At 46.5% G+C, this 142,818-nt stretch overlaps 7 protein-coding genes, 1 long non-coding RNA gene and 1 pseudogene across 15 annotated transcripts; 5 read left to right on the top strand and 4 right to left on the bottom strand.

Annotated features, from left to right (window-relative positions):
• Positions 1-21,957: 21,957 nt before the first annotated feature.
• On the bottom strand, positions 21,958-25,003 carry LOC120711989. Of its 2 annotated transcripts, none has more exons than XM_039997673.1 (4): positions 23,769-25,003; positions 23,155-23,225; positions 22,702-22,942; positions 21,958-22,623 (listed from the first exon to the last, which is right to left on the bottom strand). In XM_039997673.1, the coding sequence occupies exons 1-4, from the start codon at positions 23,949-23,951 to the stop codon at positions 22,420-22,422; spliced, it is 699 nt and encodes a 232-aa protein (XP_039853607.1). In that variant the 5' UTR covers positions 23,952-25,003; the 3' UTR covers positions 21,958-22,419. The 2 variants fall into 2 exon arrangements, with proteins under 2 accessions (XP_039853607.1, XP_039853608.1); XM_039997674.1 differs by having other exon boundaries at positions 22,732-22,942.
• Positions 25,004-27,199: 2,196 nt separating this feature from the next.
• On the bottom strand, positions 27,200-31,352 carry LOC120711987 (nuclear nucleic acid-binding protein C1D-like). 3 transcript variants are annotated; one of them, XR_005690573.1, is made up of 7 exons: positions 31,001-31,288; positions 30,857-30,912; positions 29,589-29,643; positions 29,420-29,500; positions 29,121-29,333; positions 28,122-28,169; positions 27,200-27,647 (listed from the first exon to the last, which is right to left on the bottom strand). XR_005690573.1 is itself a non-coding variant. In XM_039997671.1 (6 exons), the coding sequence occupies exons 1-5, from the start codon at positions 31,212-31,214 to the stop codon at positions 29,125-29,127; spliced, it is 615 nt and encodes a 204-aa protein (XP_039853605.1). In that variant the 5' UTR covers positions 31,215-31,352; the 3' UTR covers positions 27,221-27,647; positions 29,121-29,124. The 3 variants fall into 3 exon arrangements, 2 of the variants coding, with proteins under 2 accessions (XP_039853605.1, XP_039853606.1); XM_039997671.1 differs by lacking the exon at positions 28,122-28,169 and having other exon boundaries at positions 27,221-27,647; positions 31,001-31,352; XM_039997672.1 differs by lacking the exon at positions 28,122-28,169 and having other exon boundaries at positions 27,221-27,647; positions 29,117-29,333.
• Positions 31,353-47,599: 16,247 nt separating this feature from the next.
• Positions 47,600-48,418, bottom strand: LOC120713320 (helicase SWR1-like). Its single transcript, XM_039999305.1, has one exon. The coding sequence runs from the start codon at positions 48,416-48,418 to the stop codon at positions 47,600-47,602; it is 819 nt and encodes a 272-aa protein (XP_039855239.1).
• A 5,385-nt stretch (positions 48,419-53,803) lies between these two features.
• Positions 53,804-58,489, top strand: LOC120711985 (F-box protein SKIP1-like). Its single transcript, XM_039997669.1, has 2 exons — positions 53,804-54,258; positions 57,563-58,489. Exons 1-2 carry the CDS (start codon positions 53,876-53,878, stop codon positions 58,134-58,136), a joined length of 957 nt encoding a protein of 318 aa, XP_039853603.1. The 5' UTR covers positions 53,804-53,875; the 3' UTR covers positions 58,137-58,489.
• A 1,195-nt stretch (positions 58,490-59,684) lies between these two features.
• Positions 59,685-60,831, top strand: LOC120711986. Its single transcript, XM_039997670.1, has 2 exons — positions 59,685-60,231; positions 60,371-60,831. The coding sequence occupies exons 1-2, from the start codon at positions 60,087-60,089 to the stop codon at positions 60,670-60,672; spliced, it is 447 nt and encodes a 148-aa protein (XP_039853604.1). The 5' UTR covers positions 59,685-60,086; the 3' UTR covers positions 60,673-60,831.
• A 10,806-nt stretch (positions 60,832-71,637) lies between these two features.
• On the top strand, positions 71,638-73,821 carry LOC120711984. 2 transcript variants are annotated; one of them, XM_039997668.1, is made up of 2 exons: positions 71,638-72,992; positions 73,399-73,821. In XM_039997668.1, exons 1-2 carry the CDS (start codon positions 71,997-71,999, stop codon positions 73,417-73,419), a joined length of 1,017 nt encoding a protein of 338 aa, XP_039853602.1. In that variant the 5' UTR covers positions 71,638-71,996; the 3' UTR covers positions 73,420-73,821. The 2 variants fall into 2 exon arrangements, with proteins under 2 accessions (XP_039853602.1, XP_039853601.1); XM_039997667.1 differs by having other exon boundaries at positions 71,643-72,992; positions 73,490-73,821.
• A 47-nt stretch (positions 73,822-73,868) lies between these two features.
• Positions 73,869-74,873, top strand: LOC120713319 (annotated as a pseudogene).
• A 792-nt stretch (positions 74,874-75,665) lies between these two features.
• On the bottom strand, positions 75,666-120,692 carry LOC120711983. Of its 4 annotated transcripts, none has more exons than XM_039997665.1 (16): positions 120,209-120,625; positions 118,782-118,850; positions 118,580-118,681; positions 114,634-114,699; positions 113,376-113,519; positions 112,544-112,591; positions 106,655-106,761; positions 104,993-105,067; positions 89,949-90,000; positions 89,269-89,837; positions 88,811-89,017; positions 88,592-88,712; positions 81,929-82,045; positions 81,609-81,765; positions 76,065-76,167; positions 75,666-75,970 (listed from the first exon to the last, which is right to left on the bottom strand). In XM_039997665.1, the coding sequence occupies exons 1-13, from the start codon at positions 120,623-120,625 to the stop codon at positions 81,977-81,979; spliced, it is 2,046 nt and encodes a 681-aa protein (XP_039853599.1). In that variant the 3' UTR covers positions 75,666-75,970; positions 76,065-76,167; positions 81,609-81,765; positions 81,929-81,976. The 4 variants fall into 4 exon arrangements, with proteins under 4 accessions (XP_039853599.1, XP_039853598.1, XP_039853597.1 ...); XM_039997664.1 differs by having other exon boundaries at positions 81,609-81,708; XM_039997663.1 differs by lacking the exon at positions 81,609-81,765 and having other exon boundaries at positions 120,209-120,691.
• A 19,965-nt stretch (positions 120,693-140,657) lies between these two features.
• On the top strand, positions 140,658-141,472 carry LOC120711982. Its single transcript, XR_005690572.1, has 2 exons — positions 140,658-140,856; positions 140,947-141,472. It is a non-coding gene; the product is annotated as an uncharacterized LOC120711982 (long non-coding RNA).
• Positions 141,473-142,818: the final 1,346 nt, after the last annotated feature.

The raw sequence follows: 142,818 nt of genomic DNA, 5'->3' as shown, positions 1-142,818 counted from the left end.
GGAATTCCATGCAAACGAACAATCTGATCGAGATAAATCTCTGCGTACCTTTTGGCAGAATAAGTTGTGTGTACTGGAATAAAATGAGCGGTCTTGGTGAGTCTATCAACGATTACCCACACTGAATCATGCTTAAGAGGAGTAGTGGGTAGACCAACGATAAAATCCATACTGATGTCCTCCCATTTCCAGGATGGAATGGGTAAAGGTTGGAGAGTACCAGCTACTTTCAAGTGACTAGACTTAACTCTTTGACAAACATCACAATCAGAAACATATCTGGCGATCTCTCTTTTCATTCGAGTCCACCAGAAATTTTGTTTGAGATCGTGGTACATCTTGGTACCACCGGGATGAATCGAAAACTTCGATAGATGTGCTTCATCAAGGATTTGCTTTCTAAGCTGATGATCCTTAGGTACCACCAGTCGAGATTCAAACCATAGAACTCCTCTATGATCCACTCGGAAACATTTATACTTTGCTTCTCCTTGTGATAACTTTTCCTTGATGATCTTGATACCCTCATCATGTAATTGCCCCATGATGATGCTATCATGAAGTGTAGGCTCAAGGGATATATGGTTCAAACTTCCTTGAGGTACCATTTCTAAGTTTAACTTCATCATTTCCTGGCATAGAGTTTCATTGAATAGTTCTACAGATAGAGAATGGCATTGTGACTTGCGGCTGAGTGCATCCGCAACCACATTAGCCTTTCCTGGATGATAGTGCACTTCTAGATCATAATCCTTTATCAACTCTAGCCAGCGTCTCTGTCTCATATTGAGATCAGCTTGAGTGAATATATATTTGAGGCTCTTATGGTTAGTGTAAATATTACAGTGAGTTCCCATAAGATGATGTCTCCAAATGTTAAGAGCGTGAATGACAGCTGCTAACTCCAGATCATGGGTTGGATAATTCTTCTCATGATTCCGGAGAGCTCTTGATGCATAAGCAATAACCCGGCTGTCCTGCATAAGCACACAACCAAGTCCCGTACCCGAAGCATCACAATAGACATCAAAAGGTTTGGTACTGTCCGGTGTAGCCAATACTAGAGCAGTAGTTAATCGTGCTTTGAGAGTTTGGAAAGCTTCTTCACACTTATCATTCCAAACAAACTTCACTCCCTTCTTCAATAACTCCGTCATAGGCTTGGCTATTCTGGAGAAATCAGTAATGAACCGACGATAATATCCAGCTAAACCAAGAAAACTGCAAATTTGATGAACTGAAATAGGAGATTCCCAATCCATCACTTCTTGTACTTTAGTTGGATCAACAGATATACCATCACTGGAGATAGTGTGGCCTAAGAATTTCACACTGTTCAACCAAAATTCACACTTGGAGAATTTGGCATAAAGATGATGATCTCGTAATCGTTGAAGAACGATACGCAAATGTTCAGCATGATCTTCTTCATTCTTGGAGTAGATCAAAATATCGTCAATGAAAACCACGACGAATTTATCCAGCTCCGGCATGAAGACTGAATTCATCAAGTACATAAAATATGCTGGGGCGTTGGTAAGGCCAAAAGACATAACCAGATAATCATATAGTCCATATCTGGTAGAGAAAGCAGTCTTTGGAATATCACAAGGCTTGATCTTTATTTGATGGTAGCCAGAACGAAGATCAATCTTTGAGAAAACCTTAGCTCCAGCTAACTGGTCAAACAGAATATCAATGCGGAGAAGAGGATACTTATTTTTAATAGTGACCGCATTGAGTTGTCGATAGTCAACACATAGCCTCAAGCTGTTATCCTTCTTCTTCACAAATAGGGCTGGACATCCCCAGGGTGAAGAACTCGGACGTATAAATCCCTTGTCAAGAAGGTCTTGGAGTTGGACTTTCAATTCTGCTAGCTCATTTGGAGGCATTCGGTACGACCTCTTAGAAATAGGGGCGGTACCGGGTTGAAGCTCAATAACAAACTCGATATCTCTATCAGGGGGCATTCCAGGCAAATCATCTGGAAATACATCCGCATACTCCCACACAACAGGGATATCTTCAAGTTTAATTTCTTTTGCGGCATAGGCACAAGAGTTAAAGCACTCTCGTTGTGGTAGATAGAGTATGGTGGCTCCTTGATGTGGTGAATCTATCTCAATAGCTCGGGAAGAGATATCTAACAGTACTTTATGTTTAGTCATCCAATCCAAGCCCAGAATAACATCCATGCCTTCTAAATTCATTAAGATCAAATCTGTCTTGATCAATTTACTACCCAGCTTAATTGGCACATGTCTAGTGATTTGATTGGAAGCTATCTTCCCACCAGAAGTTGTTATCATAAAAGATCCCTTAGTATGACAAAAGTCCAATCCTACCCTTGCTCCAAATTTGGCACTTATAAAACTATGCGTTGCACCAGAATCAAATAATATGATTGCGGGTTTATTGTGGATAGAGAAAGTACCCGTCATTACTGGTGCTCCCTCGGGAAGGTCTGCAAGAGTGGTGAAGTTAACTCGCCCTTGCCGGACTTGCACCATTTGCCTCTTGCCCTTGCCTTTGTTGTTGTTCTGGTTGGAGTTTTGCCCTGGATTATTTCTTCTGGGCTGCGGACAATTCTTGGCAAAGTGAGAAGTACTGCCGCAGTTGAAGCATCGATTATTACCATTCCCACTATTGAATTGTGGGACATTTGGCCTTGGACCAAGTTGCTACTGTTGCGGCTGCTGTTGCTGTTGCTGCGGCACTGGAGGTCTGAATCCTCCTTGCTGCTGAGGCGGCCTAAAGACAAGCCTGCCCACTGGGGCATTTCTCGGTGGAGGCCTGGGTGGAGTGTTTTGCACTAGACGATACCTCGGTGGCTGGGCACTCGAGGGTCCCGTTGGTGCCTTCCGCTTCTTCTCAGCACGATGGGCAGCAATACAGTCCTCTTGCGTAATGGCCAAGTTGACCAGCTCATTGTAAGTGTTGGGCTGAACAAGGTTCAGGCGTTCATTGAGCTTGGTAGTGAGGCCACGACGGAAACGATTATGTTTCTTGGCATCCGTATCAGCATGATGGCCCGCATACTGGCACAGATGATTGAAGGTCTGTGCATATTGTAGAACAGTGCGGGTTCCCTGATCTAGAGCCAAGAATTCATTCAGCTTTCTTTCAATTAGTCCATCCGGAATATGATGTGATCTGAAGGCAGTTCTGAATTCCTCCCAAGATATGATATGTTCAGCAGGCTGCATTGCACAATAATTATCCCACCATATACGTGCAGGACCACGAAGCTGTTGGGCGGCAAAGGGGGCCTTGCTTGCATCAACACACGGTACTGCTAACAAAGCAAACTTGGAATTGATGGTACGGAGCCAAGCATCGGCGTCCAGTGGGTCATTAGCTTTGCTGAAAAGCGGAGGTTGGGTACCAAAGAATTCCTGGTAACCCGCTGGTTGTGCCTCCCGCCCTCCATACTGTTGGCGTGGCTGATTTTGTTGCCCTTGGACTAGCTGGCGAAGCAACTCTGTTTGCATGGCCATTAACTCGGCCAGATTCGACGGGGGGTGGCGGTGGTTGCTGAGATCCACTGCCAGCTTCACAACCGAAGCCATCAGGCGTTCCGCGAGTATGACCAACCATCTGTAATTATGGAAGACATCCATTAGATACATATTTCTCGCTTCCAAAATCAATGGTACATGCAATGATCATACATTGGATAAAACAAAATCAGCAAAATTTAACTAGATGCGGTGTAGCACAATATGCACAACACATAACTGTGCCACCCACAAAAATCAAAACCGGTCAGCTGTTAGATAGCTTCATGCTTCATCGTATAGAGACTCAATGCTGAGAGCAAAGGGTAAAGAAAATAATCTATCAATTCGTTCTTCATTGCTATGTGCTATGCTGCTAAACAACAGAGATCATAGAAGGGATTGGACTAAAATTTATTCTCACAGATTCAACAGGCTAACATTTGATGAGCACACATGCCACAAAATTTGCAAAATCTTTAGTATTCATCAAACGGCGTGAAAAAAAAACACAAATGAAGAGATTTGGTAGGTAGGAAGATCATGATTTCCAAACTGGTAGCCGCTACTTATTTTACATCCAAAGTAGCATTTTTCTTACAACCTAATATCACTCACCCTTACCACATATAATACAACAAGTGGTACTGTTCCCTAGGGCTAATTTACAACATCTCTTCCCTATGTACATAAGCTACAACAAGAGAAAACACGAACTATCTAGGACTAGTCTAAGGCGCCTAGAAGTCGTCGAGGTTGCCCACAGAAGAGGCACTGCCGGAAGAAGAGTCATCCGGCTGAGGGTTAGGCTCAGCAAGTGCGTGCTCTGAATCTAAGTCAGATACTCCCTCAATCTCCTCTGGGTCCTCTTCTGCTGCTGCAGGCTCGGCTGGGGCATCTAGTTGCTCCTGGAGCATACCAACATGTGCTAAAGCATCAGCCCAATCTGCTTGAAGCTCATTCACCTGCCCCTAAAGAAAACCAATAACTATGTTGCGCTGCTCTATCTCAGCACCATGCTCCATAGCCTGATGCTCAAACTGTGCAATGGCAGTATCCCTCCCAGCAATGGCATCCTGAAGTCCCTGAATCTGATTATCCCTCAAACGTAGGCCTCGCTAAAAACTCTGGGCCAAGTCTATCACCTGGTCCATGTGTCGCTGCTGAAGTATCTGGTAGTGAGACTGAGCATTTATATATCTGACTACTGCCTCGATAGTCTCATCCGCTACATCTCCAATCAAGTGCCCAAAGTGTGTGACCCTGAACAGCCACTCTGCATTACCAGTACTGACTGCTGGAAACAAACCAATAGGATATGCAGCTACCTCCTCGGGATGGTGCTCACAAAAAGTGGTGATAGCGTTGAGAGCTGCTTTCTCAAAAGCATCCACAAGACGGTACCCAATCACCTCAATCTCAATCGGTGGCCACTCCAAGGCGGGGTGCTGAGGAATGGTCATTGTAACTCTGTTCTTCTTAATTCCATCCTCAGAAAACTGGCATCCCGTGTACTGGGGTGGATCTGGGTAGTGGAAGATACGAAGTGAATCCCAAAGAATCCTCGGAAAACCCTCCCAGTACAGACAGTCGGTATGAGCATTTCCCTCCTTATCCCAAAAGACCTGGGAACAAGTCGCCATCTGAATCAAAAAGGATTCAAATGTGAGTAATGTGATTATCTCAAGACTTCTCAAATAAAGCTTTAAGAAGACTGCGGAAAAACAAATATGATTCTAAATCAAAAGATGATATGGTTCCACACTCAAAGAATAATAAACCACAATCGGTACTGGTTCATCATTTGAGATTCTAAGGAATGAAAAGATCCTTACAACAACAAGATGGGGCTTAGGAGGAAGGCATGACTCGAAACCATATTTTTCATCCAAGGAAACCTAAGCATTTAACAAGCATGCTACTAAAATCAAAATTTCACTCACTCATGTTTTAAGCACACTAACACTTATCTATGAGGATTCATACTAGGAATTCCTTAAAAAGATCATGTAACAACTTCAAAGACTAGGAATCAATTAGAACATTAACCAAATATGCATGCACGTCCTGTTCGTTCCTCACAAGATAAACAATTGCCAACTAAGGTTGGGCTTACGTGGTTAGCACGGTGGTATAACATAGATACGGCTCTCCCTATATAGCTAGTCGATACATTCTAAGCGTTCTTAACTTATCGAATCACGGTTAGTGTACCTGCATAAGATTGACAGAACATATATATATATCCAATGAACCTTTCATGCCAGCACTCATGAAAGCGTTCCCAAACATTACCGCTCACTATAGAAGCGGCAGCCATACAATTCCCGCCGTATGGCCAACGTTAGCATACGCTACTCAGAGGCGTATTCACAAGTTCCTTTACTCCCAATATAGTCGACCGAGGTCAGTATATTGGCAGCTGCTCAAGTAGGTCACTGCTTGAGCGCAGCGTTCGGTTCGCATCGCCGACGGGAAGGTCAGACTCCCTCAGCTGACTGAGCACACTTTACTTCCAATATAGTCAACTAATAGTCGGTATATTGGAAGCACCTCAAGTAAGCCACTGCTTGAGGGCAGCGTTCGGCTCGCATCACCGACGGGAAGGTCAGACTCCCTCAGCTGACTGAGGATCCTTACCATCTTACCTCAACGTAGGTGCGTCGTTATAGGAATTAAGAGTTGCTTGTGAGTATGGTTTGACAAAAATGTAAAGTGCTGGAAGCCAGATAACATAAACCATACATAAATAATCACCTAGTAATACCCGTAAAATTCCCTAGGACTTTACGTTCTATGCACAACCCTTAACGATTCCAACGTAGTTTTCCGAAATACCTTGTTGTTCCAATTTTATACGGAAAGCGATTTTTAAGGTTCCAATACCTCTGGTGTACGCTTGCAGCTCTGATACCAGCTGTGGCAGAACCGCCTAAATTATCCCGGCTCAAGTGCGCAGGCCATCACCATAAAGGCAACATTAGCTTAAACGCACTTCAAACGGAACAATTCTTGGTCTATCGGGTAACGTCCCGATACAACCACCGATTCTCGGATCAAACAAGCTTACCCCGCACGAAGGCGAGTCCAGAGATATTACAACCACAAATTTTACAACACAGGCAAGTTCAGTAGTGATTACAAACTAGTTCAAATCATTATTTACAAAGCCAACTTAAGTAAAACAGTTATACAAGCCATAAGGGTAAAGCTTCAGGGTTTAAACAGCGGAAGATAAAACACGACGGCTACAACACGTCGCAAAAAGGATACCAGGCTAGCCCAAGCATGGTATCACTCGTCATAGTCATTGCCGGTCGCAGACGTATCCCACTCTACGGACCAGCCAGGAGGCAATGAGCAAGGATAGGTCAAGCTAGCGATCTGATCCTCAAAACTCATACCTGAAAAAGGGTTTCAACAGCAAGGCTGAGTATTCTAATACTCAGCAAGACTTAACCGCCAACGGGTATAAGTAGCTCACTTTAACTAGACTATGCAAGGTTTTGTGAGGCTCTGGCTTTCCTTTTTCTGAAAAGCAATAAAGAGTATGTCCTTACTTCCAAGTTTTAGCTTTCAAGATTCTAGTTGATTAACCATTCTATGTCAGCAACTACTATCCAATCATGGTAGAAATCTAAGCAAACATCAAGATTGATTAAAGTATTGTTGCTCTTCTTATTCTGTGTGGCAAAGAGATCAAGCAGTCTCATTTCATCATGAGAGGCGGACGATTCTGAATCGAAATTCAACCTTGCAAGGATAACCTAGCACACACGTCTGGAACACCGTCGGGTCATTCCCAAACAACCGTTGACCTTTCTTTCCGGCTTGTGGATAGGGTCACTCTCCCCGACTACAGGGCTCCAAGGCCGAACCTTGTCCCTTGAAGTCGTGATGTTGCGCAACATAACAATAAAACCTATCCCTACTGAGAGAGTGAAAGGTATATCCACTCCCCGGTCTAATCGGCTACTAGGCTTGCCGCGTACCATATTTACGGCATGTGACTAGTACTTTCAAAAACTTAACCAGCACTACCACACACCGCGACCTTAGCAAGTTCATCAACACAGACGGGGTCTCACATAAAGTCATGATATCGATCACAACCCCGTCCGTTGTCCTTATATTGATAACAGAAAGTAAACAGGCAATTCCTATAAAGCTCGCGAGTGACAGGCAATCACTCGACTTTTACCGGTCCTATAAGCTTATCAAGTAGTCGAACTCAAGTCTAGTGTTCAGTACATAGGTTCCTAGGATCATGCATCTAGGGTTTCAATTCAAATCCTAAGAACTATAAATGCACAAGTAAGTAATAACAGTAAATGATAATAATTTGAAATATAGGTTATGTCCGGGGCTTGCCTTCTCGGTAGTCGCTAACTATTTCAGCTCTAGGCTCTTCCGAACTTTGGTTCGGGGCTTCAGTTAGTTCAGCAGTGTTTACTTGAGCTTCGAGATCACCTCCGTCAGATTCCGGGATCAGCTCGTACGTCCCGTCCGATAAGACAGTCGTGTCTATATGTAATGTCAGAAAAACATTAAAAACAGACATGGGCAATCGTTTATAGAGTAGTTAAATAACAAATTTAACTACACAAGGCATCATGATCAACAGCACAAAAGAAGTTGACTAACTTCATGAACAAGTGGGGGTGGATTCCTATAGCAATTACTTCCATGTTTGCAAATAAACATATAACTCAAAGTACAAACAGTAATTAATTTACCAAAACACTACCCTAAATAGAACATGAACAGATTAAGCTACCCTGTAAAAATCATGCCAAGACATGTAACCATTTAATCACAACAATTCATTCATTCAGACAACACCTAGAACAAGTTTGAATTATACTAGTCAAACTAAAACAAAAAATGAGCTCACAATTTAACAGTAGGTCTACACAGGGATGATATAGCTACTGTGAATTTTTCATGATTTTATCTACAAAGAATTAATTCTGAGAAAATAAACAAAACAGACATCTGTTTGGCAAGATTCAAATTTAGCTCCTGTTCTAGTCATGAACTGAGGCTCAATCTTCCTGGACAAACTAAGCTACTTAGAAAGAGCATGCAGAAATAAATTCATGATTTATTACGAATAGAAACTATTTACCAAAATTAAAGTCTACTAAACAAAGATTAAATCAAATAAATAGCTACACCAAAGAACTGATCATGAAATTTTTATAGCAAAACAAGTGTTACAAGAGTGAACTACCATAAAAGTTTCCCTGCAAGACAAGGCTTTATACAGCAGTTAAGAAAAAGATGAAAACAACTAATATTTAAGCACTAGTAACACAAATCAAATTCTACAGCAAAAACTTGCAACTAAAGCCTAACATATTATGGTTCTACTGCATAGAGCTCTTCAAGAGGATTCCAAAACATCAAGATTTTCTATTTTACGAATTTTCTATGAATTGATATTGAATTTTAAAGTTCACTGAAAATCATAGCAAAGAAGTCCCTAAGGCACTATTCATATGTGTCTAGGCCTATTCAAATAACCCCCTGGGTTCTCTGGAATTTCAAAACCGAGGTCCTCGGGTCGGGTCAGAGGGGGAGCGCGGGTTTGACCGGCGGTTTCCCGGCGAGGGGCTCACCGGCGGCGAGGGGAAACAGTAGTGGGGGCTAAAGAGGTCCAAGGCGCACCTCTGGGTGCTTGGAATCGAGGCTGGGGTGGTCGGGAAAGTGGATGTCGACGGCGAGCGGCGGCTTGAGGAGCTCGGCTACGGCGGCGGGGTGACTCCGGTGGAAGATGGTTGACGGGAAGTAGCCCGTGAGCTGCGCGAGAGGGAGGCAAAGCTATTTGCGTGGTCGATTTGGGCGGAGCGGCTCTGGAATAGCGAGGCAACGGCGGGGTGGAGCTCGTCGGCGTTCACGGTGGAGCGGCGGCGTGTTCTGGGGTCTGGAAGCGAGGAGCAAGCGAAAGGGCGAACGGATTAGCTTGCTGGGGCTTTTGTAGTGGCCGGGCGCGCGCGAAGAGAGGGCGGTGTGCTCTGCCCGGGGCTGTCCACGGCGGCGTCGCGGTGGCGGCCGTCGAGGCGGCTCTGGAAGCTGCGGGGGCGCGTGGCACGGGAAGAAGAGGGCCAGCGCGAGGCTAGAGGGCGGTGGAGGAGGTCGTCCGCGACGCGTGGGTGCCAGCGCGCGGCAAATTAATGGCCGGAATGGCCGGAAGGCGCCGGCGGGCGGCGCTGTCGGTGGACGGCGGCGAGAAGCAGAGCAGGGAGGTGGGAGATGGGGATAAGGGCGATTTTGCAATTTCCAAAAATTCCAGGGACTAAACTGTAAACCAGCGATAACTTTTAAAATAGGGCTCAAATGAAAAAGTGCCCAAGATGAAAGTTGTTCAACTTTTCAAGATCTACAACTTTGATGTTGTGCAAAAATTTATTTGACCAAAGATACAAGAGCTAAAATTAAAAATATAGAAAGGAATTTGAATTCTAGGAAATTTGCCTTTTTCAAAGCAATTTCACTTCAAATGTAGACTTACAAGCAAAATTGGCTACCATGCATTAAATGCACTGAAATTTTACAAAAACACCCTCCACAAAAGCTATATTCATAAATAACTATATAAAGGACCTTGCATAAAATCATAATTACACATATAACCTTTCATAATTACAAAAAGATCCTTTTTAAGTAATTCAAGCACATGATGCATAGCAAACATACACAATTACTGTGCAGACACCTATTTAATTACTGTGCAGACACCCGGGGTGTTACAGAGACGACGGCCGCCGCAAGTCTTCGAAGTTGTCTAGGAGATGGCTTAGGCCGCCCCTAGCCGCCATGGCCTCCCTGCGTGGTTGTGCCATGGTGGAGTTCATGAGCTAGTTGGAGTCGTCAATGGTATGTACTCGGTGGTGACGATCCAAATGAATCTATTATGTGAGTAATGATAATCATGTCTTCCGAATCTTTTAGCGACCATGTTCTCTCTTTCGATTTCGTTCTTTTCTTTGGGTTTGCTTCATCCTAGATCTATTATCGAGATAGATCGCTTAGCATGATCTTGTAGTCATGGTGGCTAGAGGTTCATGGCGGAACTACCAAAGGGGGTTCGACTTGCTTCAGGGTGCTTTGATCCAAAGGGGGGCGTCGTGACAGGGCATTGCTTTAGTAGATGGGGTATTGAAGGATCGGATTGGAGATTTTGGATTTAAAGATGCCATTGATTGAGATGCATGATTTGTTTGCTCGTTAGCTTGAACTACAACTAGATGACAATAGGCCTAGTCATGTCTTTGGTTTAGCTATGGTTACGCCTATATTCATGGATGAGATCAACCTTTACACAACACTCATATCTATTAAAGGTTTACTCTATATGTGCAATTCATGCTTCATGTTAGGATAGATTCGTTAGATTAGATGGAAAACCTTGGGTAGTTCTTTGTCGATCCACGGATTGATAAACCTTGGGGGAATACTCTAAGGGAAAAGCTACACGATCCTGTGCGCTTGCTGTATATAAATTGGGGCGCTAAGGAGCGTCAAAAATGTCCTTCACTGCCACAGACTTCGCACGTGAAGTGCGACCCATGGCGTAGACGGGAGCATGGATTTGTTGCTTGCTCCCTTCCTCCATCTTCTTGATTAGGAGGCCCAGCTTACTGGCAATCATATCCGTCTCTTTGACGGTATGCATGCCCTTTGTGCGGGGTTGGAGTCGTTCATCGCTCCACCCCTGTTGTAGAAGCTTTGAAGTACGAGCCACTCGTCCATGCCATGATGAAGACAGGCCAGGATGTATTCCTGCAGCCTTTCCCAAGCTTCTGGGATGGAATCCATCCATGTCTGCTGGAAACTTGAAATTCTTTCGCGCAAGGCATTTGTTTTGCCCAGCGAGAAGAATTTAGCGAGGAACTCCTTGGAGCATTTGGCCTAGGTGTCTTTGTCCTTTTCTTTGTAAAAACACTGTTTCCCCTTCCCCAGGAGGGAAAAGGGAAACAGACAAAGCTTGATTGCATCGGCAGCGACACCCCATATGACAACAGTATCGCAGAGCTCCAGAAAGTTCTGCAAATGTGCATTTGCATCCTCATTCGGCTTGCCACAGAATGGGCTAGCCTGCACCATGTTGATGAGGCTTGATTTGAGCTCAAAGTTCACGTCCCCGACATTGATGTTGGGGCCTGTGGCCACATTGTCGGTGGAGGGACGGAGAACTCGCGAAGGGCCTTTTCAGCCATAGCCTCAGGAACAAGTGGTGCTTCCTGAATGGGTTCCTGTGCCGGGAGGATGGCGAGAAGAGGAACGACGCGAGGTCGTGCCCTTCTCACGAGCCTTTCTGGATTGTCTGTGTAGTTTTCCGGCAGGGAGAAACCAGTCATACACTACCCCTGTCTTCTTTCAAATCAAAAATAAAAGAAGACATAAAGTGACATTAGCCTGAAAGAGTAAAGACTATATCCTGAATACAAAGCCTAGATTAATATCAGCACAATAACTTTGTTCACATGCCGTCCCCGGCAATGGCGCCAGAAATGCTTGCTGGCATTTCTTAAGTCGATACCGGGTTTGCGATGACCTCGGTAACAACCTCAGAATTGCCTGTTGGTAGTCCTTAGTGCAATCACTAGAAATGAGGGCGCCGAACCCATCCTAACAACTGCACCCAAGGGGTGCCACTCTCATGGTATAATCAATACGATTACAGAAGGATTCGCAAGCGCACGGATATACCGTTGTAGCATTTCACCCGAAGAGTAAGGGTATCGTCATTTATTTGTGTCCCAAAGGACGGCAGCGGCAAAGGTATTGTACTTAACATTAACCATGATATTGTGCCTCAAGCAATAGGCAAAACTCTAACAGGGGTAAGTCCGGGTAAAGAATAAGCAAGGGTAATGTGACACAGCACACAACCACACTCCAAGAGGAAGGAATAAAAGAGAGAAACGACAAAAGAAAGGGGACTACTCTATCCTATGTTAAGTCAGCTGGAGCTTAGGCTAGGTTAGGTGTTCTAGTGCTTCTATCCAAAGCTGGGGTTATGTTAGGACATGGTTAGGACTGCAGGTGCCAGGAAAATGGGATAGCGGGGAGAAGGTCCCGCACTGGAGAATGTCTAGTTCCGTTACCTCTTTGCATGAACTCCTACACCGAACCCGAACGTCGGGGAATACGCTAAACGCAACACAGCTGTTACGCCGGACGAACAGGGCTGTCACCACCTGTCGTCTACCCCAGTCACACCGTGGAGCACGGTCATATCCGATGGATCCCGCATACCCGAGCACCACACTCGTGTATGAAGTCACTACTCTAGCGTCCCCGGGTCACCCACCCTTCGGATGGACAAGTAAAATACTAGAGCAAGCCCGAAAGCACAATGAACATCTATCCGTACCTGGATCATCTGGCCTAACCAAGACCTTTGCATAACTTATGAACGAACTAAGCATGGATTGATAAACTATCAAGATAGTAAAGCAACAATGGCCCAACTCTATATTATGAATAGAAGTCTGACAAGTCGGATACAAAGCCATACCGGAAGCCGAGGATTGCTCAATGACCCTGAGGACGACTTGCTCACTAAAGAAGAACTAGCCTAGCTCCACTACCTAGCTAAGAGAGCAACAGAGAGCCTTCTTGGAGAGAGTGGAATGAGAGGTGTGTGTGTGTTGAGGGGGGGAGAGAGGCCCTATTTATAGCTCTAGAGGTCGGTTCCCGCCAATTGCACATATGGAAGGTTACCAAGTGCCTTGGCAGCTACTCCTCTCGAGATGCACCTGGACATCTTGCAGGCCAGGTTCGGCCGACCCTAGGGGTCGGCCGACCCCACCTGGCAGCCCCTCGGCCTGATCTTCCGCTGGATGGTTTATTCGTTGGATCTTATCCTTATCCTGTAGTGCATCTTGCGTGGAGGCCCCGTTTCCTCTGACATGTGGGCCCTCTTTGTAAGGGTGTGATGCCGGATGCAATATTCTGCGTAGTTGTACGTCATCTACTGTGTGTTTTCGTCCTATTCTGCTCTTGCTCATCTGAAATGTACAAAACTCGAAAACAACTGTGGAGCAAGGTTAGTGATACAAATATGTGAGTAAGGCGTATAGTTTTCCTTTATTATTGAGTATAGTTGACGGCCGGATTTGGCACTTAAGCACCATCAACACTTTTGCCAACGGCTGCTAGCCGTTGTGCCCAGCTCCTCCCAACGGTGCCCGGCCATTCTCTCTTTATATAGAGGCTGAGAGGTGGGTGTTAAGCTCTCACACTCAACTCTCATTCACTCACTCCCTCTCAAACTCTCTCAAACTTTGCTCCCGGGTTTTCAATGGATTTTGGCTCAAGTTTGATTGCAAAAAAACTCTCTCTCTCATTTCTTTGCTGCAAGATTATTTACACACTCGGAGGAACAACATTCGGGTAAGAGTTTCATTTTCATTTCACTAACGTAACCCGAATCTAGTTGTTCTCATTCGTTCTTGTTCGCTCTTGTTGCAAGCATGAAGGGTGCAGGTCGGAAGATAATCAGAGCCATCAAGAGGATGACGAGGTTAGAATCGTCCCGTTCGCGGGGTGAGTCAAGCTCTTGCCATTCCCCCGAACCAACACCAACACCGACCACGATGGACTACGAACAAGACGAACAAGAAGAAGAAGTGCAAGCCGAACTACAAGCCGAACTACAAGCTGAGGCCATGGAAATTGATGAAGATGATGCTCCTTACCTCGACTTGCGTGACACTCGTGAGCGCCAAGCCTACGCCATCATCAAAAACCGAAGCTTCGTCCACACCCGGGCCTTCAATCCGGAACTCCTAATCAAAACAGGTATGTACGAAGACTTCGCTAATGTTTGGCACGCAATTGGATGGAGCAACTTCGCTCCCGTTGAGGAGTACGGTTCTCAGCTCCTCACCATCCAATTCCTTTGCACTCTTCGGGAGGTGGAAAATGGGGTTTATTTTCGACTTTTCGGGAAGGACTATTTGCTTTCTTGGAAAACCTTTGCTAGCCACCTCGATTTCAACAAACGCTGGCTGATTTCTCTTGAGCAAGCTTGCCGCAATTTTAATCGTCATGAATTTTGGGGGCAGATTTCGGGTCAAGTTGTCCATGGAAAATTTGCACCCCGGTGCAATGACATTCATAATCCAACTCTTCGCTTGATGCACAAGTGGTTAGCCATCACTCTCTTTCCAAGAGAAGATGTCCGACCTATGCACAACGACGAGTTGATCATTTTATATGCCATGGTCAACAAGATCAAAATCTCCCCCGCACAAGCTTTGGTTAAGCAATGGCTTTCGAATTTCAACATGACGGGTCCTATTGAGTGTACTTCATTGATTACTCGTATCGCTACACATGTTAGTGCCATAGAAGGGAATTCCATTCCCTTCATTGAGGGTGACCGCACGTATATAGATGAGTCTTATTTGATTCAAGGTCACACACTTAAGAAAGGCCCGACTGACTCTTCATGGGCTATACAAATGAGATTTCGCTGCCCAATGCGGACTTCCATTTGTATAATTGTCGTGCACTAACCATCCCTCTCGTTCAATGAGAAGGGGGCCGTAGGCATAGTGCTTTTGGTTTACCTGGCAAGATGACAAGGAGCAGGACCAGAAGGGAAGAAACGCCAACACCGCCTCAGCATACTCAAACCTCATACCACCATGAGGCGGGAGGTTCGTCATGGCACAACGCAAGTACAGAGGAGTGGGCACGGCAGGCCCAAGGGTGCCTGTCCACTAGTTCCAGCTCTAGTGGACCCCCGATCTCCGCCAGACGTTCAGCCTCGTCCAGAGGTTTCGCCACTCTGACTCGACAGATGGGCGAGATGAACGTGCGCACCACCAACATCGACGAATTCCTGGGCCAGCACATCGAGGCAACTCAGAACTGGCAGCGACACACAGGCGAGAGGATCCACAACTTGGAGCGACAACAACAGCAGACCCAAGAGTAGTGGAGGGCCTACTACTGTTGGGCTGGGTTCAACCCCAACCAACAGCAGTGAGCCTGAAGCTAGCTTGGGGGAGGACCCCCATGAGAGGTAACTTGTATCAAACTCTATCCTTTACCGCTTTCAAAATCTTGCATGAAACCAAATAAAAATTTGCATATCTAAAATCAAATAAAAATCTACAAAACTTAGAAAAAAACAAAAATATCTTTTTCTTTGCCTTAATATGTGTAGTAAGCATGGTGTGAGTTTTCCTTGTTGAAATGATGAATAGTTGCTCTGCTAATTTCCTTCATATGCTTAGTTACAACTTTGTGCTCTACCTAGTTTTGGGTTCGTGGGCTTTAAGTTCAAACCTTAAATCTTGAAACTTGTGGGTAACAAAAGCATGATCCAAATCTAAGTTGTTGTGAGCTATGATATGGTTAAATAGAGTTGCTATGATCTTTCCTATGCTATGCTTGATATCCGGAGTATTTTATTTTGAAAACACAAAAATATAATAAAGTTCCTCGATGATTTGAAATTCCTATCCAAAGCCATATGTTGTTCTCATTGCAAACCATCCACATATGCAACTTGCTATCTCATTGAGCTTTGTCAAACTGTTGTGACCCTTAGTGAGATTCATTTCATACTTCCATGATCAAGATCACATATACGTTCACACCATGTGCTATGCTTCTACACTAGGATTAAGCACTCCACTTATCCATCCACAAAATAAAACTCCATGCTTATGTATGACAACTATCTCTGAAAATTGCATCTAGGATATGGGCTATGCAAAAAGAAAAGAAATAAAAGATACATACCCAAAGAAGGTATGCCACATGCCTCGGCATGTCAAAAAAAAGAAAGAGAGAATAAAAGAAGCATACCCAAAGAAGATATGCCACATGCTTCGGCATGTCAAAAAAAGAAAAGAGATAGCCCCTATCCAAAAAGAAAGAGAGATGGTTCATACTAAGGAGTTCATACACCATCCACCAAAAATATCCACACACTAGCACATATTGATCAAGGTTTATGACTTGTTTCTCCTTCGGATCCGATCTTTGACTTAGCAAAATATGAGAAGCAAGTAAGCCTTCAAATCCTCCATACCTACAGCTCCACCAAAAACAACCATTAGAGATAGGGTGAGGAAGAAAGGCTCAATAAAAAGCCTTGGTAAGGAATTATACACATCGAGCGATCAGAGAGATCATCCGAGGAACTTTATAAAATTCTTTTGAAAAACTTAACAAAACTCCGGATTGACGGTTGAACTAAAGGGAGAAATACAAGCACTCTATGATACCGTTCTGACTCTCAACTGCCAAAGATGAGGTGAAGCTAAAAGCCCCACATGAGTAAAGGTAAGAGGTAAGGACAAAAGGCCAACTTATTCAAAATCAAGGTAAGAAGCATTCAGTTGTGCCTAAAGTATAAGTTGGAAATGCAACATCGCAACAACTCCTGATCAACAAACATCAGCCATGTTTTGCTTGGGATGAGCAAAAGGCTAACTTGGGGGTGTTGTTGACGGTCGTTAAGTGCAAAATATAACCGTCAACTATACTCACAAGAGAAGGAAAACCATGCCTCTTACTAACATATTTGTAGAACTAACCTAGCTCCATAGTTGTTTTGGAGAATTTATGTTTTCAGGAGCACAAGTCCGGAATAAGAAGAAGACACGAAGAATACGCAGAAGAAACCACAGAAGATAGTGTCCTGCGTAACACAAGCAAAAGAGGCCCACCTAACAGACCAAACCGACCATCCAAGCCTCGGCACCGACTACCTGACAAGAGGACCCACTGTGTAGTCTCCCAGACGAAGGCATGGCGAGAGGCGGCAGGGTGGGGCCGGCCGAACCAGGGGTTCGGCTGAACACCCCCCCCCCCCCCACCCCCCCCCCCCCCCGAGTCCCGTCCAGATGCATTTTGGTGGGAAGACCAATCCTATCCTCCTAAAGGCGGTTTGGCTCATTTCCATGTATAGAGATGGCGGGAACCGACCTCAAGCACTATAAGAGGGGCCTCCCACCTCTCTCTCTCACACACACCACTTGGAGAAGCCTCTCTCTCTCATTGTGACTTGTACTCTTAGGGTAGTGGAGCTAGACTAGTACTTCATTTCCTTAGCGAATCCAGTCGTCTCGGGGTCGACGAGCAATCCTCGGCCACTGGTATGGCTTTGTATTCCGACTATCGTTATGCTATTCATAAAGAGTTCGTTCTTGGTTATCTTGCTATGATCTTAGCCTGCCTAGCCAAGTTCTGTTCCTATTCAAGTTGTATTAGTTGTTTGCTTAGAACAGATGATCTGGGTAAGGATATCGGTTCGTTGTGTTTTTGGGCTTGCCTTAGCGTCTTACCTGTCCATCCGAAGGGTAGGGGACCCGGGGGCGCTAGGGTAGTGACCTCGTATGCGAGCATGGGGCTCGGGTACGCGGGATCCTTCGGATATGACGGTGCTCCATGGTTTGACTGGGGTAGACCGCAGGTGGTGACAGCCCTGTCAGTCCGCTGGGAAGCTGCTTCTCGGTTAGTGTACTCCCCAACGTTCAGGTATTCGTATAGGAGTTCATGCAAAGATGAAACGGTCTGGACGTTCTCCAGAACGGGTCATTCTCCCCGATGTCCCTAATTTCCCGGCACCTACAGCTCTAAGCGTGTGACTAACATAGCTTCTCTGCTGCGTGTGACTAACATAGCTTCTCTGCTGACAAGAATAGTATACTAGGATCTTGTTTGCCTATGCTCCCACTAACCTTAGGTGTATTTGTTTATTCTTTATTCATGAGAGTTGGCTGATCTTGTGTGTGTCACATTACCCTCGATTATCTTTATTATCACTTACCCCTGTATGATCAGCAGTTCACACCTTATCTCATAATTGTTATGGTTATGTATCTAGTAAACATCTTTACACACCATAGCCATCCCTTGGGAAAATATAAATAACGATACCCTGAATACTTCCGGGTGAAATGCTACAACGGTATATCCATGCGCTTGCAGATCCTTCTGTAATCGTTAAGACATACCGCACGCCGTCCCATGGCGTCACCGCTGTGGGGCGGCCGTCCCGGCGTTTCTTGGCGCTGTTACTGGGAACTAACCATTCCTAGTGATTGCGTTAAGAAATACCAACAATGAGCCACTTCACCTTCGTGCCTGCTCTGGAGATGCACCTCCTCTTCGTCCACTCCATGCTGGTTCAACAAGGAACCCAAGACTTGATCCTGCCCCATCTTCTTTGGGTGCCTCTTCTTCGTCCGGTCACAGTCACCATGACTACTTTGTGAAGAGGGCATTGCGCAGCTTGTTTGAGATGTGTAGGAACATTGCACATGACATCCATGAGAATGCAAGGTCGACCAACGAGATTAGAGGTCACATGGGACTTCCTTTGGATCCACATCGCGAGTTACCAGAATTTGATGACCCTTTTGCTGAGTGGGACGCCGCCGATGAGGCCGCCATTGCTACTGCACATGCTCCACTTCCCCGTGCTCGTCGTCAATCTCGTTCTCCTCGTCGCCGCGCTGCCACTTCTTCTAGTCGTGCTCCTCCCCGTGGCCATGAGATATTTGATGAAGATGAGGAGACCGAGGAAGAAGAGCCCCTCAACTACCATGAGCAACCCGACTCCCAAGACGATGAGGAAACCTCCGTGGACGCCGCCCAAGATGATGATGAGTAGATGATCTTATTGTTGCTTTTCATTCCCTTTTTGGCACTTGATGACAAGGGTGGGTAGAAATGTCATTTATGTACTCATTTGGGCATGTATCGCACTTTATGGTCGTTTCATTCTGTTTCGAACTCCCTTAATCGTTTGTAAAGACTATGTGGTGTGGGAACTTATATAATGTGTGCTACTCTGTGCCTAGTTGTCGTCTTTAACTTTGTTCTAAGGAAATTTGTGTTAGTTTGAGCTTTATCCACTTGTTGTGATGACTGTTTTTCTGTGTTCTGTGCATAGAGGGCCGGATACTCCGGACTTCTTGGTCTGGAGTCTCCGGGCTCCTACCCGGAGGTTCCAGGTCCTGCTATCAAACACACCTTTTGGAGTGGATATCATGTCATATACATCACACATGTTTTTGCACTCACATGCTCACCCCACTGTAAAACATATAAGAGTTTCTGTGGTTCTCTTGATAAATATGCCAATTGTAGACATGTTAAGTAAAATTTGAAATTCAAATTCATGGCATACTTTAAGGGAGAGTTCTTATATGCTAAATGTTTATTGTTTTATTATTATCAAATGAGCTACATGTGGGTTGTCATCAATCACCAAAAATGGGGTGATTGAAAGTGATCTAGGCCCCTAAATGGGTTTCGGTGGTTAATGACAAAACACATGTGCATTTAATCGTGTAATTGAGCATGTTTGCAGGTGGTGAGTCCGAACAGGTGAATCAAGTGACGATGTACGACCCCTCAAAAAGAAAATGAAAAGGCGGTGTTCAAGTGTACTCAAGAAATTGGTTTTTTTTATTATTTGATATTTGAGTTTAGGAACGTCATACTATCAAGAGGGACTTGGTTCAAGGGTTTTGAATTGGAACTAGTGCTCAAGAGAATCTAGACAAATATTTGTGAGACACAAATACCATTCAAAGAGCAAAACAAGAGTGTTTTCCCTTGCCTAACCCGGATACTCTGGGTATAGGGCCGGATTCTCCGGACCCTGACGCCCGGAGTCTCCGGATGACTGATCCAGAGTGAAACACCCTTCTGGCTCGGAGGTTCCGGGCTTATACCCGGAGTCTCCCACACTCAAAAAGAAAAAAGTCCAGCAGCCTTTCTACTACTAGCTACGACATCACTACTGTGGGGAGGTCCAGCAGGAATCAGGAATGTCTTGGCAAAAAAACAAACACGTTCGTCCTGGATTCAAGTCATCCTACCCTACAAGCCCAGGATTCCAGTCATCCTACCCTACAAGCTCAATCCTGTTTCTACAGTCGACTGGACCCAAGCCAACTCACGGTCGACCGGCAACGCAATGGGCCCCACACCCACGCAACTCCCCCATCCTCTTCTAGTGGCCTAGTCCCCTCCCGTTCCCTTTCCTCTTCCTTCTCTCCTTTTTTTTTGCTCCAGATCTGACTCCCGAGCTATTTCCGATGGGCAGAGCGGCGGGCCGGAGGCACAGCCCGGCGGTGGAGAGGCCCGCAAGCTTCGCCCATTAGGGGCAAGCGGCAGGCTCCCCAAGAGCGAGCTCTGCACGCGCCTCATCGGCTCGCACCAAGCTCTCACCCTATCAAGGGCAAGCGGCGTGGTGGCAGGCTCCCCCGGAGCGAGCTCCACGCACACCATTGCGGCTCGCACCAGGCTCTCGCCAACAGCAGTAGGGTCCTCCACCGAGCGTTCGCCTCCGACGGCAGCGACGCCGAGCTCTCCAGGGTAGCCTCGAGGGTAGCAGCTCTCCAGGGTAGCCCGAGGGTAGCACCATTGTTTTTTCTTTTTTATGCAAAAAAATTGTTTCCCCAATTTTTTTTAGTTTTGAATGCAAAAAAAAATTTCTCCATTTTTCAATCTCTTAAAACTCTCTTCTAAACTTTTTCTCATTAATTTTTTCCCTTTTTTCTCTCTAAAATATTTTTCTTGAAAAGTTTTTTTGAAATATTTTTTTCACAAAACAACAAAAATTACCAAAAAGAAAAAAAAATTGTCGGGAAATCAACCATACAGAGGCCTCTCTACAGTCGCCCGTAAATTAGAATCGCCCCCTGCAAGTTTCCTTTAAGAAAAAAAGAAACGCAGGCACCCACGCAGAGGTGGTTGCACAATGAACAATCTGTTCACATTGTTTATAAAGATATCAGGCCCAGCAACCAAGAGATTAAAAACTGCTGGTACTCTTGCTTGACTGCTCCAAGTACTGGAGTACATGCTAAACATCACATGACAGTAAGAACACGATCAAGCTGTTGGATCAGAAAGCATTGAGCTGCACACTTTATGCCATTATCACCCTATCAAATACTTCAAACTAATGTTGTGTTTAGTTCGTGAAAAAGTTTGAGTTTTAATACTGTAGCATGTTTCGTTGTTACTTGACAAATAATATTTAATAATAGATTAATTAGACTTAAAAGATTCATCTCGTGCTAATCAATTAGACTGTGTAATTAGTTAATTTTTTTAACTGCATTTAATGCTCCATGCATGTGTCCAAAAATTCGATGTGACAGGTACTGTAGAAAATTTTTTAGGAACTAAACAGGGCCTAAGAACAGGTATGTACAGTAAGCACAGGAAACTAAGAACAGGTATGAAGGCATTTCACAACCACTAATGAATATTGCAAAATTTGTATTCCCCCCTTCTTTCTTGTTGAACTTTATTTTTACTATGTCAGGAGACCAAACACACATATTTTCAGCTCCAAATGAATACCTGCCTCAGAAGCACATCTCTCATAGAACCACAAGTCCTGCACATCAAGAGACATTCTGGGGATAGATTATGCATATGCATGCAGTTGACATCACACTACCAAAACAATTTCAACTCATGCATATAGACAGCATTGCTACATCATATGTACAATAAGCACAGAAACAACAGGTGCAACTGGCGGTAACCAAGATGCAATCAATCATCCCATCCCATGCCGGACCCCCATCCCAACGCCCCCCTTTTTTTGTTCAACCTCAGGAGAGTGGCCTCATGCATTCCTTCAACTCTACATTCTACAATAACAGGAGAAACTGCTGCCTCAGAAGGTACATCTCTCATTGAACTATTTGCCCTCCACACGAGGATTTGCCTAAACATTTTTGGTGACAGCCATCACGCCTACCTTGCTATCACAAGGCAGCCCATGTTTTCATCATGAGACAGGAGTAAACAACCATCCAGATTATCCTGCAGATCCTTTTACATCTGGTGACCGGCTAGCGATGACACATACAGATCCTACTACTATGGCACTTCAGCTAAATACTGTCATTGCCTATACTCTCAGGGCCAACTGATCCTGCCATGAGATCTTCCTCTTCCCAGCTCGCCCCGCCGGGCTCCGGGCATCCCAAAATGCAGGAATTCGTACCTCGCTAGGGCCAGCAGCAGTGACACCTTCCATCGGGTACCTCCTCACCTTGTCGATGCCAAGAGGCTCCCCGTAACCATGATGATCACCCATTTCCATCTCATAACCCTGAAATGAGACAAACACGTCCAGATAACAAAATTCACGGATATTGCCAGAGGTGAAATGGTTGATCACAAATATTACCGGCTCACAGGCCTCGTTGAGGTCAATCACCGGAGATGGTCTTGGAGAATCATCTTGTCTCCATTGCACCAGCTGGCTTCTGCTTGAACTCCCAATGGCTTGAACCGACTGGTGATGAGCGTCATTGGCCCAAGCAGCAGCAGCAGTGCAACATGCAGGCCGCATTGCTGGATTCCTCACTCTACAAACAATTGTCTGAGATGGGTTTTCAGACATGGATTTGTATCTCTTCCTCAAGAATCTGCAACAGCATGGGTTTACACTACAAATTAGAAGTAATGCCACACACACAGAGAGAGATAGTATCGCATAACACACACCCAGAAAGAAAAGTACCACACCACACACACACACACACACACACACAGAGAGAGATAGAGAGAGAGATCACATAACACACACACAGATATAACATAACACACTAGAGTAAAACTGGTATGATCGGAGGATTACTTGACTTCAGCCAATAGCCTCTGCTTGTTAAGCCTCTCCATTTGCAGCCTCGTCCTCTTTGCTTGAGCTTCCTGAGCAAATTAATGTGAACCAATCATCATCAGATACCAGCGAACTTGAGATAATAAACCAACAAAATAGTGCCTCGTTTCTGAAAAGCTTTCACACTCTATGTCATGAAAGGATCTTGCGTCCAACAAAACGAATTGCAAATCACAGTGATGCATTAAACCTGCAAAAAGCTAATTCCACTCTATTTTGCGTGTTCCTCTTTCAAAATTACAGCCGTAAGCCCAAATCAATCTCAAACGCAGTAACGAACAGGTTGAACCTAGCAAGCACAGCAGATCCATAAGAAATTCTTACAAAAACCGCCGGAGAAAAACAAGGCCACACACAGGATTCATAAAACCGCAAGGGAAAAAACAACGCATATAGCGCAGCGCAGAACTAACGGGAAGAGCCAGGGGATGAAGGAGCGCCCAACAAATCTCCAAAAAACCACAGATCAAGCGCAGCCCCAGAACGATCAGCGGACGCAAAACCCTCCAAAACCCAGATCAGGCGAGATCAGATCGGCATCGACAGGAGGTTGAAGAAGAGAAGAGAATCACCTTGACGAGCTCCTGGTAGTCATGGAGGAGGGCCTGGTACCTAAGCCTGGCCCAGTACGCCGCCTCCTCCCCGGCGCCGCGGACGGGGCCTGGCGCGCGAGAGAAGAGCGGAGGCGGGCGCGGCGGCGGCGACCCCGCCGCCGGCTGGGCCAAGACGACCCTGGCCTTCTTGCCGGCCGCCATGGCCGCCTAACCTAGCCTCGCCGGACCTCAGCTGCTCACCTCCTCAACCCCCCCCCCCCCCACACACACACACACACCGCAAGAAACGGAGGGCGGGGGAGGCGAGGCGAGGGGGAGGAGGAACCGGAGAAGAAAAGGCGGAGCAGGGGGCGGGGAGGAGATAGGACCGAGGAAGGAGACGACAATATCGAGTAGAAATAAAGGCGAGGAGGGAGGTGGGGGAAGTTTCTTGCCCGGCTGCAGCACGGCTGCTTGCTTTCTCTCTCTCTCCTGCCGCTGGCGGCGTGTGACGGGGGAGAGCGGAGCTCTCCTCTGACCTGACCCATGGGGGGTTGAGGCGAGGCGAGGCGAGGTCGAAAACCCAAAAAGGCCCATGGATTGGTGGCAACAGGAGAGGCCGGCCGGCCGATGGCGAGTCTGGGGAGCCGAAGCACGCATATGCCCGGCAGGCAAGAAACGCCACCGACCGTCTGGCTGGATGGAGTTTCAACTCCCCCTCGTCTGGTTTCTCTCTCCACCCATCGTCATCCTATCAGCAGCGGTGGAGGTGGTGACGGGGTGGGTGGGCAGGCGGTGGTAATGGTGTGTGGACGGGAGGAGTGGGGGCGCCGTCTCGTCTCGCCCTCGCGCTCCAGGGTGCCCTGATTCGGCTTGCTTCCACGCATCCCCCCGGAGGAGAGATGGGGAGGTCTGGGCGGGCATGCTTGGATCCGCGTGCGCTCTAACCCCCCACCCCACCCCCTCTCTCTCCCTGTCTTCTAGAGACGTGGGGAAGGGGGAAGCAGGCAGGTGGTGGCGTCGGCGTAGCAGGCGGCCGTGCACCGGGGGCACGCACCACACCGTGCACCGGTGCACGCCTGTGCGCCCACCTGTTTTTTTCCTTCCGCCGAGTCGCTCTCGCCGCTGTTTCTCTCTCTAGAAATGTCATGGCGCCGTTCTCTCTCCTCCCGCCTCTCCTCTCTCCTCCCGTCTCGCCTCCACGGATGGCCGCGTGTGCGTCGTCCCTCCTCCATCCTCGGATGGAGAGAGAGAGAGCTCCCAGCGGACGAGAGAGAGTGGCGAACGGATGGACGCCGACGCGGCGGGGTGGGGACTCGGCTGTACGCATCGATGGGAGCGCAGGAATGGATGATGTGGTGTGCAGTGCGGTGCCGCTGTGGGGAGGGGAGGAGGGGGACACGGACGGTAGGTGGCTGCTCCATCGTGCCCGCAAGCTTCATCATGCCCGCAAGGCCGCAACTCCCCTCCCAATTGTACTCTCACCATGTTCGCTCGCAGCGGGCGAGGGAGATTACCTTGCTGCCCCTACCTGTACCGTCTCGGCGGGCAAGACGGGGACTGGCCTGCAATTCTGTGAGGATGGCGAGGTGCCCGGATGGACGGAGTAAACGGAGGGCATGGCGACGAGCAATAGCGTCCCTAAGTGTGTATAAACTCTTTAATTTCTACCATCAACTCTAGCAACAGTCAAACTTCTAATTTTATTCTCATAAATGGACCCATTAGTCGGTGTCTACTTTTTTCCCTCTCTTATTACTTGTGAGCTCCCCACCGTGCTAGAGATTAGGGCGGCGGCGGCGACGAGGAGGAGCCTGAGCTCCAACTCCCGCATAACGGCCCGTGCAGCGGCACGAGGAGCTACCGGCCCACTCCATGATGGCAGCACGAAGGCGCCCGGCTTGTTGGGGCGACATGGAGGAGCAGGGGCAGCGCTATCGATCCGGACCTGCTGCTGCAGCGTGGAGGACTATGAGCATGGGAGTGGCCTCAATCCTGGCTAGTGCAGCGGAGCGAAAGGAGCGGGGCTGCCAGACGTTTGAGCTCTCGATGCCGCTGCTCCTTCTCCCAGCTTACCTTCTACACATTTGTACTCCTACAAATCTGAGGATGATTTAATTATATCAGCAGGCCTGGAGCAGCAGTATATAAATTTATAATGCCTCTGACCCCCCCCCCCTCTCCCACACACACACTCTTAAAACTGTTTCCATATTGAACACTGTCCCAATGCTTGAGGTATTTTCTGCAAGCTCTTTATTTTGCCCGTGCAGTCTAAAATACTATAGGTAGTGTGACCATTCCTACATTTCAATAAGGTGTCCGTATAATTTCATTGTTCTTTAAATACAGAATGTTCAACCTCTTACTATAAGGCTTCTAATTCCAAATAACTTTTGTTGCTGTCCTTTAAATAAATTAACTTTTGTTCTTGAAACATACAACCCATTGATTATTTTCTTTTCCATATACAGAGATTACGTGCAGGAGTACAACCACACGTATGGGTTGTATTCTGGCTTCAACAGTCACATAGACAAAACTAAGCATGTGGTTTCTACATCTTTCTGCACTTCATTTTTTTTTCCGTTACTCCATAACATAACAATGTCATGGAACTACTTTCTCCAAACTGACTCTGGACATTACACGGTCCTTCTACTGGCATATGTATATATGTAGCCTTATATCTTTTTAATGTATCTATTCCGAAAAGATGCAGCCACTATAGAATCCAGTTATTTTTTATGTATTCTTTCATTGCTTCCATCTATAATCATATAATGCGCTATATTTCCAGCTTGGTGCCCCGTGCGAAGCACGGGGGTACCTGCTAGTTACCTCTAATAGATGACAAAGGAACAATTAAAGTAGCTCCAGCAGCAATTTTGCAAGGAAGAATGATACCCAGGAATAATGAGCCTATTGTGCAATGGTTGATTCATTATGTTATTACCAGAATTTGAAGCCATATGGAAGGATGCTTCATTCATTGTAAGGTTTTCCCTTCATTGTAAGGTTTTCCCTTCATTTCATCCTTGAGGCAAGGTGTCCATATTCAGTTTCGTTAGATAACTAGCGGCGGGAGGAGTGGAGGACAAGTTGGTGACGTGGGGAACATTTCAGCAACTTCACTACGCCCGTTCATCCGCCATCCGATGGCTATCTTTGCTTCACTTCATTAGAGCGCTAGTGCGCCTTTCACTTACGGATTGCAAACGATGTTTATGAACACCGCCAACTTAATTACCAAGTCATGTATTTAGACTCTGGCCATGGTCTCAGTGGGGAGAAGGGGGGTATCGAAGTCATGAACTTGAAACCCAAAGTAGTTTCAACAGCTTCGCATGCATTAAACTTCCCAGAAATGCATTATAGCACAGAAAATCAAAAACTTCTGCAACTTACCACCGGTATAAACTTCCGAGAAATGCAAAAAATGTTAAGTGATTTGTATCCCACACATTCTATGCAGGCACACCAGTTCTCAATTGCCACATGAAAAGTCTGCAAAAGATGTTCATCCATCAGTATGAATACATTGATTATGTCTTACACAGGCTGAGTACCCCAAAATTGCTGGAGGTCACAAATCTTCCACAGATTGTAAATGACATTCAAATATATGACAATACTCATTATTAGGGGTGCTGCAGGCCTGCAGAGCACAAACCATATAATTACTCCAACTCCTCTAACAAATAGATAGTCAAAATATTCTTTCCAGACAGGAACTCAGATACAAGATTTGAGGTCGATTGCTCCCAAAACAGAGGAAGCAAGCCTTTGCTCCATTGCATGTTCCATGTACAACAAAACAGCACTCTAGGGTTATCTTCATCATCCAGAACTTCTACCTTGCTTTGCATAGCTGATGAATCAGGCACATCCATGTCACCTGGTTAATATTCATTTTTCCTGCATGGAAACAGAACAAATAGTCAAGAGACCTGAAGAGACCACAACCGAACACAGGCTACAGTACATGCCTAACAAAAAAATAGACTTTCATCATGTAGAAGAGAATTTTGTAGAACTCCAGTATGGTTGCGGTACAAGAACAATTGATGTAGGGGCAAGCAGAGTATAGTTATTATGTTAAGTTAGAAGAAGACTTTGTTCATCCAACACAGGATATGAACACACATTTGTACCACAGCATAAACAACTCTCCCAAAAACGTGCCCTGCTGCATTCAATCTCAAATTGTGCATTTTCAATAGCATGAAAAAATATTTTGTCCATAAAACCACCATTCCAATACATGGTCCTATCCATTTAATAATAATAAAAAATGCCATGTATGATTATACACTTGGCGACAAGAAAAATTATATCAATCAACCATTACAAAGGCTTCCTTGTTTCAGTGGAAAGGTGCAGATTATTAACCTTTTCTTTCATCTTGTGATTCTTAAAGCTACAATCCGCAATCCCAGGCTGAAACAAACAAGGCCTTAAATAATTTACTATCAAGCCTAACTAATTCTCACATGTCATGTGCACTTTGATGACGTTAAAAATTTATGGAACTGAGATGCACTTGAATGTACAGAAACTGTTCATCAGGCATTGAACACAAGGAATAATTGGCTATCCAAAGCAGATGCATGGTCCCTTGTGTAGATATAACAATCCAATGACAGGTAAACAAATTGCAATAAACTTATTATATGTGTACCAAGCTCTTGTACAGTTGTACTACTAGCAACACAATACTAAGACATGCAAAAACGTGCCATGCAAAAATGTGCCCTCACTTGTAAAACTGACATTATCTGCACAATTAATATGATTTATAGCTTTCATATAATCGCCATACTCATTAATCATAAATGTTAGACCTAACATGACATCTGTATTCCCTATTTAACTATCCAGACCCTAGCAGTGACAACTAGGCAACTGTTTATACATGTGTTTCACTATACATGTCAGCAAAGAATGATTGTGAAGCTAAAAGTTGATTGGAGGGTGTTAGAGCGACAAACATGCATTTAACATTTATAAATTCAGATACAGGTACCGGGATACCTAAATTACATTCTTCTGAAAATATCATTAGCAGAGTACAAGTAAAAAATATATCTAAAACGAGACCTGAAGATATTTGAGTTAGGTAATTTCAGATATTCTCACAAGGATGGCTAACCTCTACAAGGATCATACATGCAAGGATGGAGAACTGTGAACTATATTATGTAGAGAAATTCCATGAACTGTGATTTTGTGGTCATCTATACCCTTATGTCAGATGTATTTTACAATGTTGTACAAATCAGCATGTGAGTATTACTTCTAATATTTTGTAGGTGTAGCATTACTCATGCAGTAACAACAAATCTACAGAAGCAGCAATAAATTCTTGATATCTTAACAAAACTAACATACTGATCTAGTCCTCATCTTCATCAGAAATGAGTATAACAGGACCCTTCACCCTGTTATCACTATTCCCAATAAGTTCCTGAGCAGCCTTTGCAAGGAACTCTTCCGCAGCAGCACGAACAGACTTCTTTTCAGGGAAAGGCTCAGGCTTTCTCTTCTGCCCAGACCAGCCCCTTCTTTCTCCTCTACTGATTGCCTGCATGCTTCTCTTCTGATCTGAAACAGCAACAACAACAACAAAACTCTCAGATCCAAGCATAATAACCGAAAAATGCACATAAATTTAATATTCAAATACGTACCAGATGTCAGATGGGAAAGTGAGTGTCCAATGAACCTTGCTGCTGCTTGTGTATTCAGTGTAGTAGTAGGGCGAAGTGGCGCTGCAATTGAGTTCAGGTAGTAACTAGGTACCAGCATTGCATATCTATGAATAAACTATGAATACACATGAAAAGTGCAGTACAGTACCCTTGTCCCAATCCTCAAATCGATCTAACTTCTCTTGCCACAGGCTTAACCTCTCCTGCAAAGAAAAGAATCAGATCTTAGAAGAAAAAAAACTATCAACTGAAGAGCTAGACTAATTGACAAATACAAAGATTACATTTTCACTTCAAGTAGTGGCGACGTACACTCCAACAAACAATCATAAATATCAAAACTTTCTCCCAGTCCAGGTAGCAGAATAGTTGAAAAGATATAAACATTGAATTAATGTGGCTACATAGAACTCTCCACTCAGGGCTTGTTCGGTTAATCCCCTCCACAAGGGGATTGTGAGGGATTGGAAGGGATTGAGTGGGATTTTGACTTGTTGCGGATTTAATCCCTCCCAACCCCCTCTAATCCCCTCCAAACCGAAGAAGCCTTCAAAGATTACAAAATATCTTTTATTACTTTTAACATATAACTTTGAACAGAATACCTGACAGCATACATAGACTGAATTTTCCAAATCATGATATATCCAAATAGAACTCTTCATTCAAGAATTGCCGTTATCAAAAGTTTTCTCAATATATTAAAATTCTGACAACTAAACAAATTGTTGACAAAAATTTTCAATTTAAGATGCCCTCGCGCAGAATCCCAAATCACAAGTCATATTGCTAATGTACAGCTTTCACTTAATTATTTTTGTTGTTGGTCTTACTGATTGCTTTGTTGCTCATTCATTGTCCAGCTTGCTGCTTGGGAGAAGAGAAAGGATGGCAAGAACAATTGGGAGAATGCATGGTGGACGGCTCCATGAAAGTATGTATATGCTACTAAATTTTGCTGTCATGGTATGTTTAGGATATGTCTATGGCGTCACCCCACCGCTTGCCTTATACACCTAGGTGTTGTGAGGGGGCTAGGTCACCGAGTCGCCTTAGCTCCTTAAGAACCATGATCCCAATGACCACAAATACTAAAACTTTCTCCATGCAAATTCTACAGTAAAAGGGCAATAATAGAAAATTAAGCTAAATGCTGAACCATGTCAAAGGCGATATTACAATGATAGAAGCTCTGTTCGGATCCACAAAAAAGCTTATGTATAACCATGTGCATGTTGAATAAGTCCAAGCTAAAGTGCTCCACCCTCACGCTCAACGCTCCAAGGCAATTATTTACACAAAGTACTCCATCTTTGCTCCAGTCAATAACACTGACATGTAACTCCTACTTCAAGTGCATCCCGAAACAAAACACTTCGAAAGATTTGAGGATTCTCAGAGACAGGAGGAGCTTACAAACTCTTTTCTGATGGGGTGCTCGTCGGGGTCAATTCCCGAACACCTTAGCCGCACTGCAAAAATCCGCAAAAATATACCTTTAATGAGGAAATAAAAAAAGGCTAACGTTAGATAACGAGAAAGGGAAGCGCTGATGGGTACCCGCTAATAGGGAGGTGGCGGCCTGCGCCACGGCTAGGAAGGCGCGCGCCCGAAGCAGGGGCGGGAGCTCGGCGACGGCGTCGGGGTCCTCCGCCGCAGCGAGCAGCTGGGATAGGTGGTCCCCGACGGACTCGGCGGCCGCGAGCGTATCCTCGGCGGCGGATACAACGGAAGGCGGAACCGCCGAGGCCGCGTCGGCGGAGGTGGCGGCCATGGTTTGGGCAGATTTAGACGGCGGCAAGGAGTTCAGGGAAGCGGGTCGTTTGGGTGCGCGGTTACAAGGATGTAATTAGGGTTGGAACCGGGTCCTTGGGTTATCCAAGGTTTATTTTTACTAGTATATCCTTGGGTTATCCAAGGTTTATTTTTATTAGTTATATACTAGGTAAAAGAAATAACATACTCGCTCCGTATATAAAAAGGAAGTCGTTTTGAGTTTTTTTAAATTAAATATTTTAAACTTTAACTATAAATAATTTTTATGTTGATTTTTAAAATATAAAAGTGGTGTAAATATATTTATTTTGAAATATAGTCTCATAAAAGTATATATTGACTATATTTTATAAATTTTTATAGCAAAAATGTAGTGGTCAAAGTTGTTTTTGAGACAGTGTCGATATTTGAAACGACTTCCTTTATCAACCTGGAAACATGGAGAGTACATAGCTATAGCCTATAGATCTCATCTGCACTCTGCATCCTTCCACCATTATTAGCTTTATTTCTTGTTGACCACCCTCTCCAAAGAAGCATAATATCTTTCAGTTTGTACGTCCAAGTATGCGACCAAAGGGAGGAATTCCGCTTAATACAATCCATCCATCCGGGATACCTCTCCCCCTTTCAAGGCACATAAAATCACTATTTTCCTAAAAAAAGAAGAAAAATAAAATGGAATGGAAGGGTTGAGCCTGCTATTAGAAGGTCAAAGAAACTCATTTTTTGGAGGGAGATCTCAAGGAAGATCAGAAAGGATATATCAGCTCTAGCCGCTGACGAACCCTAAGTTGGCAAGGAACTACAAAATTGAGGAGAGACTCAAGAAATTGCAGAGTCGACTCTCCAACCCCAAAATCTTATTAAGTGTTCCCACTCCCGATCGACATTTCACAAATTCAGCTCTAATGTCTTCCATAATTATGAGGCGCCAACATAGTTTTGCATACTTACATTTGAAGAACAGGTGTCCGCGGTGTTTATCGAGTCTTCTAGAAACAAGGCATATAGTGTCAATATTGATGTCTCGTTTTGTCATATTTCTTACTGGTAGGCTGCTATGTGCTAATCGCCACACAAGCATCTTAACTTTGTTGGGGACTTTGACCTGGCATATTTTGTGCCATTTAAATTCACCCTCACATCCATGCATTTCTAGAAGTAGAGCCGTCCGGCCTTGAGATCATCCCTTCTTGCCACTGCCATCTTATAAGCTAATTTAACTGAAAATAATCTATTTGGATCAAAGTACCATGCAGGCCGGTCCTCCATATGCACATCAATTGGAATCTATAAGATCTCAGTTGCATCCTCCGGCAAAACTATCCCGGATTAGTTGCTCATTTCATTTACCCATAATTGGATCAATAAGTTCATTAACCCTTGTCAGCAAGCATGATCTCTTGATTGTGACTAGTTTTCCTGTAGAGCCTTTGGGCAACCATGGGTCTTCCCATATCTTCACATTTTCACCATTACCAATTCGCCATAAAATGTTTCTCCAAGTATATGATTTGCCAGCACGCAGAACACAATATAGAATATCTAAATTTGGGAAGTATCTTGCCTTCAGTATCAACAGACATAGTGTGTCAGGGGTAGTTATGGGTGGGCAAAATACCCGAAACCCGAAACTCGTACCCGAAAAACCCGAGCCCGAACCCGAATAACCCGAGCCCGAAAAACCCAAACTCTAGTTTAGGTTCCAACCCACAGTACCCGAAATTATTACGGGTAATTCGGGTATAAGGCCACGGTACCCGAACTACCCAAGAAACCCGAGCAGTAGGCCAACCCAAAAATATCATTCATTCCAGCCCACTTATATTTCCAGCCCAGCCCACTAAAGCCCTTCCTAACCCTAATCCTAGTCGGCCCACCTAGGCCCCCATGCCCCCAGCCCCCTACTTGACGCCACTGCGCCCACCCCAGCCGCCGCTCGACGCCCTCCTCGGCCTCACTCCTCCATCGTCCTCGGTCCTCGCCCATCACCCCCAGACCCTGACACCAACGCCCCTGCCACTCCCGTGCCCCCGCCGGCCGCAAGTGCAGTCAGCACCGTTGGCCACTGACGCTCCCGCCCTCGCCGGTCTCCACGGCACCTCCAACCCCGACGATCGGACGGCTCCGCCCCCGCCCCCTGCCCCCACCGATGGTTCAGTCGGCGCCACCGCACCACCGACGCCCTCGCCGGTCTCCGCCACCGCGGGGCGCCGTGGCCGAGCCGCCACCGGGGGCGCCATGGCCAAGCCGCCGCCACCCCTGCTGCAGGCTACAGCGCTGCCCTTCGGGTAGTTCGGGGTTACCCGAACCCTAATTTTCGGGTACCCGAGATGTCGGGTTTTCATCTTTTCGGGCAAATTTCGGGTATCAATTTTCAAAACCCGAAATTTCGAAAACCTAAAAAACCCGACCCGAAATTTTCGGGCTACCCGAATGCCCACCCATAGGGGTAGTCAGCACCCTCCATGCTTGCCTGCTCAACATCACCAAATTAAACAAGTGCAGATCCCGAAATCCTAACCCACCCTTCTATTGCATCTTGTAAGTTTTTCCCAATTAAGCCAATAAATTTTATTTGTTTTGTCTTGCTGACTCCACCGGTGTCTTGCAATAATCATATTTAGCTTGTCACACATGCCTTTTGTAAGATCAAAACATGACATAACATAGGCGGGGATGGATTGCATGCTACAGCTTTGATAAGAATTTCCTTACTAGCCTTAGATAGAAGTTTTTCCTGCCAGTCCTAGATTCTGCTCTAAATCTTCTTTTTAATGTACTAAAATGTTATCAGTTTTTATTTTCCAACTAAGACAGGTAACCCCAAGTACCATTCACTTCTTGCGTCAATCCAATAGAAAGGTTTGAACCCATTGGACTCCTAACTCAATGACTTGTGTGTTGGGCTAAATATTATAGATGATTTCTCTATTGATAACATGTCTAGAAGCCCCTTCATATACCTCCAAAATGCATCTGAGTTCTTGTGCACAACTTATTGTAGCTCTAGTCAATATCAAGGAATCATCAGTGAAGAATAGTTGGTTTACTCTTGGTGCACCTCGGCAAATCTTGATGCCTTCAATTCTACCATCACACCTAAGCAAGATAGTAGCGTGCGCATTTCCATCGCATCAATATGATGGAGTTGACAGGCACGAGCACGAGTAGTAGATCCAAGAGGCGGCGATGTCGGTGTGGCTATATCGTTAGTGTTGATGTCCTCATCACAAACTCAGCTTTTTGCAACATTGCTGATAAGCCTTCTGCATATAAAATAATAAGGTGAATGGGGATCACCCAGAGAAGCCTCTTTGAGGAAAAATTTGCTGAGTATATGATCTGTTAACCTTAATTTTATAAGAAACCGAGATAACACAGTCGATGATAAGTTGGATCTACCTTTCATGAAAACCCATCTGTAACATTATTTTATCGAAGAAAACCCATTCGACCCTATCGTAAACTTTGCTCATGTCTAGTTTAATTGCAGACAACCCTTTTATGCCTTTTTCTTTTAGAATTTAAATAATGAGTTAACCGATCATAAGCCTAAAGAACATTATCTGTAATTAATCTTCCCGGTAAAAAAACACTTTGAGATGCGAAGATAATATCTGGTAAGATATTCTTTAATGTATTAGCAAACACCTATCAAATGAGTTTATACACAACATTAAATAAACTAATTGGCCGCAAATCTTTCAACATTTGTGGAGAGCATGTTTTTTGGATTGAAACAATAATAGTGTCATTCCAACCTACTGGCATAGGCCCTTCATTAAGGACACCTAGCACTTCTTGTTTCACTCAATCACCAATTAAAGACGAGAACTTTTTATAATATACCATCAGCGCCAGGGCCTTCAAGTCATATATATGCTCTCAAGAGCCTTGCAGATGCCCCCTCTGTTGGATTTTCTTATATGTGGCTTTCAACATTTATTCATATTATTTATATTATGGTTATTGTCTATCTCAATGTGGAATTATTTATTGATGCGTGATGAGGAATTATTGATGTGGAATTTAACTTGTGGAATTTGTACTCGAGGCGTCGAGGACATCTGTGCTGGAATACAGTAGAGGAATTAATTGAGATCGACTCTACTGGAATATTTATTATGTACGTACATGTTTGACCCGGGTACAACATGATGGAATTGCTGGGTTTATTTTGCAGGATCGACTCTGCAGGCTGTTAACCCACATGATCAGATTGGAATTGGTCTCATACATACAACTGATCATGGCACATGACTCACACATGTGTGCTTGGGACTATTATATTTTAGACTCGTAAAACTGGCATGTCTGATCGTGGTTGGTGACATGGTTCAGGAGTCACACGGTTTTTCGGAACACATGTTAAATACATGTATATATGTAACACTTGAAAGTGGAGTCTATAAATAGATCCCTACCCTTTAGCCTCATTATGCATTGTGAGCGGCACCACGGAATAGGTAGAGGAATAGAGGGTAGTCCGAATAGCCCACAATTCCCAACATTGGTATCAAGAGCCAATCCCATTTTTTCCCGCTGTCACTCCGACTAGAAACCCTATTCCGAGAAAAACTCTGCCGCCGCCGCCGCCGCCGCCGTTCCATCTATTCGTCAGAGCCGCCTGTGATTGCTCCTGAAAATCTCCATCCCAACTCGATCTTAGCGTAGCAGCCGGGCAGGTGCTCCAACCCTTCCTGCTGTGCGCGTGGTAATCGAGGAAGTTCCAGCCGCACGCTTGAAGATTCCAAGGGAGGAGCTCACAAACGTGGGGGCTTTGATTCCAAGAAAGGAGCCAGACCACGTGTGCTTGCTGGGGGTCTTCATCGAGCACACGTAATTAAAGGAGGAGGTCAAAATCGTGGGGGCCTGTGCTGATCTATCCGCACAACATCAGGATATTTCATCTGGTACTACATATTATCACTCGCAATGGCATCTAACAGTGTTTTCTCTGAATTGGTTAGAGGTTGCAAATTAGATGGCTCTAATTTCACGGTTTGGAAACGGAAGATCATGTATTTGCTTACTGCCGAGAATATTGATTATGTCATTTATGTTCCTGAACCGGAAAGCCAAATAATGATGCCAGTAATAAGGAAAAGAGAAGCTATTTGCTGGAATATGAAGCATGGGCTAAGGATAATAAAAGAGCTCGTATATTTATGTTAGGTTCCATGACTGATTCATTAGCTGCTGAGTATGAAGGTGAATAGATTGCCAGGAAAATCATAGGCAAACTGGAAAAGGATTTTGGTGATGTGTCTCTGGTAAAAGTACTCAGTCTTGTTAATCGTTTTCTCTCTACTAAGATGAATGAAGGTGCTTCTGTTAATGAGCATATTAATAAACTGAGCGTTTTGGCTGAAGAATTAAAGATTGCTGGTTATCCTTTTCAAGAAGAAGTGCAGGTTATGGTTGTACTGAACTCCTTGCCATATTCATGGGAACAATTCAAGATGTCTTTTTGTCATTCTGAGCGCACACTTAATATACACAATTTGAGGCATCACTTGCTTATGGAAGAAGATAGAAAACTCTCCCAAGGAAAAGAAAGAAACTCAAACAATTCTGAGTTGCACCTTGGAGAGGAAAGATACAATGGAAACAAAAGGAACCGGCAAAAGAGGAAGCTTAAAGGGGATTTGAGAGACAAGCTTAATACGAAACGCAGTCGTGATGACCATGGAAATTATGACTCATCTCAAGGGAGTGACAAGAACAAAAAGAACTTCGCTTGTCACAACTGTGGCTTATATGGGCATTTCAGAGCTGACTGCAGGAAGAAGAAGAAATTTAATTATAAAAAGAAGCAAGACAATAATCAAGATGATCCTAAAGGCAACTCTTCGGGGGAAGATATGTCTACTTAGGCACCAATGCTAAAGCTGATATACTTGGAATTGGAAATTATATCCTCAAACTTCCTGGTGGAGGAAAATTATTGTTAAAGGATACATTATATTCTCCTAGCATGAGAAGGAATTTAATATCTCTCTCTCAGTTGGAATCTATTGGTTATGATATACTATTTGGAAAGGGAAGGGTTAAAATATTACTCAATGGAAAATTAGTACATAGTGGTACTCGTAATGATGGATTTTATTTTCTTGATGATATATTGGAAGATAATACTACTGATTGCTTAGTTGGTGAAGATAACTCCATAGTGAGGAATTCTAATGATACGAACACACGTTCGGAATCTTATTTATGGCATTTACAACTTGGTCATATATCTAAAAACAGAATTAAGAGGCTTATTAATTCTGGAATTCTAAACTTTAAGTGGGAGGATTTTGGTACATGTGAGGCATGTATAATGGGTAAAATGACTCGTGCGCCTTTTCCAAAGGTGGAAAGATCAATAGAGCCTCTTGCTATTATTCATTCTGATATTTGTGGTGAGATGTCAACTCCCACTAAAGGTCAAAAGGTTTATTTTATCACATTCATTGATGATTATTCTAGATACGGTTATGTCTATCTTCTTAAACACAAGTCGGAAGGTTTTGATGCATTTAAGATATTTAAAACTGAAGTGGAAAATCAGTTGAATAAAACTATTAAAGTTTTAAGAACTGATCATGGGGGGAGAATACACTTCAGGAATATTAAATGATTTTTGTAAGGAGCATGGAATTATTCTTTATTATACTATGCCATACACTCCGCAGCAAAATGGTATGGCTGAGCAGAGGAAATGAACACTTATGGATATGGTTAGATCCATGATGGCTTATTCAGATTTACCTTTGTCTTTTTGGGGTGAAGCTCTACATACTGCTGTTTATTTTTTAAATCATTTACCATCTAAAGCTGTCACAGTCACTCCTTATGAGTTGTGGACTGGATGAAAACCCTCACTTCGTCACTTAGTTGTTTGGGGTTGCAATGCTCAAATTAGAGTGCCAAATCCATATCATACTAAATTGCAGTTTAAAAGTACACCAGAAATTTTTATTGGTTATTCTTCAGAATCTAAAGGGTATCGATTTTATGATTCTGATAATGATAAACTGGTAGAAAGTAGAGATGCAGTTTTTCTAGATCAACACACCCCTCGCCGTGCTAAGCAGGAAAGGGTGGAATTATTGGCAACTCCAAATGAATTGCAAGTGGATACATCTGGAATTAACTCACATAATAAGGAAGTTTTTACTCCAGAAATTAATAGAGACCATACTCCCAACACTAATATAGTTAGGAGAAGTGGGAGGAATACACATGCTCCATCATACTTAGATGATTATTATGTGTTTCTGGGGGAAGTGCACTCTAAAATTTCAGATTTAGTGGGATATCCAAAAAGCTATAAAGAAGCCACTAATTGTGCTCAATCAAAACTGTGGGTGGAAGCAATGCGGGAAGAATTAAACTCAATGAGGAAGAATAAAGTTTGGGAACTTGTTTATTTACCAAACAACCGCAAACCCATAGGTAAATGGATTTTCAAAAGAAAACTGAAAGGATCTTAAGATGCCTAGAGAGGGGGGTGAATACGCAATCTGCAGCTCAAATATACTTAAAAACTTGTCAGACGCAGACTCAGCCCGGATACTCCGGGTATAACCTCAGATACTCCGAGTTTTGGGTCCGGAGTATCCGGAGCTCTATCCAGAGACTCCGGGTATAAATAAACTAAAAGGAAACTGCAAGAATCTATGTATGAAAAGTAGATTGAGCTAAAGTACGAGTACCAGGGGTTCCTTAAGGTTGATATCCAACAAACAAATCTCACTAGAAACTCGTGTAAGAGTAGATCGAGCTCAAACCCTAGAAATGAAGTCACACAAGCAAATAGCAAAGAAAGCAAGTAATACAACAAGAGAGAGGCAGAGATTTGTTTCCTGAAGTTCACACCCGAAGGTGCTACGTCTCCATTGAGGAAGGATTCAAGAGACGGTGCTCAAGAACCCCTATGTTCCTCTCCCAAGGGCGAGATCACCTCTCAAGTCCAAGGTCACTTACTATGGATTCCTCGGCGAGGAATGGAGCTTACAAACTTCTTGTGCAACTCACAATCGTGGTTGAGCAGTCACAAGCACGCCTAGCCATCTAGGAGCACAAGGCTCCAAGAGTAACAAACTTGAATCCGCGGGTTTGACCAAAACCAAGTGCTCAAGAGATTGGAATGAGGCTCACTAGCACAAATCCTTGCTCTTGCTTGCTTCTCACTCAAATTCCTCAAGGGAATCACTCAAGAATGGAGAGAGGGGAGTGAGAGAGCTCTTTTTTGGCTTTGGAAGGAGTTCAGCTCGTCAAATGGGCAAGAGAGGGTCAGCTGAAGGAGATGAGGGGGTATTTATAGTCCTCAGCTCAGAACTAGCCGTTGGGCGAAAGGGTACCCGGAGATTCCGGGTATATGCCCGGAGATTCCGGGTATATGCCCGGAGACTCCGGGCAACCCTAGGTTTCAGCCCGAAAACAGTCACCCAGACACTCCAGGCAATGGGGTCCGGAGTATCTGGCCCTATACTCGGAGTATCCGGGTTAGGCAGGATAAAGACTCTAATTTAGCTCTATTGAGTTGTTTTGTGGCTCACAAGTATTTGTCTAGGTTCTCTTGAGCACTAGTTTCAAATCATAACCCTTGAACCAAGTCCCTCTTGATAGTACGGTGTTCATATACTCAAATTTCAAATATAAAATCTACTTTCTTGAGTACATTTAAACATCGCCCTTTTCATTTCCTTTTTGAGGGGTCGTACATCGTCACTTGATTCACCTGTATAAATCCATCACCTGCACACATGCTCAATTACACGATTAAATGCATAAGTGTTTTGTCATTATTCACCAAAACTCACTTAGGGGCCTAGATCACTTTCAATTTCCTCCTTTTTGGTAATCATTTGATAATCATGAAACAATAAACATCTATCATATAAGGGCTCCCCCTAAATGTACGCCATAAATTTAAATTTCAAATTTGACTTTACAAACGTCAAAAATGGCCATAGTACACAAGAGAACCACAGAAGCCCTTATATCTTCCTTATATCTTTTACAGTGGGGTGAGCAGGTATGTGCAAAACATGTGTGATGCATATGACATAATATCCACACAAGAAAATGTGTGTTTGGTAGCAGGACCCGGAGACTCCGGGTAGGAGCCCGAAAACTCCGGACAGTGAATCCGGAGAATCCGGCCTGTAGCCCGGAGTATCCAGCCCTTCTGAACCAGAACACAGAAAAACAGCCACCAAGACTGATAAAGATGTCACAAACTAGCACAAGTTCCTTAGAACAGAGACAAAACCGACAGCTAAGCATAAAGTAGCACACATTACAAAAGTTCTCACACCACATAGTCCTTACAACGATCACCAGAGTTCGAAACGAAATGAAACGACATTAAGTTCGATACATGCCCAAATGAGTACATAAATGACATTTTCACTCCCCCTTTGTAATCAAGTGCCAAAAAGGGAATGAAAAGCGACACGAAGTCCATCTACTCATCATCATCTTGATCGGCGTCCTCGGAGGTGTCCTCATCTTCTTCAGAGTCGGGGTGCTCGCGATAGTTGAGGGTCGCGTCTTCCTCAGTCTCCTCTTCCTCATCAAAGATCTCTTGGCCACGTGGAGGAGCACGGCGGGAAGAAGTAGAAGCCTGGCGACGCGGAGAGCGAGCTTGGGGACAAGCTCGAGGAAGTGGTGCATGTGCAGCTGCAATGGCAGCCTCGTCAGCGGCATCCCACTCGGCGAAAGGATCATCAAAAGCCGGTAACTCGCGATGTGGATCCAAAGGAAGTCCCATGTGTCCCCTAATCTCATTGATCGACCTTGCATTTTCATGAACATCCTGTGCAATGTTTCTGCACATCCCAAACAAATTGTGGAGGGCCTTCTTCACAAAAGAGTAATGATGACGGTGACGAGACAATGAAGAGGCACCCAAAGAGGATGGGGCAGGGTCATATCTTGGGTTCCTTGTTGAATCGGCATGAGATGGAGGAGGAGGTGGTGCATCTCCAGAGCGGGTACACATGTGAAGAGGCTCATGCTTGACGGTCTTTAGAAATGTGACCTTTGTCACCCTCTCAATCATATACATGATGTACGACACAGCGGGGAGTGACTTCTTGGCCTCAATCATGGTCCTTCTTAGCTCATTCCAAATGAAGTCCATAATGAAAAAAGGTTTTCCACCGGGCAAGGCGTGGGCCAGAAGATTGACAGCGTAGTATCTAAGTGCCGCGGAATCACCATCCTTTGCATCAATGGTGGCTCTAAAGAATTGATTCATTGCATAATAGACCGGAAGGAGATTGTTTGCCTTTTCTTCCTGAGCGCAAATAGGATTGAAAAACAAGGTAGGCACTTGATATGGCTTGAGTTGTTCCTCAACATGAATAGGATCTTGTTTCTCATCCTCAGAGCCAACTCCAAGAATTCGAGAGAAGGTCATGTAATCTACTCCATACATGACTCCCTCGGTGGTCCAATAGAAGGCAATCTCTCTTTCATCATAGTAAAGAGAGCAATGAAACTGGCCTAAGATCTCCTCATTCCAATCATATCTAAAACCCATGATGTCATATAATCCCATCTCCTTGCACTTGTTCATGACTTCATTGAAGAATGGATCATTCATATTCTCATAGTACGTCCAATCCACATACTTGCAAGGGACAATGGGTGCATGAGACTTACACATCACGACTGAGTAGTAGAAATCTTCATGAAGCTTGCACCAAAAGTGTGTCTCAAGCCCTTCACACTTTTGATATTTGTATACTTCTTCCTTGCGAGCCTCCTTAAGAGGCACATCCTGCTTATAATAGTTTCTTCCCATCTCAACCTTGAATCCATACACAATTTCGGGTCTCTTGAGCCTTGGAATGTGCAGGTAGGTGCGCTGCTCAGGAGAGTATTCAATTTGCAGACGAGGAGTACGAGGACATATGTCATGAGCAGTGCCCCTCCTTGTTGGATTCGCACGGGATGGAGGAGGAACGTGTTGGTCTTGCATGATGTAAGGACCTTTCTTTGGCTCCTTTCATGAGCTGCTTCCAGCAGGTTCCTTGCCGGCATGTTGACGAGGATGAAGTTCCCTTGATGGATTTGGAGGTGGATCCTCCCTTTGAGTGCGAGGGTCACGGCGGCGCTTTTGCCTCCTTTGCACCGCATCATCCATGGTTTCATAGGGACGTTGTTTCACCATGCCTAGATGAAAGATGTACACGATTAAGACCAAAACTAGACATGGAGGGGAACACATGATGTGCAGAAAGTGTTCAAGTACGGAGAATCTGGGTATACCCCTAGAGACTCCAACCCAAGGGTCCGGAGTATCCGGGTCTATATCCGGAGTATCCGGGCAAGAGCACCTGAAACCCTAGGTTGCAAAAACTAAGGATTTGGCCATGAGATTTGAATGAAATATGAGCCAAAGGTTCCTACACATGCTAGAAAGAGATGCCCTAAAGATCTTTCAAAGAAACCTACGGCATTGGGAGATCGGGCGATCCGAAGTTCAAGATACCTTGAGAGCCATTGAGAGAGCGGGAACTTCAAATCCAAAGCTTCCCCGGAGATTCCGGAGCAGAGGAGAGCCTTCCTTCAAAGATCCACGAGTTTTTGATGGTAGGAAGGTTGGAATCGCCCCTAGGGTGAGTGTGGAGGAGAGGAAGAAGAGGGTGGCGGCGCCGGCGGTAGAAAAGGAAGGAGTAAACTAGGTTTGGCCGGCCACCCGCGGTATATATACCAGATTTTTACCACCCAGAGTATCCGGCCGCAGGGCCAGAGTATCCGGATAGTCCGAAGTTTCCGGGCCCTGGGCCGGAGACTCCGGCTCCCCCTCAAACAGTGCAGAGATTGTCATGTGAGGACTTGATCTAGATGAATTGAATTGGGTAGATTTTGATAGATCTAATGGTGTGAGAGAAATTACTTGACTTGAGACCAGCCAACAATCAATCAAGGAGAACTATGATCTCGAGCAAGTAAAGTGAAAAACCAAACTTTTCAATAAAACAAAAATCACACATTTTGAAAGTTTTCAAGATCCTTTTATTTTGAGAAATATTTAATCTATGATCACTCAAGTGTATGCAGTAATTCAAGCTAGGTTACGAGAATCCAAGATGTTTAGTTCACTTCTCAAAGCACAAAACCTTGACTCATCTAGAAGCTTGGTAAAGATATCGGCAAGTTGCCCGTCGGTGCTTACATGTTGTAACGCAATATCTCCCTTAGCCTCATGATCCCGTAAGAAGTGATGACGAATATCTATATGCTTTGTTCAGAAGTGTTTTACCGGGTTGTTTGCTAGCTTGATTGCACTCTCATTGTCACAAAATAGATGAATTGCATCAAAATGACAACCAAAGTCACTCAACGTTTGTCTCATCCACAAGAGTTGTGCACAGCATGCACTGGCGGCGACATATTCGGCCTCCATCGTGGACAAGACAACCGAGTTTTGCTTCTTAGAGCTCCAAGCTACTAAGGACCGGCCAAGAAATTGACAAGTTCCCGTAGTGCTCTTTCGATCTACTTTGTAACCGGCATAATCTGAATCGGAATAGCCAAGTAAGTCGAAAGATGAGCCCTTGGGATACCATAAGCCAAGGTTAGGAGTGAAGACCAAATATCTTAGGATTCTCTTAACCTCCATCAAATGACATTCTTTCGGATTAGCTTGAAATCTTGCACACATGCACACACTAAGCATAATATCGGGCCTAGATGCACAAAGGTAAAGAAGGGATCCAATCATGGAGCGGTATACCTTTTGATCCATGGTCTTGCCATCTTCATTGAGATCAAGATGTCCATTGGTTGGCATGGGAGTCTTGATGGGCTTGGCATTTTTCATGTCAAACTTCTTGAGCATATCCTTGATGTACTTGGTTTGACTAATGAAAGTGCCATCCTTGAGTTGTTTGATTTGAAATCCAAGGAAGAAGGTCAACTCACCCCTCATGGACATCTCAAATCTCTTTGTCATAATCTTGCTAAACTCATCACACCAAGTTTTGTTAGTAGATCCAAATATAATGTCATCGACATATATTTGGCACACAAAAATATCTTTATCAACTTTGTGAGTGAAGAGAGTGGGATCGGCTTTGCATATTTCAAAGCATTTCCTTAAGAGAAAATCCTTAAGGCATCCATACCATGCTCTACGGGCTTGCTTGAGCCCATAGAGCACCTTATGGAGCTTGTAGATGTGGTTTGGAAATTTGGGGTCTTCAAAATCTGGTGGTTGCTCAACATATACCAATTCGGAGATTGGTCCATTAAGAAAAGCACTCTTCACATCCATTTGATATAGCTTGAAATCATGGTGAGTAGCATAGGCAAGCAAAATACGAATTGATTCAAGCCTATCTACGGGTGCATATGTCTCACCAAAATCCAAACCTTCGATTTGTGTGTAGCCTTGAGCAACCAACCTAGCTTTGTTTATTGTCACCACGCCATGTTCATCTTGTTTGTTTCGAAAGACCCATTTAGTTCCTATAACATTTTGCTTTGGTCTTTCAAACAAGGACCAGACTTCATTCCGAATGAAATTGTTCAATTCTTTTTACATTGCCATCACCCAATCTGGATCATCCAATGCTTCATCTACCTTTAAAGGTTCCAAGGAAGACATAAACGAGTAATGTTCACAAAAATTAGCTAAACGAGATCGAGTGGTTACCCCTTTACTTATGCTTCCAAGGATATTATCTACAGGATGATCCTTTTGAATTATGTGATGAACTCTTGGATGTGGAATGGAGGATTGATGTTGGATTGGTTCAGCTTCTCTATCATCTTGAGATTGATCTTGATGTTGAGTTGTTATTTCAGCTTGAGTTGCCCGGATACTCCGGTCATGATGTCCGGAGTCTCCGGCTTCATATCCGGAGTTTCTAGATTGTGCAGCGGATGTGGATGTAGATGGCCCTTGAAATATCAACTCATCATCATCTTCATTTTCCACTTGTTCTTGAGGCTTTATTTCACCAATTGCCAACTTTTTGATAGCTTGACTTGACGGTTCTTCTATTCCTACAACATTATCAACTTGCTCCCCTTGAGAGCCATTAGATTCATCAAATGTCACGTCACACGCTATTTCAACACAACCGGAGGTTTTGTTGAAAATACGATAGCCATGAGCATTTGAGGCATAACTAAGAAAAAATTCTTCATCAACTTTAGGTGCAAAATTAGAGTTCTTGGGCTTCTTGTTTAGAATGAAGCACTTACTTCCAAAAACTCTAAAGTAAGACACGTTAGGCTTTTTACCGAGTAGAAGTTCGTATGCCGTCTTGTTCAAGATCTTGTGAAGATATAAGCGGTTGATAGCATGACATGCCGTGTTGATTGCTTCTGCCCAAAATTGATCTGAGATCTTGTACTCATTAAGCATTGTTCTTGCGGCTTCAATGAGAGTTCTATTCTTCCTCTCAACAATTCCATTTTGTTGAGGAGTATATGGAACCGAGAACTCGTGACTAATTTCTTCTTCATCAAGATATTCTTCTATGTTGGTGTTCTTGAATTCAGTACCATTGTCACTTATCACTTTCTTGATCTTGGTCTCAAATTCATTTTGAGTTCTTTTTACAAACTTCTTGAAAGTTTATTGCACTTCACTTTTGTCATGCAAAAAGAATACCCAAGTGAAACGAGAATAATCATCAACAATGACAAGACCATATTTGTTACCACCAATGCTAATGTACGCCACCGGGCCAAAAAGATTCATATGTAGAAGTTCAAATGGCTTGACGGTGATGACGATGCTCTTTGATGGATGTGGAACACCAACTTGCTTTCCGGCTTGGCATGTACGACAAACACGATATTTCTCAAAAGAAACATTTGTTAGTCCTATGATGTGATCCCTCTTTAGAAACTTGTTGAGATTTCTCATCCCAACGTGAGCTAGTCGGCGATGCCATAACCAACCCAAGCTAGACTTTGCTATCAAGCAAGCGTCAAGTTGAGCCTTCTCTTGAGAGAAATCCACAAGATAGAGCTTTCCCTTGAGCACCCCCTTGAAAGCAACAGAGTCATCGCTTCTTCTAATGACGGTCACACCCTCGTTAGTGAACAAACAATTGAAGCCCGAATCACAAAGTTGTGAGATGGACAACAAATTGTAACCAAGTGACTCAACTAAAAGAACTTTTGAGAGAGTGAACTTTGAGTTTAGATTGATGTTACCGGCACCAAGCTCTTTTCCCTTTTGATTTCCTGCAAAGGTAATGAAATGATCTCCACTTGATGCGGTTATTGTTTCGAACATACTCCTTTCTCCAGTCATATGATTTGTACACCCACTATCAATCACCCATATTGAGCCACCAGAGGAGTATCCCTACAAAACAAAGTTACTCTTTTCTTTTAGGTACCCAACAATACTTGGGTCCTCTAATGTTAGTCACAAGCACTTTGGGCACCCATACATGGCTTTTCACTTTCGTGTTCCATGTACGGTGTCCTACAAACTTGGCAACCACTTTACCACGGTGGTTCCTTGTCAAAACATAATCGGCATAAAAGGATACATGTGATGATTCTTGTGCCTTGATCTTGGTTGGGTTGGAGGCATTAAACTTATCTTTCTTGTATGAGGATGCAACAATCATGGCACCCTCATCACATATTGTACCTCTCTTGACAAACTTAACATGACCACTTTCTTGAATTACATCATTTGTCTTGCGGATGGGAGTGATCATGTTCACTAGACCTCCTTGAGCACCCAAGGCAGCCTTGTTTTTGTTCTTGATAAACGGAATGGCATGTGGAGTACCTTGCCCATTCCTACCAAGACCCTTACCTTTCTCAAAGCCAAACTTGCTCATGTATCTTGACCCAAATCCCTTGGTATGTTTCTCAAACTCACCTACCCTCATTGAGGGATTTTTCTTCGAGACTTGAGCATGTGATGGAGCCTCTTCTTGCAATAAATGAGTGAGTCTAGAGATTTCTTTCTTCATTGCATTCATCTCAACATGGTTAGTAGCACAAGTTTGAATACCAATGTTATAGCACCGTGCATAACCATTACTTGTTGAAGGACTAGATGAATTAGATGTCTCTCTAGTCTTAGAGGTACTTTCCCAAAGATTATTAAATTGAACTTCAAGTGCTGTGTGATTATCTTGCAAGCTTGTCATGCTTTCTTGAAGTTTCTCATTATCCTTCCATAAGAAAATGTTAGTGTCATTGACAAAAAAAAATTCTAGTCAAATCATCCACCTTTTCCTTTTCACTAGAGAGTGACTCTTTCAACTCAAGGAGAGTGCCATCCTTGACTTTGATTGAGTTCACAAGTATCTTGTTTTCCTCCTTTTCATTAGTGAGGTCCTTTTCAAGAGCCTTGAATTTTTCTCTCTCAAGTCTAAGCAACTCTTCTTATGTTTCAAGAGTCTCATCCGCTTCATCTAGTTTCATTACTAATTCCATCATCTTAGTTGCGGCTCCTTTTCCATATTTCTTGACTAACTTGGTAGTTACTACTTCATTATCTATTTCATCATCCGATGAGTTTGGAGATGTTACCTTGGAATTTTTAGCCATGAAGCACATGATAGGATCTTCATCCTCATCGTTAGTAAGATCTTCAAATAAGCTTGTAGGAAGTGGAGATGATGCCTTGAATGCCATTGTTGCAATATCCTCCTTCTCGGACTCACTTTCTTGTTGTGAATCCCATTCTTGACCAAGATGAGCTTCTCCGGCTTGCTTCTTATATCTTGATCTATCTTTCTTGGATGTGCTTTCTTTGGTGTCTTTGTTTTTCTTCTTCTTTTCCGGACAGTCCGCAATGAAATGACCAACTTTGTTACACCCAAAGCACAGCCTATTAGATCTTCTTCTTAGCTCATACTTCTTATTTTTGTCAAAGTTTCTAAAGTTGCTTTTCTTCAACACTCTTGTGAAGTTCTTGATAAAGAAGGCCATTTGCTCATCATCAAGCTCATCATCATCATTACTAGTGCCTTCATTCTTTGAGGATTGGTTTGCCTTTTCTTTGCCTTTTGAATTAGCTTGAAGTGCCAACCCATTGTTCTTGGCCGCTTGTTCTTGAAGCTCGGCTATATCTTGGTTAATCTTGACTCTCTTCGATTGATTATGGTGAGCCTCAATTCTTCCAAGGACATTTTCAGCGGGGAAGTGTTTGAATCCTCTTTTGGCTCTTATCAAGCTAGGTAAAGTGACATCCCTAACCATGTAAACGGTCAAGAGCTTGTCCACAATCTCACGGTCACCCCACTTGTCACCACCAAAAGATTTGATTTTGATTTGTGATCTTCTTCATACGATTGTACATCTCTTTGACACCTTCATCCTTCTTCATAGAAAATAAACTTAATTCATCTTCCAAAGTTTTGATTCTTGATTCATGTACTTTTCTTGACCCTTGATGATTCACTAGGAGAGTGTCCCAAGCCTCCTTAGTGGTTTGTGCATCTTCTATCTTTTTAAATTCTTCGGGGCTCACAGATGTGTGAAGCATGTTCAATGCTTGAAAGTTTCGTTGGAGCACATATGATTGAACGGGTGTTGGAGTTTCGTCTTCTTCCAGTATTTCACACCCAACCCCCACAACTTTCCAAACATCCTTGTGGATTACATTCATGTAGCCAAACATCTTTGTTTTCAATTGATTGTATCCGGTGCCATCAAAGAAAGGTGGCTTGCCCATATGAATTGATGCATTGTGCTCACTAGGAAGTGAAAAAGTGTAGTCATGAGCAACTCTTCGATAATCAGCTTTTCCCTTTGATTTTGATGAGGTGCCCTTGTTTGAGGAGCTTTAGGCTCTTCTTTTGGAGTCGGCGTCAGAGTCATTACTTGAATCAATGATAACCCGGGAGCTGGACTTCTTCTTCTTTTGCTCCTCCTTCTTCTTCTTCTTCTTCCATGCCTTCCACTTCTCATAGGACATCTCATCATCGGATGTCTCAACTTTACTCTCTTCTCCACCACTCTTATTTCTTTCTTTCTTGTCTCTTTTGGATGGCCCTACATTCTTGTCATTCTCTTTTTTATCACCGGAATCACCTTTTCCGCTTTCATCAACCGGATTCTTGGGATCCTTTTCATCACCCGACATCTTGACCTCTCCGGATGGTTAAGCCCTTTGAATGGAGAGCCAAACTTTGATATCAATTGAAAGGACCTTAAGATGCCTAAGGGGGGTGAATAGGCAATATGCAGCTCAAAGATACTTAAAAACTTGTCAGACGCAGACTCAGCCCGGATACTCCGGGTATAAGCCCGGATACTCCAGATTTTGGGTCCGGAGTATCCGGAGCTCTATCCAGAGACTCAGGGTATAAACAAACTAAAAGGAAACTGCAAGAATCTATGTATGAAAAGTAGATTGAGCTAAAGTACAAGTACCAGGGATTCCTTAAGGTTGATATCCAACAAACAAATCTCACTAGAAACTCGTGTAAGAGTAGATCGAGCTCAAACCCTAGAAATAAAGTCACACAAGCAAATAGCAAAGAAAGCAAGTAATACAACAAGAGAGAGGCAGAGATTTGTTTCCCGAAGTTCACACCCTAAGGTGCTACGTCTCCATTGAGGAAGGATTCAAGAGACGGTGCTCAAGAACCCCTATGTTCCTCTCCCAAGGGCGAGATCACCTCTCAAGCCCAAGGTCACTTATTATGGATTCCTTGGCGAGGAATGGAGCTTACAAACTTCTTGTGCAACTCACAATCGTGGTTGAGCAGTCACAAGCACGCCTAGCCGTCTAGGAGCACAAGGCTACAAGAGTAACAAACTTGAATCCACGGACTTGACCAAAACCAAGTGCTCAAGAGGTTGGAATGAGGCTCACTAGCACGAATCCTTGCTCTTGCTTGCTTCTCACTCAAATCTCTCAAGGGAATCACTCAAGAATGGAGGGGAGTGAGAGAGCTCTTTTTGGCTTTGGAAGGAGTTCAGCTCGTCAAATGGGCAAGAGAGGGTCAGCTGAAGGAGATGAGAGGGTATTTATAGTCCTCAGCCCAGAACTAGCCGTTGGACGAAAGGGTACCCAGATACTCCGGGCAACCCTAGGTTTCAGCCCGAAAATAGTCACCCGGACACTCCGGGCAATGGGGTCCGGAGTATCCGTCCCTATACCCGGAGTATCCGGGTTGGGCAGGATAAAGACTCTCATTTTGCTCTATTGAGTTGTTTTGTGGCTCACAAGTGTTTGTCTAGATTCTCTTGAGCACTAGTTTCAATTCATAACCCTTGAACAAGTCCCTCTTGATAGTACATCATTCCTATACTAAAATTTCAAATATAAAATCTACTTTCTTGAGTACGTTTAGACATCGCCCTTTTCATTTCCTTTTTGAGGGGTCGTACATCGTCACTTGATTCACCTGTATAAATTCATCACCTGCACACATGCTCAATTACCCGATTAAATGCACATGTGTTTACCCACTTAGGGGCCTAGATCACTTTCAAAAACTTAATGCAGCTGGCCAAGTAGAAAAATATAAGGCTAGGCTTGTTGCTAAAGGCTTTACACAAAGGGAAGGTGTTGACTTTGTGGAAACCTTTTCTCCAGTTGCAAAATTTACTTCTATTTGTATTATTAGTGCTTTGACGGCTTATTATGATCTTGAACTCCATCAAATGGATGTCAAAACTGCTTTTCTTAATGGCCATTTGGAGGGGGAAATTTATATGTTACAGCCGGAAGGTGTTGGAGAAAAAGGAAAAAAATATGGTTTGTAAGTTAAATAGATCTATTTATGGTCTTAAACAAGGTTCATGCCAATGGTATATTCTTTTTTATAATGCTATTACGTCATATGGGTTCTCAATGACAGAAGGTGATCATTGCATATATACTAGAGTTATTAGAAGTAATTTTGTGTTACTATCATTATATGTTGATGATATTCTTATTGCTTCTAATGACAAAGTTACATTGGTGGAAGTTAAAGCTTGGTTATCTTCTAAATTTGATATGAAAGATATGGGGGAAGCTTCCTATATTTTGGGAGTGGAAATACATAGAGATCGGAATAAACGACTTCTTGGTTTGTCCCAAAAGACTTACCTTCAAAGCGTTATAAAACGATTCTCCTGTTAATGTACCTTTGGTAAGGGGAACTAAACTCAGTGAGGAATTTTGTCCATGCACTCCTGAGAAAAAAGAAAGAATGAAAGGCATTCCTTATTATTCAGCTTTGGGATGTCTTATGTATGCCATGTTATTCACACGACTAGACCTTAGCCATGCTATTGGAATTCTAAGTATATATCAAAAAAATCCTGGGGAAGAGCACTGGAAACAAATTAAATATGTATTGCGTTATGTCAACGGAACCTTGGATTATTCATTGTGTTTTAACGGTCATAATCTTCAGCTGCAGGGTTATACTGATGCTGATTGGCAAGGGGATTTGGATGACCGGAAATCTACGTCAGGTTATATATTTACTTTGGCAAGAGGTGCTATTTCTTGGTGTAGCAGGATGCAAAATTCAGTTGCTCTTTCGTCCATGGAAGCTGAATATATTGCTGCATCTGAAGCAGTAAAGGAAGGAGTATGGCTAAGGGAATTTCTTGCATCACTGAAGGTCGTGGAAAGTGCATCACAACCTGTCACTATTTTTTGTGATAACATGGCAGCGATCAAGGTCTCCAAAGATCTAAAGTTTCATAGCAAAAGTAAACACATTGAGGGAAGGTATCATTATATTCATGATATAATAAACAGGCTGAAGACTATTCATTTGGTTTATTTGCCTAGTACTAGTATGGTTGCAGAACCACTGACTAAGCCACTTAGCCAAGAATTATTTTCTAAGCATGTTAGAGACATGGGACTTCAGTTTATTGATTGAAATGTTTTAGCCAAGTGGGAGATGTTGGATTTTCTTATATGTGGCTTTCAACATTTATTCATATTGTTTATATTATGGTTATTGTCTACCTCAAATGTGGAATTATTTATTGATGCGTGATGGGAATTATTCATGTGGAATTTAACTCGTGGAATTTGTACTCGAGGCGCCGAGGACATCTGTGCTGGAATACAGTAGAGGAATTAATTGAGATCGACTCTACTGGAATATTTATTATGTACGTACATGTTTGACCCGGGTACAGCACGATGGAATTGCTGGGTTTGTTTTGCAGGATCGGCTCTGCAGGCTGTTAACCCACATGATCAGATTGGAATTGGTCTCATACAAACAACTGATCATGGCACATGACTCACACATGTGTGCTTGGGACTATTATATTTTAGACTCGTAAAACTGGTATGTCTGATTGTGGTTGGTGACATGGTTCAGGAGTCACACAGTTTTCCGAAACACATGTTAAATATATGTATATATGCAACACCTGGAAGTGGAGTCTATAAATAGGTCCCTACCCTCTAGCCTCATTATGCATTGTGAGCGGCACCACAGAATAGACAGAGGAATAGAGGGTAGACCGAATAGCCCACAATTCCCAACACCCTCCCCTGTAAATCACTCCATCAAAGCCTCGTTCATGTGCTGTATGACTCCAAGGTCAACATAGTTCAGCACCTCATCAATTTGCCCTATACATGATGTAAAGAAATTTTGATATTGGTTTGCAATAAAATTCTTTAATTGTTCTCCCTCCACCACATCTCCATTCTCATCCTTCAACTTCCTGACCCAATTCTTCCTTCTCTGCTTTGATGCAAAGACATGGAAAAAACTAGTATTTCTTTCTCCCTTTGTCAACCATGTGTTACGAGCTCATTTCTTCCAATAGATATCATGCTGGTCTTGTAATTGTTCGAGCTTATAACACAATAGATATTCTCAGTTTATTGATTCTTAAAAAATGCCCTGTCGTCTAAAGTTCTCCAACTCCCTTTTGGCTCTTTTAAATCTCCTCTCAAATTTTTCTAAAACATTCCTATCCCACTCCCAAAGATCCCACAGCACCTTCTTCTGCATCCCCACGCTTTAATCACTCGAGTCTCACACTCCTCTTCCCGCCATCTAGCTTCAAATTTTGGTACCATGTGCTGGGCTCGCTGTTCTCTTTATTCTCCGCATTAAGTATGAATGTCTGCTGTCCCATAAACAACCCTTACCAAAGGGAAAGTACACCTCGATGCACTATTAGCAACTGCTCTATAAGAGCCCGTTTGGCAGGGCTCTTCCCGCGGCTCTGCCAGCAGCTCCACTAGGAGCCGTGCCAAACGGATGAATGGGCGGAGCGCTTTACGGTGACGAACTGTGAGAGGTGGAGCTGTTTTGCAAGGTGCTCCGGCGGAGCCGGTAGAGCCACAAAACATGGCTCCGCTTGCTTAAGCTCCAGCTCCGCCCTCTCTGGAAGCCCTCCCAAACGGAGTCTAAGTCTCTCTTTGTAAGACTAGCAGCCAGATGGTTGTTCCGCTAACCAGCAGCGCCGGAGAAGCCTCCTGATGTTTTACCTTTTCAGGTTCCTCGAAAATAAAAAAAGAGGCCGTGCAGAAAAAGTCAGGCTGCCGGGCCAGACCCATGAATGTTTCAAAAAGAAAAAAAAACCGGGAGCCCATGAATGCCACCAAGTTCTCGTGCAGTCTTGTGGCGTGCCACTGCCACTGCAGAGTGCTTCGTTCTTCCAATTCCACGCTCGGGAAGCTTTGGTTGCCGCACAACAGGGGGGGGGGGAAGCAGAGAACCCTAGAGCCAGATGGCGACTAGCGGGCTGGCCAGCGGCGAGGAGGAGTCGGCGGCGCCGGAGGAGGAGCGGGATTGGTCGGAGATGACGCCGGTGTGCCTGGCGGAGGCGTTCTCGCGTCTGGCGCTGGAGGACCTGTGGCGGGGCGCCATGGCGTGCTGCCGCTCCTGGCGCGATGCCGCGCGGTCCCGCCCGGGGCTCTTCGCTTCTCTCGACCTCGAGCCCGGGTTCGCGGAGTCAACCCCCGGCGCCGAGGCGGCGGCGTGGTGGACGCCCGCCTTCCAGCGCCGCGTCGACGCCATGCTCCGCTCCGCCGCCACGCTCGCCGCAGGGGAGCTTCGCGAAGTCCGCGTCAGGCACTGCTCCGATGACGGGCTATCATTCGCGGCCGAGAGGTATTGATTTGTGAGAATTAATGCCTCATGGGTGTGTCGTGATGACCACAAGCTCTCCCATGACGAAATGTTTGAGCAAGATTGAGTCTTTTTCCCCAGCATGTATTGGTAGACCTACCGAACCCCGTGATCTGATTAGATGCTCAGATTTGCTGTAATGATGCATAGTATGCAATTTATTTGTGCATGTTAGTGCCTTAAATTTGTGAAGGTTCCTTTCTCGGCTGTTTGAGGTATCAATTTTTTATCTTTAATACAAAGAAGTAAATTATGCAGGAAACCAACATACCAAGTTATAGTCTTTCGTTCATGTGAATTAGGTGATAGCTCTTTGTCGTTTATTAGCTTTTTAGCCAATTTCTCACTAGAACTAATAAATTGGCAGAAGTATAAGACTTAGGTTGAAGCCAAGAGGAACTCTTTGAAATGGGAATACTTCAAAGCTGCCATTGGTGTATGGTGGGGTTTTATTGCACTAAGGATGGAGCTACACATGTTTGTATCTCATTCTGAACATTTGCAGGATTTGAAAGAAATGTGCACTGAAGATTCTAATTCTGATGATATTCTTGGGATGGAGAAATGCGACCACTTTCTCCAAATTCTTAAATGACCAAACAGTCCATGTTGCTGAAGGTGTTGATCATTTCTAGGAACACAGTTTATGGGTTTTATCTCAACTCTTTTTTGAAAAAAGGGACTTAATTCCAATTAATTCATTTTTATGTATAAACCTGAAACCCGGGGATATATTCATTTTTTGTACAATAAAACTGAAGCTTTTGAGGAAAGGGATCTTGTGAACTAAGTCCAGACTTCCAAATGGCTTTTTGGATTATTTGTGTTTTGGGCAAGGTTCTAAAAAACGCTAGACGCTAGGCGAACGCTTGCCTATGGTTTAGAGTTTTTTGTGATGAACCTTAGTTCATGAGTGTAGCGGTCCGGGACTTAGGGCGAGGTTTTACCCCTCTGCGCCTAGCTTAGTTTGGGAGAAGAGAGATTAGATTGGGAATATATTTCTTCATTGCTTGATTACAAAATAACGGAGTCTCTCTTATATAGAGATGACTGCCTTGACCCCTAAGGAACATCCTAACCGAATCAATCTATCTTATTCCTTTCCTAACTAACCCTAGGCGGGTACTGTTCACGCGCTATTGTATCTCGTGGGGTCCTGGGCCTAACACCTATGACATCTCTCCCCCCTTTCGAAGCAGCTCGCCCACGAGCTGCTGCTGACCTACTTGACGCAACCTAGGGTTAAGCCTTTTACATCTCGGCTTATCTTTGTTATTGAAAACGAAAATAGAAAATAAATTTGGACTACAACTATGTCCTCCTGGATCCCATGGAAAGAGCCAAACCGCTGGATTCTTGTCAGATGAAGGGTGGAGGGTCGTACGCTGGATCTGTCTAGCACCAAGGCAGGTGCCAGAACAACTGAGGCGGCCACCACCGTTGGTGCATGCTGCGTTGCACTGGTCGGTCGCCGTGCCGGGAGGCCCCATACCCGGACCTCTATTTCAATTGGAGCCGCAGGACGTATAGGGGAGCTCGAGTGGCTGATCGCGCACTGCAGCGACGAACTGAGCAGCATGTGCATCTTCCGCACCGCCCGCCGAACAAGGAAGCCTCGTCCTGCTACTTGCAGGCGCACCGCTGCCTGCTCCTCCGATGATTTCTCCCCACGGAGAGTCTGTAGAAGCCGGCGTGCCAGGAGTCCACGCGCCACGGCCGGTAAGCGTACAACCGCCTGGCGTTCGCGTGCCTTCACCTCGAGCAACACCCTTAGATGATCCAGTGTTGTGGACATATGACGGAGCTGCTCAGACATGAGACGATGCCCCTCGGCAAGGGCGCGCAAGGCGTCATTGGTAGCAGAAGCCATGGGGAGGGATCGAAACCAAAGAGCTGATACCAGATGTTATGTAGATGGATATTTTGGGGTAACTAGACCTTATGCTTTGCCAAGAGCTTGAGAGATTGAGGGGGACTAGAATTGTTTCTTCATTGTTCATTGCTTAATTAGATTGATACATCTCCTCTCATTATATAGAAAGGGTTACTTGACCTGTAAGCAAGGCTTACTTGACCCCTAAGTAATATCCTAACCGAATCAATCTATCTTATTCCTTTCCTAACTAACCCTAGGCGTTTACTGTTCACGCGCTACTGTAGCGCGTGGGGTCCTGGGCCTAACACCTATGACACCATATGACCCTTTGTTTGGCTTTGGTACAGGCCCTAAACTGTATCACCTGGGGTTCTTACCCCTTTCTTCTTCTTAATATATTGATGCGCATCTCTCCTACGCTTTCAAGAAAAAAAAAGGATAAAAGGTGGGAAGTGGAAACAGGTGCCGCATGAATTTCTATTGCCACATGGATGAGATGCCACAAAAATTATTTTTTTTGGCATACATGGGTAAATACACTTTGAAGGATCAAAACAGTTTTCCTTTTGATGGATCTACCTGGACTAAACATACAAGTTTACAGACCTGAGATACTGCATCCTTCCTATTATACATGTTTAATGTGTTACATGTGTAGAGTATCCTTGATGGGGGCTTATTATATGATTGCGGATACAAGTTGTGCTAATACTACAATGTTTTCTGGCCAAACATATACATTAATATGCATTAAAGTATCTATATTGACCTCATGAAAATGATATTACTATATTCAGAACGAAGCAAACAGCTTATAAATATGTCATTGTTAAGCTTTTCAAGTAAATGCAATGGTATTTGTCTGAGGTAAATTCAAGTAAATGAAGTGTACAGTTACTGGCAGTTTAAATATTGTTGTTTTCTTTCCAGTTCTTTTATGGTGAAATCGATAATTGCTTTTACTAAAATAATATTGCCTCATGTATGTTTACTGAAAATCTTCTCTTAAGAGTTAAGTCTTAACCTTGTTTAGTCTGCAGTGTTATGTGAGAAGCATCATGTTATCTTTATTTTGTCCTGAAGTTATGTGGCTTGAATCCTGCTAATCTAGCTATTTTAGATTGTACCATCTTAGTCAAATATCCGTCCTGGCGTGTTTGCTGTTTTTGTTGGGAATGTAGCATCAACAATAGAGAATGAAAGATGCCTTGTTCTCGTCCATATGCCTAAAGTAGTTGTAGTTGCTATTGCTTTTCGATATTTATATTTTGCATGCCATCATGAGTGAGTCATTCTGGTGCTATTTCTTTACTTCAATTTTTGTTCTCTTAAGTGTTCTGTAATCTGTACTGTATTTTCACATAGATTGAAAGTGTTAATCTGAGCTCTAAGTAACTTAATCATGCGCAGGTCTCCAAGTCTTAGTATCCTTTCCATCAGAACAAGTCCGGCTGTAACTGATAGATCAATGCTCATTGTTGGAGCATGCTGCACCATGCTTACAGAATTGGACATCAGCAACTGCTATGAGGTTTCATACAAGTCACTGGGAGTTATTGGCCAGAGCTGCCAGAACCTCAGGGTCCTCAAGCGGAATATATTCAACTGGATCGACCCATCAGAACATGTTGGAATAGTTCCCGAGGACTACCTAAGAGAATGCCCCCAAGATGGTGACAGGGAAGCCATTACAATATCCAAGTTCATGCCAAAGCTGAAACATCTCGAGCTAAGGTTCTCAAAGCTGACTGCTGTCGGTCTCAACTCAATCCCCGGAGGATGCAAGGAACTGGAGGTTCTGGACCTGTTTGGCTGTGCGAATCTGACAAGCCGGGGGATAGATCAGGCCGCTGCTAACCTGAAAAATCTGGAAACACTTGTGAAGCCCAACATCTACATACCTAGGTCCTCCTTCCATATGGGGAGGTATGGCCACTGGCAGTTATATGACGAGAGGTTCCAGACAAATATATTTCAGATATGATTATAGCATCAGGTTTCACATCAGGTATCCCTTGGATCTATGGTTTGTGGTCTATAATATAGGTTGTATATATCTGTGCCCAAATAATAATAATGATGTGTGGATCTATTTATTTCTTTTGATATCAGTTTCGTACAGATGGTTCTGCTCCAGTTATTTGTAAAGTTAGTTTGGTTTTATTTTAACTTAATACCCAATTACCCATATATGGTTGCAAGAAATATTTCCCTCTATCTCTTTGTTTCTGAGAAGATAGTGGATATTTATCGTCTATGAGTTGAAAACAACATTCTGTACAAGGAATTATGGATATGGAACTCTTTGCAATAATCAGTTCGTGGCATCTTATTTTTTGGGTGAATAGTCTATTTGCCTTGCCTCTACACTATTGTGCTTTGGTTCATCCTGGAATAATGCCATAACCTGTTCTCTTGTAACATGGTTTGCTTATTTGGTGCTGATTCGAAGGCATCTTTCGTGCTTTGGTGTCATCCTACTGGCCCTTCGCTGCACCTGACGGTGACCACTTGATGCCGTTACCGGTCATGTTCAGGTCATGTGCACCAAATCTGATGCGTTGTTTAGGATAGATAACGAAGTGCCTTTCAGCCAGTTGGAATCTGTCTCGCTGTTTAGATGTTCAATTTGGGTGCTGCTTTCTGACCACAAATACATCTGTTTGGAACAGAAATGACTTACGACCCTGTGGAATGCTTCACGGTCTTCTTTATTATGGACCAGAGAGATGTAGAGAGTGGCCCAAATTTCAATCCCCAATCTATCTTTTGCAGAGCTGAACAGAAAAATGGGAATTGGATGCCTTTCTTTATCTGAAATCTTCCCAGTAAAGACCGCCTTTGCCTTGCGTTTTGATATCACACTATCTTTTTCAGAAAGACAGACGCTGACTCTAGAAAACATGGAACTTGAATCTTACTCAAACAGCTGATAAATTCTGATGATCGGGGTAGCATTGATGGGCATCATCCAAAATATTAACTAAATTTCTTATATGTTTTGCCAAAAATTTATTTGCATATGTCATCCTTTCCTTCCTGTTCATGATCTGCATTACAATTCAGTGAAAACAGCATGCCATGATGAATAGAACAAGTGCATCCGTACCATTGTTTGTGCAAGTCACTGACAAAAAAAAAACTTGACCTGCGGGGGTAAGACCGCCCCCACGGCATTGTTTGAGAGGTAGAATGACCTTCTCACAGCAGGCCAAGAAAACCCCCCCCGAACCCCTGCCCCACCCGTACACGGGGGCCCGTCGCCTTGTGAGTTTGGCCGGGCTCCACAGTGCTTTGGACATGAGGCAGGCGAGGGGGTTTTTTTACCCGCAGGCAGAAATTCGTCCCGACCTGGGATTGAACCCACAACCTGCTGGGTGCCGCCGGACTGCCGTGACCAACTGGTTCGACCTCCTTTGGCAAGTCACTGACGAAAGGTGAAAACTAGTGTGGATGAGATCTGGCAAGCAAAGGCCCTGGTCCACGGAGCACCAAGCAAAACTCTGCACCCACCACATGCAACAAAGCCACCAAATCTGCACATTGCAATTCCATCTGTCCCTCTTTTCCCCAACAACATATCATTGGTGCCGAAAGGCGCGCAAACAAAAAAAAAATACAGGTTCCAAAATCAGCAATCTTTACTGGGATTTAGGTCCCATTAGGACCTGAACCATCCCTACTATTCCTAATCTCATATGTAACCCAAGGGTGAGTAACAAGAACAAAAGAACAGCCCCTTCAAATAGTTTGCTGGTCTTTTCAGAATGTCTGCCGTCCAAAAAAAGCCCAACTGAATCAGGTGCCATCTTGCCAAATAACATAAGTTGGTGGCCTTATCTACCAGCAGCTTCTTTGCGGGAGTTATAAGAGTCTTCGGAGACGCTCCACATCAGAGCTGAATTGCTGCTTCTGGTGAACAGTCCATCACAAGATGAAGAAAGGCATCCTTGCACTGTTTCTCCTCTTCCTCCTCACCCTTGCCTCCCAGTGTTCCTGGTGTGCAGCTGAGCGAAGCGCCGGATTATCCGCGGGGCATCGTCTCAGGCCTCACCTTCAGATACAAGAAGAATTGCAGGGTCAGTTTTTCCTCTCCCTTCTCAATTGGTGTTTCGATTTTTAAAAAATGGTGTTTCAGCTCATGCCATGATTGTTCTGGTTGTCCTGTGGAGAGTTGCTTCTGACTGAGAGACTGCTTGGATTGTTCATGAACTGAAGGCACGAAGGACCTGGAGATCCAAAGCCCCAGCAGGAGGCTTGGGTTTGGGCACGAGGTGAGCACGGTGGAGATGAAGCATCACAGGAGGATGGTCACCGGGCACAAGGGCGGCAGCATGGGTGGAGGAGCCGGCGCGGGCGGCGCCGCCGCGGGGGCGGGTGGCCGGACCGTGGGCGGCGGGGGCGCCGTGACGAGGCCGCACAACAACAAGAACGGCGCGGCGGCGCTGCCGGTGCCGGTGGCGTCCGTCCTGGCGCTGGCTCTCGCCTGCGGCGTTGCTCTTTCAGCCTTCAGCTTCTGAAGCTATTTGCTGTCTATAGAGCTGATATCAGTATCTGTGAGGTGCTAATTTCTCGATTTGTTTGTTATTACAGTGTGTAATGACCAACGGAATATCTGTCAGTATACTTCACAAAGTGTTCAGGACCGTTGTCATGACCACTTGATTCTTCTGTTTTCAGTTTTCTCTGTGTGTTTTTTTTATTTTGGGATATTTCACAACATGGCTCTATGAAGGTCATGTGAAAATTTCAGGTTTTATATGGAAAAAAACGGGAAACCCAATATTCTTCGCGAAACGTTCGCACGCATTTCGTTAGGAGGAAAAAGACTCCCCTCAAAACGTAACAAGTCACAAGGTGCGCGGCCAATTGCAGGAAGCGCACTACTGGATGCAGAAAATATTGCAGTAGTGCCAACCGGAATTTGTCGCGTATGAACCGTTCAGTTGCTTGCCGGTACTTTTATTCTTTCTTTTATTCTTTATAAGTGGAAGAGAATTTTCCATGTTGAAACGTTTTCTTTTCAAAAGTTACACCAAAACCTGATTGGCTGCTTTTCAAATGGAATCTTGTTGGCTCTAAAATTAAGAAAAACATCATTACAAACTACTACAATACATCTACGAGCAACAAAAAACTTCCTGGTGTCACCATCGTGGGCCAACTTGGTCAACATTTTCCAAAAAGTCATACATCAATGTATCCTTTTGCTCTCAACCTTGGAAGTTGGAAACACCATTCAAAATGTATCCAAGAAATTATAGAACAATTTGGTACGTACTATATATGACAATCATGAGCTGCAGCCTGCATCATCCCGTTACGTGGAATGACTCTTTGGCCATATTATTTTTAAAAATTACAGAGTACAACTTGAACACTCATAACGTAATCACGATTACACCTAGTACCGTAGCATATTTTGCTAATTCAACTTCAAAGTGGTCACCCCAAAACTCTCTAACCCCCCCCCCCCCCCCTCTAAATCCTGGCCCTGGAATGACTTTACTTTTTACATCAATAACCAGCATAATGGCTTGCAAGTGGGCCTTCAAGAATATATTTGGCCATGGTGCAAAGAAAATTCACTTCCCAACAATGGCTAGAAAGATTACTGTAACCTTTTTGTTTGTCTTTTATTGAACCTGTACTCGTTTTGTTCCTTTTACTATTAATATATAATAAGTATGGGATAACTCATGTTCCTAAGAGAAACAAGTTAGAAGCAAAGTAAGACACGAGATTTGATTTTTCAGAGGTTGTCCAATTGTCAGTCAATTAGGGCTCTCTTTATGCAAAACTGCAAATGATGACCCAAATTAGAATTATAAAGTATATTATTATTATTATTATTATTATTATTATTATTATTATTATTATTATTATTATTTGAGCACAATATCTTACAGCTACATAACTAAGATTTAAAAAAATTTCCCGAATCATAAAAAGCAAGGGCCAGGAGTCCAGGACGACTAGCAGAATACGACCACAATGTCTATTTCAGGTGTCCAATATTGAATATGAATTCAACTCAACGACAAAGTTAATAAAATAGTTGGGCTAAGCCAATTTGGGCTGGGGTTATCATCTTTTTATTGTGGCATACTAGCAGCTCTATTACGGCCCATGAAGAAATCAAAGCCATCTTTTATATTTCCTATCTTATTTAATTTCAAAAAAAATACCCAATGAATTGCAAGGTGTATAGTATGAGTTTTTTTATAACCAGGTTCAATCACAAAAAAATAATAAAGGCAGCAACTATAAAGTTACGAAAACAATATAGTGTCACGTTTTACCATTTTCGTTGAACATGTTTTTGAGTTGTACAAAGTTACACACATGGTAGTCGCTAGTTTGTTTACCTAAAAAACTCACCTCTAGGGGGGGAAAGACCGCCCCATGGTATTTTACCAAAGGAAGATGTCTTTTCCCACACAGAATGAGAAAACTCCCGAATTTCCGCCCATTCATACACAGTGCATGTAACCCGTGAGAATAGACGATCCACGTCCACACACATGATGGACCAGCGACCAATGTCGGGCCCAAACGTGCTTTGGACATAGGATAGGCGAGTGAGTTTTTTTTTGTGAAAACCAGGTTTCAAGACCTAGTCGGCTGGCAAGTCTAACCCCTATCCAACCACTGAGCTGTCGCTCAGTTCGCACTAGTTCGTTTACATAGTTAGGTAATGAATCAAAAAGCTATAAATATTTTTTAATAATAATAATATTTTATATGAAGCATCCTTTAAATGGGGTGATCTGCACTGATACAGTTCAACGGGTATTTTTTAAATATTAAATTTAGGCCGTCAATTTCTGCTTAAATAAATAAAAGATGAATATTAATCTAGTGGTAGGGATTTATTACGTAATTTCCGCCCATTCATACACAGTGCCTGTAACCCAGTCAATTTAGTATACTAACTATTTCTACAAGTGTTGGTAGATATTGTTATGCAGACAATTAAGAAAGAAAACACACCTCAAAACCAAGGAAGCACACTCCTCAATCCAAGGCAAAAGGCTTCGACAGAGCACACCGTTCAGCCTCATATGGATCAAAGAGCCCACAAACACAAGCAATCGACTTAGGATAGGGCCGGCGCACGCACAACCGACCTAAGGGTCCACCTAGCAGTCACTCAGCTAAAGATGAGGTACGTTGGAACTAGGGCCAGGTCGGCCGAACCGGGTTCAGCTCCACCGCCTTAAAATCTTCGACATGACAGCTCTCCATTGGCCCTCAACGTCGGTTCCAAGCGCAAAAGCTTCAATCCCCGGCCGAAACACCCCTTGTTACCATCTATAAATACTGGGGGGTTCTCATTTGGAGACACACAACTGTTGATGCGAAAATCTGCCGATCGGATCCTCGCGTTCCACATGCGCTAGGGCCGAGGAGATCTTCTTCGCTCTGACATACCGAACCCAACAATGCACATGTGGTGCACTGGAGTGCCAGTCAATTTGACCTGCAATTGACAAGGAGGATAAAATATTCAATTCTAGGAGCTATCGGCTAGCTAGTCGATATCGATGACATCAACAAATCGGTTATCGGACAACCGATTCGGGGAGGCAAGCTGCGCCTAAAGCGACGTAGCTTGTGAGAAACACGTAGATCCAGATCCAGTCAGCTATGATCGTGAGGTCATGAAAGAAGCCGATAGCGAATAGATCTAGACGGGATAACTTGTGAAAAAACTTAAAACGAACTAGATTGAACAGATTTATCTAGCAAGATCTAAGCAGATGTCGATAACTTGTGGTAAAATCTTAAAACAAACCAGATCAAGCGGATTAACCTAGCAAAATCTAAGCAGATATCGATAACTTATGATAAAAGCTAAAACAAGCTAGACTAAATAGATTAATCTAACCAGAGATAACTTGTACTGATAAACTGTGAACAAAATTAGATAAAGGTAAGGGCGATGTGTCGCGAACCTAAAATCTAACATGTTCGATAATATGAGCGCTATAGACAGAGGAAGAAGCGACGCACCATCAACGTGGGCCTATCTATGCAATTTGACTCGAAACTCACTAGCAAACAATGAGCGTGCCTGCTGAGAAGAACTCGTAAAGGGAAAAAACTACTTCGCCTAAGGGTTTGGCGAAGTCGCCGACATGAAAGGTAGATGCGATAAAAGTAGAGTTGTTTGGATGTGGCTGATCAAAGTTTATAAGTATCAGAGATTTTCTATTTATAGCCTAAACCTAGATCCCTTCTGCAAGAAACAAACTTGGTGACGTGAGATTAGAACTTGACTAACAAGAAACAAACTTGCCTCAACAAACAATAAGAAATCTATGAGATAACTTGGTGACGTGATCCCATTAGCTCCTTCTGTCAACTCCACCATCTGCGACACTCATTTTGGCCCATAAGCCCAATATGCCCATTTCTCTTCTCTATTCAAACGCTGACCCATTTCTTCATTGGTTGCTCGCCCAACAGACTGACACCAAAAAATGGTGTCAACACATGTCTATTGGGTATTTTAGCGTCACGAATAAATCCCTACTACTAGGTTGACGCTCACATTTTATGTATTTATGCAGGGATTGACGACATAAAATTGATACTTAAGCACTGTCAACAACACTCCCACACTTAGCCTTTGCTCATCCTCGAGCGAAGGAGAACGAACTATGGTAGAACATGATTTCCGAAGATATAAAGTGAGCATAAGAGATATTCTGAGCCATACCTTGTACTTGTGAATTTGAGGTGTCTATCATGCCATCTTGGGTGGTTGAGTTATGGAATGGTCTTGAATCAAATCACTTCTACTCTTCATGTCAAGTGACTTGGAATTTTTCAATAAGTTTTCAAAACAAATCTTGCTTAGCTCCTCATTTGATTCTCTCGGATCGCTCAATGTGTGTGTGTCCTTACCAAAGCATTTGACTTACCTTTTCTTCATCCTAGACTCAAGGTGGAATAATGATGACTATATGTTGAGCTCAAGGTAGGGTATGAAGGATAAGGCATACTTGTATCACATATATTGCGAAGTCAAAAACTAGATCCAAAGAGAAAAACAAATCATACAATCAGATCAAGATGTGCAAGTGTATGGATTGTGGTGGATGAGATGGAAACTCCTTTTGTATGATCTCTCTCTCTCTGTATGAATTCTTTTGAGAGCATGGCTATCTTTTTGTTTTTTCCATGGACCTTCATGTGTCTATATTTTTTTTTCAATACCTAGACCTTCATGTGTCCATATTTTTTTTGATAGCCCATGCCTCTCCCTTTTTTAATAACAACTAGAGAGAGACCAACACAATGTATGGAGCAATTATTTTGTGGAATGGATGGATGGTATAATACTAACTTCTCATATAAGCATACCAAAGGGGTATATAATGTGCACGTGAATTTTGATCACGAAAGTATGAAAAGAATTCTCTAAAGAGTCACAATAATTTGACAAAGCTCAATGCAAGACAAGCAATATATCTGTAAATAGTTTTCATGATGTATCATCATATCGCTTTGGTAGGACTTCGGCATATTAAAGTGGAGCTTCGCAATGGGTTTTCCAAAATTTCCAAATAAATTTCCCAAGCATTTGAGCATCAAGAGTGAAGGTCATATCATTCAAACCATATTTCAAACATCAACTACATAGATAACCATGCTTTCCTAAGAATTTTTGTTCACAAGCATCAAGATGATAAGTATGGAACAATACATATGCAAGCCAACCATAGGAAACATGTAGAGCAGGTAGAAGACACTAATTCATTTTGAGTTTGATTTTATTGAGTTAGAATTAAAATCTATTCTCTCATGAATCAAATAGAGTTGAGAGATAGAGGATGCACAAACCATCGCTTTCAAAGAAGATGGAGATCAAGGAAGTGATGATTCAGCCAAACCACCGGGTGGCCGACTGACTCTGGTGTCTTTGCCTTGTCCTTGTCATGTTGGTGTAGACGATGTTGTGTGATACATCTGTGGGGGATCTTGAATATGTATGGCAATGATGGTCTTGAGAGATCTCCCCCACACTTGTACTTGTACCTGGTGTTGTATTCAACGAGATCGTGGAAACAAAATAATGGCTCTGCCGGTTTTAAGAACTAGGGAGCACTAAAATTTATTCAAACTAAATTTTACTCTCACCATGAGACTTACTCTGGTGATCCTCGGGCTACTCCCAGAAGGGCTTTGTTTAAAGTCAAAAGTAGGACATATCTAGAGGTGCTTACCTTTTGAGATGTTAGACTTAGCACAAGATTTGTGAGTGTTAGTGCTAAGATTAGCTCTTGAGAGATGTGAGACCAAGGTGTTCCACCTTGTGTGCCGGTTCTAGAGTGAACCAACTTGTATCTCGATGCGTCAGCTATCCTTGGAGTCTTGGTGGCTCGCCAGCATGTCTTCGCCCCTCCGGCTTGGTGTGGTGCGGCGTCGACGACATTGTGCGGGGGATGTGGAGACCCCCATCTTTTGTGGAAAAGCTCCTTATTAGCGGAAAACGGAGTCAAGATGACCGGGAACTTGGGTAAGCTTTGGTGGCATTGCCTCGATGGCAAGTCAAGGAGTTCCCAGAAGAGACTTGGTGGCCGAGAAGCAATACTCTTGATTGAGTAGCTTAGCCTAACCGAAGCAAGGGATAAATCTCGTGTCAAGAGTTTGCTTCCTCTCATCCCTATTTAAGCTTCCGCATTTCATATTACAACTTGTGTGCTTTTATATTTTTAGTGTAGTATCTTGCTAGTATTAGATATAGGTTGCAAAACTCTTTAGAGATAAAAGTTTCACACTAGAAGAACTATAGTTGCACATCTAGATAATATGTTTTAGATTAAGTTTTTGTACAAACTAGTTAGAGAAATTGGTTAAGGTTTTAAATTGCCTAATTCACCCCTCCCCCTCTTAAGCTACTGTTGGGGAGAAGACTCCACCAAGCAGTAGAGACAGGAGGGCACCGAAGACACAAAATGAGATCTGGCTGGAAAAACTCTAGCCCAGAGAGAGCCCCCTTTGACCCCTTGGAACAACTGTATATATAGACGGGAGGGAGGTGGCAATTTGCCCCCGATCCCCTGAAAAGTACATGATTTACATTTAGGCCCTTGGGCCTTTACAATCAGCCCATTTAGCTATATGGGCTGGGCCATTTCCCCAACAGTAGCATCTTAGCTACTTTGGTTTAGTCGATATGACAAAGCATAGTAGCTGAATACATTTGAATTGGCCCACACCTATATCGAGAGACCTATCTCGACCTTGGCCACGAAGATTGTCGACGAGCTGAACTCTGTCGACAAGGGCAAAGGCGAAGTCGTCATCGCCGAAGGTAGACGGTGAGCCCCTCGAGCCAAACTCTGTCGATAAGGGCGAAGGCGAAGTCGTCATCGCCGAAGGTAGATGGCGAGCCCCTCGAGCCGAACTCTATCAACGAGGGCGAAGCCGAAGTCATCGTCGCTGAAGGTAGACGACGAGCCCCTCGAGCCGAACTCTGTCGACGAGGGTGAAGCCGAAGTCGTCGTCGCCGAAGGTAGACGGCGAGCCCCTCGAGCCGAACTCTATCGATGAGGGTGAAGGCGAAGTCGTCGTCGCCGAAGGTAGACGGCGAGCCCCTCGAGCCGAACTCTGTCGGTGAGGGCGAAGGCGAAATCGTCGTCGCCGAAGGTGGACGGCGAGCCCCTCGAGCCGAACTCTGTCGACGAGGGCAAAGCCGAAGTCGTCGTCGCTGAAGGTAGATGGCGAGCCCCTCAAGCCGAGCTCTGTCTACAAGGGTGAAGGCGAAGTCATCGTCGCCGAAGGTAGACAGCGAGCCCCTCGAGCCGAACTCTGCCGATGAGGGCGAAGCCGAAGCCGTCGTTGCCGAAGGTAGACGGCAAGCCCCTCGAGTTGAACTCTGTCGACGAGGGCAAAGCAGAAGCCGTCGTCACCGAAGCTAGACGGTGAGCCTCTCAAGCAGAACTCTGTCGACGAGGGCGAAGCCAAAGCCGTCGTCGCCGAAGGTAGACGGCGAGCCCCTCGAGCCGAACTCTGTCGACGAGGGCAAAGCCGAAGCCGTCGTCACCGAAGCTAGATGGCGAGCCCCTCAAGCCGAACTCTGTCGACGAGGGCCAAGCCAAAGCCGTCGTCGCCGAAGGTAGACGGCGAGCCCCTCGAGCCGAACTCTATCGACGAGGGCAAAGCCGAAGCCGTCGCCGCCGAAGCTAGACGACGAGCCCCTCGAGGCGAACTCTGTCAACGAGGGCAAAGCCGAAGCCGTCATCGCCGAAGGTAGACGGCGAGACCCTCGAGCCTTACTCTGTCAACGACGGCTAAGGCGAAGTCGTCGGCGCCGAAGGTAGACGGCGAGCCGCTCGAGCCGAACTCTGTCGACAAGGGTGAAGCCGAAGCTGTCGTCCCCGAAGGTAGATGGCGAGCCCCTCGAGCCGAACTCTGTCGACGAGGGAAAAGCCGAAGCCGTCGTCGCCGAAGCTAGACGGCGAGCCCCTCGAGCCGAACTTTGTCGACAAGGGCGAAGCCGAAGCCGTCGTCACCGAAGGTAGACGACGAGCCCCTCGAGCCAAACTCTGTCGACGAGGGCGAAGGCAAAGTCATCGTTGCCGAAGGTAGACAGCGAGCCCCTCGAGCCGAACTCTGTCGACAAGGGCAAAACCGAAGTCGCGGTTGTCGTCAAAGCCGAAATAACGAGCACCGGGCAAGAATTGTTCGCCAGGGGTGCTAGGCTCCTGGCCCCACTATAGCCCCTCTTGTCAGGTGTTCGTGGTGGAGGCATCATAGAAGTGATGAAGTCCATTTTGGACGAGGATGATTAAGCCTCTCTGTTTCACGTAATAGGATCTTCCTGCCTTCGGCTTTGCGTAGTGGATGACTTTAATGTACTGGAAGTGAAGCTACGAGGAGCAGGACCCATTCAGGACATGTAACTCATGCTTACAAGCGTCTCGCTTGTTACGCACCGATGACTCCCCTTTTCGCTCGACGAAGAGGGATAGATGCTTCGGTGCATATCTGTTTTGACGAGATACTTTTTCCCAGGAGTCTTGTTTATATTCCACATGGGAATTATAAGAGGGTTCCGCCTCGTTAATAACCGCTAATATGGAACCAGAGATAAAATTTCCCCACTTCGAAGCTAATTCACCTGCAAAAACATGTCATTTTGTTTCTCATTTATTACAACGCCTGCGGCCTTTCTAGGCCGGAGTGGTTCCGTCTTTTCCTTCGACTTCACGCGCGATGGGACTTTTTTTGCCTTCGGCATTTCGCACGACAGGAGTTTCCTTCTTTAACACGGGTTGGTCATACCTAGCCTTCGGCATTTCGCACGAGAGGACTTTCCCGCCTTCGGCTTTACGCACCGAAGGACTTCTCTGCCTTCGGCTTTTCGCACCGAAGGACTTCTCTACCTTCGGCTTTTCGCACCGAAGGACTTCTCTGTCTTCGGCTTTTCGCACGACAGGACTTTCCTAACCTTGTGGTCGTGGGTTCGAGCCCCACGGTGGGCGCTAAATTGTTGGGAGAGAAGACTCCACCAAGCAGTAGCGACAGGAGGGCACCGAAGACACAAAAGGAGATCTGGCTGGAAAAGCTCTAGTCCAGAGAGAGCCCCCTTTGACCCCTTGGGTCAGCTATGTATATAGACGGGAGGGAGGTGGCAATTTGCCTCCAACCCCTAAAAAGTATATGATTTACATATGAGCTCTTGGGCCTTTACAATTAGCCCATTTAGCTATATGGGCTGGGCTATTTCCCCAACAACTATGAATACCTGATCACTTTCATTCACGTTTCTAGCCCCCACGAAGTAAGAGTAGATAGAAAGTCGGGCTCGCAAAGAAAATGGAATCCGGTGGCCAACGACTCGAGAAGAACAGAACAAATTGTTAGCCCAGCAAACTTAATAGTCCCGAATCGGTGGCGAACTACTTTTGCTATCAATCGCATCATAGTAATCTGAGTTACTACAATCAATTTAGCAAATATATGTTTTATAATTTTAAATTTATTTACCTTTATATATATATTAATTTATTTTTTAAAAAAACTTTCTATTAATCTAATAAACCTTGAGGTCTTCGTCAATTTGAGCTTGTTTTCTTAGACCCTATTTGTTTTCAAAGAAAATCTTGGTATTTAAGAGTATTAAATAAAATATATTTATAAAATATTTTTGATAGATGAGTGCTAATTCGCGAGACGAATCAAATGAGTCTAATTAATTCATGAGTTGCTACAGAGATACTATCCTCTAATTATGAATTAATATACCTCATTAAATTCGTCTCGCAGTTTAGCCCTAGAATTCTGTAATTATTTTTATAATTAAATTTTATTTAATACTTTAAAATAGTAAAATTCTCTTTGATGTGATAGAGATTAAAATTTAGACTCTGTATCAACAGGCCCTTAGATCACGGGCAGCGTAAGGAAGTAACGCGGGCCGCGTAGCATCTTGGGGCAGCGTTGTGCGACGACGCACGCTGCCCGATTAGTCCTCAACAAACCGGCGTGATTAGCCCTCACTCTGTTCTGCTGGCTGTGGCTGATGGCTGGTGTTGATTTGTTTTAAGAGAAAATTATTACTAGTTGGCTGATGGCTGGTGGTTGGTGCTGGTTTGTTACACTGTTAAAAAAAACTTGACCTGTGGGGGGTAAGACCGCCCCCACGGCATTGTTTTGAGATGTAGAATGACCTTCTCACAGCAGGCCAAGAAACCCCCGAACCCCTGCCCCACCCGTACACAGGGGCCCGTCGCCTTTTGAGTTAGGCCGGGCTCCACAGTGCTTTGGACATGAGGCAAGTGAGGGGGTTTTTTTAACCGGAGCCGGAAATTCGCCCTTTCTGGGGATCGAACCCATGACCTCCGGAGTGCCACCGGACTGCCGGAACCAATTGGTACACTGTTGGTTGGCTGGAGAATCAGCTGCAGAACAAAGATTCCGACCCTTTCCAAGTACGGAGTAAATTCAACCTATTGAAAATGCTTTTACGGCCACGTGGTGGTTGCCGACTGGCCTGTCGGCGCCTCCATCTTCGGTCCTTTGCGCCATTTCCTTCCTCGTGACTGCCGCTTAAAAAACAGGCCCCTGTCCAAATCCATAGAAACAGACGAAGCCCATCACCGGATATGTGGGGGCCCACAGTTCCCATTCAGCTAGTTGACTTGATCTGGTTTTTTCCCCTCCCTTTTAAATTTCTTCTCCAAATTAATTTGGGGTCAAGCTGGCAGATTCTTGAGAAATGGGAAATGATTGTGCACGTTAATGTAGTTTAACAAAGTAGGGAGTAATTTAAACAAAGCTGAATGGGTACCTTTATATATCAAGCCAATCGTTTGAAGACACTCTTCATGCCCCTTTCACAATGATTGTTAACAAAAAGGATTAGTTTATGCACAAATGTAGCTTTCCTTTCTCCTAAAGTCGCCGATTATTGACACTTGTGTATTACTCATCCTCATTGGAAAATCGGAGCTTCTGGCGTCTGCTCAGAAACACGGTCCCTCTCAAAGGTTGGTGCTTTTTCTGCCTGCTGGTTTCTTTTCTTCATGATTTGCATTAGACAAGCACGCGCTAATCTGTACGTCACGACTTGTCATCTTCCACTCTGGATTCTCCTTGTGATAATCCACTCAGCAAAGCATCCAAAAAGCAAGCTAGTAATCCCCTTTTTGGTTTCTTTGAAGATTCCGTTGTTTCCAGCCGTGTGCAGCACTGTTCTATCTGTTGATTTGGCATTGGTGTGATAGCACAAATCTTTGCTTTTCTTTAGTTTCGCATCTCCTGGTTGAAGAGTAAATCTTCTTGAAATCAGTTGCTAGTTGCTACACATTCTTGCACTGCGGAATCGATGGCCGGAGTCGAGGAAGAAGGCGAGGGGGCGGCGCTGCGGGAGGCTCTGCGTCAGCAGGCGCGGAACGTGGAGGAGTTGCGGGCCGAGCTGGAGGAGGAGCGGCAGGCGGCGGCGTCGGGCGCGGACGAGGCGCTGGCCATGATCCTGCGCCTGCAGGCGGAGAAGGCGGCGGAGCGGATGGAGGCGGAGCAGTTCCGCCGGGTGGCGGAGGAGCGGATCCAGCACGATGAGGATACCCTCGCCTTCCTCAAGGCCGTCGTCTTCCACCAGGAGATGGAGATCAGCTCCCTCAATCGCAGGCTGCTCGCCGTCCACGCCACCGGCGACGACCCGTTTTCGCCGGCAACCGTCGATCTCCCCTGGCTCAGGAAGCTGGCCAAGAACGGCGTAGCGTCGCGGAGGAACGCGTCCCTCCCGGCGGCGCACCTGGAGGAGCTCTGCTCGGAGCTCGACGTCGTCGTGGACACCGACGCTGCTGACAAGAAGAGCTTCGGCGACAAAAGGCCGGCAAGGACGGTGTCAGACATAGGAGAGGTGATCGGCAGGGAGGACAGAGCAAGACACAACCAGTCGGCGCCGCCAAGGCTGTACCGGTCAGCCTCCCACCGCCTCCGCCGTGCACCAAGCTACTCCGCGCAATGCCGCAGGACCTCGCCGGAGATCATCGCCGAAGAAGACGAGAAATCGTGCAAGAGCAACGCCGCACTGGAAGCTGACATTGATCAGATCAAAGCCACCGTGCAGTCGCTCCAGACCGAATTGACAAAGCTGAGGGAATCCACCTTGTCCGTCGGCGATGCACATTCCCAGTTGCTAACCGAGATCCACTCGAAGCTCGACGGCGCCATCGCGCGGCAGCACAGCTTTCAGGGGGGGCAGGCATCAAGCCCTGTGCTGCCGAGGAAGACCATCAGGGAAGCAGGCACTAGCAGTTCGTCCGAGGAGCAAAGCTACCAGCCGCAGGGCGAGCTGCTGATGAACCATTTCATTGAGGTATGCGGCCTCGCCTTCTCTGCTGCCATTGTTAGGCCCCTGATCAAGGTCGCTGCATCCATGTCACTGCTTAGGTGCCTCCTGATTTTGATCTTAGCTGTGGCGATAAGAAAAGTTTTGTTGAGCTCTTGATGTGTAAGCGAAGCAGATAATCCTTTTGCTAATGATTTTTTTTGTTAGACCCCCCTTTTTTAATCACCGGAAATTGTAATAAAGGCATCGCTTCAAGATGGTTGATGCTGAAACAATAGTTTGCAATTTTTTTCGCTATCGCAACATTGAACAGCAAGATAACCATGCTGTAGAACTGTTCTAATGTATTCTCCGAAATCCGATGTGTGCTTGTTTACTGCTCCAAAGCAAATGAAACGAGTCAACGAATGATCTTTACTGTTGTGTTTTTCAGATGGTTTTTTGTTGTTGTTAGCATCATGATGAGATAATTAGCTTTTGAGCTACTTGGATAAGAGCGTCTTCTGAATTATCTCTCTCGACAGGCGATGTTGTACATAGCATGAGACGTTGAAGATCTCAACAGCATTTATTGTTCCTGAAGATTGCTTGGAGTGTGAAAGAATGACGATCTGAAGATCTAGACAGCATTTAATAGTTTTGAAGATTTGTTTAATGTGAGTAAAATCGTCGATTGCCAAATTCTTTCCTTTTTCTGTTGTTTTTGCCACTGTTGGTACATATTATGTGTACATAGTGCATATTACCGTGAGGACGAAATCGCATGTACTTATGTTACTTGTGCCAAGAAAAGGAAGTTGATGTAAAGTTATAATTGAGATAATTGTAAATGTTAAATAGTAAGTGTTTTCCCCTACACATCATTGGAAACTGGAAATATGCTGTCACTAGCGTTCACTGTCCATGGATAGTTTACCTACAATCATTTTTCTTGGACAGGCGATTACCACCAGGCGCAGCCAAATGTTTAAAAAATAACCAGAATTAAAAATAAAACTGAAGTTTAAACTGGAGTGCAATCCGTGGAAAAGCCAAAGTGGTATGTTCGAAACAGAGAGGATTAACAGCAAAAATGTACACAATATTAACCAGCTAAAATATTATTCCAACCATGGCCACAGCCATTTCCAAATTCGGTACAACCCCACCAAGCTTACTCTAACGGCCTAGGAACGCGTCCCTCCCGGCAGCGCACCTGGAGGAGCTCTGCTCGGAGCTTGACGTCGTCGTGGACACCGACGCCGCTGACAAGAAGAGCGGCAGTGACAGAAGGCCGGCGAGGACGGTGTCAGACATAGGCGAGGGGATCGGCAGCGAGGACAGAGCAACACACAACCAGTCGGTGGCCGTACCGGTCAGCCTCCCACCGCCTCCGCCGTGCACAGAGCTACTCCGCACAATGCCGCAAAACCTCCCCGGAGATCATAGCCGAAGAAGACGAGAAGTCGTGCAAGAGCAACGCCGCACTGGAAGCCGACATTGAGCAGATCAAAGCCACCGTGCAGTGGCTCCAGACCGAATTGACAAAGCTGAGGGAATCCACCTTGTCCGTCGGCGATGCACATTCCCAGTTGCTAACCGAGATCCACTCGAAGCTCGACGGCGCCATCGCGTGGCAGCACAGCTTTCAGGGGGGCCATGAATCAAGCCCTGTGCTGCCGAAGAAGGCCATCAAGGAAGCAGGCAGTAGCAGTTCGTCCGAGGAGCAAAGCTACCAGCCGCAGGGCGAGCTGCTGACGAACCATTTCGTTGAGGTATGTGGCCTCGCCTTCTCTGCTGCCATTGTTAGGCCCCTGACCCCTGATTAAAGTCGCTGCAACCATGTCGCGGCTTAGGTGCCTTCTGATTTTGATCTTAGCTGTGGCGATAAGAAAAGTTTTTATGAGCACTTGATGTGTAAGCGAAGCAGATAACACTTTTGCTAATGATTTTTTTTCTAGACCCCCTTTTTTAATCACCAGGCATTGTAATAATGGCATCTCTTCAAGATGATTGATGCTCAAACAATAATTTGCAATATTTTTCACTTATATAGAAACAATGAACAACAAGATGACCAAGCCAATGCACAAGTGACAACAAAAAATTGTCGCTGTAGAACTGTTCTAATGTATTATCCGAATTCCGATGTGTGCTTGTTTACTGCTCCGAAGCAAATGAAACAGTCAACGAATGATTTTTACTGTTGTGTTTTTCAGATGGATTTTTGTTGTTAGCATCATGATATGAGATAACTAGCATTTGAGCTGCTGCTTGAATAAGAACTGCCTCGACAGGCGATGTTGTACATAGCATGAGTGAGACGGTGAAGATCACAACAGAATTTATTGGTCCTGTGAGTAAAAATGAATATCTAGGCAGCATTTACTAGTTTTGACGATTGCTTAATGTGAGTAAAAGATCAACGATTGCTGAATTCTTTCCTTTTTTCTGTTGTTTTGCCACTGTTGGTACATAGTACATATTGCCGCGAGAATGAAATCGCACGCACTTATTCTACTACTGTGACAGGAAAAGGAAGTTCATGTAAAGTTATACTTGCGATAATTGTAAATGTCAAATAGTCGTGTTTTCCCCTCGACGTCATTGGAAGTTGGAAATATGCTGTCCCTAGCGCTCACGGTCCATGGATAGTTTACCTACAATCATTTTCTTGGACGATTGCCACCAGCAGCCAAATGTTCAACAAATGATCAGAACTAAAAAAAATGAAGTTTAAACTGGAGTGCAATGGTATGTTCGCAACCGAGGAGATTAAGAGCAAAAAAATATACGCAACATTAACCAGCTGAAATATTATTCCAACCATGGCAACAGCCATTTCCAAATTCGGCACAACCCTACCAAGCTTTCTCAGTTACCTTGTTTCCATGGAAGGAATGAATACCGTAACCATGATAAGGTCAAGGTCTATAAGTGGCAGAAACTATGTTTAATGATAGGCTATGAGACTGGCTGACTGGTTATGTACTAAATTTTGCTAACCCTGCAGAACTTGCAATACTCTGTTCAAATAAACAAAATAAGAATCAGTTAGTGAATTAAACGACCATATAAGAGAAATAAATTCCAGATAGAAATAAACTAGAAACAGCATACCCAAAAAGCTGATCGACCAATATTATATAACACTAAGAAATTTGTAACCAGGGTAGGTAATATGATGAGGCCCAAAAAATCTTCCAGCTGTCAGTTAAGAATCCTAGTAAAAATAATCACAAGGGTTAGCATCTCCTAACAAATTTGCAGCTGATCAAAATTTTCAGTTGCAGTCGTATTGTTGCAAAAATTCTAAGAAAGGTAATGTACTAATTAAGCTTCCAGACCAGCCACTTGCGTGATGATTGAATCGACTCTGCAAATTCATGACTCCCCACCAAACAAGATTAGGATCTCACTTTTTGTACCTATTCTTTTGAAGTTGAATTTGGTAACTAGAGACTGCCTGATAACCTGATGGGGTCGGGTAAAAATTTTAGAACTGATAGCCTACACTGATTCACTAGATTTTAAGGTTGTCAAGGCATTAAGAATGTGTTTGGTTTAGAGCCTAATAGCCAAGATCGGCAAAACAGACACATAAAATTTGATTTTTCTTTATCACTGATAGAATGTATAGTTGTGTGCGTATACTCGCGACCCATATTGGGCGTGTACATCTTCTTGTACTGCAAGCCACATTGGCTATATAATGAGAGGTCACCCCCCCACCCCCACCCACATTGGGTGTGTGGTGTTTCCCTGTTCCCTCTACCTTTCTACATGGAAGGCCCACCTGTTGCCGACCCCTCTGAGTATCGCAACCTCGCCGGTGCTCTTCAGTACCTCACTCTGACGCGTCCGGATCTTGCATATGCAGTGCAGCAGGTCTGCCTGTTCATGCACGGTCTCCGGGAGCCTCACCTTGCACTGATCAAGCGCATTCTTCGCTATGTGAAGGGTTCCTAGTCCGCCGGCCTCCACATCGGCACCGGGCCGGTCGACAAGCTGGTCGCCTACTCCGACGCTGACTGGGCAGGCTGCCCCGATTCCCACCGCTCCACATCAGGCTTCTGCGTCTTCCTCGGAGACAGCTTGGTGTCTTGGTCGTCCAAACGGCAAACCACGGTGTCCCGGTCCAGTGCGGAGGCCGAGTACCGGGCTGTTGCTCATGTGGTCGCCGAATGTTGCTGGCGGCGCCAACTCCTTCAGGAACTCCACGTCCCGCTGAAGGTAGCTACCGTGGTCTACTGCGACAACGTCAGCGCCGTCTACATGACTGCCAACCCGGTCCACCACCGCCGTACCAAGCACATTGAGATCGACATACACTTCGTTCGCGAGAAGGTGGCTCTCGGCGAAGTTCGTGTTCTTCATGTGCCGTCACAATATCAGTTTGCTGATATCATGACACAAGAGCTTCCTCTGCAGCTGTTTCAGGATTTTCGGTCCAGCCTTTGCATCCGGAGTCCTGATGCTTCGACTGAGGGCGGGTGATAGGATGTATAGCTGTGTGCGTATACTCGAGGCCCATATTGGGCGTGTACATCTTCTTGTACTGCAAGCCACATTAGCTATATAATGAAAGGTCAACCCCCCCCCAACACACACATTGGGTGTGTGGTGTTTCCCTATTCCCTCTACCTTTCTAAAATCATAAATCAATTATTGTTTCTTGGCCTTGTTTTTTCTCTAGCGTGAAGTTTGAACTTTTCAGGGGATTTTGTATAGGAGAGTCCAATAGTCTAGTACTGCTCGCTCAATTTTTTCTTTGGAGCAAGAGGTCTTCACACCGTTTCGTCGTCTCAATGGCAATATTTCCTCACCCTCTAGCACTACTGCTCAGGCTTTTGGTTCCCCACCACCAGCACCTCCCATAGGTAATATTATCTAAGTGGTTCCTTAACTCTGGTGCGTCTTTCCATATGACTCCAGATTGCAGTTAGTGTCTCGTGTTGATCCACCTCCTACTGTTCAGACAGCTGATGGCACCTCTCTTCCAGTTTCTAGACGAGGTGTTGTTCTTTCCACATCTTCTTTTCATATTCCTATCGTGTCTCATTTTCCTCATCTGACCATGCAACCGATCTGACCGGTTGGTCCAATCACTGATACGGGCCTTCGTATCATTAGAGTTTGACTTTTCCTATGTTCAGGATCTCCGTACGGGGCTTCTGGTGGGGAATGGGCCTAGGTGTTATGAGTCTCAACGCCCATGGGAGCTTGACTAGCTGCATCTTCCTTTGACCACTCTAGCTAGTCAGGCATCCAGTTTTCCTGCTGCCGCGTCAACTAGTTTCACTACTACTTTTGCTTTGTCATTTCGAGCATATCTCCGATTCAAGAATTTCCACTTGTGTTGCTAGTGATGTTTTAGGTACTGTTTTTGATGATGTTGCTCTTTATTGTACAATTTGCAAGCTTGGCAAACAGCTGCAACCTCCCTATCCTTATAGTGATTCCCTGCCACAGTGTCCCTGTGATCTCATCCACTCTAATGTATGGGGGGCGCTCACTCCTCGTACTATATCATATTTATCAATGATTATTCCAGATTTAGTTTGGATCTATCTTATGTCATCTCGTGGGCAGTTTTTGTCTATCTACTAGCAGTTTGCCACTATAATTCGCACCTAGTTTGATTCTCCCATCTACGCTTTCCGAGCTGATTCCATCGGAGTACATTCTGACGCACATCAATGTTTTCTTGCTAATGAGGATACTCTTGCTAAAAATGGTGTCAGTGAATGCAAGGATCATCACATTCTCGAGACTTCGCGTGCCCTCCTTTCCTCTAAGCTTCCACCTCACTTCTGGGGCGAGGTTGTCTCTACAACTATCTTTTGCATTAACAGGTAGCCCTCTTCTTCGAGGGTGTAGTCCCTACGAGTCTCTTTGTTCATCCTCCATGCTACAATCACCTTCGGTGTTTCGGGTGTGCTTACTTTGTTCTCGTGAGTGCACCAAGCTGACTGCACAATCAGTTGAATGAGTTCTTCCTCCACATGAGCGCACCACTAGATGTGCCATCTCCTGAGTCTTTTCCGCAACTCCTTGGCCTACTCCCATGGAGGTTCCTGCTCATGAGTTCACCTAGATCTACACTTGTCGCCCAAGGTCTCCAACTCCATATTCTCTCAAGTCTTCTTCCTCACTCCTTGGATCTCCTTCGGCGTGGTCGTCTCTGGCGTGATCGTGGTGCTCTACGTCTTCTGTAGCGCTATGGCTTCACTATTGCTGCTATTGTTGAGCCGACCACCTACCGAGAGGTTCATCTTGATTGGCAGCATGCCATATTTGAGAAGATTGCTGCCATGGAGTGCACTGGTACTTGGGATCTTATCCCCTTACCGCCTGAAGTGACTCCAATTACTTGCAAGTGGGTCTACAAGATCATGACTTGATCTAATGGCTCACTTGAGCTTTATAAGGCTCATCTTGTAGCGCGTTGCTTTCAACAGGAGCATAGTCATGATTATGATGGAACTTTTGCTCCTGCTACCCATGTGACCACTATCCAGACTCTTCCTGCAGTTGCTTCTATCCAACAGAGGTCCATCTTCTAGTTTGATGTCAAGAATGTATTTCTTAACGGAGAATTGAGTGAGGAGGTTTACATGCAGGTTCCTCCGAGGCAGGGGTATACTATCCAAGTTGGTATGGTTTGCCATTTATGTTGCTCCCTTTATGGCCTCAAACAGGCTGAGTACTTCTCCTCTCCTCTGTTGTCACTGATGCTAGTTTTACACCAAGTGACTACGTCGCTCTCTTTATGGCCTCAAATAGGCTCCTAAACCTTATTTGAGCACTTCCCCTTTGTTGGTGTTACTGAATGCTGGTTTTACTCCTAGTGACAATGATCCTGCTCTCTTTGTGCATACTTACCCTTGTGATCGCAAGCTTCTTCTCTAGTTGATGGCATGATCATCACAGGTGATGATTCCCAATACATTGTATTTGTGAAGAAGTGCCTTAGTGATAAGTTCTTGATGTCTGATATTGGTCCTCTTCATTACTTCCTAGGACTTGAGGTATGTTCTACACTTGATGGCATCTAACTCCCAGGAGAAGTATGTTGAAAATATCCTCCCTCATGTTGCTCTCACCGATCATCATATTGTTGATACACCCCTGGAGCTAAGTGTTCACTTGCAGGACACTAATGATGAGCATCTTGATGATTCAACTCCTATCATCATCTTGTTGGCAGTGAATTCTACATTGGGATCACTCGTCCTGGCATCTCTCATGCTACCATATTTGTCTCTACTCCCATCCAGCTTCACTACACTCACCTTCGTGTTCTTCGATAACTTTGTGGAGCCATTTGTCGATGGGTGTTCTTCCCTTGCTCTAGCTCTCTCTAGCTTCAGGTGTACTATGATGCAACCTAGGCTAGTGATCCCTTCCATCACCGTTTGTCTTCCTTGGATCCTTCTTAATTGCCTCGAAAACAAAGAAGACAACAATTTCTCATTCCAGTGCTGAGGTGGAGTTGAGCTATGGCGATTGTGACAACTGAGGTCACCTAGCTCCTTGAGGATTGTGACAGCTTCCACACCAACTCCTCTTTCTTGAGACAGCACAAATGCGATAAATATTGTTCATGATCCTAGCAAACATGAACTTACAAAGAACTTTGGTGTCGATTCCTAATACATGCAATTGCAAGTGCGCGATGATGTTGTGGCCCTTCGCTACATGCCTTCAAAATTTAAGTTGGTTGATTTCTTGACGAAGGCGCAGCGCATCCTCTCCCAGCTCAGCGTTGTTGACCCACCATGAGTTGGGGGGGGGGGGTCTAGAGTATGTATACACACACGCGCGCATATACATAGTCACTAGCCTGGAGTTCTATCTGCACTTTGTATATCTTCATATCTGCCCCTTTGGGCATGGCAATAGATGAGTTGTTCATTCCTATCAGTGTTCAGGCCTTCAATCGGACGTTCAACTACATGCTTTGTTCTTGATCATAACTAAGGACCGAGCTACCATGTTTCAATTCATGCCTACATGCTTTGTCATCTTCAAAGACTGACATCCAAGCCCTTACTAACATGGCCTGAGTGCCATGATCAAGAAGATGGATGCCCAAGAGCTCGTTACTGAAAGTTGTCATCCTAGAACCTAGCTCGTGAAGCCATCAATTCAACCATTACCAACTCAAATACATTAAATTTTGATGACAAGTCTAGTGTAGAGTAGATTCTTATGGCACTTCTAAATTAGGTGTCATTACTGTTCTTTGTGTTGTAGTTATTATTTTATGGGCTAAATTAATCAGTTACTGGCTCAACAAATAAAATGCTCTCTACTCTACAATCACTATTATTGCTGATTTAATTTCTCGCTTATTTTCGGTAGCACCTCTACAAAACTTTAAAGATATTGGCTATAGCCAGTTTATCTGCAGCCACGCATGCCATTGTAGTCACCATTAGTAGCCAGCATGTCAACTAACACATAACTGACGGCCTAGTGGTCCAGGTAACAAGGTTTAGAGACAATAGAGGTTCACATAATCACAGCATATCTTAATTGACCCACCAGCTCCTATGATTGTCTACAGTTTTTTAACACAACACCTCCGGGGATATACATACTAGCTAGATCAGCGAAAAACATGTTTCCAGTTGTTCAATTGTAGCTGCATGTACTCACTGGTAAAAGTCTGGTTCTTGTATTCCTTGCTGGCCACCTTATCCTGATGACATTGTAAAAACGTTCTCTATTTTTCCAGAGCTTATCAGGTGATATCTCCCTTCCATTTCATGATAAAACACCATAAGTATTGACACCATTTTCAGGTAAGGTCTCGCTTCCATTTTATGGCGAAGGAAATCAGGTCAAATGGTCGTCAGTATTACAGATTCAGGTAACATGTTTCTATGACATGGTTCATTACCATCCTACTCATGTTTTGTCCAGGTTAAAATTGGTTAAGAACTAGAATTTCTATACATATATACAAGTAAACATACCTGTCCCTTGAAGAAGTCCATCTTGGACCTTCAAATATCATAGTGAACTCAGGGCTCGTCACCACTTTTCAAAACCAAGTGCCCATCTTCAGTAGAAATGCAGACTTCAGTCACGGCCTAGAAGTAACCAAACATGTCATAACTCGAAACATTTGAACAAGCTGATATAGCATAAAAAAAAAAGCCACAACTACTAAAACATGCATTTTTCAACAAACACTACTATCAAAACTTTGGAGCACAATCCTTTGACAAACAAAGGATAGCAACCTCATATACTGTGACACAGACCTAGCCATGTAGTCTTTTATCAGAAACAAAACATCATCAGTTTAAAGCCTAGTCAAGTGCCTTCTAGATTATACTAATTGTTTTATGGAGTCTCCCCTACCTCACAAAAGAAATTGAAATTACATTTAACACTCAGATCTGTTATCTCATTATAAACTCATACATAGGAATATTCAATAGTGTAGAATAAGGCTATTGTAAGTAGGGCTAACAATAGTAGATTGCGTATGAATCGTGGGTTATATTGCTTAAGCCCCTTGGGCTGATTATAGAGTACAGTGTTCAAAAATGCGACACTAGGCGGCCGCCTAGGTGCGACTATGCGCTAGGTGGGTCAAAATTTACACAGTATGTTTGATGCTTGATTTAGTCTAATAGAAACCTATCTTGGTACGAGTCCTATCGGTGATGATAAAGATGCATCTACTTCTAACACCGATAAAACAATGGGTAATTCGGCTGGTGATGGAATTCCAACTAATGCTGTGGTGATGAGTTCAGCCAAACAATCATCCGGCCGAATTAATGGAACAGCGTCATATCATAAAACTTTATATAGCTCAACACCTAATGCAAATGTGCCACCACATGGGGCGGCAAGTTAGTTGTGACATGTTTCTATACCGCTGAACTTTGCTCAACCTAATAGTACATCGGCTGCAAATCGGCCTAGCACCGATGATGTTGGGTCAGATAGTATTAAAGAAGAGGTGATTAAGATATTTCGGCAAACTTTTGGTATAGAACAAATGCTGAACTTATCAAAGACCACACACTGAGAATCACGATTATGTTGAATATCCTCGAGGGTTTAAAATTCCTGAATTTTTTAAATTCACTGATGATCATAGCAGAACTACATTGGAGCATATAGGTCAATTCGTTATACAATGTGGCGAAGCTATCACCAATGATATTTACAAATTGAGGTTGTTTCCTTTATGTATATCGGGTACTGCAATTACTTGGTTTATTTCATCAGTTTACACTTGGACTGATTTAGAGCAGAAATTTCATGATTATTTCTTACTGGTAAAACTGAATTGAAGCTGTCATATCCTACATCAGTTAGACAAAATTTGCATGAAAATGTCTCTGAATATATTAGAAAATTTAGAGATACTAGAAACCGATGCTATAGTTTGACAATTTCTGATAGAGATTTGATTGATCTAGCTTTTTCTAAATTACTTTTCATAAAGAAAAGCTAGATGGACAAGAATTTCTAGATGTTAGTTAAGTCTTACAAAAAGCTCTGGCTAATGAAAGCCGAGCTAAAGAAGCTAGAAATTCGCAAAAGTCTAACGAAAAGCCTAATAGTCCTGTTTATGTGCTTGGGTGTGATTCAAATTATTCAAACGATGAAGGTAAAAATGTTTAGGATGCTGAGTTTGTATGGCCTTCCAGTGACAACTTGCACTTGTTCTCTTAAGCCGATTCACAAAGATCGGCAAGAAAAAAAATTTACTTTTGATGTATCTAATTATGAAGGAATATTTGATGAATTATATAAGAATGGATACATCAAGATGTCACATACCATACCACCGCTTGAGGAATTAAAGCGGCAAGCTTATTGCAAGTTTTATAATACTTTCTGTCATGCAACTAATGATTGTAGTGTGCTTCAGAGACAAATTCAATCGGTTGTTAATGAATGCCGATTAGTTATTTCACAGATGCAAGTGGATCAAACTCCTTTTCCAGTACATACCATTGAGTTGCAAAATCCCAAGATATTAATTCAACCGAGTCAAGCCGAATCAACAAAAGGGAAAAATGTAATAATTGGGGAAAAAAGATTGAGTGAAGCATAGCCAAAAAATCCCAGTGAAGAAGTCCCCTGAAGTTCCATTGAAAAATTCAACGCTTGGGGGGCAATGTAACACCCAATATTTCAAAAAAAAAATTTGAATTCAAAATTTGACTTTATTCAAATGTGTGTTAAAAAAAGGAAACTTTTCTCTCTTTTCCTTTGGACGGCCCAGATCTCTTTCCTCTTTTCTCCAGTCCGGCCTAACTCTCCCTTCCTCCCCTTTCTTTTTTTTTCTTTCCGCGCGGCCCAGTCGGCCCAATAGAACCGCCCAGCCTAGTTGCCTCCCCGGCCCAACCCGCACCTCCTTCCACCCCCCCTCACTGCCAAGCCGGCCCCGCATGTCGGCACCATGCCCTTCCTCCAGCCGGTCCCTCTCCGTGACGAGTGCCGCCGGCCATAGGTGTGCCCGCGCCTGCCCGCCTCCCTCCTTCCCCGCGCTCATGCACCTTCCTCTCCACCTCGTCTGCCTTGAATGCCGCCACAATCTCCACGCCTCCCTTCCTCCCTCGGCCAGTAACGGCCGCCATCACCACGGCCTTAATGGCTGGCCACCGAGCTCCGCCCTCTCCCTTTCCCGGTGATCCCACTCCCTCCCTTGCCCTATAAATCGCGCACCCAAGCTGCTGCTCCTCTCTTTCAAACTCTACTCCACTCGCCCTCGCTCTCTCACTCACGTAGCACCGCCGCCTACCCGAGCTCAACGCCGCCGCCTGTGCGCCATGGCGCACCACCTCGCCGACCCTGCGCACCCACGTCGACCCCTTCATCGCGCGCGTCATCACTCCCTCGTCCCCCTCGGCTTTCCTGCGCACGGAAACCGGCTCGGGATGGCTGGATTCGGCCACCGCCGGCAACGCCGTCCGCCCCTCACCATCGGCAGCTCCACCCGGCACCACCACGGCCCCCTCGACCCCTCCTTCGAGCTTGTCGTCGCTCCCTACTCCCCGGCCGAACCCCGTCCCAAACCGAGCCTTGGAGCGCCGGATTCGGCTGCTCCGGCGGTCCGCCGCCGCCCCCACCGGCCGCCGACGCAAAGCGTCGCCCGCCGAGCCACTAGCGCCCAGCAGCCGACCAAGCTTGAGCCGAGCCAGGCCGCTGTCCCCGCTTGCCCGCTGTTGGATCAAGATCCAACGAATCGGATCTGTTTTAGCCGGAGTCAATACCAGTCAACCCTTGACCGTTTTGCAAAAGAGACCCTGTGTTTTGCAGAAATAAATCCGACGTCCAGATCAGTTCAAAAGTATTTTCAGAAGGGTCCTTTTCTTTTCGTTTTGGCCCCTGAGCACTTGTAAAATAGAACCCGCCATCCCAGGACCCCTCTTTTGCACTCCGGACCATCTCTATATATGTTTAATTATGTTTTAGCCCCGATTTCTTCAAGTTTAGCTCCTGGAAGTTCTGTTTCTTCGCAAATAAGCCCCTAAACCTTGTTTTAGCCATCTTTCTCGTTCTAACTCTATTCTTGTGCTCACGTGATCCTTGCAACGCGTACAACATCTTTAACACCATATCATTCTTTGTTTTTACTGTTTGTTGTGTGGTTTCTTATTTGTTGTTTGTTTTGTTTGCGTGATCGTGTAGACAACATGCCGTTCGAGGGAAATCAAGAGCAACTATACGAGGAAGAGAATCAGCAGTTTGGCAAGGAAGGCAAGTGGACTTCTCCCCCCTGCATATTCTATTTTTGTCCCAATAATAGCATGATAATCCACTTTACTTTATTGTTAAAGTTGCATAAACTCGAACGGGACACCTATTAAGGATTTACCTAGTCTTTTACTCATGAAACCTTGAACACTGGGTTTAATAAATCTTGTTGGGTAGATATGCTTAGATGCTTTATCTTGGGATGGTAAAATAATGAACTTTTGAGAAATGTTAAACATGCTTTATGTTGTTATCTTGGTTAATGTTACAAGATCATGATGTTTAATTGGAACATGGAGAACCATCCAAGAAAACCGTACAACCACAATGTCACATGGCTCTGACCTTAGCCAATTAATTAGGCATGTATTTAACTGGTGGCCTTACCGAAAGGGCAAGGAGGGGGTCAGTGTAGGGGTTATAGCCCGGTCCTCTTGGGGTAGCAGCCTTTGCTAAGGTGCTGACCATTAGAGAGGGTTATGGACCACACCGCTACTAAAACTCTAGCAGGCCATTAGTTATCTGCGTGTCTTTGTAAAGGCTTCGTAGTGAATCCCTTGCCACTCAACAAAGAAAGTGTACAACCTCTGCAGATCGGGAGACACGAGTTGTGATGAAAGTGTACAACCTCTGCAGAGTGTAAAACTAATATATGAGCTATGCTCGCGGTCAAGAGCGGCTCTCACATGATAATTGAACATGAAGTATAATTTAATCTGTGTTTCTATGGTTTTGATATAATGATATATCTTTATGCTTAAGTGGGTTGGTATAAACTTATACCTAGTTAATAGGTGCTCGCTAATAAAATATGACCAACTAAAAATGCTAACCGCTTTAAACCCTAGCCTCTTGATGGCCATGCATTCTTCTCCCACTTGCTGAGTACCAACCATAAGAGTATTCACCCTTGACTAAATGTTGTTCAGAAGAGAATGTTGAAGTGGAGAACTACGACGGCTTCGAGGAGTCCTGGCGTGCGTTGACCAGTCAACTGCCTGTGGAGGAAGCCGCTGCTGCAGTACTCATTTAGGATATCGGTGAAGCGATTAAAGACCTGCGTGTTTGTTTATCGGAGTGTAATAAAGTTATGTACTCTTTCTTGCTTACGTTTTGAACACTGTCTTTTGATATATTCACTTATAATATCTATCATATGTGTGTAAACTTGATCCTAGTGCACATATGAGATGCATTCGATTTTGTCCTTAAAATAGGGTGTGACAGGCAAGAGCAGAAGGGAGGTGCCAGGTCTACTAAGACCGGTCTAGAAACCGGTCTGACCGGTCCACCTAGGAAATTTGCAAGCAGGGCAAGGCCGAGCTTCAAAGAGCTCTTGGCCAAATACGAGAAGGAAGGAGCCGTCCAGAAACAGAAGGGGCGGCTAAACAAAGTTAAGAAGACATCATCGAAGCATCGAGAACAATTGGATTCTCGTCCAAGTCAAGGTAAATATGCTGCTGAACCATATCCATTTGATACATCGATTGCTCTATGGTATTGCCGGTATCCTTGTTATGCACCTTTGGATTAGTAGAATGTATATGCAATCATATATTATTAATTATCCTTCTATATATCCAAACCCATCACAAAGACCAATTGTTGCTAGCCAGAATCTGGTCAGAAAAGATCTTGATTGAAGCAAGGAGGGTGAGAAGAACGTGAATGAAGATTTCAAATACTTACAGCCGAGGTGGTGTCCCTCATGTTTATCTCACCAAAAAAAAAGGCTGCAGCAAATGCGCAAGCAAGAGTTTATAGGACAGCCGGTGAAGGTAATACCAGCAAGGTCAGCGACTACCAAGCAGGTATGGAGGCCGAAGCAAGTTGCTTCAACATCAACTTGAAGTAGACCAAGTTATGGTCGATAAAATTTTATCGCCCTTAGCACAAATATATGGCTGATGTGTCATCGCCCTTAGTCAATTTTGATCCAGAAGGTTATTTTTTTGGCATGCGAGCATTGCCAAAAAATGGGGCATATATTAATGACCGAAATTGCCACGACTGAGCATACCGGTCTGACTGATATGCACAGACCGGTCACACAAGTCAAGGTGACTTTGTCAAAATTCATATTTGACTTCACCATTGCGTAGCTCTCGTCGAGACGATCAAAATGCATATATGGAACGTCCAATTTGGACTTCGGATGAGAGATTTATGACTCCGAGAAGAAACAGAGAAAAAATGACCCATACCCAAACCGGTCAGACTGGTTGGCAGGGGCGGTTAGACCTGTCCAGACAGCCCAATCCGAGTTAGGAGTTGTATTTTGACACGAAATTAATTAGGGTTTCGACTCCTAATGGGGCAAGACCATCCCTCCCTATAAATATAAAGGGTTATGGCCGATTGAGGGTATCCAATCGATCAAAAACACAACTTTTACCTTTTTATCTTTTCTCTTTTGCCCTAGCTTTTCCAATCTACTATATGCAAACACATATCCTGATTCACGAACAAAAGAGGTTTACACCTAAGGCACCCAACTTTTCACAAACCAAACGAACCATGGTCCTAGTAACCAAGGTGAGAGAAATCAAGAGAAGATGCATAAAGTAAAGTGCAATTTTTGTGGTTCTAGGTTCCAAATTGTGCATCAGATGCAAGGGATGTGAGGTGTGAAATGCAATTATTTAGCTTGAAGGTTATTTGCTTATGCGATTGACTCACCCCACCCATCCCCTCCAAAAAAATGTGATTTGGACTTCTTGAAGTTTAGTTGTTTCGTTTCAAATAATTTCCTAATGCATCATCATCAGTGAAAAGATGGGATGCCTAGCTCGTGGTAATATTATGCATTATAACATCACCGGCTATTACTACAGCTTTCATTAATGGACCAGACTTGTTGAGTAACATAATGGAGCAACATAAAAAGCAATAAGTGATTCATTCCACACCTGATGGTACTCCTTATCAGTAATCTCTCTTTTTAAATACTTCGCAGCAGAAGCAAGAATTTCCTGCTTGGTCAATGTTGCATTGGGTTCTTTCTTACGGAAGAGAGCAATGAGTATGTTCCTGTAGCAAAAATTCAATAAATAAAATGTACAGCTCCATCATTCCGTCAATATCGAAATGGTACTTAATGCATTTTCAAATTAGCATCAGTGCATTACCGTATACTAGACTTCTCCTCATGCTTTGCAACATAGACATCATGAACATCAACAGCAACTAGAGATATTGATTGTTTGAGCTTATCATGAGGGAGTGATGCACAATCTTTTGCAGCCTTGGACAGAGCTTGCAGTTTTGATCCATCCTTTCTATTGGAAGCATATTTTGCAGCCAATTGACGCAAGTCTCTAACAACTGCCTGCATGCTGCAGTAAACATGTATTGATCATTTTATATCCCACTTAACAGTTAATTGGAACCTATGCAAGATGTAACAGCACATAATATGAAAGTAAATAAGATGTAGTATGAAGGGAAAGATGTTAAGGAAGCAAGGAGAACTGGCTATGAATGAATTTACTCTAAAGAGTAATAAGATACTGAATCGAGAAAATTTTATTGTGAACCAAAAAAGATTAAAAAAAAACAGGGCAACCTGTGAATTTATAGAACTGACCTGCGAACTTTGTTGGCAGTGAAAACAGTACCCAAAACAGTCGCATGGTCATCACTTCCTTGAGCAGGGCCATCCCTACCCTTGCTCATATTTGGATTGGGCCCTTTAGAAGCAACATTAGGTCTGGTCAAATTCCTGGTATTCCGTGCCACTTTATTGGACACTTCAAGAGACTCTCGGATAGTCATCTCGTGAGTGGACCAAGCAGACTCTTGTTCATTGACTATATGAGGATAGCGTTTGAGAAAGGACAAATCTGAGGATATAAATTTATAGTCCTTCAGAACTCCACGTCTTTTACACAATGGAACCAGTATCCTCTTCCTCCTAAGGTCATCCGGTTTTATCCATACTTGTAGAATTTTCTCAGGGATGGACTCCCTTTTTGTAAATTCAAGAAGAATTCTGTCTCTTTTGGAAGCATATCCATCATCAAACAACAAAGAACTTTTGCAGACCCATAAACCACGCACTAAATATGCATAGTCTGGAAGGACTTTCAGGATTTCTTCCTCTGAATAGGTAGGAGCAAGGTGCTTCAGAGCATCATATTGGTTTACTTCTGAAACCTATTTTAAACAGGTAAACATAAAAAAGAAAGTAGAAAACAACTTATTGACCGGTTCTTCTCAACTCATTAGAGTTCCAATTATTCATTAAAACAGGTGTCTCAATCTAACCTCAGTGAACCATTTTTTCAGGCGTTCTTCAAGTGGTAGCAAAAGCATCTCCCTGTTTATAAAATGCAGATCAAAGTTTTAGAAATGTATTGTATAGTTCAGACACAGTGACAACAGAGAAAGAAGTGGAAGAAAAGTAACACAAAATGCAGAATAACATATTTGAAGCAAGATAGTTTTGTTGCAAAATATGGATGTAGTAAATTAAGGTGTGCTTTTGTAGCATGCCTTGTGAACTAAGTAACAGAAATTTCATACCATAGGGGAAAAAATTATACAACACAGTTCAGAGTACGTGAAACATCTTCATAAATATCAAAAAGCAATCAGAGAAATACAAATACTCTTCAACTAATATGTCTGAAATCAAAATTCAAATAACAGTAACCCTACTATGTCTAATATCAAGTAGTTAACCTACTGTCTAATGAACTGATTAATCCCACGAGCACAGGATAGGAATGTTTCAATGTTTACTATTATCAGATAGAAGATGTGAATACAGCATAATATAATGTGGTGTCATGACCCATCAGTGAAAATTGGGGTAGCTTTAATAACATCCAAAGTGACATTCTGTAATGACCAAATGACAAAGGGAGCAAAACTGCAGATTGGATTGATACGATGCTCCTCTACATAACAAGAGGTGGTGCACAGTTCAGAATTGAGCAAAGCATTTACACATTAGTCGCCCAGTCTAGATCTAGCAACCCTCCATTGCACCCCACTCCAAGCTGTTTCCATCCTGCCTCTTAATACTAGAAACTGGGTGCTGACAGGGTGCCATAATACCTCCTACTTATTATTGTCACGTAATTTCTTCAATTAGTTGTTTGCAGACAACATTATTCATACCATACACCAAAGAGCCTGTTTGGCAAAGCTCCAGCTCCAAGATCCATGCAGGATTTAGGAGTTTGTAGAATAAAATAAAATGATTTAAAGATGTATTTTATCCAAATAATAGCAAAGTTGCTTAACTAAACACCTTTAATGTTACCATAGCTCCAGTTTCAAGAGTTTCTGGAGCTACGATTTTTTTTTTTATCAAACAGGCAGGAGAGATGCCTGTCATTATATTAAGAATGGATCTAGGGATGACCATCTTCAAAATTTCTTGGAACTAGAGTAATCAATGTCAGCTATAATCTTGAGTAGTAGTTCAGTAGGTACATGTAAGTTACTTAGGGTCCAAGTCTAGTCATGTCTAGTCCTTGCTTTAGGGACCAAGTTGAATCAGGTCAAGCCTTTGCCTTGGCATGTAAGCCATTGTGGCTGTGTGTAGTAATGTATATCTAGTGCTATAAATAGAAAGGAGAGGGCCTAGCTCCCTCAAGAGTCCAAGCAGCACCAAAGGAGAGTGGTCTGGTTGTTCTATTCGAAAGAGGATTGCCACGGCTGCAGAGTAGGAGTTCCATAGCCAGATGCTTATAGGTGACCAGAGGCAACTTTATGTACTTAGGGAGGAGCTGATCAAGTGGATCAGTTCCAAGTAGGTTGCTGCGGCAACTAGTGTGTTTCTGCGTGAAACTAGTGTGTTAGCATCTTCGGTAGTGTATTGTCCCAACAGTGATATCAGAACCTAGGTTAGTAAGATGCCGAAAACCATGCCAGAAGACAGGTCAAGCAAGGCTGCTACGAGCAGCGAGAGCGCGACCAAGATACCAGGGAGGGAAGGGAAGGTGACCCTCCCGTACCCGGTGCTTAACAAGATCAACTACGGTGCTTGGGCCGTAAGGATGAAGCTGCTGATGCGTGCTCAAGGGCATGTGGGATGTGGTTGATCCTGATGCCGAGCAGCACATCAAGGATGAAGCGAAGGACAGCATGACCATGGCACTGCAAGTTGTTGAGGAGTCTGCATTCGAGATGTGGATAGCACTGCACTCCATGCATATGGAGAAAGAGCATGCCAAGGAGGCGAAGGTCCAAATGTTGCGTTGGAAGCTCGAGAACCTTTGCATGGGGAATGAGGAGTCGATTCATGACTTGCAGCAAAGGTAATGCTTCTTGTTAGCCAGGTTCGAGGGCTTGGAGAAGATTGAGGAGACGCAAGTCGTCAAAAGGCTGCTGCGAGCAGTTTCTAACAAATTCGTCCATATTGCATCAGCTATTGAGAAATTTGGAGACTTGAAGAAGATGACCTTGGAGGAGGTCATGTGGCTCCCTGAAGGGGCACGAGGAACGCGTCAAGGCACGAGGAGCACGCTATGAGGCGAAATTTGGAGCAGCTCCTCATGACAAGGGGCCTGGAGTCATCACGTGGACGCGGAGGCGAAATCCGCAAAAACAAGAGCAGGGATCAGTGCTACAACTGTGAAGGGTATGGGCATCATTCATATGAGTGCCCTAGTAGGGGAATAGGCAAGAAGAAAGAGAACGTGCTTCTTGCTGAAGGTTTTAGCATGGCTGATGATGAGCCAGCTCTGCTGTGAGGATGCAACAGAAGACGGTGGTGCTACGATGCCACAAGAAGACGACTTCGCTGTGGTGACGTGAAAAGATGGTGGTGGTGCAGTGCCACAAGAAGACATCACTGCGGTGACGTGACAAGAAACTGACGGTGCTGCAGTACTGCGAGGAGACTGCGGTGGTGGCTGCAAGCTGCTGGAAGAGAAGATGCTGGCATGGTAGCGCTGCGAGCGATAGTGCACAGCAAGGAGAATGAGAAGGCCGTTGCGTGTGGCAAGAAGGTGCGGTGCTCCACATAGTGAAGATTAGGGGGAGATCGTTAGCTATAATCTTGACTAATAGTGCAGTAGGTACATGTAAGTTACATAGGGTCCAAGTCTAGTCTTTGCCTTGTGGTCCAAGTCTTTACCTTAGGGAGCAAGTTAATTCAAGTCTTTGCCTTGGCATGTAAGCCATTGTGGCTGTGTAGTAGTGTATATCTAGTGCTATAAATAGGAAGGAGAGGGCCTAGCTCCCTCAAGAGTTCAAGCAGCACCAAAGGAGAGTGGTCTGGTTGTTCTTTTCAAAAGAGGAGTGTGTGTAGCTGCGCTGGCAGGTTGCCGTAAACGACTGCCTGGGCTGCAGAGTAGGAGTTGCCATATCCGAATCTTACAGGCAGGAGGCAATTTTAGGTACTTAGGGAGGAGCTGATCAAGTGGATCAGTTCCAAGTAGGTTGCTGCGGCAACTAGTGTGTTTCTGCATGAAACTTGTGTATTAGTGTGTATCTTCGGTAGTGTGTTGTCCCAACAACCAACTAAATAAAAAAAATGCAGAGATAATCCTTCCATAAAATCATAAAAGCAAAGAAAAGGTAGACTCAAAGAGATTAAATATTACCACTACCATAGTATTATAATCATAAATGAGCTGGTCCCCCAAACACTAACAATTTCTCATTGTTAGAGTATATTGAGCCCATATGTATAGAGGCCCATCTAGAGGCCCATGTGTAGGTACTATATATACCCACCCATCTAGGGTTGAAAGAATAGCGCAATTATTCCTTCCATCATGGTATCATTAGCTTAGGTTCATCTCTCCTCTGTTTCCAGCCGCCGCCGCCGCCGCCGGCCTCCTCCTCCTCCTCCCTTTCCCTCTCCTCCTTCCCACCCCTCCCTTCCTCTACTCCGAGCCCCGCCTGGTCCGCCGCCGCCTGGACCCATCGGGGCCCCCTGCCTGCTCCTGCCGCCGCCGCCGCGGCTGGTGCACGCGCGGGCGGGTGGGGGGGGGGGGGGGCGGATCTACTGGGGCGCGGCCGTCGCCCTGGCGGCGCTCGATCCCCCTGCTGGGGACGCGCCGGAGGTCGACGCGCCTCTCCTGCCCCGCACGGGTGAGGAACCGCCCCTTCCTGGGCCGCCCCCTGGTTTTCCTCCCCGTGGGCCGGTGCCCCCTGGGCCGCCGCTGCCACATCCTGTGGTCGCCGGGAGCGCCGCGGATGCCGAGCGCGCCGCGGTTGCTGATGCTGGAGGGAGCTCCGAAGCTGCGCAGGCCGCCGCCGCCCACCGCGCCGCCGTCGATCCGGCCGTCCTGCGGGCCGCGGCACAGCTGCTGCAGGCGGCGGGCGCCGATCCGGCCGCACTGCCGCTGCTGCAGGATCCCGCCGCCGCCGCTGTGGCCCACCGCGCCGCTGTAGCCGCGGGCAAGCGGCCCGCCACCAACGCCGCGCCTGATGCCGCGTGGACCGGGCTCGGGATGTCGCCTGCGGATGCGCCGCTTTCCACCGCCGCTCTCCGCGGGCAGCAGGCCGACGCCGCTCACGCCGCGGCCCTCCTCACCGCCAAGTCGGAGGCTTCGGCGGCCTAGGAGCGGGTCCGCGTTGCTGCCCTCGCCTGGGAGCGCGAGCGCGCCGCGGCCGACGCCTTCGCTCTCCGGGTCGCCGAGGCGGAGCGCTTCCTCCGCGCCTCCTCCGGCCAACTGCCCGTCGACACCGAGCCAGGCACCTTTTCCTCACGCCAGGCGCCGCCCGCTGGATCTGGACCCCGGTACGACCCGACCGACCCCATGGTCGTCCAGCTCCACCTCCAGGCCGCCGGCGTCCAGAACATCAGGGCCCTGGTCTCCGTCCTCCTCGACCCCGCATCCTCCTCCTACGGCCACTGGCGGGACCAGGTCCTCACCCTTCGCCGCTACGCCCTTGACGACCACGTCCTCGTCGACTCGCCGATCGAGGCGCGGGACGTGACGTGGCTGCGCCTCGATAGCGTCGCCCTGTCCTGGATCTTCGGGACCATCTCCCTAGATCTTCAGGACCTCGTCAGGACCCACGGCGGCACCGCGCGGCAGACCTGGGTGGCGCTCGAGGGCCAGTTCCTTGGCAACGCCGAGTACCGCGCCCTCCAGCTCGACGCCACTTTCCGCACCTTCGTGTGTTAGAAGCTCAATTCTAACTCTCATTGAGCTGAGAGGATGACAATGAACTTGGGGCAATTTTCTGGTTTTCTCATATTCACAAACTCAAAGCCATGCCATCCCAAGAGGGGGCTAGGGATACATTTATACAAGGGGCTGCAGGGCAGCCAAGCTAGATGCTAAGGACACTAGTCCAAGATGCTAACTACTGTCCTAGATGCTGCTGTCCTAGATGCCAACTGAAAGGTAGTCAAGATGCTGTCCTTGCTGTCCTCTAGGGGCAGCAAAGCACAACGTGCTGCAGCAAGAGCATCTCCTCTTGTGCAGCCCCACAAAGACCAAGTACACAGACTTTTCCATCATTCTCCCCCTAAGTCTTGTGCGTCGTCTTGTGGGAAGATTGAACCATCCCGGTCCTGGAGCAGAGCTCAAGGAACTTGATCCTCCCAAGGGGCTTGGTGAGCAGGTCCGCAAGCTGATCCTTGGTGTTGATGTAGCTCGCCTTGATGCTTCCTTCCTCCAAGCAGCCTCGGATGAAGTGATACCTCACCCGGATGTGCTTGCTCCGTTCGTGGAAAACGGGGTTCTTCGCCAAGGCCAGAGCGGACTTGCTGTCCACCCTGAGCTCCACCGCTCCAGTGTCTCTGCCGAGGAGATCACCAAGCAGTCGAGCGAGCCAGAGCGCCTGAGTCGACGCGGTGGAGGCCGCTATGTACTCGGCCTCGCAGCAGGACAAGGCCACAAACTACTGCTTGACCGACTGCCAGCTAACGAGGCACTCGCCGAGGAAGAAGAGGATCCCGCTCGTACTCTTGCTGGTGTCGATGTCGCCGGCGTGGTCGCTGTCGCAGTACCCAACGAAGTGTGCCGCCCCAGGGTACCTCGGGTAGTGGAGACCGTGGTCGAGAGTCCCCGCAACATAGCGGATGATCCTATTCACGGCCTGCTGGTGCTCCGTCGTCGGTCGCTGCATGAACCAACTGACGTAGCCGACGGAGAACGCCAAGTCCGGCCGTGTGTGGGCGAGGTAGCGGAGGCTCCCCACAAGACGCCAGTACTGAGTAGCGTCCACCTCCTCCGCCGTGCTGTCACGGCTCAGCTTCAGCCTCTCCATCGGAGTGAGAGCTGGGTTGCAGTCGGTGAGCCCAGCGAGCTCGACTACGCGCTTGGCGTAGGCGGTCTGTCGAAGTGTGATCCCGGAGTCGCCCTGGTGCACCTCGATCCCCAGGTAGAAGGAGAGAGGCCCCAGGTCGCTCATTTGGAAGGGTGCCTTCATCTCTTCCTTGAACGCCGCCACCTCCGCATCCTTGGTACCGGTGATCACCAAGTCGTCGACGTAGACACCCACCAGCAGGGCATTGCCTCCTTTGCCCCGCCGGTAGATGGCCGCCTCGTGCGGGCTTTGCTCGAAGCCCATCCCCTTGAGCGTGGAGTCCAGCTTGGCGTTTCACGCCCTCGAGGCCTGCCGCAAGCCATAGAGGGTCTTGCGCAGACGTAGCACCTTACCCTCCTTGTCGGGGATCGCAAACCCCGGCGGCTGGTGCACGTAGACCTCCTCCTTCAAGTCGCCATTGAGAAACGCCGACTTGACGTCCATGTGATGGACACGCCAGCCCTCCTGGGCAGCTAGCGCAAGGAGGAGTCGCACGGACTCCATCCGTGCCACTGGAGCGAAGGCATCGTCGAAGTCGACTCCCTCCTGCTGCACGAAACCTCGTGCCACCAGGCGAGCCTTGTGCTTGACGACGGTGCCGGCCTCATCCCTCTTCAGCTTGAACACCCACTTAAGGGTGATCGCGCGGTGACCGCGAGGGAGGTCAGCAAGCTCCCAAGTGCGGTTCTTCTCAACCGCGTCCATCTCCGACTGCATCGCGGCACGCCATGCCGCGTGTCCCTCGGCCTCTGCGAAAGACCGAGGCTCGCCGTCGTCGCATGCGAGGTGCAACTGCGCCTCCTGGTCGTGAGGCACCAGTCCCGGCACCGGCTGATCACCGAAAAGGTCCTCCATGGTACGGTACCGCAACGGCTCGCCGTCGTGGTACGCGTCGACGCGCTCCTCGTCGTGAGAGAGCGGAGTAGCGAACTCCACCGGACTGTGCTCAGCACGAGCAAGTGTCGAAGTAGACGTGCCCGGAGGAGTGGCCATTGGTACTGGAGTGCGCGACGTCGCCGGCTGTGGTGGTGCAGCTGAGGAACTCGGCGCAGCCGGAGTCGTAGCTGAAGAGCGTGGTGCCGCCAGTGTGTCGGGCGTCGGAGTCGGTGGAGGCTCGGGGACCGGGGTAGGCACGCTCGGCGAAGAAGAGCTGCCTACTCCCCCAGCTCCCTCGAAGTGGACGTACTCGACGGTGAAGTCGTCGTACGTCGGAGCCGAGCCGTCGTCCACCGCCTTGTCCCACGCCCATCCTCGTCCTTCGTCGAACACAACGTCGCGCGCCGTGCGCAAACGCTTTGTCTCCGGGTCGAGAATGTGGTAGGCCTTCGAACCCTCCGCGTAGCCGATGAACACTCCCGAAGTGCTCCTGTCGTCGAGCTTGCCGATGTGGCCAAGCTCCTTGGCGAACGCGAGGCAGCCGAAGACCCTCAGATGGGAGACCGCCGGCTTGCGCCCGTGCCAAGCCTCAAACAGCGTCATGCCGTCGAGCGCCTTGGTGGGCGAGCGGTTGAGGATGTAGACGGCCGTCACCACCGCCTCTCCCCAGTACAAGGCCGGCACCCCCCTCTGCTTGAGGAGGGCCCGAGCCATCCCCACAACTGTCTGGTTGCGCCGCTCGACGACGCCGTTCTGCTGCGGGCTGTACGGTGCGGAGTAGTGGCGCTGGATGCCCTCATCCGCGCAGTACGCCGCGAACTCGGCCGCCGTGAACTCGCCGCCGTTGTCGGTGCGCAGCACGCGCAACTTGCGGCCGCTCTCCGCCTCCGCAGCAGCCTGAGTACGCCTGATGGCGTCCGCGGCCTCTCCCTTGCTGCCGAGGATCATCACCCACATGAAGCGGGAGAGGTCGTCGACGAGCAGCAGGAAGTAGCGTCGTCCTCCTGGTGTGACCGGTGTCACCGGGCCACACAAGTCCCCGTGTACGAGCTCGAGCCGCTCCCTGGCTCGGAAGCTCGCCTGCTGGGGGAAGGAGTGTCGCCTCTGCTTCGTCAGTACGCAGACGTCGCAGAGCTGCTCCACGTGGTCGAGGCTCGGGAGGCCTCGCACCATCTCCTTGGCGCTGAGCCGCTTCAGGGCCTCAAAGTGAAGGTGCCCAAAGCGCTCGTGCCACTGCCACGCCTCGTCGTCCCTGCGAGCTGCAAGACAAAGAGGCTGGGCCACCCCGACGTGGAGGATGTAGAGGCGGTTCTTCCCTCGAACCACCCTGGTGAGAAGCTGGCGACGGTGGTCCCAGATGCGGAGGACCCCGCGGTCGATCACCACGCAGGAGCCGCTCTCATCGAGCTGCCCAAGGCTGATGATGGAGTTCCGCAGCGCCGGGATGTAGTAGACTCCGGTGAGCATCCGGTGCTCTCCGGACTTGGCGGTGAAGATCACGGAGCCCACGCCCTTGATCTCCACGGCGGAGGAGTCCCCGAACCTGACGAAGCCACATACGTCGACATCCAGGTCGGAGAAGAACTCCCGCCGCCCGGTCATGTGGTGCGTGGCGCCGGAGTCGAGGTACCAGCCGTCGACCCTGTCGTCGTTGGAGCCGTTGCCGATGACTCGGGCACGCGGCTCGTCGAGGTGGAGTAGAGCGGTGGCAGGCCGGTGCCGCCGGATGAGGCTCCATGTCCCCGTGGAGTAGGAACAGAGCCGGCTCGTCATCCGGCTGGGCCTCCGCGACGTGGGCTTGGCCCCCACGCCTCCGCTGCGGGCAGTCCCTGGCCCAGTGGCCGGGCCTGCCACAGTTGTGGCAGGCGTCGTCTCGTGCCGCCTTGGGCCTATCGGCGGCGCCGCCATGAGCATCTCCGCGGGCGCCACCCTCGGCGCGCCCTCGTGCCCCGGTTTGGGCACCTCCGCGCCCCTTTCGCGGCTTGCCGCGCTTGCGGCCACCAGTCGAGGAAGAGGGCTCCCCCCTACTCCTGTCACCGCGCCGGGCCTCCCACTGCTCCTGAGTAAGATGGAGCTTCCCACCGATGGAGATGCCTCCCGAGGGAGGCTGTGGCTCGTCGCTGTCGACGACCTTGAGGCGACCTATCGCCTCCTCGATCGTCATGGTGGAGAGGTCCAGCAGAGACTCGATCGAGCGAGCGGTCTGCCTGTACCTCTCGGGGACGCAGCGGAAGAGCTTCTCGACGGCTCTCTCCTCGTCGTAGGTGTCGTCGCCGAACTGCACCACCTTCTGCAGCAGAGTGTTGAGACGGAGGGCGAAGTCATCAACATCCTCACCTGGCTTGAAGGCCAGGTTCTCCCACTCCTTGCGAAGTGCCTGGAGAGTGGTCTTGCGGGCGCGGTCGCTGCCGATACGTGCCGCAGCGATGGAGTCCCAGGCCTCCTTGGCAGTTCGCTTCTTGGAAAGCGTGAACTGCATCTCCGGCGGGGCTGCTGCGATGAGAGCATCCAGCGCCCGTCGATCCTCATCGTAGTCGACGTCGCCGTACCGGACTGCCTCCCACATATGCCGTACCTGGAGCTTCACCTCCATGACCGCGGCCCACTCGACGTAGTTGGTCTTGGTGAGGGCGGGCCACCCACCGCCGGGACCGACGTCCCTGACTACCGCCTGGAGGCCGTGGTAGCCGAGGGCGCCGCCGCGCGCACCCCAGCCAGGAGCGCCGCCACCGCCCTGCGCGCCGCAGCCAAGGGCGCGGCCGCCTCCGCCCTGCGGGCCGCCGCAAGGGGCGCGACCTCCGCCGCCGGGTGCGCGGCCCCCTGGACCGTCGCCGGGCGCGCCACCGTCCAGGCCGCCGCCGGGCGCGCGGGCAGATGGGCCGCCGCCGCCGGGGTGGGCTGCCGCCCACCGCGCGGTCCGGTCCCGCGCTCTGTCCCTCTCCAACTCCTCAAGGTCCTCGTCAGCGGTGGCATCGCCGGCGATGGAGCCGCTGAGGCTGCCGCGCAAGGTCTCAACCTCGACCTCCGCCGCACGCGCTGCATCCTCCGCCACCTCTGCTTCCACCTCCGCCCTGGCCGCCGCCAGCTCCGCTGCAGCCTGCCTGGCCGCCCTCGCCGCTACTGCAGCGGCTTGTGCCGTCGCTCGCCTGCGCTCCTCTGCCGCGGCGAGCTCGGCATCTCGCTGACGCCGTGCGCTCGAGGCGACCGAGCGCTGTGCGTCGGACATGGCGCGCCTCCAAGGGCCTGCTGCGTGGAGAAGACGCAGCCTCAGACGAGCTGCTGCTCGTCTGCTCGGGTGAGGAAGGTGGAGCAGAGGGTGCAGCAGCTGCTGCTGCGCTAGCTACTGCGCTAGCTGCTGGTGGTGGCTGAACTGCTACTTGGGAGGGAGAAGAGCAGGAGATGTCTAACCTACAGGAAAGTACGGCTCTGATACCAGATGTTAGAAGCTCAATTCTAACTCTCATTGAGCTGAGAGGAATGACAATGAACTTGGGGACAATTTTCTGGTTTTCTCATATTCACAAACTCAAAGCCATGCCATCCCAAGGGGGGACTGGGGATACATTTATACAAGGGGCTGCAGGGCAGCCAAGCTAGATGCTAAGGACACTAGTCCAAGATGCTAACTGCTGTCCTAGATGCTGCTGTCCTAGATGCCAACTGAAAGGTAGTCAAGATGCTGTCCTTGCTGTCCTCTAGGGGCAGCAAAGCACAACGTGCTGCAGCAAGAGCATCTCCTCTTGTGCAGCCCCACAAAGACCAAGTACACAGACTTATCCATCATCGTGCAGGGGGACCTCTCCGTCGATGTGTACTGCCGGCGGATGAAGAGCATGGCCGATGCACTTCACGACCTCGAGGATCCGGTGTCCGATCGGGTCTTGGTGCTCAATGTCCTACGGGGACTGAGCAGCACCTACGACCACCTGAAGGGCTGGATCGCCCGCCAGAGGCCCTTCCCCACCTTCCTGCAGGTCCGGGACGACCTCGCCCTCGAGAGATCACCAGGGGTCTCGCGCCCGGATCGTCCTCGCCCACACCAGCCGCGCTCGTTGCTGCTCCACCGGCCTCCTCAGCTGCTCCTGCCACCTCCCTCCTCGATGCTGCTCCTGCCGGGCAGACCGGAGTGGGGGCCGTGGACGTCGCCGGCGACGGGGTGGTGGTGGTGGTGGCCCTGCTTCTGGGAGCACCGGTACGGGTGGGGGCCGTCGGGGCGCGCCGACACCGGCTCCCGCTCCTGCCCCTGCCGCTGGAGGTACGCCATGGCCATCCTTCAGCAACCCATGGTCAGGGCGCATCTCGATGTGGCCGTTCCAGGGTCCGGGAGGGGGGCCTCGTCCTCAGCTCCAGCCGGCGGCCATGTTCACTGGCGCTGCTCCACTCTTCGCGCCGTCCTGGACCCCGCCCGCTCAGCCCAGCCACCAGCCGACCTGGCCTGGGGGGTGGGACCAGGCCGCTCTGGCGCAGTCCTTCAGCACCATGGGACTGACGCCGCTGACCAGCACCGAGTGGATCGCGGACTCGGGTGCCTCGTTCCACACCACTCCCAATGCTGGTATCCTCTCTTCTGTCCGACCCCCACACCCCTCTTGTCCTTCTATCATGGTTGGGGATGGGTCTTGCCTTCCTGTTACCGCCATGGGTTCTGCTCCTCGTCTTCCTAATGTTCTTGTTGCTCCTCAAATGGTTCACAACCTTCTTTCTATTCGCCAATTTACTGCTGACAACTCCTGTTCTATCGAATTTGACTCCTCTGGTCTTACTGTGAAGGATTCGGCTTCCCGGCGTCCGTTCCTCCGATGTGACAGTCCGGGGCCCCTTTACACTCTTCGGCTTCCTGCTTCCGCTGCCTCACCTTCGGCTTCTTCTTCTGCTTTTGCCGTGACGCCTTCTTCCACCACCTGGCACCGCCGGCTTGGTCACCCCGGTCGCGACGTTTTGGCTCAGCTCCACCGTAGTACCGATGTTCCATGTACTAGGGCTCCTGCTGAGCACCTCTGTCATGCGTGCCAGTTAGGTCGTCATGTTAGACTTCCGTTTTCTTTTTCTTCTTCGCATGCTGCGCATGCTTTTGATCTCATTCACTGTGACCTGTGGACATCTCCTATACTCAGCATGTCTGGCTATAGATATTATCTGGTCATTGTTGATGATTTTTCTCATTACTCTTGGACTTTCCCTTTGCGCGCCAAGTCTGAGACCTTCCCCACCCTCCTCCACTTCTTTGCCTGGGTGTCCACTCAGTTTGGCCTCACCGTTAAGGCCGTCCAGTGTGACAACGGGCGGGAGTTCGATAACTCCACCTCCCGGTCTTTCTTCCTGTCTCGGGATGTTCCGCTGCGTATGTCTTGTCCGTATACCTCTCCTCAGAACGGCAAGGCTGAGCGGATGATTCGCACGACGAACGACGTCGTGAGCACCCTTCTGATTCAGGCTTCTCCCCCCCCCCCCCCACGCTTCTGGGCTGAGAGCCTCCACACCGCCACCTACCTGCTCAACCGCCTTCCGTCCACTGCTTCTCTTGCTCCCACTCCACACCACGCTCTTTTCGGTACCCCTCCTCGCTACGACCACCTTCGGGTCTTCGGGTGTGCGTATTACCCTAACACCTCCGCCACCGCTTCTCACAAGCTGGCGCCCCGCTCGACTCGTTGTGTGTTCCTCGGGTACTCCCCTAACCACAAGGGGTACCGATGCTTTGACCTCACCTCTCGCCGCGTTCTGATCTCCTGACACGTCGTCTTCGACGAGTCGGATTTCCCCTATTCCACCTCCTCCACACCTTCTTCTGATCCCGAACTGGCGTCTCTGTTTCCGGCTGACCCGGTGGTTCAGCCACCGTTACCTGTCTGTCCTTTTACTGCAGGTTTTCCCCGGCGCACCGGCACCGCTTCCGGTGATCCCTGCTGCGCCGAGCGCGGCCCCGGTGCCCGCGGTCGCGCCACGCGCCGCCCCCGGACCTCCGGTCGTGCCGCGCACGGACCCGGTGCCTTCCGCTGCACCTGAGCGGTAAGCTCAGCCAGTGCAGGTGTACCGGCGTCGCGGCGGTACGCTCAGCCGGTGCAGGTGTATCGGCGTCGTTCCGCGTCGACACCGGCGCCACCTCCTGCTCCGGAGGATCCTGCGACGCCGACACCGGAGCCGTCGCCGCCACCGCCTCCTCCACCTCCTCCAGCTCCCTCTCGAGCCGAGCCGGAGGTGTACCACCCGCCAGTCATCCATCGGGATCCTCGACATATCCATCACATGGTGACTCGGCGGATGGCGTCTCAGGCCGCGACTCTCTCCGCTACCGAGGGAGAGCCACGGGTCTCTCCGGTACCGAGGGAGAGCCGCGGGTATCTCCGGTACCCTCCTCTGTCCGCGACGCCTTGACGGATCCTCACTGGCGTCGTGCGATGGAAGAGGAGTACGCGGCTCTTCTTGCCAACCAGACGTGAGACCTCGTGCCGCGTCCGTCTGGTTGCAATGTGGTGACTGGCAAGTGGATCTGGACGCATAAGCGTCGGGCTGATGGCACACTAGAGCGCTACAAGGCTCGCTGGGTTCTCCGGGGGTTCACTCAGCGGCCTGGTGTGGACTATGATGAGACTTTCAGGCCGGTCGTGAAGCCTGCTACGGTGCGCACGGTCCTCTCGCTTGCGCTCTCGCGCTCTTGGCCAGTGCACCAGCTGAACGTGAAGAATGTGTTTCTTCATAGCACCTTGTCAGAGACTGTCTACTGCTCTCAGCCAGCGGGATTTGTGGACTCAAGTCGTCCGGATATGGTCTGCCGGCTCAACAAGTCTCTCTATGATCTGAAGCAGGCTCCTCGGGCTTGGTACTCTCGGTTTGCCACGTTCTTGCTGACATTGGGGTTCACCGATGCCAAGTCTGACACGTCTCTCTTCGTCTACCGCCGTGGGGATGAGACTGCCTATCTGCTGCTATACGTCGACAACATTGTGCTCACAGCCTCCAGCCAACAGTTACTTCAGTGTCATCTCTCTGCAGCAGGAGTTTGCTATGAAGGATCTTGGTCAGCTCCACCACTTCTTGGGCGTCACTGTTGAGCCTCGCCCGTCTGGTCTTCTCCTTCACCAGCGGCAGTACGCCCTCGATATCCTGGAGCGGGCTGGGATGACTGATTGCAAGCCCTGCTCCACTCCTGTCGACACTCAGGCGAAGCTGTCTGCTGCTCTGCGTGATCCGGTGGCTGATCCTACTGCCTACCAGGAGTCTGGCCGGCGCTTTGCAGTACCGCACCTTCACCAGGCCGGACCTCACCTACGCTGTTCAGCAGGTCTGTCTCCATATGCATGATCCCCGGGAGTCACACCTTGCTGCGCTGAAGCGTCTCCTCCGGTACGTCCGTGGCACTGTGGACCTCGGCCTGGTGCTTCACCGCTCGTCCTCTGCTGAGCTGGTGGTCTACACCGACGCTGACTGGGCTGGCTGCCCGGACACTCGTCGCTTCACTTCCGGCTACGCCGTCTTCCTGGGCGGCAACCTGGTCTCCTGGTCGTCCAAGCGGCAGCCGGTTGTCTCCCGCTCCAGTGCCGAGGCGGAGTACCGGGCTGTCGCTAACAGCGTGGCGGAGGCGTCCTGACTACGACAGCTCTTGGCGGAGCTCCACAGCCCGCTCGCCAAGAGCACGCTCGTCTACTGCGACAATGTCAGCGCTGTGTATCTCTCCACCAACCCCGTCCAGCATCAGCGGACGAAGCACGTGGAGATCGACCTACACTTCGTGCGCGACAGAGTCGCCATCGGCGATGTTCGGGTACTCCATGTCCCGACTACCTCCCAGTTTGATGACATCTTCACCAAGAGGCTGCCCTCGTCGACCTTCTCGGAGTTTCGATCCAGCCTCAACGTAGCCGATGGCTAGTTGTGGCTGCGGGGGGCGGGGGGGTATTAGCCCTTTGTACTCTACTTGTACTCTCATCTTGTCCAGTCTTGAACACCGCTGCGTCGGTTGTTCAGACTGCGGGGGGTGTTAGCATTCTTGTTGTCCAGTCTTGAACACCGCTGCGCCGGTAGTTCAGACTGCGGGGGGTGTTGTAGTATATTGAGCTCATGTGTATAGAGGCCCATCTAGAGGCCCATGTGTAGGTACTATATATACCCATCCTTCTAGGGTTGGAGGAATAGAGCAATTATTCCTTCCATCACTCATAACCACATCACTCATAACCACAAGGAGAATAGGGAAATAACGTGAACTGCACCTTATTGCTTGGCATTTGTTAATATGCTTGCTGCTAGTTGAGACTCCAGGACACAAGGACATTACATAATCAGAGCTGAACAATAAGACAGGATCAGTTGTGCTGGCAAAGGAAACATAAGATGCCAACAAAATAAATTTAAATACTCCATGTAGATATTGCAGTTCTAGTAAATTGTTTCATGATATTTCTTTTCGTTACAACCACTATGAAGTGGGGATGCAGCCAAGAGAAACTTAAAGGTTGTAATGTTTAATTATCTAGAGCGCATGAAACTGAGCAATCCATGTGCTCAAACCATGTGCTATGATATTCATAATATTGCTATCTTTTTCCTCAGATTTCTCTGCTTTCAGCTCTCGTTAAGGTATATCTAGCCTACACCAAACCTGTTATGGACAAAATAATATCGTTATTTTTATACCATGCATGCATATGCACTATTTACAGCCTCACTATCTCAATACTATGAACATTGAAAGCTTTGGAATCGACACTCTTGATCACCTACGGAAACTACAAATCACAAAATTGTATGTTCATTGTTGTCCATTAGAGTAACTCTAGCAGACCCTTTAAACAACCCCCTATCTCAAGTTTAGAGGGTTAAGTAAAAAGATACACTCCAGCAGACCCTCTATCTTGAGGAGGCCTCCAAATTCCCTCCTCCACCCTCCATTCCTAGGGGGTCTTTAGGGAGCCCTCTATTGTAATTTAGAATTGAGGGCTATTGCTAGAGTTGGAGCAAATTTGAAGGCCCCTAAAAGATAGAGGCAGCCCTCATTTAACATTTGGAGGGTCTGATTTAGGGGCTATTGCTGGAGTTACTCTTATGTGCCAAATCAAACACTCAAGTGAACAATTCCTGTGTTCACTTCATAGGATTCAAAAGTAGAATCATATGTTTTTCCTATTCATACATTGACAATCAAGTGCTCCAAAGTGGTCCTAGCTAGGGAAGTCGGTATCGGAACCAGCCAATGTGGCCGCTGGGCTAATAGGCAGTCACCTACCAGCCTCAGCACAAGGCACCACCCTTCTGCCTAGTGCTTGATTGGCGCATCACCCAACTAACCCATCTTAATGTAAGCTTACTGGTATTTAGGCATTGGGTGTCATGCCATCTTTCAGCCTGTCTTTTACAACAGAATAGGACACAGCAACAGCAATCGTATCTTGCTAGAAATAAACTGACATGCAAACAGGACCCCAAAAAGTTCAGACAAGCTGCATGTTTTTGTGATATAGTAAATTAATCTTATTGGATCCATTTAGACAAAATCATTGCGAGCAATAAATATAATCCAGCACTCCCCCTGCCACAATTCAAGGCCATATCAGTTTCTAGTTTATGCCGATTTCGATCTAATCTGATTAAGTTAAATATTGGCAAATCTGAAATTATTTCTAAAGTTCCCTTAACCCTCGCAAAATGAAATCATGTCATGCACCTTAGTACTTTCATTATTAACATTTATGAAAATTTAAATTGGACATGTGAATAAAAGATACTTCCACACTACTACAGTTTTAGTGAGGCTTCAAATCTAATATTATATTAATTATGTACTATGAGTTCTAGTGTGTACACAAACAGAGTTGCGGTATAGTTGAACCACTTTTTAGAAGACAAGATGAAAACCAATGGATGAAGACACTCACTTGCTCATTGTGAAATCAATAGGAACACCCTCATTTGATATCATCTTATCATGGTACTTGCTTGCAATATTACTCCCTGTTGGCTGGTATGTGAGAGAAATCCATGGCTGGAACAACAGAAGTACTATATCAATAACAGAACAACAGACAGGTGCATAATAACAATGCAAAAAACTGAACTTTTGTAATAGTTACCAAAAGAAAACTTGAGTAACACATGTAAATCACAACATTACATGACCCATCGCTCAGCAGAAATGGTAAAACAGAGCATAACAGTACCAAAGGTGATCCTGAATGTAGAAAAGAGGATAGGAGAGAATAGTGGCTTATATTCCTCCAAACCCTAAAAAGGTGGGATATATAGTTTCTATACATGGGCCTCTGGATGGGCCTCTATACATGGGCTCAATATACTCCAACACCCCCCCCCCCGCAGTCTGAACTACCGGCGCAGCGGTGTTCAAGACTGGACAACAAGAAAGCTAACACCCCCCGCAGTCTGAACTACCGACGCAGCGGTGTTCAATACTGGACAAGAAGAGAGTACAAATAGAGTACAAAGGGCAAATACCCCCCCGCAGCCACAACTAGCCACCGGCTACGTTGAGGCTGGATCGAAACTCCGAGAAGGTCGACGAGGGCAGACCCTTGGTGAAGATGTCAGCAAACTGGGAGGTAGTCGGGACATGGAGTACCCGAACATCGCCGATGGCGACTCTGTCGCGCACGAAGTGTAGGTCGATCTCCATGTGCTTCGTTCCGCTGATGCTGGACGGGGTTGGTGGAGAGGTACACAGCGCTGACGTTGTCGCAGTAGACGAGCGTGCTCTTGGCGAGCGGGCTGTGAAGCTCCGCCAAGAGCTGTCGTAGCCAGGACGCCTCCGCCACGCCGTTGGCGACAGCCCGGTACTCCGCCTCGACACTGGAGCGGGAGACAACTGGCTGCCGCTTGGACGACCAGGAGACCAGGTTGCCGCCCAGGAAGACGGCGTAGCCGGAGGTGGAGCGACTAGTGTCCGGGCAGCCAGCCCAGTCAGCGTCGGTGTAGACCACCAGCTCAGCAGAGGACGAGCGGTGAAGTACCAGGCCGAGGTCCACAGTGCCACGGACGTACCGGAGGAGACGCTTCAGCGCAGCAAGGTGTGACTCCCGGGGATCATGCATATGGAGACAGACCTGCTGAACAGCGTAGGTGAGGTCCGGCCTGGTGAAGGTGAGGTACTGCAAAGCGCCGGCCAGACTCCGGTAGGCAGTAGGATCAGCCACCGAATCACCCAGATCAGCAGACAGCTTCGCCTGAGTGTCGACTGGAGTGGAGCAGGGCTTGCACTCAGTCATCCCAGCCCGCTCCAGAATATCGAGGGCGTACTGCCGCTGGTGAAGGAGAAGACCAGACGGGCGAGGCTCAACAGTGACGCCCAAGAAGTGGTGGAGCTGACCGAGATCCTTCATAGCGAACTCCTGCTGCAGAGAGGAGATGACACTCTGAAGCAACTGCTGACTGGAAGCTGTGAGCACAATGTCATCGACATATAGCAGCAGATAGGCAGTCTCATCCCCACGGCGGTAGATGAAGAGAGACGTGTCAGACTTGGCCTCGGTGAATCCCAGTGTCATCAAGAACGTGGCGAACCGAGAGTACCAAGCCCGAGGAGCCTGCTTCAGACCATAGAGAGACTTGTTGAGCCGGCAGACCATATCCGGACGACTCGAGTCCACAAATCCCGCTGGCGGAGAGCAGTAGACAGTCTCTGACAAGGTGCCGTGAAGAAACGCATTCTTCACGTCCAGCTGGTGCACAGGCCAAGTGCGCGAGAGCGCAAGCGAGAGGACCGTGCGCACCGTAGCGGGCTTCACGACCGGGCTGAAGGTCTCATCATAGTCCACACCAGGTCGCTGAGTGAACCCCCGGAGGATCCAGCGAGCCTTGTAGCGCTCCAGTGTGCCATCAGCCCGACGCTTGTGCGTCCAGATCCACTTGCCAGTCACCACATTGCAACCAGACGGACGCGACACGAGATCCCACGTCTGGTTGGCAAGAAGAGCCGCGTACTCCTCTTCCATCGCGCGACGCCAGTGAGGAACCGCCAAGGCGTCGCGGATAGAGGAAGGTACCGGAGAGACCCGCGGCTCGCCCTCGGTGGCGGAGAGAGTCGCGGCCTGGGACGCCATCCGCCGAGTCACCATGGTACGGATATGCCGAGGATCCCGATGGATGACCGGCGGGTGGTACACCTCCGGCTCGGCTCGAGAGGGAGCCGGAGGTGACGGCGGCGGCGACAGCTCCGGTGTCGGCGTCGCAGGTACCTCTGGAGCAGGAGGCGGCGCCGGTGTCGACGCCGAACGACGCCGGTACACCTGCACCGGCTCAGCGTACCGCTTCGGTGTCGGGGTCGGCGCCGAGCATCGCCGGTACACCTGCACCGGCTGAGCGTACCGCGCAGGTGCAGGGGAAGGCACCAGGGCCGCGCGTGGCGCAGCGGGTGACACCGGGTCCGCGTGCGGCACGACCGGAGGTCCGGGGACCGCGCGTGGCGCGACCGCGGGCATCGGTGCCGCGCTCGGCGCAGCAGGGATCACCGGAAACGGTGCCGTCATGCCGGGAAAACCTGCAGGAAAAGGACAGATAGGTAACGGTGGCTGAACCACCGGGTCAGTCGGAAACAGAGACTCCAGCTCGGGGTTAGGAGAAGGTGTAGAGGAGGTGGAGTAGGGGAAATCCGACTCGTCGAAGACGACGTGTCGGGAGATCAGGACGCGGCAAGTGGTGAGGTCAAAGCATCGGTACCCCTTGTGGTCAGTGGAGTAACCGAGGAACACACAACGAGTCGAGCGGGGCGCCAGCTTGTGAGGAGCGGTGGCGGAGGTGTTAGGGTAACACGCACACCCGAAGACCCGAAGGTGGTCGTAGCGAGGAGGGGTACCGAAGAGAGCGTGGTGTGGAGTGGGAGCAGGAGAAGCAGTGGACGGAAGGCGGTTGAGCAGGTAGGTAGCGGTGTGGAGGCTCTCAGCCCAGAAGCGCGGGGGCAGGGAAGCCTGGATCAGAAGGGTGCGCACGACGTCATTCGTCGTGCGAATCATCCGCTCAGCCTTGCCGTTCTGAGGAGAGGTATACGGACAAGACATACGCAGCTGAACACCCCGAGACAGGAAGAAGGAACGGGAGGTGGAGTTGTCAAAGTCCCGCCCGTTGTCACACTGGACAGCCTTAACGGTGAGGCCGAACTGAGTGGACACCCAGGCAAAGAAGTGGAGGAGGGTGGGGAAGGTCTCAGACTTGGCGCGCAAAGGAAACATCCAAGAGTAGTGCGAGAAGTCGTCGACCACCACCAGATAGTACTTATAACCAGAAAGGCTAAGTACAGGAGAGGTCCACAGGTCACAGTGAACAAGATCGAATGCACGCGTTGCATGCGAAGAAGAGGAAAAAGGGAGCCGAACATGACGACCGAGCTGGCACGCATGGCAGAGGGGCTGAGCAGGAGCCCTAGTACCAGGAACATCGGTACTACGACCGAGCTGAGCCAGAACGTCGCGGCCAGGGTAACCAAGACGACGGTGCCAAGTGGTGGAAGACGGCGTCGCGGCAAAAGCGGCGGACCAAGACGGCCAGGGCGAAGAAGAAGACGAGAGTGGTGCAGCGGAAGAAGGAAGGCAAAGAGTGTAAAGGGGCCCCGTGCTGTCACACCGGAGTAGCGGACGCCGGGAGGCTGAATCCTTTACAGTGAGGCCAGAAGAATCAAACTCGATGGAACAGGAATTGTCAGCTGTGAACTGACGAATGGAAAGAAGGTTATGAACCATCTGAGGAGCAACAAGGACATTGGGAAGGAGAAAAGAACTAGGAGCAGAACTCACGACGGTGACAGGAAGGCAAGACCCGTCACCAACCATGATAGAAGAAGGACAAGAGGGGTGTGGGAGTCGGACAGAAGAGAGGATACCGACATCTGGGGTGGTGTGGAAGGAGGCACCCGAGTCGGCGATCCACTCGGTGCTGACCGGCGTCGTCCGCCCCATGGCGCTGAAGGACTGCGCGAACAAGGGGAGCAGCTCCGGCAGTAGCAGCACCAGGCGGCGATCGGCTGCCTTGCCGAAAGCGTTGGCGGCGAACGGCGCGGCCGCGGGGGGCATCCCGAACGCAGGCCTCGCGGCGGCGAGGGAGGCAGTGGCCCGCGAGGAGTCCCTGGGCGGAACGGCCTGCGCGGCGTGCGTGGCGACGAGGGAGGCGGCGGCCCGTGCGGCCTGCGAGGCGTGCGCGGCGGGCGCGACGGCGGCCACATAGGCGGCGGCGGCGGCCAGGTCTGCGGGCGCGACGGCCTGAGCCTGCGCGGCGGGCGCGACAGCGGCCTTTGCGGCGGCGAGAGAGGCAGCAGCCCGCGTGGAGTCCCTGTGCGCGGCGGCGTGCGCGGTGGGCGCAACGGCCTGCGCGGCGTGCGCGGCAGCGAGGGAGGCGGCGGTCCGCGCGGCCTGCGCAGCGTGCGCGGCGGGCGCGACGGCGGCCACAAAGGCGGCGGCGGCGGCGTGCGTGGCGCGGCCCGCGCCCTGGAGCAGAGGATGCACCTGGGCGGCGGCAAGCCAGGGGGCGGAGGTCCACGGGTCCTGGGGCCACGGCCGCGCCGCGGGGGGCATCTCGGGCGCAGGCCAAGGAAGGAAGGAGGGAGTAGCAGCGCCGTGGGCGGCCTGGGCGGCGGCCGCGGCCCTGGCAGCTGCGAGCGGCTGCTGCAGCAGTCCCATGGCCCCGACGGCCCCCACGCCATGGGCCCCCGTGCTCGCGCCCGTAGGGGCGGCAGTCGCTGCAGGGGCGGTGGGGAAGGCTGCATCAAGCGCTCTGACGGGCCGGGAACGTGGCCTGGCGGCCCTGGGCGGCGGCGGCAGGCAACACGGCGACGGCAGCCGCGGCGCGTGGCCGCGTCTGTGGCACCCACGACGGCCACAGGAGGCAGTGGCGGCCCGTGGGGTCCCGGCCCACGAAGGGGCAGCCCCTCAGGCACACCACCAGCAGCCTGGTCACGCCCCTCCGCGCCCTCATACGCGCAGGGAGGCCAGAGGCGCGGGGCAGAGGGGCAGTCGGCGTGCCGGGGCGTGGCGGGGACCAGGGGCGCGGCGATGGCGACCTCGGCGGCGCGAGGAGCAGCGGCACCAGCGGCCTCCGCACCCCCCGCGGCGGCGGCAGTGGCCGGATCAGGCGCGGGCGCACGGCCCCCCGCTGGTCCAGCGGCAGCAGCAGCCTCGGCGGCCGCGACCCCCGCGCGCGCGCCAGCGTACGGCGGCAGCGGCTGCGAGTTCGGGCAGCGGCGACAGGGCCGCATGAACGGCGGCGGGAGAGGGCTGCGCCGGCCGGATTTGCGGCTAGGAGGTCGGCGCAGTCGGAGCAGAGGAAGCAGGGGACCCCGGTTCAGCCGGCGCGGGCGGCGCAGGCGAGCGGGGTGGCGGGCTAGTAGATGCGCGGACGGGCGGCGGCGTCGGGCTCAGCGGACGCGAGGCAGAGGCAGCACGCCCCCTGCTGCTGCGGGAGGGAGAGGTAGGGGAGGAGGAGGCCCAGGCGCCGGCGGGCTGCAGAGCAGGGGAGGAGGAGAGGTAGGGGAAGGAGGAGAGGGGAGGGAAGGGCGGCGGCGCCGGCTGCCGGCCGGCCATGGCGCCGGCGGCGGCGGCTACAGTAGCCAGGAAACCCTATCTGATACCATGTAGAAGAGAGGATAGGAGAGAATAGTGGCTTGTATTCCTCCAAACCCTAGAAGGGTGGGATATATAGTTCCTATACATGGGCCTCTGGATGGGCCTCTATACATGGGCTCAATATACTCCAACACTGAAAACTAGCTAATGTAAACAAATTTCTAAGAAAGTAAAAAAATTATAAATGGTATCATCATTGTAACTAACCTGAGAATCTTCTGCGTGGTCCTTGGAATCTTCTGGGCGCTCATCTCCCTGTAAGCACAAGATATATGATCATGAATACATCATAACACCAGAAGCCATGTTCAATCCACCAATATAACCACTCCAGAACGTAGTAAGCTTATCAACCAAAAAAATGAGGACAGCCAATATAGGGGCTGACAATAGTAAGGGAAACCAGTATTACAAGGTTTATCAGAAACACCAAGTGAAAACATGTACCATATTCCAAGCCTGTATTCATCTATTCTCCTTGGCATTTTGGAACAAAATATGCGAATGATGAGTAACTCCTACACCAATGCAAACAGAACATCTGGATCATAATTGCAGGCAATTAGACTCATTCAGATGTTCTATATGTTGGTCCAGTGATAAAGCCCCCCCTCTCCCCCACTCTAACACCTAGGTTTTAGGGTCGGAGTGGCTAGAGGGGGTAGTCTAAGTTGGTACTAGAGCCAGGTCCCGGGTTCGAAACCCACCGGCCACGCATTTCTTCCGCTGCGCGATTTCCCCTGCGGGGTTCGCTGAGACCAGCAGCCACAGGCGCGGTGCGGCGCGGCTCGCTAGCCGTAGGGGGAATGTTGGTCCAGTGATAAAGCCCCCCCCCCTCTCCCCCACTCTAACACCTAGGTTTTAGGGTCGGAGTGGCTAGAGGGGGTAGTCTAAGTCTATACATAATCATTATAAATATTGGGCAAGAGAAGATTTTGCATGTATAAAGAGCAAACTAGTTGATTTAATAATTTCAAGGCCAGCAAACCTTTAGAGCAACAAATGGTACTAAATCTGACTGACAGAACTTGTGCAACACCTTACGAGATGGAGCCTTTGAACCACTAGCACCACCATTCATTTCCCGAGATTGTAAAGCCTGCCTATTATATGCTCGACCAGAAATTACATGTGACATTGATGGTCGCATTTGCACCACTGCATCAATATGATTTAAATGAACCTGTAAAATAAAGCAAGAGATTGACTCCACAGAAGATCATACTAAATAAACATCTGATGTTAGTGATTAGTTCATGTTGCCCAGTAAGCAACCAGCCAACACGTTCTATGTAGGCAAAATGCAAGTGTTAAGTTTTCAATTACAATTAGTAATTGCTAGATATAAAGGACAAGAAGTTATGAAGGTGTACCAGTGGAACTGTGTGGTTACCTTGGGGAAAGGGGTGTTCAGGGTACACATTGAATCAGCAATATTGTAAATAACTATAATCAATAATCAACTAGTACAAGTTGTAAGCAAAGATAATGGGGGGAAAATGGATTGATTGATAGAGGTGCACAATGGGTGTACATATATGGGCAAGGAACCCCAGATTGGTTTATGGAAACAGCACCAATCGGGAGATCCTTGCCCTTCATCTATCCTATCAAGGGGGGCAGCGCACAGGGGCAAGGAGGCATGTGCGCTGGCCACCTGAGGCCCATTAGGGCCTGCTAACCATTCCCTAAACCCCCCGCTAACACTAGTTTTATCTCTGATTGATGTATTACATCAGCTGCGACAGAACATATCAAATGAAATAGGAATACAAGATTAATGAAGCAATTAGGAGTTACATTACCTGGGGGCTTATTCAGATAGGAAGGCAGCAACTTACTAATCCCTTCATTCCGAATTATAGTTCACTTTAGCTTTGTTCTAAGTCAAACTGCTCTAACTTTAACCATATTTTTAAGAAAATATATTAACATCTATAGTACTAAACAAAGGCACTATCAGAACCTATTTCATGGTCGACTTAACAAAACTAATTGGATGTTGTAAATGTTGGTGCTTTTCCTATACACTTGGTCAAATTTATAGCAGCTTGTCTTAGACAAAAGCTAACTTGAACTATAATTTGGAATGGAGGGAGTACACAGGAAAAACACTAAAATGTCCCTACTAATACAGCCAAAATGAGAAGTATCAAACATTTGGGATTTGCTTCACTGCTGCTGCCATAAATATGCAACCTAAGTGTGGGATGCCACAACTCCATAGGCTGTAGCTACCTACTCACTAGCAATTCGTCCACCAACCAAAGAATCACAGAAGCTGTCATAGTACTTACCAAGTTGCCTTTAAGAACTCCAACCGCATAATCAGAAACATCTTCTGCTTTTGATGATGAAAGTGTCTGTTAACAACACAAAGGACAGAAACACGATATCAATGAGATATGAACAAATGTGTGAGAAAATTATTTGAATAGCAGCAGAACTACTATCCAATTAAGATACCAGCAAAGTGCTAGAGAAGAATCTTATATTAGCTTGACTAGCAGAACTAAAGTTTATTATGTTTCAATATACTCCCGTTGGTCACAAATACTTGGCAATTTTAAACCAGGCACCACCTTGAAAACACAATTTCAAAAACTAAACTAATCGGAACTGTGCTGTTAAATTCCCAAGTGAGATCATTTATTATTCATATAAAAAGAAACAGAGACCAGACACCCAACAGTCAACAGCTAGCAAGCATGGTTTTTAAGTCGTCGCCTTGGCGTCCGGGCGGAATTTCAATCCTGGTGTCGCGGTCTCCACGACCTCCCCATGTATGGCGTCCAAAGTCATCGCCTCGATGTAGCGTCATTTTTCCACCCAGCAGATGCTGCATGAGCCAAATCAATTCTGTGTGCGGGGGACAACGGGCATGGCGCAGAGTTGCGCGCGCGCTGAAAGGCATGGCGCAGAATTGCGCGCCCGGGAACCAAAAGAGTTGTGTGTATGGGAGAAACGGCAGGAGCAGCATGCCGTGTGCGTGCACAGGAATCATGCGCCTACACCTCCCCACATGACCCCATCTGTGCCCTGTGCTGATTAATAGAGGGGGAAAGAGAAATGAAAGGAGAAGGGTAGCGGCTCTCGGAATCCCCAGCAGCACTGCAGGGCCTCAGTCCTGCTGCGCTCGTACCTTGGTCCAGCGGTTCTCATCCCTCCTGCTGTGACCAATCCAGTCCGCCTATGTCTACATCCAGGTGCTCGTCAGGCTTGTGCCCCTTCTGCTCCAACGTCCACTCCACCTCTTCATCCTCCCGTGGTCTGCTATCAGTACACATGTACCTCTTCCTATCCCCTCTTCTGCTCTGCTATGCTGCCTGTGGTAGGATGCAAACAGCATTGGCTGCTCTGCTCCATACATATTATAGAACAAGACAGCTTTGTGTGAATGTGTGCCTGATGGCTGATTAATGTGCTTGTACCTTACTGTCATTTTCTTAGTTTTTCTACTACTACTAGCTACTCTCGGCTTCAGAACTGACAGCAGCAGGATATGTTTATGCTGCTTCATCCTAGGTCAGGACATGAGTATGGCATCGCCTCACCACGCACCTTAGGCCCGTTTGTTTCAATTTCTGGGCACTTTGGACCATTGGCTTTCGGGATCTCCAAAAGTTGAATGCTCTTAAAAGCCAGAAGCCAAAAGCCAAAAGCACCCTGCCATGAGCTTTCCAGCTTATGGCTTTTGGGGGCATCTGGATTTTGGACATTCCAAAAGCTAGCAGTCCAAGAGCTCAAACAAACAGGGCCTTACTCGCCTAGGTGTCTGGAAGGGAGTGGGTCGCCGTGCCTCGCCTTACCGCCATATAACCATGCTAGCAAGGAAGAACCCAAAGAAAAGAAAAAACAAAAGGAAAAGAATAAGACTGAACACACCCGTTCCAACCAAACTAGGAATTTTGGTTGTGACTCCAGCAAATTTTTGAGAGTTTGATTCTCTTTAAATCTATATAGATCGAAAAAAAAGATGCATAGATTTGTCTTGGAAAGTAGTTTCATAATATCTACCTTTGTTGTATTTCAAAAAGATATTCAAATAGGAAACCGTAATCGAAGTTACACTTTGTGTCACAGTCCAAAACCACTGTTTTCTTGACTGGAGGGAAGTATGCATATAAAAGAAACAAAAGATATCATATATGCATTTTTCTTACCTAAATACTTAAAAATATGTTCATAGTCAGAACTGACAAAATTTATCCGCATGCATGTACAAAGTGTCTAGTATTGGTGACCAGAGATTTATAGAACAAAAAGTGGAACAATAAAAGAGCATCCACCCAGCATCCACCTTCTATTTCAGCACTGGCAACCAAAATTATTCGGCATAAGAATGTTTCTTCTTGTGCCACTAGATACCAAAATATGCTACCAAAGTCCAAATATCTCCACAGCCATCTAACTAAGCAGATCTCTGAATCTAATTTGCTTTCGTGTTCATTATAACAGTGGCTTTTTGAAAGAACCTTTAGTTCGTTATTGGTTCTTTTTTTCTTGTTCCATTCCATCTTCATACAAGTTGTTGATTTTTTATGTTGGCTCACCAAGGCTATCACAACAATCCTCCTTCACCAGTTATGTATAAAAATCATAGAACAACGGTTGATAAGAAAACACTACACAAGCCACCAAAAAAATAAATAATATGTGAAACATTTAAGTAGAAAAAATAGGAGCATTTTAGTACAAAAGGTATGACTGTGTATCTAGATTATGCAGCACAGCATAAGTATCGCAAACTGGACATCCCGTAACAAAATCACTATTACGTTCACTAAACCATGTGAAACATGCAGGTCATACATTTCTACAGAGCATCGCAAAAGATAATTTATGGTTAAAGCAAGTAAAATTTCATCAATGCACAAAATGATGGCACTGCAATATGATTGACATCTTGCAGTGGTGCAATAAGTTTAGATGCCCCTGAACACATGTGATGTGATGGCATTGACAACCAGCTGCTGCACCACAAGGACAGGATCGATTGATATTTCTTACTTAGTGGAAAGGATGCTGCCTCCTCTCTTTGATAGAGTCTGACACGAAAACACAGGATCATACAAAACTCAATCTCAACAAGTGATTCTTATCCTAAATTACTTGACGCTGCAGAACACAGCTAGTCTTTATCTCTAATTCTAAGTTACAGCTGGACCTAACTAAACTAAACTCTGGCATAGCTCGCATTATGCCAACCAGAGATTATGCAATAGTAAAAACAAACACCCAGCAGTTAGATGTTACATTGGGTAAACATGTTAGCAATAATCTTGACTAGTAGTGCAGTAGGTACATGTAAGTTACTTAGGGACCATGTTGAGTCAAGTCTTTGCCTTGGGATAAATAGGGAGGAGAGGGCCTAGCTCCCTCAAGAGTTCAAGCAGCACCAAGGAGAGTGGTCTGGTGGAGAGTGATCTGGTTGTTCTCTTCGCAAGAGGAGAGTGTGGCTGCTGGCAGATTACCTTAAAGGACTGCCTGGGCAACAGAGTAGGAGTTGCCATAGCCGGATGCTTACAGGCTGACTGGAGGCAACTTTAGGTTCTTAGGAAGTAGCCGATCAAATGGATCAGTTCTAAGTAGGTTTCTATGGCAACTAGTGTGTTCTGCCTTCCTCCCTTCGCTGCGCCTCCCTCCGCCACCGTCGCGCCTCCCTCACTCCCTCCGCCATGGCCCTGCTATGGGCACTGAGCTCACCCGCCGCCGAGGTGGCTCCATGCCCTGTGCACCACACACCGAACCAGCATGCAGCCACATCGGCCGGCAAATAGTCCCTGCCCGGCACGGCGACGGCGGAGGGAGGCGTGGCAGAGGGAGAGAGGCGGCGGTGGAGGGAGGGGCAGCAGAGGAAGGGAGGCGGCGGCGGAGGGAGGCGCGGCAGAAGGTGGCGCGGCAGCGGCGGAGGAGAGGCGGCAGTGGAGAAATGGAGGCGGCGGCTAACTAGAGTCGGCGAGAAGAGAGGAGGGAGGAGACATGTGGGGCTCACCGCCACGTCAGCGAAACCACCATGAAAACTAGCCAGGGGGTAATTTGCCCGGTTTCAGCAGTTGAGGGACCATGCATTCCCGGTATTATAGTTCAGGTGGGGTGACGCAGACTCATTGACAAGTTCAGGGGGTAAAAATGAACTTTTTCCATTTTTCTAACACTGATCAGATTAAAACACGTGAACACAAACTCAACTCTTGTTTTGTCAGTCACAGAGCAAATAAGTACATTCAAATAGTAATTTACCTGTTTTGTCAGTCCCAAAGGTGCCTCTTGGTCATAATTTTCACTCTGTTTATTGACACTTAAATCAACTTCAACTTCTGAACTCAATGGCTTCACGCGAACCTGATATATTAATAGTTCTTTAGCTAATTAAGATAAGTATACGTTAAATAATAGAAATTCAAGACAGCAAAAGAACATAAGCAGTTAATTGGACATGTACCTCTTCGCATATTTCATTTAACTCATATGGGCGCCAACATGGCCTCAGGGGATATTGCATAATGTACAGCTGTAGTATAGAGTATGAATAAAACAACTATTTAGAGATAAATATTGACATAAACACAATTAGTAGAATAGAACAGAATTTATAGTTCAATTCATCATGGAGAATTCATCATTGAGAAGAAGCAAACTAATGTTACTACTGGATGTTTGGGGCAGATAAAAAGATAAACCTAGCATAGTCAGCTATTAACTTTTTCAGCGGGCCCTAATTGCCCAGCTAAATTGATTATATGTAGAAGTTTAGTACGAGTACATTCTTATTTTACCACAATCTAGAATATGAAGAGTTTACATTCAACACTTATAAGCCTTCTTATACAAGTTTGGACAATGCCATTGATTCTCAATAATGATTACATGAACATGTAAAGATGAGGGAAAAATAGCTTACATGATAAGATCCACAATTTAAAAGCTAAAGAAAATGTAGTACTCTAGAATAAACAACAGGGAACAAAGAAGCCATTGAACCAGATTACAAGAATGTGCAATGCCTAGCATAGAACAAAATATACCTTCCCTTCAAAAGCACAGAATTTGTTCTATTCATAGTAGAACTGCTTTATACAATAGGAAAGTGGATATAGGTAGAATTAGAAATTGTCCATGGGAATCTCATAATAAATAACTATACAACCCTACAAAGACTATCAATTATGCTGTGTAGTCGTGTGGACCACTTTTTTTGCCAGGGCTTACTATGAAATTTAAATTGTCATGCAGTTAGTACAAAAACGTTTTTGCCATTTTGGACATAGTAATTTTATGGAAAACAAATGAGTTTTAGGATATCCAAATTTCATTCAAAAATTACAAAACAAGGTGAAAAAACCAATTTGAACAAAATCTGCCTCAATCCAATATCTCATTCAGCCGAACAAAGATACAACAATACAAAATGCACAGATGTGTCCCAAGAATTGAAACAGAAAATTACATGGTCATTACCGTACCACTTCAGAGATATTAGCATGATCATTACTGTACCACTTCAGATATATTAGCATGGTAACAACAGCAACAGTGCTCATGAAATGTTAAATGACCTTATTAAGTGAAGTTTCCAGCAATAAGTCGGCACAATAACAGAATGATCCAATTCAATCTGCCAATTATTTCAACACACTCCAAACTAAATTATATTACAGTTTGAGAGCAGGAAACAATTTGTTTTAAAGAATCTCAGGAACCAATCCAGTGCTTAGCAAATTTAGGAAGAAGCACGACCTGTGATTAAGGGACAAGACTGAATGCAGTTACACAGGTTATTATAATCGGAGCGATCACATTCTCCCAGCGGTCATCAATAACAAAATGAAGCAAGTGACATGTACAGGGTTCCGCTGGACTGGACATTACCTTAGTGTCGTCGTCGAAGGGCTTGGGGGTGAAGTACACATCGATCTCGCGCACCACGAAGTCCTCCTCCTCCGCCTCCGCCTCCTCCTCCGCCCCCTCTCCGGGACCAGCAGCGTCCCCCGCCCCGTCGACCTCCATAGCGTCCACGCGATCATCCTCCGGCGGCGGCGCGGGGGCGGCCAAGGGCTCCGGCACCGGCTCCGGTTCGGGATCCGGCTCTGATTTGGGTACGGCCAGCGGTTCGGGCTTGGGGGCCTCGGGCTTCGGCTTGGGCTTGCCCTTGGCCCTGGGGCGGAAGCGGGTGGAGGGGGCGCCGGCCGCAGCGGCGGATGAGGCGGCCGGGGCGTCGAGGGAGGCGAGGTCGGCCATGTCGACGTCGGCATCGAGGGACGGGGGCTTGTCCCCGCCGGTCGCCATCGCCACCGCGGGACCGCCTAGGGTTTCGCGGGTGGGAAGGGGGTTTTGGAATTTTGGAGGGACTTAGGTTTAGGCAGCAGTTTTGCCAACTTTATTATTTACTAGCAAATATGCTCATGAATTGCAACGGAAGATATGGAAGAAAAAAAAATTCTCACACACTTCTATAGCATATGATAACTTGATTTATGAGCCAAAATATTCTTTCCTCGAAATACAGGGAAGTTTAAGTGTGATTTTATTCCAAAGTTTATATTTCTTTTTTTCGCAACCGTGCCTGAGCACGTTTTTTATTAAGAGGAAAGCAGGATAAACAGTACAAGAAGTTCCTAAAGTAGGAACCGACCCAAAAAGAAATTTGACACGCTTACACCGGCCTTAAGTCGCGACCTACGGCCGTTACAGTGAATGGGACACGGTTTCTAAATGTCTAAAACCTGCTAGCGACCAAGCCGCAATCTCATCAAAAATTCGGTCTATAATTTGCTCTATCGTGCGTACTCGATGGTCGAAAGTTCTATTGTTACGCTCCTTCCAAAGTTGCCAACATATGAGGCCCTGTTTGTTTCCGTGTCCACCAGCCGCGCGATACGCAAAATCGCGATGGACAGAAGCGCCAATTCCCTCGCTTCCCGAATAAGCCGCGTTCCAGTTGAAAAATGAACTGCCGGTTGCGGTCGCGATAGGGATAAGCGCGTCTGTCGCGTGGCGTTTGGCGGGATTCTCCGCGTTTCGTTGCTGCTGCCGCAGAAATCGCAGTCCCAAACACGCCCTAAGGATGACCAAAGAATCAAAACCACGCCTATTGTGCTTGGGGACATGCTTTCGTGCTTCGGTCCACCAGGAAGCAAGATGATCCATATGCAAGCTCGGTGTCACCGATTCCCGCCCGACTTTCCGCAAGACATTGAACCAAATCTCCCTTGAAAAAGGGCAGGCGATCAACAGATGGTCGATCGTTTCGGAAGACTGGTTGCAGAGCACACAGGTATCATCATCTTGGAGGCCATGCTTCTTCCGACGAGCTGCACTCCAGCAACATTCATGCAGCACAAGCCAGATAAAAAACTTACACTTGGCCGGTGCACGGGTTTTACGAAGAATCCTTGCTCCCTCGATTGGGTGCTGCTCAATGAAAAAGGCCAAATAAGCGGATGAAGTGGATAACATTTTATTAGAGGTCTACTTGCAACAAATTTTGCCAGGCTGATTCTCCTGGAGTCGAACTCCTTGCAACTGATCCCAAACCTGTAGATACTCAAGCAGGACCTGGACAGTGAGAGCTCCTGTGATGTCCGAGATCCATTGCCTGTTCTGTAGAGCTTGAGCCACCGTTCTCCTTTTCTTGACACGGCCACAGACAGCATTTGATCACTCAAGAAGAGAGATTAACCACTAGAGTCGTGTGAGTTGGTATGGCCGAAAGAGTGCTCTTAATCAAGACGGTGCGACCAGCTCTATTCAACAAGTTTGCTTTCCACGTTGGTAGTCTGTTAGCAACTTTATCCACCAATGGTTGTAGATCGCTCTTAGCCAGCTTCCTCAACCCAAGCGGGATACCAAGATATCGAATTGGGAAAGGTTCAATTTTTGCAGGGAAGTTTGTTAGTAATGTGACGGTTGCTTCCAAATCCCATTGTATCGGAGAGATTAAGCATTTAGCCACTTTGGTCTTAAGTCTTGAGGCCCCAGCAAAGATGTCAAGGATTGTGGCCAGGAGCATGAGGTCGAGTTGTACCGGGGAGACAAAAGCGACCACATTATCGGCGTACATGTATGCTCTTTCCTTGATCTTGGGGTGAAGCAATTTGAGAAGGCCCAACTCATCAGCTCGTTTCAGCATAGCATTTAGAACCTCCATAACCAGGACAGAGTAATGGTGAAAGGGGATCACCTTGGCGTAGGCCCCAGGCATGGCAAATTCTTCTGCCGAGTGAACCATTCATAATTATCTTTGTGCTCGTTGATGAGAGCAAGAGAGAAATCCAGTCAATCCATCTCCTAGAAAAACCAAGGTGCTGTAATAGACTTAAGAGAAAACGCCAGTTCACCGTGTCAAAGGCTTTTTGCAATGTCCACCTTGATAAGAGCACTCGGTGTCTTGGATTGATGTAGAAGTCTGGCTGTTAAATGGACTGCTCTGTAATTTTCATGAATTAGTCTTGACTGGATGAAGGCACTCTGATTGTGAGCGACAAGAGTGTGCATATGTGGGGCAAGGCGTCGTGCTAGCACCTTGGTAAACAACTTGGCGAAGCTATGAATCAGACTGATAGGCCTATTGTGACGGAACCAACAAATTAAAACTCTAATTGAGCGTAATGGCCGTCATTTGAACACATCGGGCTCATTAGCTTAACGGCTTAATTTGGCGATCCTCTCTCAATTCACGTCCCGATCGAAACATCACCGATAGTCCCACGCGAAGGTGGGCGCAGATGGTACAAGCACGACACATAATTGAAAATACAACAAATATACATAAGACTTTACCTTAAGTTTTTACAAACCAAGTTTGGATGAATACATAATTTACAAACTTTGCATTACGGAAATCCTGGTTCAACTAGAGGAAAGGGGCCTACAACTACCAAAAGTGTGCCCTAGGAAGATCCCTATCTAAACGTCTGGCTCCACAACCTCCCATCCCTCGGCATCCCGGCTGATGAACTTGACGTAGCAGGGACAGAAGTCTACGTCTGTGTGTCCTGAAATAATTATGGTAACAAACCCTGAGTATACTAATACTCAGCAAGGCTTACCCGATCAGTGGGTATAACATAGCCCACGTAACTAGACATGCAAGGCTTTTGGCTGGTGGTTATTTTGCAGAAAATAGCGACTAAAGTAATTCCTCACTTTCCTTATTTTAGCACAAGTTCTATATAAATTAACATAATCTAATATTTGCATAACCAAATCTAGAGCAAACATAGGGGAACAATAAATAACAATTCATGTGTTCATCAACATAAGTATAACCATCTTTCCATCACAACACTACGCTGCGACGCAGTGACCAAGGTGCTCATATCCGAGAGCGACTGACGGCGAATCGATTCGATTTAACCTTGCAAGGTGGACCTAACCAACACGGCACGCGTATGCCCTGTCGGACCACACGCACCAACCATTCCCCTCTCCGCCTCGAACTACAGAACCACCCCACCTTCATATAGTCAGCCGAGCTCAACGTGAGACCACCAAAAGTAAACATATGCATCTCGTTTCTCCGCGACTACTCGACTCGCCCTACAGGGTGGTGATGCAGTTCTGTACTTCCGAAGTGAGGCAGTACTAGGCTTACCGGTTTCGACTACCTCCTACTCCCAGCATGTGGTTAGTATAGTTCAAACATGATCAGCAGGGCCAACAACGGCTCGGTCCTTAACCGACACAGGCGGAACTACACTTCTCCCGCCTGGTCTCAGATTCTATTCTTTCTTTCATTCCAAGACTTTCATCCATATTTAGTAACTCATATCTGGAAACGTAAACTATCCTATATCTCGCGAGTAACCAAGGATTACTCGACTTCTACCGAACCCTATCTAGCATAGCCTTTTTATCGTCCTATACATACTAGCACAACTCAAGGGAACCTAGGGTTCATGCAATTAGGGTTTCAAACAACTCCTAAACATAATGCACAAGTAATAAATACACATATAGGTGTCATAATTTAAATTAATAGGATGTGCACTGGGGCTTGCCTTCGGGCTGCTGCACAGAGCTGGGGTCAGACGGGCCTTGGGCCGGGTGCTCACACCTCTCCTCCTGGGCTTGCGCCGGCTGTTCCTGCGGTGCCGCAATCACCTCAAATACGGCGTCCTCAGCTACGGATGCTACACGTATGCATATGAAATAAATGAGTGCAGTTCAATGATGTAACTGTATTACTTCAACTGGAATGCCCTGCGGACCGTCCGCGCCCAAGTGGCGGACCGTCCGCCGTACCATTCTACCGACCCACCAGAACCGAGTACCCCTCTGGACAACTTCAATCTATACGGCGGACTGTCCGCTTACCCTTAGCGGACCGTCCGTAGTACACCTATGCCAACCCACCAGAGACAACAACGTCTCTGGAACAATCTCTAATCTCTACTGCGGACTGTCCGCACCCAAGTGGCGGACCGTCCGTAGTTCAATCCTGCGCACCCCCACCAGAGACATCGTCTCGGGACAAACTTCAAGTTTCAACGGCGGACCGTCCGCTCCCCTATAGAGGACTGTCCGTAGTCAATTCTGCTAAACCACCAGAGACAACATCGTCTCTGGACAAAACCTAATCTGACCGGCGGACTGTCCGCGCCTCCCAGGCGGACTGTCCACGATACATAACTTCTGCCCCGCGCCGCAGGCGGCAGCAAGTGCGGTGGCGATGGCGGCGGCCGTTCACCAGCGCCGGCGACACACCACAGAAGGGGAAAAGACCGGAAAGCACAAGGAACTCACCACGAATCTATTCCCGTGGTCGGTTCGAGCAGAGGACGACCGGAGAGGCGGATCGACGGTGGAGCAAGCTTCAAGCACCTCCAATGGTGTCCGGCGGTGGCGGGAGATGATTCCGGCCGTAAGAAGCCAGTCTAGGGGTTGGGGAAGGTGGAGGAGGTGCCGAGGAAGGTCCCCGCGTGAGGAATCGGGGTTTGGTGGCCGGAGGAGGGAGATCGACGGGAGGGAACGACGACGGCGCGAGCGCTCGGGCTCCGCTCGGCTCTGGACGAAGCGAGGAAGAAGAGGATAAATGACAGGCGGGTCCCACGATCATACAGATAAATATCTGGGCGTTGCCTGGCGGACCGTCCGCCGGCCCCGAGCGGACCGTCCGCGAGGCAGGTGTTACACCTATAGTCACGAATGGTAGCAGGGTCCTGCTTCTTTCGCAAGAGAACCATGAATGCTTGATTAACTAGGTAAAAGCTGCGACCGTCGAGCGACCAAATATCTTGAAAAGCTCTGAGGATATCAGTTTTAATGATAGGCCAGGCCGTTTTGTAGAAAAGTCCAGTAAAACCGTCCGGGCCCGGCGCCTTATCAACAGGCATATCAGATATGGCTTGCCAGATCTCATCCTTGGTGAAGCAATAGTCCAGATGGGTGTCACTCAGTGGGTGAAGGTCAAGCTGATCCAGGTTAATGTGGCAGGACTGGGCCCCCCTTGAACCAAAAATGTCATTGAAGTGATTAAAGAATGCCGAGGACAGCTCATCATCAGTTGCCAACACTGCATCAGCCGTTTGAATTTTGTTAATGTGATTTTTCCTGCTTCTGTGACAAGCTTGCAAGTGGAAAAACTTGACAAGCTTTCCAAAGTTTATATATCAACAGAATGTAATCAAGGCATGGTTGAATTTCAGTGACATATATATAAAAAAAGGAATGAACTTTTTTTGGAAGGAATGCAAATTCACACACTGAATCATCTGGCATCAATATCAGTGTAAAGTATGCTAAATGGTATTAACATGCATCAAACATTCAAACACCAGTGGCATTGTATGATTATCAATGGACAATGACTTAGAAACGATGTCAAAGAAAAGATGACAAATATCGCTAGTAAACAGATCGTAATTTTACCTAGTAGATATTTGATACCAATAAAAAAAACATGCAACCAAGTCACTACCCGTTTGTGCAAAACATACTAAAAGCAAGCGATTTAGTAAGATTGTTTACATGGTGAACAGATAGTGAATCATTTGTAACGAATCAGTTTACCACTGCAGCATTCCAAGACTCGAGTTCCTCCTTTGAATACAGAGAAATCACCTCATTTGTTAATTTGCTAGGTTCAGCATCGAAGCTAACGGGAATATTTATCCTGGCTTTTCAATTTTGGCGTCCAATCACTACTACAAAACAGGCATTTGTTCCTGGCCATTTGTCTCGGCAGCCTTTGGGCCCGGAACAATAGGTAGCTTTTGTCCCGGGTCCAATGGCTAGCCGGGCCAGCGGGGGGACGGGGGCCTTTTGTCCCGGTTGGAGACACCAACCAGGACAAAATGGGAGCCTTTTGTCCCGGTTGGTGGTTCCAACCGGGACAAAAGGCCCGCGTAGCCTTTTGTCCCGGTTGGAACCACCAACCGGGACAAAAGTCCCCCCTTTTGTCCCGGTTCGTGCCTCCAACCGGGACAAAAGGCCTTGCGCCCCTTATCCCCTTCCCTCTCCCCCCGCCCGAGCCATTCAGCTCACTTGTTTTCTTGCTGTTCTTGGCTCGGGATAGAGGAGTTCTTGATCATTTCTTCACCACATTTGTGAAGATCTTTGATTCCCCGTCCATCCATCTGCTCTAAAGGTTTGGGGCTTGTTTTTCTCTTCTTCCTTGGCTTGTATAGCTCATTTCATACTTTAGAAATAGAGAAAATGTGTAGCTAGCTCATTTCTTGGACATTTAGCTAGCTAGATTGCATATGTAGGTGTAATTTTCTTTTAGATTTAGATGAGTATATGGATAGTAGAAATTTTTAGAATGAGTGTAGATACTTCATGTGATGTACTTGTATATATGACCATATTGTGGATAGTTGATTTTTTTATTCGTGAATGAATTAATGAAATGAGTATATTATAGAATTTTTTGTATTATGAATGGATTATTTTGACACTCTAGTGATGTATTTAATCAGGCTCACATTGAAACCATCTAGAAGCTAAAAAAAATCTTTATTTCGAAACAAGTATACGTCGTTAATCTCCATCCAACGGTGATGGCACTACCTTTCAGGGAAACACGATGCGCTATAAGGACGTCGCAAATCGGTTGGTCGCATCACCAGCACTTCCGATTGATAAGAAGACAGCATTTGACGCAGTCAGCATGCCCGTTGTTGTACTGAGAGCATATCAACGAGCATGCTGCCTGTGCCAAGTGCTGTGCCTATTAATCGTAAATGTTGGTGCTGCGACTAGCCGATTGGTGACATCCTTGTACCGCACCGTGTCCCCCCGAAAGGCAGTGTCATCACCGCAGGGTTGAGGTTACTGACATATACATTTTCAGAAATAAAGGTTTATTTTTCTTCTAGAGGGTTTCTGGATATTGAAAAGAGTGTACTCCTGGAACTGAAGGGTGTCAAAGTAATTAGAAGTTATAGAGATTTCTTTCAATTAATTAGAGATTTCTTGAGGATTAATGATACATTTCGTCTTTTTTATATAATTTCATTGTTATTTGCAAGAGTTATTAATCTGATCATTGTAATTGTAATAGTAAATAATTTTTGCTTTGTAATGGTAAGAATTTATAATTTTGTGGAAAATAAAGGTATTTTAAAGTAAAATATGGCTTCAGCAGCTGGAGGGAGTGGCGCCGGTGGGGGTGATCGTTGTCCTTCTAGAGAGAAGGGCACAACTCGAGTAGGTCGTCGGTCCAAAAAACCTAGTGCTTTTCATAGGGCAGCGCTCCGTTATTTGGAAAAAGAATATAGAGAATGCATGGCAAGGGGCGAGGAACCTCCGTTTGATCTTGAGGATTTATTGCGGCATTACGGTTCGTCACCACCAAACTCGGAGGTTTCAGCTCCGCCATCTTATTCTGCGCCAGCAAGAAATCCGTTAGAACATTCTGCGTTCCAACGCAAGGACGGTTGAAAATCTATGTGTTGTTGACCGAATTTTTAAATTTCATGTATAGTACTCCTTTGTTAAGTTCTGTAATAGATTAAGTACCCCTTTTAATTAATCAAGATGTATGATGGATATTGCATATCTTTTAATTATTCATGTTATGTTACATTTAGTTTAATTTAGGTTTGATATATTTTATTTATTCGATACGTGTAAAGAATTCAAATCGATTTATTTAAAATGCAGATGGACCGGCAATGGATGTACAATGCTGACCGACGTTCGAAAGAATTCATTGATGGCCTGCATTATTTTTTGTCTGTGGCTGAGGCAAACAAGCAGAATGGTTTTATGTGCTGCCCGTGTGTTCATTGCAACAATAACAAGGATTACTCATCTTCAAGAATCCTACACAGCCACATTTTCGCAAATGGTTTCATGAAAAAGTATGTTTGTTGGACGAAGCACGGAGAACAGGGGGTTACCATGGAAGACAATGAAGAAGAAGATTTTGACGACCACTTTCCCGGGAATGCTGGAATCGGTGCATTCGATGACGATATTCCCATGGAAGAGCCCGAAGTAGATGTAGCAGAAAATGATCCCAGCGACGATCTGGGGCAAGCATTGCACAATGTGCAGGCAGACTGTGAGAGTGAAACGGAGAGGTTGAAGTTCCAGAAGTTGTTAGAGGACCACCATAAGTTGTTGTACCCAGATTGTCAAAATGGATTTAAGAAACTTGGCACCACCTTGGAGTTGCTGCAATGGAAGGCGACAAATGGTGTATCCGATAAGGGATTTGGTGAATTACTCAAACTTGTTAAAAAAATGCTTCCTAAGGACAATGAATTGCCTGCCACAACGTATGAAGCCAAACAACTTGTTTGCCCTTTGGGACTGGAAGTGCAAAAGATACATGCATGCCCCAACGACTGCATCCTCTACCGAGGCGAGTACGAGAATTTGGATGCATGTCTCGTATGCAGTGCATTGCGTTACAAGATTAGAAAAGATGATCCTGGAGATGTCGAGGGGGAGCCTCCCCGGAAGAGAGTTCCTGCGAAGGTCATGTGGTATTTGCCTATAATACCACGTTTGAAGCGTCTGTTTAGAAATAAAGATAATGCTAAGTTGATGCGATGGCACAAAGAGGAACACAAGAAAGACTCGATGTTGAGACACCCCGCTGATGGGTCGCAGTGGAGAAAAATAGATAGAACGTACCCTAAATTTGATTTGGATGCGAGAAACATAAGGTTCGGTTTGAGTACGGATGGCATGAATCCTTTTGGTGAGATGAGCAGTGGTCATAGCACTTGGCCTGTGACTCTTTGTCTGTACAATCTTCCACCATGGCTCTGCATGAAACGAAAGTTCATCATGATGCCAGTGCTTATCCCGGGTCCAAAGCAGCCCGGAAATGACATTGATGTGTACCTAAGACCATTGGTCGAAGAACTCTTATTGCTCTGGGGCGATGAAGGTGTACGGATGTGGGATGAATACAAACAGGAAAACTTCAACCTACGAGCATTGCTGTTCGTAACGATCAATGACTGGCCTGCTCTTAGTAACTTGTCAGGACATTCGAACAAGGGATACAAAGCATGCACACACTGTTTAGATGATACCGATAATATATGGTTGACTCACTGTAAGAAGGTTGTATACATGGGTCATCGTCGGTTTCTTCCCATCAGGCATGCGGTACGAAAGAAGGGCAAGCATTTCAAAGGCCAAGCTAACCACCGAACAAAACCGATGCACCGTAGTGGTAAAGACGTCTTCAACATGGTAAAAGATCTAGAAGTTGTTTTTGGAAAGGGATCTGGTAGCCAACCTGTTCCGAACGAAAACGGAATGGCGCCCATGTGGAAGAAGAAATCTATATTTTGGGAGCTACCATATTGGGAAGTCTTAGATGTTCGTCATGCAATTGATGTGATGCACCTCACGAAGAATTTTTGCGTCAACCTGATAGCATTCTTGGGAGTGTACGGAAAGACAAAAGATACAGTAGAAGCACGTCAAGAATTGCAACGTATGGAAGAACGAGATGCCTTACATCCACAACAGCGAGATAATGGACGACAATACTTAAGTCCTGCCAGCTATACTCTTAGCAAGGAAGAGAAAGAAACCATGTTTGACTGCTTGAGCAGTATAAAGGTTCCATCTGGATACTCATCCAATATAAAAGGAATCTTAAATTTGGCAGAGAAGAAATTTACAAATCTCAAGTCCCATGACTGCCATGTGATTATGACCGAACTTCTTCCGGTTGTGCTGCGGGGGATTCTGCCTGATAACGTCCGGTTAACCATCGTGAAGATATGTGCCTTCCTCAACGCAGTTTCTCAGAAGATAATTGACTCGGAGAATTTGATAAAGCTGCAAAACGATGTGGTGCAATGTCTTGTTAGCTTTGAGCTGATATTTCCACCATCTTTCTTCAACATCATGACACATCTTCTAGTGCACCTTGTCAAAGAGATTGATATTCTCGGACCAGTATTTCTACACAACATGTTCCCATTCGAAAGGTTCATGGGGGTACTCAAGAAATGTGTTCGTAATAGAGCTCGTCCAGAAGGAAGCATCGCCAGTGCCTACGGAACTGAGGAGGTCATTGACTTTTGTGTTGACTTTATTGATGACCTTAAACCGATTTGACTCCCTGAATCGCGATATGAGGGGAGACTAACTGGAAAGGGTACATTAGGAAAGAAATCTTATGTCTGCACAGATGATTTCTCATTCAAGAAAGCGCATTATACGGTTCTTCAACAATCATCCTTGGTTGACCCATATATCGAGGAACACAAGAAAATTCTGCTTTCCAATTTCCCGGAAAAGTCTGAGGCATGGATTACACGTGAGCACATGAACACTTTCTGCAGCTGGTTGCGGAAGCATCTAATGCATAACATGGATATAAGTGAACAACTGTTCTTATTGGCTAGGGGACCATCTTGGAATATCTTAACATACCAAGGGTACGAGATAAATGGAAACACATTTTATACGATAGCCCAAGATAAAAAGAGTACCAACCAAAACAGCGGTGTTCGTATGGATGCCACGGACAATAATGGAAAAAAAGACACATATTACGGCTACATTGAAGAGATATGGGAGCTGGATTACGGTCCCAATTTCAAGGTGCCTCTATTTCGTTGCCAATGGGCTAAGCTATCTGGAGGAGGGGTAACAAAAGATGAGTATGGGATGACAATAGTTGATCTCAACAATCTTGGGTATAGAGACGAGCCATTTGTCCTAGCCCAGGATGTCGCTCAGGTTTTCTACATTAAGGACATGTCCAGCAAGCCAAAGAAGGGGATCAACAAGCAAAAGGATGAGCCTAAGCGACACATAGTTCTATCAGGAAAGAGAAACATCGTTGGAGTGGAGGACAAGACAGACTTTTCAGAAGAATATAATAATTTTGTTGCCATTCCACCTTTCGAAGAAAATGCTGATCCATGCATCCTGCTAGCCAATGATGATGCTCCATACTTGCGCCGTGATCATAATCAAGGGACATTTGTGAAGAGAAAGTCTGTTACCGCTAATCCTTCATGTACTTGAATCATTTTATATTATTGTATAAAAACATAATCGCAATTCGAATACTTTTATTATATATGTACTGTACAATTATACTTTATGTGTTGTTTATATTATTTTATATATTTTTCACTTAATTACTAGACTCAATTATAATTTTCATTCAATAATGGATTACTCAACTAATTTTATTTATTTCATGAAATTACATTCACATTAATACACTATACTCTCTCACTAACACACACTATCTCTTAAACTCACACACTACTCATTAATATCATGAAATTGCTTAATTTTATCTAAAATTCACTTTTTAAACGTTAATATCGTGATAGAATCCACTTTCTATCGAAAAGCAACAGTTTGAAAAAAAATTTCACCTAATATATTTTTGCATGGTCAAAATAACAAATATGATTTCAAAAAAGTTAGATATTTCATTGACCCAATCACTTGAATGAAAATTAATTATATTTGTTGCATGTATCAAGTTTATATAGAGATAAGAAATTTTGTTCCATAATTTTTGGAATCATAATTTTATTAACTGAATTAACAAATGAAAGCCAATTTTAAAAGAGAAGTAAAAAAGAAACAAAAACAAACATAACATTAGACGGGAACGAGGGAAAACGGGCCCCTTTTGTCCCGGGTGGTAGATCCACCCGGGACTAAAGGTGGGCCGCGGGCTGGGAATTTTCCCGGCCCCACCAAAAACCCCTTTTGTCCCGGGTGAAGCCACCACCCGGGACAAAAGGTCCTTTTGTCCCGGGTCGTGGCTTCACCCGGGACAAAAGGCCCCCCCCATATATTTCCTTCCTCCTTCGCCCTTCTCCTAACACTTGATTTCTCATCTGCGCCCGTCCTGCTCCCCCCACCGCGCGAGCCGAGCACCGCCGCCATCGACGTCGCCGCCGCCCAGAGCCCCGACCTCACGCCGCCGCCCAGAGCCACCGCCGCCGCCGTCCTGCTCCCCCCACCGCGCGAGCCGAGCACCGCCGCCATCGACGTCGCCGCCGCCCAGAGCCCGCCCCGACCTCACGCCGCCGCCCAGAGCCCGCCCCGACCTCACGCCGCCGCCAAGGTGCTCAAATTTAGTGCAAAGAAGTAGTAAAACTTTTGCACCGTTAAGGGAGCTAGAGGTTCAATTTCGGCACCTCATATTTTTGTACAACAATATTCTTATGCAAAAATTTTATTGTGATTTGAGCAAGATATTAAATTCGTGACGATTTCTACTTTCATTTTGTGACGTTTTCAGATGTTTGCCACAGAAACTGGGCCCAAACTAGAGTCCATATGGATTATTTGCAAATATATAATGAAAATTTATAAATTGTCATAGATCCTGTCTATTTATGGCAGTTTTCGTAAATTTCACCAAAAATCTATCATACATTTAAGGATTTCTTGTAGCAGTAGAAATGAGTTATTTTTTGATTCGCTCCTTAAAAAAAAGGGTGTTCCTACAAATTATTTTTGTAGTAGTGATAAAAGGGTACACTAATAAGTCTTTAGATAGATGAAGTTTGAACAGGGGTGAAAAGACATATACTTAGGGTTCCACAAATTACTACAGAATATCAACAACGGTATTATGTAAAAAAATGAATAAATTAAAAGAGAGAAACAGTAAAGATATCAGCAGAAGCAGTGATTTGACGACTAAAGTACTAATTAACCCAGTAATGGAGACTAAAGAAATACAATTATTTTGTTGCAATTGGGTTCTCCAACGGAGAGTTAAAGAAGATGATTCCTTGTGTCGATTCACAAAGCAAATAGCCTTCTCTCAATCTTGAGGGAAATTTCAAAATAGCATCCGTACGAGATCAATACAAACACAGGTACGTCATAAACTGGCCCAGCTCAGCTGGCACATGCATGACTCTTCAACAAACGCGCACACAGGCAAACAATTCTTGTTTAGGCCCAGAGATTTGCTACGGCCCAATTACGGCACAGAGTCAAATTAAAACACACTGTAATACATTTGTTATACCTAAAAGGTAAAAGTAATGCAGCAGCCTGGTACATAAACTACTAAAGCTGCCTGTACCTAAAAATAGATGGAATCATACTGGAGAAAGGCCGAATCCCACTGCATGTGACACCGAGGTTTCATCTCCTAAAAGATCGTCCTACTACGAGAGTCCCCTCAACACCTTCTCCATTCCATTGAACCCCAGAACCTCTCGCTACGTTGGGAAGCTCCTGCCTCTGTATAGTTCCCCAATGTTCTTTAATTTTTAGTTTTCAGAGTGTGTCGAGTGTTTGCAACACTGAGATCGACATCGTCGACCAATTATGGCTCATTTTCAGTAGCTAGGAAGCTACACTCATGTAACTTTGGGACATGCTCATAATTTGAAATCATAATTTAGAGTTCATGTTATTTAGAGTGAAATCATAATTTGTTGTTAAGAGTGAAATCATAATTTGTTGTGTAAATAAAGGTATATTTACAAATTTTTAAATGTATGAATGTATGAATGTATGTGTAAAGTGAGTTTAAATTTCTTTTAAATATTTCATGTATATTTCTTGAATTACTTAGTGAAATATTTCTCGACCTCATCCATCGATCGGTACTTAGTGAAATTATCGATAGAATATTTCAAGTTCATTTCTTGAATTACTTAGAGAATATTACTCGACCTCGTCTATCGATCGGTACTTAGTCAAATGCTCGCAAATATGTGGATTATTTAGATAATTTTTTAAGGGTTTTATTTGTATTCATATTTTAGTTACGATGGACCCGCGACACACAGACGCGGAAGACGAACAGTTCTTGTTGAATATGATTGGCGAAGGTCAAGGAGATGTCGCTGAACAAGCTGATGATGGCAGCAATACCGACATATATTTGAATATGTCCGGTGATGGAATTGAGGCACCATCTATTCAGGATGACGCTGCTGCTGAACAAAGTGCTAATGTACATATCACAACTATAATTATTTGTAGTGACAATCATATTTTCATCTGAATTTATATGAATACTATGAATGTTTTTTATAGCCGTCTGGATCATCGTCGCAGCAGAAAAAGACGAAGCGAGGCCCAACAAAAAAACTGGAAGGGCGGTTCATTATAACGGAAGTTGGTCCAGATGGCGAACCGATCGCTCCAGAAGCTGCCGCCAAAAAATTCATAAGACAATCCGGATGTATTGTCAGGGACCACATCCCGATCAGCTTTAGGCTCTGGAAAGCTTCCAATCCAAGCGAGGAACGGGATGCGGTACCCGAAAGAGAAAAAGAATGGTGCTGGCGGGAGCTTAAGAAAAACTTCACGGTTCCAGCTGAATCCGAAGAGATATGCAAGCGCTGGACCCTGAGTAAGATGGCCGAACAACTGCGATCATTCAAGAAAATTTTGACGAAGAAATATATCAAGACCGGGACCACACCCGTATTTACCGGCGAGCTCGAAAAGCTCAGGGGTCACTGGGATGCATTTGTGGAATACAAGTCTTCAGAGCTTGGGCTTCAGAAGGTGCAGAAGGCCAAAGACAACGCCTCGAAGAAAGTGTACCATCACACTCTAGGTCAAGGAGGCTACAAGCTTGCAGTACCCAAATAGGAGAAGATGGAGCAGGATCTGCTTGACAGAGGCATCCGACCTGCGACCATGAACTGGCCTGAAAGGTCAAGGACCTGGTTTTATGGTCACGGGGGAAGCTTGGACCCATTGACTGGTGACTGCATCTATGGGCCAAACATCCAGCGAGCAGCCCAGAGACTACAGGAGGCCATACAAGCAGCGGCCGAGGGAACATTCCAGCCGGATAGAGAGAGGGACGAGCTGACTTACGCCCTTGGGAATCCAGAGCATCCGGGTCGCACAAGAGGCAAAGGCGTGGTTCCGTGGAAGTATGGGTTCAGGGATTACATTGATTCATATAGAAGCCGGCAAAGAAGAAAGAATGATGAGCGGGAGCACCTGCGAAGGCTAGAGGAACGGCTCATGTCACACGATCAAAGGCTGGAGGAAGAGGTTCAACGCCAAGTGGCCGTAGCAATGAGCCAGCAACAGCAAGCGCAAACATTGCCTCCAGAGCCTAGTGTCGCAGCCGATCACCTCTCTCAGCGGAAAAGCAGCTGCGCTTCCACAGACGTCGCCGCCGCCGAGCCCACGGGGATCCAGGCCGCAGTTGAAGCGTCGGCCCCGCAGCGATTTCCAGTGGATGAGATCACCCACCGGACACCTTGTGACCTGCAGACTGCCGTTAAGAACTTAATGTTCACTGTTGCGTACTGTACCGCCATGCCAACCGAACCAGGCGACGTGTACCACGGGCAGCAAATTCCGCCTAGATACACAAGAGTTGGCGTGGAGCAGGTGTGCCAGGGTTGGGAGACGCTCGAGCTTGATATTCCTGGAGGCGATGGGGAGAGGACACTAGCAGAAGCCATTCATGGCTACATCCTATGGGATAAGCGCTACATTGTCCTAAAGTCGGATGATCAAACACCAAGACCGGCATCTCAGCATGCCTCTCCAAGACCGGCATCTCCGCAAAACTCCCCAAGGGCAGCACTGTCTCGGCAAGGTTCACCGGCACATTCTCCATCACCATCATCTCATGCGCCGATGAACACTCAAGCGTCACCGTCGCCTCCATGGTCACCCCCTCCGCCGCCGGCAAAGAAGCAGAAACGGCCGCCGGCAAAGAAGGTAGCTGCACCAGCTAGGGAGCCTCCAAAGAAGAAGGAAAAGAAGAAGAAAACCAAGGAGGCTCCTATTAAACCCTGGGACATGAGCCTTGAAGAATGCGATCGGATAACTCAAGAAAGAGTTAAAGAGCACTTCAAGCCGAAGCCGAAGCCGGAGCCCGAGAAAGTCATAAATCCGATAGATTTGAAATTTTTTAAGGGAATGTGCGAAGCAAATAAGAGAAAATTCATTCCAAGAGACCCCCCTTCAGACTACGAACGCACAATTATCAAAACTACTGAGAAAAAGAAGAGACAATCAAAGTCGTCGTCGTCCGACGTTCCACAGCTCGGAGCCCAAAAGAAACAATCAATAGAGCCTCTCGTAGTGGGACAGACGACACAAGAACAAGACTTTGTTACATTTCTGAAAGAATCAAACCTGACGGCCGCTCAGATTGCAGGGGGAGAAGATATTCCAAAGGCTGATGTGGTCGTCAAATGGACGTTTGAGATCGGCAAAACTCTTGTACCCCCCGAAGTAGTGTCTGTGCTTCCAACGCAAATGTATAAGCTGCACCAGCACTACATGCGTGCGATGGCCGATTGCATCTTCATGCAGGGCGCAAAGATTAAAGATGACGATTTCTTACGGGGGGAGGCCATTATATGGATAAACTGGGAAGAAATTTACCAACTATTCCATCAGGAGGCCCTCGACATCTCTATGGTCGGCTTGTGGGTTCTGTAAGTATTTTACTCTCCTTACGTATTATTTTCCATGATCTCAACATACTGATCTCTTGATTTATTCGGTATCATGTAGAATGGAGATACATACTTGCAGAAGAAAGGGATACTCTCACCTCGGCTTCATCGACCCAATTACTTGTAATTGGAGGCTTCTACGGGACAATCCCGATGACATATTCCAAAACTTGTTCAAGTACATAAGCGTTCATCACAACAAGCAAATGATATTGTTTCCTTACAACTTTGCGTGAGTGATTCCTTCCGTCTAACTCTTTCTATTCTATAATCAAATTGTTTAAACCTTAACTACCAAGAACTGCCTCCGTATAATCTTGCAGTGAACACTTTGTCCTAATTGTCATAATTCCCGAGAAGAGCCTACTCGTGGTTATGGACTCATTGAGGAGACCTCCAGAACAATACGAAAATCTTCTTAACATGATGAAAAAGTAATTCTACCACTACTCCGTCCATGACCGATAATTTGAATCACTTTGTTACTTGACTATAATTGTTCTAATCATGCACAGGGTTTGGAAAGAATTCGCTAAAAATCATCCAGGCAAATTTGACAAGGAATTGAAGATCAATACAGATTTTCCGGCACGCGCTTGGATGATTCGTTGCACGATTCATTAGTTTTATTATATATTCATGTAAATACCTGATAATTTCTTCTCTCTTAAAGTGTATGAGGCAGAAACCAGGCACTGTATTGTGCGCATACTATGTATGCGAGAACATCCATGGTCTGGTAGGTCCTCCAAAGGGCTGGACAGATTAGGAGGAGGAAGTAAGTAAAAAAACTTGTTAATATTTGAACTCGTATTTTAATTAGTAGAAATTAATTATCCCCTTTTTCCATAGGTCGGGGAGATGCGCGATAAACTCATACCGGAGGAAAAGATTATGGCGATTCAAGAACAATTCTCCGGATTTATTGTTGAGCAAGTCCTCGATCCAAAAGGCGAATTCTACTATGATGGAATATCTAATATTGACAATCACAGTAAATATGACAATATACGCGTATATATGTAATTAAGAACGAATATAACTATGTAAATATATATGTGTGTCTATGTATTAAATTTCTATTTATGAGTATGTATGTATGTATTAAATTTCCAAAAGGCGAATTCTACTATGTAATTAAGAACGAATATACCTATGCAAATATGATGGAGTATGTATGTATTATATATAAGCACTCCAATAATATATATGTGTATATATATATTTATATAATATTGGTCCTAGACATTTTCATATGTAAAGGAATTCACATGTATAAATATGTGTATACATATATATATAAGTGAATTAATTTATATATGAAAACTATATAGGACAAATATTATATAAGTAACTATATATATATGTATATATTAGTGGAGATCATACACACTGAATTCCAATACATAAGTTTAATTGAAATGCAAAAGTATAATTGAAATAGAAAAAGAATTGAGAAAAGAAAAACATGAAAAAAAAGAGACCTTTTGTCCCGGTTGGTGTTACCAACCGGGACAAAAGGTCCTCTTTTGTCCCGGTTGCCACACCCGGGACAAAAGGGCACCCCCTTTTGTCCCGGACAGGCGTTCCCGGTTGGGAAACCGGGACAACAGCGGTTTCCCAACCGGGACAAATCAACGTTTTTGTAGTAGTGAATAAAGATTGATAAACAACTTGATTGAGATAAAGAAGTATAGATCAGAAGCTTACTGAAAACCACACAATACACTTTATCTGAAAAAATTACCGGTAATTGAAGGCAACTGATCCCGAACTACAAGTTGCCAAAGTTCAGCATAGGCTCGTTGTGTGTGTGCCTCTGGCTTCTCGCCGTCATGTTCTCCCACCCGTCATCACAGCGGTAAGCAGGTACTTGAGGAAGAAAAGGAAGTCGTGATTGGCCAATCCGATCAGAGATTCGGGGGGAAGGAGAAGAGGTGGCAGTGGGGATCATGGTAGATGGGAGGCCGCACTGCAGGGGGGCGCCGCCGTGACTGCCGGCGGCAACGGGGAAGGGCCGGGAGACCGTAGGTGTCGGATGCGCGTCGCCATGCATGTCCGCTATCGGCATTGCGCGTCAAGTCTAAGCCCCAACCCCCAGGTGAGAAGAAGCATCGATGCCAGGATTGGAGGCTCGGGTGAGCCAACGCTAATAGGAAGGAATGCCTAGGCATGGTTTCTTACCAATAGAAGTTTACATGAGTTCATTTTGAGTCAATCAAACCATATAGGCAATATTTAATTCCATAAACGCAGAGAAAGGAAAGGAATCAAGTAGAAAGAAATCAGTAAGATTGAAGGGTGCTGATTTGGAAAACATCAAACTCCGATCAGGAGGGGCAGAGAGAATGGCACCGACGAATAGGGAAACACGGATGATGTGGGACGCCGGTGACCTAAGACATGATTTCAATGCCCTGATGAACAACCAATAGCATAAAGCTGCTATCATAACAAACATTGCAATCTGGGCAGGAGGCAGACCTTGGCGATGGATGTTGGATGCAACATCATGTTGCTCTTATGGCATCAAATGCTTGGCGCAACTTTAGCCCTCTTTCGATCGGCGGAGAGGTCTTGTCTTGGAAGAAAAACTCATATGTTAGCATATTCTTGGCACAACAGCGGCAACAATGGGGTCAATGATTAACCCTAGAGGTGTATTGCTTTATATGTGCAGTGATGGAAGGCCGGGGACATGCAATTATTAGCCCTTAATTGATTTATAGGGATATCTTGATCTATTTAGTATGGAAAAAATTTATACCCCTCAATTTATTCTACTCTATTTACTATTTGTGCATAAGCTCACCATTAATTTTGTGGATAATGCCCACCTCAAACCAGTCAAGCATCCAATTGGGACCCAATACACATCCAACCTCAATTGATTGCCCTAAACCATATGTATAAACCTCAATCAATTCAGGAATAACCTTGCGAGAAATTGGATAAACCATATGTGTTTTTTTATGGTAGAAAAATATGTGTGGACGTGACCCCCTAATTTATTCGACTCATATATTTCCTACGGGTTGATGATGCATCGTAAATGTACTTTTGACATGAGTTATGAAGAAGACTACCATGTCTACAATTTTTTATATCAGAATCATAACTTGTGGGTCGTTTATTGCTACATTTGCATGTGTTCGTCATATCTCCAAGTGGGGTAGAACCATCCATTTGAGATTTCTTGTTCCCGAGACATGGTGAATTGATACCTACACATGTAAAATTAGGACGTGTTTGGTAGAGCTCCACTCTCAAAACTCCAGCAACTCCATCAATGTGTGGTGCCAAACGGGTCCAGCTCCAGCAACTCCAACTCTAGAAAAAGCCTGGAGTTGGGTCAACTCCACGTTTTTTCTAGAGCTCCTCAAGGGGTGCTCCAAAAACACCTGTTATCGTGGAGTTAGGGTAAAATTACCTACCTTTGCCACTAGTTACACACGTATCCCTTCGTGAGAAAAAAAAAAGAAAGGGGACATCCTTCTCCCTCCATGCGCCCGTTCCCCTTTCCTGTCCCGAGCTGCTCAGGGCTCGCAAACCCTAGCGCTGCCCCATCCCCCGGAGACCTCGCCGGCGGCCGCCGATTTGGAGCGGAATGGATTCTACTGGAGATGACCTCCCTCCCCATCTAGGCATGGATGTGTAATCTCTTGTGAATCTCCTTTAATTCATGTTCTTGTCACTCAATTTCTCTTGCAATCCATGGTGCCACAACCTCTGCTCCTTCCTCAGGGGGCGTACCTCTTTCATCCCACCGGCCATTTCAGCCCCGAGCGCCGCCACGGACAGCGAGGCGCCTATGGCCAAGCATCAGGGCGGGGGCCTGTCCAACCTGGGCGCTGGCGCGGCCGCCAGAGGCACAGGCTAGCAGGGGTGTAAGGGAAACTGCACAAGATAGACATTGAAGGTCCGGTGAAGGTTCTGTTGAAGCAAACAAGGCTGCTGCGAAAAGGAAAGCAAGAGATGTGGCATGTAAATTTTGGTTTTAGCTTTTCTCAGTGTCTTGCAAATTGAGAATGCTTGCAATTGCCGGCGGCTGGAAATGCTTGCATTTGAGGAGGACGCGAATATTCTCGGCCTTTCGCTTGAGCTGTCAATTCACCGAGGGGCAAGTTAGCATATATATATAATTGGAATTTAGAAATCTTAAGGTAGAGGCACCATATCTCACCTGCTTCTTCGTCGGCACTGGCCATTCTCCGGTCTCCTCATCACTGTAAGTAGAAAATGTGCAATGAACTGTCATCTTCTTATTCAACATGAAGACATAGTCGTGCAAATGAATCTTCATTAACAAAATTAGAGTCAGTATTACAATCTCAAACATAAATGATTGCAGGTACAAAATTAATCTGAAACAATTCAAAACATATTTAGAGTCCATTTTAAGCTATATATAGTAAGTATTGAAACTCTAAAATATGAATAATTGCAAGTGCTAAATTAATCTCAAATAATTCAAAAATGATTTAGAATCCATTTTATGCTACATATAGTTGATACTGAAATAATTAGACATGAATGATTGCAAGTGCTCTATTAATCATTGTAACTGATTATATCTCCCAAATCCAAACTAGAAGAGAGCTGTTGACACCAGATTTTGGTAAATCTGATGTAATCTGAATTATGAAGCAATCGGCTGTTAGTGTGACAGAGTATCAATAGGGAAGCTGATATGCATTGACAGTTGCCGACAGAGCTAGGAGTATGCAAGTACGTGGAATCGACATGTGAAGGCAAGAGGAGAAAGCTAACAAAACTTGCATGCACATATCAGATTATATCACGTGAAGAGCTCTAGTTAATCAAGTGTGGTTAGCATCGTGGCCGGATATTTTATTAGTAAAAGATGCATGTGGAAGTAGTACATGCGTGGCAGCTAATCAGAATGAATAAAGAGGCAAGATTAAAGGAAGGGCCACCACGTGTGAGCAAAAGGAGATTAAATAAAGAAGGGAAGCGTTTGGCATGTGCGCAGGTTGATGATTGATTAAAATAAGAAAGCAAAGGGCCGCACAGAAGGAGTCCAGGATGATTACGTATGGTGATCAATCTATACACGGACGGATCGGCGAGGGGCTTAATTAGCAAGGATCCCACGAATAGAAAATTGGAGTCTATGTATTTTAATATTTCTTTGTTAGTTTAGATTTTGCTTGTGAGGCAAGTTAGTTTACCGTATAAATATGTACCCCTAGTCTCCGTAAAAGGTTTGTCACACGACCAATACAAAATAATTTACTTTCTCAAGTACCTTTGCCTTTCTACCCTAGTAGTAGTAATGTAGATTTCTGATGAGTTCTTCAGCAAGCTGGGCTGCATCGTTTCGATCTCCAGTTCGCCGCGGTCTTCGTCTACCAGGAGTTCTAGGCTTTAACCACCGGGCGCATCGCTGTGGTTTCGTCTAGATTCACCTACAAGTTGCCCGGTATCCCAGATCTCAACTTCCGGGCGCATCGCAGTCGTTGAATCTGGTTCTTATCCACGAGTATCTTGGATCTCCGGCCGACGGCACATTCGCTTCTGTTTGGATCTACGGTATTCACCAGTTATCGATTTTGCCCTATCTTGTGAGCGTTATCTCTTGCTAGATGTGGTAGA

This window comes from Panicum virgatum, chromosome 6K, assembly GCF_016808335.1.
Source record: "Panicum virgatum strain AP13 chromosome 6K, P.virgatum_v5, whole genome shotgun sequence".
Classification (NCBI taxonomy): Eukaryota; Viridiplantae; Streptophyta; class Magnoliopsida; order Poales; family Poaceae; genus Panicum; species Panicum virgatum.
This window is presented reverse-complemented; position numbering and strand designations above follow the sequence as displayed.

Bases quoted from the DNA above. Each gene is read 5' to 3' on its own strand.
- LOC120711989 (XM_039997673.1), bottom strand. From the start codon at position 23,951: ATGGCGGCCGGCAAGAAGGCCAGGGTCGTCTTGGCCCAGCCGGCGGCG. The intron at 23,226-23,768 runs GTGATTCTCTTC...TAATTTGCTCAG, and splicing joins ACTACCAGGAGCTCGTCAAG to GAAGCTCAAGCAAAGAGGAC. The intron at 22,624-22,701 runs GTAATATTTGTG...GTCTCATTTCAG, and splicing joins TCAACGAGGCCTGTGAGCCG to GGTTATGAGATGGAAATGGG.
- LOC120711987 (XM_039997671.1), bottom strand. From the start codon at position 31,214: ATGGCCGCCACCTCCGCCGACGCGGCCTCGGCGGTTCCGCCTTCCGTT. The intron at 30,913-31,000 runs GTACCCATCAGC...GGATTTTTGCAG, and splicing joins CGCCACCTCCCTATTAGCGG to TGCGGCTAAGGTGTTCGGGA. The intron at 29,644-30,856 runs GTAAGCTCCTCC...TTTTCTTTGCAG, and splicing joins ACCCCATCAGAAAAGAGTTT to GAGAGGTTAAGCCTGTGGCA.
- LOC120713320 (XM_039999305.1), bottom strand. From the start codon at position 48,418: ATGGTTAGGGATGTCACTTTACCTAGCTTGATAAGAGCCAAAAGAGGA.
- LOC120711985 (XM_039997669.1), top strand. From the start codon at position 53,876: ATGGCGACTAGCGGGCTGGCCAGCGGCGAGGAGGAGTCGGCGGCGCCG. The intron at 54,259-57,562 runs GTATTGATTTGT...AATCATGCGCAG, and splicing joins CTATCATTCGCGGCCGAGAG to GTCTCCAAGTCTTAGTATCC.
- LOC120711986 (XM_039997670.1), top strand. From the start codon at position 60,087: ATGAAGAAAGGCATCCTTGCACTGTTTCTCCTCTTCCTCCTCACCCTT. The intron at 60,232-60,370 runs GTCAGTTTTTCC...CATGAACTGAAG, and splicing joins GATACAAGAAGAATTGCAGG to GCACGAAGGACCTGGAGATC.
- LOC120711984 (XM_039997668.1), top strand. From the start codon at position 71,997: ATGGCCGGAGTCGAGGAAGAAGGCGAGGGGGCGGCGCTGCGGGAGGCT. The intron at 72,993-73,398 runs GTATGCGGCCTC...TGTGTTTTTCAG, and splicing joins TGATGAACCATTTCATTGAG to ATGGTTTTTTGTTGTTGTTA.
- LOC120711983 (XM_039997663.1), bottom strand. From the start codon at position 120,625: ATGGCGACCGGCGGGGACAAGCCCCCGTCCCTCGATGCCGACGTCGAC. The intron at 118,682-118,781 runs GTACATGTCCAA...TTAATATATCAG, and splicing joins TAAATGAAATATGCGAAGAG to GTTCGCGTGAAGCCATTGAG. The intron at 90,001-104,992 runs GTGCAGTTCACG...TTTTATAAACAG, and splicing joins AACAAATGCCAAGCAATAAG to GGAGATGCTTTTGCTACCAC.